The sequence below is a fragment of the Bacillus rossius genome, assembly GCF_032445375.1.
Source record: "Bacillus rossius redtenbacheri isolate Brsri chromosome 9 unlocalized genomic scaffold, Brsri_v3 Brsri_v3_scf9_2, whole genome shotgun sequence".
Classification (NCBI taxonomy): domain Eukaryota; kingdom Metazoa; phylum Arthropoda; class Insecta; order Phasmatodea; family Bacillidae; genus Bacillus; species Bacillus rossius.
Genome location: NW_026962013.1, coordinates 1,039,963 through 1,184,141, shown reverse-complemented (window position 1 = coordinate 1,184,141; position 144,179 = coordinate 1,039,963). Strand labels below are relative to the sequence as shown.

At 41.3% G+C, this 144,179-nt stretch overlaps 2 protein-coding genes across 7 annotated transcripts; one reads left to right on the top strand and one right to left on the bottom strand.

The window, feature by feature from the left end:
• Positions 1 to 49,649: 49,649 nt before the first annotated feature.
• Positions 49,650 to 109,006, bottom strand: LOC134543322 (NPC intracellular cholesterol transporter 1). Of its 4 annotated transcripts, none has more exons than XM_063388265.1 (25): positions 108,612 to 109,006; positions 94,074 to 94,233; positions 91,715 to 91,909; positions 90,578 to 90,734; positions 87,675 to 87,810; positions 87,042 to 87,240; positions 80,924 to 81,055; positions 74,106 to 74,231; positions 72,975 to 73,192; positions 71,502 to 71,600; positions 70,236 to 70,441; positions 69,767 to 69,967; positions 67,821 to 68,025; positions 66,984 to 67,100; positions 65,680 to 65,860; positions 65,216 to 65,343; positions 64,755 to 65,009; positions 63,181 to 63,344; positions 61,799 to 61,911; positions 60,131 to 60,482; positions 59,487 to 59,718; positions 58,181 to 58,294; positions 57,567 to 57,729; positions 52,927 to 53,065; positions 49,650 to 50,520 (listed from the first exon to the last, which is right to left on the bottom strand). In XM_063388265.1, exons 1-25 carry the CDS (start codon positions 108,672 to 108,674, stop codon positions 50,454 to 50,456), a joined length of 4,122 nt encoding a protein of 1,373 aa, XP_063244335.1. In that variant the 5' UTR covers positions 108,675 to 109,006; the 3' UTR covers positions 49,650 to 50,453. The 4 variants fall into 4 exon arrangements, with proteins under 4 accessions (XP_063244335.1, XP_063244336.1, XP_063244337.1 ...); XM_063388266.1 differs by having other exon boundaries at positions 52,974 to 53,065; positions 108,612 to 109,005; XM_063388267.1 differs by lacking the exon at positions 80,924 to 81,055 and having other exon boundaries at positions 108,612 to 109,005.
• Positions 109,007 to 110,521: 1,515 nt separating this feature from the next.
• On the top strand, positions 110,522 to 140,563 carry LOC134542877 (vacuolar protein sorting-associated protein 11 homolog). 3 transcript variants are annotated; one of them, XM_063387456.1, is made up of 21 exons: positions 110,523 to 110,665; positions 112,784 to 112,852; positions 114,374 to 114,547; positions 116,248 to 116,446; positions 117,894 to 118,060; positions 119,149 to 119,238; positions 119,670 to 119,827; positions 120,436 to 120,657; positions 121,280 to 121,433; positions 123,691 to 123,837; positions 126,220 to 126,408; positions 127,260 to 127,382; positions 128,519 to 128,635; positions 130,009 to 130,232; positions 132,333 to 132,505; positions 133,316 to 133,517; positions 134,941 to 135,036; positions 135,593 to 135,680; positions 136,740 to 136,869; positions 138,555 to 138,683; positions 139,101 to 140,563. In XM_063387456.1, the coding sequence occupies exons 1-21, from the start codon at positions 110,651 to 110,653 to the stop codon at positions 139,379 to 139,381; spliced, it is 3,147 nt and encodes a 1,048-aa protein (XP_063243526.1). In that variant the 5' UTR covers positions 110,523 to 110,650; the 3' UTR covers positions 139,382 to 140,563. The 3 variants fall into 3 exon arrangements, with proteins under 3 accessions (XP_063243527.1, XP_063243528.1, XP_063243526.1); XM_063387457.1 differs by lacking the exon at positions 139,101 to 140,563 and having other exon boundaries at positions 110,522 to 110,665; positions 134,957 to 135,036; positions 138,555 to 138,667; XM_063387458.1 differs by lacking the exons at positions 136,740 to 136,869; positions 138,555 to 138,683; positions 139,101 to 140,563 and having other exon boundaries at positions 110,522 to 110,665; positions 134,957 to 135,117; positions 135,593 to 135,675.
• The last annotated feature ends 3,616 nt before the right edge of the window (positions 140,564 to 144,179 follow it).

Genomic DNA, 144,179 nt, shown 5'->3' with positions numbered 1-144,179 from the left:
GCGTGCAGGCTCGGCCAGAGTTCTATCCACAAACTTTGGCTGCAGATTCATAGCTTGAATACACATATGTTTATGTGTACCACTTACTGCTCCCCAAGGCGGTATATCCCTATGAAGTTGTAGCTGAACGTATTTCATTGTAATTGACAGATTAAGTCTTTAAGTTGGAAAATGGGCGTGGTTAAGTGTTTAATTAAACACCCACCACAAAACGTTTTTCCTTGGTAAAATTATTTCATTTAAATAATTTGGTGGTTGCCATTTTTTCCCAATATGTTTTAAACTCATTTATTCTTAATGAACCTTCTTCAGAAGTTGGTCGTTCAAATTCTGACTCGCCTAAACATAAAACTTAATTAGCATCGGTACTTGCTCTTATGGCTTATTTCAATATAGCGATAACTAGCTGTTTATTTGGCAGCATAATAGCATTCACGTGCATATACAGTTGTGTTTCTTTCAACATAGATCACTGATTCCTGCCTTCTACGATCCACAGTCATTATCACTCAGCGCCAGGAGAGAATATCATGCGCACTCAACGAAAGAGTGATTAAATTTTGACCACCAATCAGTCTTCGAAGAATGCAAAAGGCACTCGAGTATGCAACAGTGGTGAAAGTTAGGCCCTCTTCAAAATGCGCTGACAATATGTTATATATATAGTTGGTTTTCTCCGTTTTCTCCTGAATATTTCTGTCAATATTTTGTTGGTGTTCTCCAAATGCTTCTGGTTATTCCTGTCGAGACTTCTGCTGGTATTCTTAATGTGCAATCTGGTTATTCCAGAGAAAATATCCATGTTTGCAGTTTTTTTTATATGAGATATGCAAATCCATTCCATGTTTCGTTCAACTGGTGGATTACAATTAGCAAATTGAAACTAGTAATATTTTAATCAGGTTTAATTCATTACTCAGTCGATTACTAAGCCTTAAACCTGCTGGGATGCACTGACATGCGTCCCCTTGACGTCTAGCGAACCCCCCCTTCTCCTGCGATCCTGAGTGAGCATCCCGCACCCAGCATGAAAGAGTGTGTCTGCACAACACCGCATGTGGCGACAACTGTTGACAAGGATTGGAACCACGTCTTTCCCTTACAGTTCCGCTTCTGTACGTCCGTCTACTCCCAGCGTTGTGTTCGCTGCTGTCATTGGACGAGTAAAAGCTTAACCACCCCCTGCCTATTTATCAATCTGTTTATAAAGGGGTAAAAATTATTTTACCTCCTCATATATATATATATCGGAACCAGATGATAACAATTTTTTTAATAGTGACCTCAAACTAACGCATTTCGTTCAAATCCTCTTGATTCTTTTCACGGAATTGTCGGTAGTAAAAAAAACAGCCGTCAAACTGTAGCTTTTCCCCGCGGTAATTCCTCGACGGGCGATGTCTGGGCAACCCCGACAGTAACCACATTTTACGGCACCTGTTATTGTCGAGACACTCTTGTTCAGGTGCAGTAATATTTTTTGTTTTTTTTTGTTTTCAGACTCCCGCAAATTGCTCGTTCCAGAAGGCGAGTCATGTTTCAGGAGGATTTTCAGAGACGCTTTACGGGAAAGCAACAAATGTTTTTGTTGCACCTTTGTAATAAATAATCTCAGTATTTTTTTTTCAGTCACGGCGTTGAGTGCCTCAAGTGGTGACGGCACCAAAGGGTTGCTTGGCGGTGACTAGGCCCTCTTCACGCTGATTGGCCAGTTCAGCCTCGCGACCACACTCTGTGTGTTCAGTCTCGGAGTTCACTTCAGTGTGGAGTAGCGGGCAGGCTCCCACACGTATCCCAACAGTCTCACGCTGCCAGGAAGGTCGCCCTTCAATCTCGGGTCTCTGAAAATATGTATGATTTAAAATATAGTTAAGTTTAAAAAATAATAATATAAAGGTGATAAAATGGCACCTAATTATGATTATAATGTAACATAATTGTAAAAAATAATATACTTACCTTGTCTTTCGCACTCACACTTTCCCGCTTTTGTGTATCCCTCTGCCTTATGGACGGAGAAATAACGTCACCCAGGGGTGTGATAAAAAGGGGGAACTGGGCCTGGCTTAAGGCTGTGGAGCAGTGAGTCGTCCGCCATCTTGGATTGTGACGCCACGGCGGCCATCTTGGATTACCTTGACTTTGACCTTTGATCATGATCTTTGACATTTACCACGACCTTGATTTTTGACCTTGAACCCGACGGTCATTTTGGATAACACTATCTTGGCAATAGCCATTTTTATATCTAGCGCCCCACTCCCTAATGTTGCACTTTTCGTTACGATCGCCATTTTGAAATCCGTAATTTCTAAGCTAGGAAATTGGGGAAAATTTCAAAATTTTTAACAAATTATTTGAACTTATTTTAATAAAAATTTTGTTAAAAACGCACTTACGTCTTACAGTCCTCTATTTGAACCGGTGAGGGCCAAAAGATTGGATTATTTTTCAACGGAAGCCACCGGAAGACTGACCTCTCACCACTAATGCCAGGGCATTTATTATATCAACCAGTGTGATGGCATGGTGGTCATATTATATCCACCATTTTCTTTTCGTCTGCTAGAGAGCGCTGCCGCCATATAAATTTAATTCTTATCCGCTTGAGTGATTAATCATTTATTACCTATCCACCATCTTGTCGGCAGTCTTAACCACCATCTTGAGATTCTGTAATTATTAAGCTAGAAGTTCGGGAAATATTCCAAATATTATAAAAAAATTATTAAAATAGTGATTGATTTGATCGATTATAGTGCTTAGTTTTAGATCCTTGGTCAATACAAAAATGTAATTTAATTAAATATCACATCAATTTACAGAAAAAAGACATGTTATGAAAAATAACTAAATTACAAAATAAAAATACCATTACGTATATTCTACCAATACAAAAAAAAATTTACAAGCATTCCTCAGTTCCTAAAGTCTTAGAAGAGAGTCCTTTAAATGCCTTGAAACGTGTTTTAAGGTGTATATCCATAAGACATTCGATTAACAAGGTACTTCCAGGTTGTTTATGGCTTGAATTTAATTTAATATCAATTAAATGATACATAGAATGAAGTAGGCAAATATATATTGGTTTTTAAAAAGTGCAGTGCATTACTGTAAAGTGGTACTCGATCAGGGTACACTGTTTGTGACATCCTTGGACTGGGGGCGGTTCGCCCCTGAGGGCATGCCCAGGGACCTCGGCCCTGCTCGGCCTTCTTCGGCCTTCTTCGGCCTCCTCGGTGCCCGATCTAATTCCTCGTGTGGCCGGCGTTAGTCACGCTCGCAAACGTCACTCCAATCCTCGAGAGGGATCGATACTCCCGGGGAGAGGGGATAGTTCGGATTGACGGGGGCCATCCGTCTTGCGACGGGGGTTGCTGCCGCCCCCAGCCGCCCCCAGCCGCCCCCGGCCGCCTCCGGCGCCTGAAGAGACCTTCCCTCCGCTAACAGAGCCGGCCAACCTGCTGCTAAGGGGTGCTTAGCTGCATTCGTTCATTTGCTTCTACGACTCTGTGTGTCTTCTGATGATTCATAAACACAACCGTGGTTAGTTGTTTGTAAATGGTTTGATTAATTTAATAAGTGCTAATTTGAAAACTTTTTGAAACTCTAATACAATTGTATGTTTAAATCCAAGCATGAATTTAGGGCAGGAAAACATGTTTTATATGTTTTAGAATAAATTGTTCATAAGAAGCCTTTTAAATATAACTCTTTATTTTTACTATATCATTCATAAATAAAAACATTTTTACCAAAACTTTGGCAAACTCAAATTCCTAGGGTAAAAATTAATTAATTTACATAATTCGTGTACTATCAATCAATTATGTCCTTAAAACATGTTTTTTTTATGACAAAGGCTACACACAATCGGTTAATTTAAAAAAACACGATTTTTTGGTCTAGGATTTATGCTGATAGGCTTGAAACAAAAATTGGCACTCAAACCATTTAATAAACATTTTAAAGAAACGCTTATTAAATAATCATTACATTTATAAACTACTAGCCATATAATATAGTTATGTTAAAAATTAATTAAAAATCACAAGGAATACAAGAAATTATTGAAGCACTTAAGAACCCCCCCCCCCCCCCAACCAGCTTTTGTAGAAAATTTCTGCCAAGCAGCGGTAGGTTTTCGCAAGAAACCAGAAACTCGAGGTTTTACCGCAGCAAAGAAAATGCATTTGTCCATTCGTACATACTAAAAAATATTTCAAATGACCATCAATGAAACCAACCAAGGACTCTACATGTAACTTTTGAACGCGATTCCTGACAGTAAAACCACAAGGTCGCTGTTTGAAGTGTCGCAGTATTGCTGCCTCGCCCTTACAGAGGCGACGCTTCTTGTTAATGAGGAGAATATTATTGACGTGATAACGTCTTATAAATCGATGAACGCCGGCTGCACGCAAAAAAAGGAATACTCATTGTCACGTTCCACCTGAGCCGAGCGTGCAAGAACCGGCCAACCACTGTGCGAGAAAATCTTCTATAATATCAAATAGGTTAAGGCGGGCTTTTTAAAAGCAGCAATTTAAAAAATTTGATTTATTTGTCAAATTTCGACATTTCAAATTAACAATTTATTGACATTGATTTTATTTAAGTTTATATCTATAAATAATTGTTCTTGATTATATTTGAACAAATTATTTAAATCAAATTTGCAAAAAACTGTAAATAATATTTGAAAATTAAAAATTGTGCAATTTTTCATCAATGTTTTCTTATGACGTTATCACAGTATTATCGTCAGTAAACCGACTTTTTTTTTAAAAATAGCCCTTAGTTTGGTTGTCAGCACAATATACTTTGGCGGAAACAAACCTTTATTTTTCTTCGTCCGGGAGCTGAGCGGCAATGCTCCTGACTTCTGTCAGCGCTCAGCCCCTCCCCCATCCCCCGCCCCCACCCCAGTCGTTGCGTAACAAATGGCAGTCGTTAGGCTCTCCCTGAAGTCACGGGGAGGCAGAGAGAATGGGGGAGGGATCGAGGGACAGAAAAGGACAACAGCAACAAATGAATCTCGGAAATGGCCCATTCCAACCCATAATGGCATACTTATCGCTAACTAAAACTAACTTTTAGGTAGGCATGCACACTCACTGACGACCTGGCGGAAATAGCTCATATTTTAAGAAGCACTGTCAAAAGCACTTGTTTTAAATTGTTGACAATGAGATCTGATTCTTTTAGCTTTAGTCATTTGGATTTTGAACTGGCAAATGCTGAAGTATTAGAGTGAAATAACAGATATCATGTTAATATGATTGTACAGAGCCACTTAAAAATATACGCTGAATTATTTTTAAAAATGCCTCAATATATATTATAGCTTATTCAAGTGTATGTATGCCTACTGAGAAAAATTAGCAAAGAAACCTGTTTGTATATTCAACAAAAATAAATTCAGTCTAATATTCTAAACTCTATTTCGCTTTCATCTGTTCTCCATGAGAGATGACTTATGCATCCAGCTAAGCTAGCGCTGCTTCGGCAGTTGCTTGACAAGAGATTAGCGGCCCACCGATAAGCAGTTGGCCTTCACCTGCCAATCACACAGACCGAGCGAAAATAAAGAATTCAGGCCACGAAAATTTTGCACATTTTGGCACGGAGTTCATGACAACCTTAAATTAAAAATGTTTCAATAGTGGCTCCTGAAGATTTTAACGGCTGTTCTCCGCCAAACCGCTACGCCTTTTGCGCCGCGAAGCACGGGGGTGTGTTTCGTCGCGACCCCTGGAAGGACGCAACCCGCTCCGCGTCTCGCCTGTGGGTTAGGCTACCCGCGGAGCTTGAGCGAGGCTGAAGAAGGTACTCGTTCATCTGTCACGTGACACCGGAAGTGCTGCCCGCTGCTTATGCATTCCGCACAGCGGGCGAGCGGAGTGGTTCCCCCTGGAAGGTATACAACCCCCAGTTTCTGCAGAGGCGAGAGACGCTCCAAGACACAAAAGACGGGGACGCACCAAAACGCCGAAATACCACAACGCCGAACGTACAATAATGCCGAATACCGTAACGACGAATGTCAAAATTGACCACAACGCCGACAGCTAGAAAACTGCTGTGTACCACAACGCCGAAATACATTAACGCCGAAAAATGTCATTGCAGAACTGCCACAAAGGTTACGTTAGGTTAGGTTAGCACACAAATGTATTCAGTTATTTTTCATTTTGCACCTGTGGCCCCCCTTCCCCGCAAATTTAAATTCATTTTTCGGCGTTGTGGTAATTCGGCTTTGTGGTACACAGCAGTTTTCTAGCTGTCGGCGTTGTGGTCAAATTTTACATTCGGCGTTATGGTATTCGGCGTTATTGTACGTTCGGCGTTATGGTATTCGGCGTTATTGTACGTTCGGCGTTGTGGTATTTCGGTGTTATTGTACGTTCGGCGTTATGGTATTCGGCGTTATTGTACGTTCGGCGTTATGGTATTCGGCGTTATTGTACGTTCGGCGTTGTGGTATTTCGGCGTTGTGGCAACGACCCCTCCAAGACACCGCACCGCAAATACGCTCTGCCCGCCGCGTCGCCAGGAACCACGACCCGAGGGTCCTGGGTTCGAGTCCCGGACGAGCAAGCGACACTCGCCCGGCGAGTGCGAGGGACCGAGGGCTGGCTCGCCGTCGGAGACATCGGCGACTCCGAGTCGCTGGGAGGATCTGCTGATTCAAATCAGAAATTCTAGCAGATTTTGGAACGACCCCCACATGTTTGGAGCAGTTTCAACCATCTCGGATAGTGTCGCCTCTCTTGGGACCCTAACCTCGACGCTGTCGGAATGACTGGAATACGATAGAGATTTGCTAAACCGTATCCTTGGACACTCTCTAGCGTAAGTAGGTATTGGATTGGCGACACCTGTCGGAATTATTCCGCCACCTCCTTTGCTGGCGGGATTACAATTCCGGTAGTGATTTGAGAGTTTTTGTTCTTCAGAACTTCGATTAGTTTAAAATGGAAGCTCCATTTTGGTTCTTAAATAATTAAAAAAATAGTGTGGAAGATTGGTTAAGCTAGGTTATCTACCTGAGTTGTATTAGGTTAGCTATATTTCAAAACCAGTAATAGTTTATTCACCTCCGTATATTGTGATGTATATTCAGATAAACATACGCGAAGTGATACTGTGAGTACGTCTATCACCGAATCGGAGGTTATATTTAATTTATATATAGTTTAATCCTTTAATAATTAAAGCGCTATTGAAATAATTTCGTATGGGCTGGGCTTAAAAATAAATAAACTTTACTGCATTTGAAAATTGCAACACGAGTGTCGTTCCCGCCTGAAGATTCGTGTGTTCGTTAGAAATAGCTTGTAAATGAACTATATTTTAAGGCTGTTATATTTGTTTCTGTGACTGGCAATTTCAAACAGTTTCTTGAATATTACGGAAGGTTATAATTACAATGTTTCGTTATCTAATAACATTTTACCTACATGGAAATTATGAACATATTCGTTATGTAGAAATATGAAATATATTTGTTAATTGTGTTTTGTGATAAGTTTTATTACGCCGTTTCCTTATAACGTAATATTTTTCACACTAAATATTGTGACAGAGTGTCTCATGTTTTAATTGTAGGGATATACAGTGGTAGGCTTATATAGGCTATGCATATTTATTCTTGAAAATGAATACACATTCCAGAAATTAAATGCATTCCATATGAGTCTGGAAATATATGAAATTCGCTCGATTAAAAATAACTGTGAAAATAAAGGTTATCCATTTTACTCCTTCCTATCTCACAAACCTAGCCAACATTCATGCCATGCAGGTAGACGCATGTGGAAAATATACACACACCAACGAAGCCCACATTAGTATTATTAAATAAACAATATGACATAAAAGGATAGTTTCTGAAAGAAAATCTTCTGAGAAATTCAAAGATAGTTTTTCATAAACCGCTACTATTAATAAACTACCAATTTTCTCCCGAAAAATGTCTTAATAAAAGTAATCATTTTGTAATGACTTGTTAAGATTATCATAATCTGTTTTTTATGATACAAAGCTGTAGAAATACCAAAATATAATTGATTCTGAAAACATATATAAATGTTTGAGGAACATTGTCCCCAGGAGTAATTTACCTGTGTAACAGATCAATATAAAAATAAAGTAATCAGTTGAAAGTGATTGTGATGCGAAACTGTACCATGGCAAAAAAATATATATTATTTTTAAAATATGAACTGATAATCTTTGATATAAACTGGATGCCCAGTAAAGAAAGATTACCTAAAAATCAAGGTACCAATTTATAAACGATTTTTTGAACCAACAAACACTGCAAAAATAATTTCTTCTCTAGTATCAACGAAAAACTGATACGAGTTGGAGCCAAAAAAAGCACTACTATAGACTAAAAAGGTAGTCTTCTTAGCAAATAAAAGTGTTTTTAAATATTAAAATACATTAATCTATAAACATTTTCGTAAGTATTGATGTTGTAGTACTTTACACAAGAAATAATTTGCATTTCAGGATATATATTATCCCTTCGATAAAACATTGATATGGACAATTTCGTGACAATTATTACGAAAGAAAAATTGTAATAGTTTAGAGTAACGGCTTCTGGAAAACAACTGTGTGTTTATCAAAAAACTCTTCTTTCTGTAACTATCCATTTCTGTCATAGGTATGTTTTATTTAATAATACTAGTGTGGGATTTTATTTGTGATGCTCTGAAGTATAATTTCCATATGTGTGCATGGCAGGAATGTAGGATATGTTTGTGAGATAGGGAGGGGTGAAAAGTATTACCTTTATTTCACAATCAATTGTAATTGAGTGAAATTCATATATAACTACACTCATTTGGAGTGAATTTCAATCCCGGAATAGGTTTACATTTTTACGAATAAATGTGCATAAATAAGCTTACCACTATAGTTCTACCTAAAAAAATATTATATATTTTTTGCATTATTTAGAGTAAAAATCGAACTACGTTTTCCTGAACTTATCACAAAACGCAATCAACAAATTTAAATCAAATTTCTACCAGCAAGAACTTTTACAAATATCAAATAGTTAACAAAAATTGCAAGTAAACATTTTGTTAACTTTTAAGAAATTTTTTGACAGTACCAGTCATAGAAACAAATGTAATATCCTTAAACATTAAATTGTAGTTCATTCACAAGAAATTTCTCATGAACACGCGAATTTTATAGGTTGGAAGGACACTTTATGAATGCAGTAAATTAGAAATATTTTTTAGCCCATCCATTTATGTGTTTATAAAAATAAGGTTTTATTTTCCTTTAGGATTAAATTAAATTTCAATCAAATACAAATAATCTACGACTCAGCGATAGGCTTGCCTATGGTATCACGTCACGTATTTTTATCTGAATATATATCACATGATAAAACCAGATGAATAAATAATAGTTGGTTTTCAATTAACTAACCAAATAACTTAGCAATTCACACTATACAAAAAAATTCAAATTTACCCAACCTAACTGAACCAACTATCCAAACGATTTTAAAGGATTTCAGAATCGTAATAGAACCTCTATTTTCAACAAATCGAAGTTCCAAAATAAAATAAAAATAAAAAAACTTCTCAGATCTCTAGAGTAATTGCTATTCTGCCAGCAAAAGAGGAAGCGAAAAAAGTCCGACAATTTGTGACGTCATTCCGATACCTAATTCCACTAGCGAGTGTTCAAGGATAAGGTTTAGCAATTCTCTCTCGGATTGAAGTTATTCTTCCAGAGGACTTATTCCTACAGCGTCAAGAACTGGGTCCGTGGTTTGGGAGCTAGCAGTGGTCTTGCCGGGTTCGGAAACTTAATCTCACACCAATTGTAATGGAAATGTGGCCTTGTCCAAGTCCAGAGCGTACGTCCTCACGTAGTCGTATTCAGAGACAAATATCGCGCAAACTTTAACTGCTTGTGTCTCTCTCTACACATGTACTCAGAACTGCGTGATGCGCCAGATAGCTTTGTTTCTGAAAAATCATGATCTCTCTTTCAAACATTTTTCCATCAACCTAACTTTCATAATTTAATACAAAAATGCAAAATCTCCTAGTATTTTCTTTCTTCTAACTATTGCTCTTTTACTTCAATTAAATGTATAAATTAACATATAAATGGCCTAATGGTCTGTATACGCACATCAGTCGAGTCAATGAAATTCTTATAAACTTGCAGGGAGAAAAATATTTGTTTTAACTCAAATATTATTTGGTTGCGTCCCAACAAATATTTGCTGATTCTTTTAAATAATTATAAAGTTGGCTAAACAATACTGTTATATTATACTTTGCATATTATAAATGTGAGTACAAAAAAATCCTTATGTTGTCTCAAAAAACCTGCCTTTAAGAATAAAGTAATTTTACGTTTGAACTTTAAGTATGTTATACCTTAACAAAACTTTTTTTTTACCTATTCGATAATTTTTTTAAGTGTTATATGTTACAACTTTACAACATCAGTTTTAACTATAGCGCACAGTAGATTTATTATGAATGAGTTGCCTACATTTAACCTATCTTAGCAGCCATCTGTTAAGATATTACACTTTCAAAAAAATATTAAATCAAGAAATGGCTAATGCTACGTCACTGCCCCTAAAATGATTCTGTACCAGGACATTTTTTTTTCAGAGGAATAACACACATTCAAAGTCATCAGAAGTTATTCAGAGTTTATTACAAAAGTATACAACCTACAGTGAGAGTGTGCGCTGAGATATACTGTATGTATGATTGAAGGAAACAAATGACAGTACACACAGAGATACAAACTGTTATTATATGATTATTTATTTGATTAGTTGCTGGTGTTGGTGCACACCACTGCTAGTGTTTAGCACACAGGAGCTGTTACTGAAGTCTGGGACCTGCTGTTTTGTGAAACTGGCACATGGCTGTTCTGTGTCCTTTACCAGTTCACTGGGCTCGGTGTAAGGTGGTTTGGACTGCATCAGTTGGGAAATATCTGCGCCAAACTCTGCCCCCTGTTATGCGATGTCTCCAGCGAGGCTACCAAGACTGCACATGTCTAGCGCGAGCACTGGGGAAGGAGTTTGTTTGAAAAAACTTAGTTTTTTTCTTCATGGTATAAAAATATACGTGGCTCCAATAATAAAAAATTTTTAGCCTTAACTATTTTCGACTTGTAATACTTTTTATTTTTTGCATACAACAAAAATGCATATGAGTCGATGTAACTTATTTGTTGGTTTAGCTAATTTTCCTAACTACTAAATTTTTTTTAAACCTGGTGTATAAATAAATGGATTATTAATAGATATATCTTCTTCCTATATTCGGAATAAAGGATTACAGTTTTTATTCTTTATGGTAGCACTTCTAATCTTTCAGCTAGCTGATCTGAAAGCTTTTGAAATTCATCTCTGTTCAAAACTGCACAACATATAATTTAAACAATTCCACCGAGTAAATACGTGATATCCTCGTGCCTCTGATTACTTCGTCAATTTGTGGTTTACGGTGGTTGTCAGGGCACAAACCTCAGGAATGGACCACAAAAACAAACAGACGGACGCACGGAGAACGATAAGCTAAGAAAAAGCAAAGAATTCCATGCAAAAAAATATTCTTGGCACGAGCAATGGTGTGTGTCCAAGAGATGTTAAAACAATCCTCCCCGTTGCAGTAAACGTTCTAAGAACATGCATCGCCTGGACATGTACGGTCGGGCCCGGACTCACCGGAGGCGGTGGAGGCGGCGGAGGCGGCCAGCAGCAGCCACGTGGCCAGCGCGGCCGGGCCCATGCCTCCTGGGACTGCCGGGGGCGGCGCTGCAGTCGCCCTCAGTCGCGGCGGCCGGCGCGGCACTGGCATCTCGCCCCTGGCCGGCGCGGCAACCCGTCGAGCAGGCCCCGCGCATGCGCGCCGCAGGCCCCGCCCCTCCGCGCACCCCTCCCCTCCTCCCCCTGCTATCCCTGAGTCGCCCGCCCGGTCTTTGTTCTCCCTGATTACCCCGGGCGGGCCACGTGCATTGAGGCTCAAATAATACAACAATCGTTCAGCCCTTGTGGTATTTACTAGGTATTTTTGTAATTCCACGGTTGTATTAATCTTGTTCACGCATTATGTTTTGTTGTTGTACTGGTAAACATATCTGAAAAGTATCTGTACATTGTTAGCCATATTGGATGTTTAGTTTTGTTGTCAGCTTTCAAAAAAAGGTTAAATGTGTTTTGGTGTCATCGGTGGTTTTTTTTAGTTATTTGTAAGGTGTATCAATGTTTTATGAATGTTAGATATTGTTTCTGCAGCAGGAGCACTCGTTGTCAGCTTCACACGTGGCTCGGCAGTCAGGTAACTGCAGGTCACAGCCAGCAAGGGGCGGGCGGCCACCCGCAGCACACCGGAGTGCGGAGGGGTGTCACCCCTCCCCCCCAGGCGACCAGCCGCCGCGCAGTGGAGCGGTCTGGCTGCCGAACCAGAGGATGCCGGTTCACAGGACTGCAGACCCGGGTGACGGCTTGCCGCCTGCTCGCTGATCGTAAAAGCCGCCCCCGGCGCGGATATTGCGCGCGCGCGGAGGCGGCGGGAGGGGTGCGAGGGGGGAATAAGACGTGCGGAGAGCGAGGGGGGGTGAGAGCACAGCCATCCCGTTGTCTCGGCTCAGCACCGCCGCTAGCTGCCCCAGCTGAGAACTGACTCCAGTTGTCAGTATTGTGCTATAATCTATACTATAATATGATATAGTAAACACAGGTACATAACAAATTAGGATGCTGGTATTGATTTTGTTGGTAAACTTAAACATCAATCTATAGGATATTGTCATTATTTTTTTATTGGACCAAGTTAGTTTTAATGTATAGTAAGACGAATGTGCAAAATTTAACTAACAAAAGTTTCTAAGAAAAATATACTATCAATAGTTGAATAAATAAAGCATAACTTCTGATTATTGTAGCTGCACGATGACCATTTAAAATTTTATTGATAATATTTACTAGATTCCTAAATTTCGTACCTCATATTTTTCACGGGTTTATTAGCGTAGTTAACATTACGTCGCTCTTGAACCAACTCAGTGAGTATCTCGGTATCAAACGCAGTACACGTGTTCTGCAGTAAAAAATACTGCAAATGGACAGTTGTTGACGGCGCGGCGGTGATGGGCGCTCTCAAGTAGAGCAACTGGAGAGTTATCTTTTAAAGAATTGTGCAATGGGAGTGCACTCGCACCTGTGTTTTCGTACCATGTGCGGGAGCAGATAGCAGTTCCCGAAACGTCGCTTGTTTCTGTTTTAGAAAACTGTTGTGTTTGTTTCGTCTTTTCATTTTGCTGTGTTTTTGTCTAGTTTAAATTGTTGTGCTGAATTTTTTGGGTTCGGTATTTTTGTGCTGTCATCATTTGTGGTTTTTTTTTCGTTTTGTTGATCCATTTTTCTTTGATTTTCTTTGTTTGTTGACCATATTCCTGTTGTGGAGTATTGTGTGGTGTTTGTATCCTGACAACAGCAATTTTTTGCTCAATTTGTGTTTTCGTCATTTGTGTTTTTTGTAGTTTTCTTCTACAGACATGCATGTGCTTAGCAATGGCGTATGTCCAAAAGCCTACATCAAGTCAACTGCAGAGTTGCCCGGCAGTTGCCCGGCAGTTGCCCGGCAGTTGCCCGGCAGTTGCCCGACAGTTGCCCGGCAGTTGCCCGGCAGTTGCCCGGCAGTTGCCCGGCAGTTGCCCGACAGTTGCCCGGCAGTTGCCCGGCAGTTGCCCGGCAGTTGCCCGGCAGTTGCCCGACAGTTTCCCGGCAGTTGCCCGGCAGTTGCCCGGCAGTTGCCCGGCAGTTGCCCGGCAGTTGCCCGGCAGTTGCCCGGCAGTTGCCCGACAGTTGCCCGACAGTTGCCCGACAGTTTCCCGGCAGTTGCCCGGCAGTTGCCCGGCAGTTGCCCGGCAGTTGCCCGGCAGTTGCCCGGCAGTTGCCCGGCAGTTGCCCGGCAGTTGCCCGGCAGTTGCCCGGCAGTTGCCCGGCAGTTGCCCGGCAGTTGCCCGACAGTTGCCCCGCAGTTGCCCCGCAGTTGCCCGACAGTTTCCCGGCAGTTGCCCGGCAGTTGCCCGGCAGTTGCCCGGCAGTTGCCCGGCAGTTGCCCGGCAGTTGCCCGGCAGTTGCCCGGCAGTTGCCCGGCAGTTGCCCGGCAGTTGCCCGGCAGTTGCCCGGCAGTTGCCCGGCAGTTGCCCGGCAGTTGCCCGGCAGTTGCCCGGCAGTTGCCCGGCAGTTGCCCGGCAGTTGCCCGGCAGTTGCCCGGCAGTTGCCCGGCAGTTGCCCGACAGTTGCCCCGCAGTTGCCCGACAGTTGCCCGGCAGTTGCCCGGCAGTTGCCCGGCAGTTGCCCGGCAGTTGCCCGGCAGTTGCCCGGCAGTTGCCCGGCAGTTGTCCGGCAGTTGCCCGGCAGTTGCCCGGCAGTTGCCCGGCAGTTGCCCAGCAGTTGTCCGACAGTTGCCCCGCAGTTGCCCGACAGTTGCCCGACAGTTGCCCGGCAGTTGCCCGGCAGTTGCCCGGCAGTTGCCCGACAGTTGCCCGGCAGTTGCCCGGCAGTTGCCCGGCAGTTGCCCGGCAGTTGCCCGGCAGTTGCCCGGCAGTTGCCCGGCAGTTGCCCGGCAGTTGCCCGGCAGTTGCCCGACAGTTGCCCAACAGTTGCCCCGCAGTTGCCCGACAGTTGCCCGGCAGTTGCCCGGCAGTTGCCCGGCAGTTGCCCGACAGTTGCCCGGCAGTTGCCCGGCAGTTGCCCGGCAGTTGCCCGGCAGTTTCCCGGCAGTTGCCCGGCAGTTGCCCGGCAGTTGCCCGGCAGTTGCCCGGCAGTTGCCCGGCAGTTGCCCGGCAGTTGCCCGGCAGTTGCCCGACAGTTGCCCGGCAGTTGCCCGGCAGTTGCCCGGCAGTTGCCCGACAGTTGCCCGGCAGTTGCCCGGCAGTTGCCCGGCAGTTGCCCGGCAGTTGCCCGACAGTTGCCCGGCAGTTGCCCGGCAGTTGCCCGGCAGTTGCCCGGCAGTTGCCCGGCAGTTGCCCGGCAGTTGCCCGGCAGTTGCCCGACAGTTGCCCGACAGTTGCCCCGCAGTTGCCCGACAGTTTCCCGGCAGTTGCCCGGCAGTTGCCCGGCAGTTGCCCGGCAGTTGCCCGGCAGTTGCCCGGCAGTTGCCCGGCAGTTGCCCGGCAGTTGCCCGGCAGTTGCCCGGCAGTTGCCCGGCAGTTGCCCGGCAGTTGCCCGGCAGTTGCCCGGCAGTTGCCCGACAGTTGCCCCGCAGTTGCCCCGCAGTTGCCCGACAGTTTCCCGGCAGTTGCCCGGCAGTTGCCCGGCAGTTGCCCGGCAGTTGCCCGGCAGTTGCCCGGCAGTTGCCCGGCAGTTGCCCGGCAGTTGCCCGGCAGTTGCCCGGCAGTTGCCCGGCAGTTGCCCGGCAGTTGCCCGGCAGTTGCCCGGCAGTTGCCCGGCAGTTGCCCGGCAGTTGCCCGGCAGTTGCCCGGCAGTTGCCCGACAGTTGCCCCGCAGTTGCCCGACAGTTGCCCGGCAGTTGCCCGGCAGTTGCCCGGCAGTTGCCCGGCAGTTGCCCGGCAGTTGCCCGGCAGTTGCCCGGCAGTTGTCCGGCAGTTGCCCGGCAGTTGCCCGGCAGTTGCCCGGCAGTTGCCCAGCAGTTGTCCGACAGTTGCCCCGCAGTTGCCCGACAGTTGCCCGACAGTTGCCCGGCAGTTGCCCGGCAGTTGCCCGACAGTTGCCCGGCAGTTGCCCGGCAGTTGCCCGGCAGTTGCCCGGCAGTTGCCCGGCAGTTGCCCGGCAGTTGCCCGACAGTTGCCCAACAGTTGCCCCGCAGTTGCCCGACAGTTGCCCGGCAGTTGCCCGGCAGTTGCCCGGCAGTTGCCCGACAGTTGCCCGGCAGTTGCCCGGCAGTTGCCCGGCAGTTGCCCGGCAGTTTCCCGGCAGTTGCCCGGCAGTTGCCCGGCAGTTGCCCGGCAGTTGCCCGACAGTTGCCCAACAGTTGCCCCGCAGTTGCCCGACAGTTGCCCGGCAGTTGCCCGGCAGTTGCCCGGCAGTTGCCCGACAGTTGCCCGACAGTTGCCCAACAGTTGCCCCGCAGTTGCCCGACAGTTTCCCGGCAGTTGCCCGGCAGTTGCCCGGCAGTTGCCCGGCAGTTGCCCGGCAGTTGCCCGGCAGTTGCCCGACAGTTGCCCAACAGTTGCCCCGCAGTTGCCCGGCAGTTGCCCGGCAGTTGCCCGGCAGTTGCCCGGCAGTTGCCCGGCAGTTGCCCGGCAGTTGCCCGACAGTTGCCCGGCAGTTGCCCGGCAGTTGCCCGGCAGTTGCCCGGCAGTTGCCCGGCAGTTGCCCGGCAGTTGCCCCGCAGTTGCCCGGCAGTTGCCCGGCAGTTGCCCGGCAGTTGCCCGGCAGTTGCCCCGCAGTTGCCCGGCAGTTGCCCGGCAGTTGCCCGGCAGTTGCCCGGCAGTTGCCCGGCAGTTGCCCAACAGTTGCCCGGCAGTTGCCCGGCAGTTGCCCGGCAGTTGCCCCGCAGTTGCCCGTGTGAGCTCCCGGGGGATCGCAGTGAAGATGCCACCCAGCAGTCTCTCCCGGGAAGAAGGGCTCAAGTAACTGGACGCGAGCACTACTCGCCGACGACTCAGGTAGTCGTTACTGGCGCCAGCCTTCAGCCCCTTCAGCTCCGTCGCGCCGTCAACCAACTTGGCTAATTACGAGAGCTTGTTAACGAGGCGCTAGTGTCGCGTGTTGTCACCTAAACTTTTAATGAAGCGCCCGTCTTTCCGCCGCTCTTCAAGACCGGCTGCTCCTGGTGGAGACCTGTGGCTCTACACGCCGCCTTTTGAGTCGGTGGCTCGCGGCTTGGCCTTCCCTGCTCCCTCTACATTGATCTGCATTACTTCTTTTAGAGCTGTGGATAACAACTATTAACACTTGCGTAAATTATTACCGCTATTGAATAATCTTAAATTAATATCTGTAGAGACAACTTGGAACAATTCATGGGTGCAACTAGCGTCATCGTAAAAAGATATATAATTGTAATGGTAAAAAAAATTTACTTACATGGCATGTGATACTGGGTCTCAAAGCGAGATACTGCAAACGACCAGAAAAAAAAAATTTTGGCTGCATTTCCATGTGCGAATCTGTTTGACAAATTTCTAGTAAGACGTAGCTACATGTGTGTTCAAAACTCCTTTTTTTTAAATTATTGGGTGAACAACCTATTAGCAAATTTTACGAGCATACTGTAACTATTTACGAAAAAAAAATTCTTGTGAAATTTCTTTGAATAAATTAATTTTACTAAGATAAATTGGGACTGTCTTTTAAACAACATTGTTTTGAAACATATAAAATATAATATTGAACGCAGGAACAAAGAAGTGTATAATCTTTAATATCACTAGTATTATCGAAGTATATTAGGACAGTGAAGAAATATAAAAAGAGAGATATGTGGTCGGTAATGAGAACTGACAGTTTTTATTGATTCTTGCTTCGAGAGAATGTGATGCTGATATCTCGTCCAGTCTCGAGTCCCAGAGAAGACGTCTGTCCGCGCCACTGACCTGGAAAGGGCTGTTTGCCGATCTTGAGAAGCTGCCTCGTAACTTCGCTCGTGGGTACAAACATTCCGTCCTCCGCCGCTAGGAGCCAGGCTCGACCTGATGCGCTGCGACGTGGAGCTTGAAGCTTGCAGCTTGCAGCTTGGAGCTTGAAGTCGCCCGCCTGGAAGACACCCGAGCATCGGGAGCAGCGGCTAAGAGCGGTCCACGCAGCATCGCTCAACAAATGTCGATGTTGCAAATTCCTCCGCGTATTTTAGAGTCGGAGACGTCACCGACATTTCTAAAGAGGATTTCTTTTCTTCCTCACGTTGGCCTCGCTCTAAGACCATGTTTTAAAATATTCGCAACCAGATCCACTAGTACATGTATGAGCTGGGTGATGAACCATCCCGAAAGCATCACACTCACTATATCATCATTTCACATCCAAATAGCAGCCATCTTGGCGTGTTTCACCCTGATAGTAAATATTTACAAGGGAGGCCAATTCTCTTCCCACTCACAAAATAAGGTTCCTGAACCATAACACAATGTCAAACTCTTCTTTCTCTCTTCGCAATAATAACCAACTCATTATTAACTAAAACTGGCCTGAAGCTCTGCACACCGCGTTCGATCCGAGAACACCGTTATTTTTTTTTAAATTAAAATTTAACTAAGTTATTTTTTTATAAATTAAAAAAATTACATTAAAATTGTGTAATAATGGCGGATTTTCAATATGGTGACAATTTTCGAAAGGGTGGTGGTTTTTTAAATTAAAATTGTATTAATAAAATTTTTAATAAATTTTCCAATTTTTCCTGTATCTAGCATTTAAAATGCGGATTTTCAATATGGCGGCCGTAAAGAAAAGTGAAACCGTGATGTCATACACATCCAATATGGCGGGCGTAAAAAATTTGCAATGTTCTAGAATGTAAGATGCCAAATAATGTACTAGAACTATAAATGGTAAAAAAACAAATGGCGGATCTAAGATTGCGGAAAACAAAATGGTGGATCCAAAATGGCGGTCGAGGTCAAGGTCAAAGTTCTAGACAAGATCATCCAAAATGGCCGTCGTAAGGTCGCAATCTAACATGGCGGACATCGGTGCCGGTTGCACACGTGGAGTCCTATTTACTTATATACTGCTATTGTTTTATGAGAAGGTAAATGGTCACATTAAAATATAAAGAAATAGTGAACTTTTAGAATTGCATCGTTTACACTTAAAAATATATGTAATTATTTAGTTTTTAAAAGGAAACAGGATTGTATTTAATTTTCATGATTTTTAATTCGTTGTTCCTAAGTGAATTGTTCGCTGATATCTTTAAAACACCTCACAAATACTTAATGCTATTAAATACATGAAACACATATGTCAATTTTGTGTGGAAAACATCTTGAAGTAACACGAGTGCAAACCGGTACTTGATGCAGACTACTTGGATCACGTCCTGCCCTTCTGAGTGTGAGACATGTCGGGCTGTAGCCTAATGGGAAGGAAATATATTATTGTAGCCCTCCAAAGATTACAATAATTAATCCTTCCAAAATAATATCTCTGTAACTTTGTGCAGCTATGTGGCTACAATTTTATTATTCTGTCGTCGGTTGGTTTTTAAGTGAAGCTTCTTTGAGCGCGATGAGTGTAAGATGTTATGTTGGCGACATGTTAACCAACATCCGGTCGGCCATGTTGGGTGGCTAGAAAAATGTTAAAGTGTAAGCTTGTACAGACGTGCAATAAAACACTCAAGATGATAAAACTGCAGTGAACTACTTATTTATAACAATGAGAGTAAAATATCAAAGCCGAATTTTAATGCTACGTTTTCGTGAAATATTGTTGAGAAAAGCATGTTCTGGGCTCGTTTTCTTTCTCCTCTTTGTGCGATTATTCGACCCCCCCTCCCCCTTCCGTCCCACCAAAAAAAACTGAATCGAGAGAGATATATGAACGAAAGAATAAGACAGTTTGTGTGCGCATGCGCTTGTTACAGAAAATAGATATAGCTATCGTATACAGTCAGCTGTGAGTGCCTTGAATTTTATATCTGCTACCAGCGCGCTCGTGTTCCTCCTTGTTCAACCAGCAGCGCAGAGAGCGCTGTTGAGACAGTCCCTGCATTTCCCGCATAGATAGCGCTGCCTGTTATGAATTTCATATTTTGTCCAGAGATTTTACATTTACCAAATGGCAGAATTGTTTGAAGAAAAAGTAACACGCACAGTTTTTTTTTTTCTTTATGGTGTATTTCAACAGTATGTAATATTTATTATTGATTAAAAATTATTAATATTCTGAGCAATAATATTGAAGTGAGTAATAATATTGTTCATTTAAGTTTATTTAGAAAATTTTCCTCTCTCTCTCTCTCTCACTCACTCTCTTCCGTTTTAACCCCTGGTATGTTTACGAAGCGAGGTTAGAATTGCCAAAGAAGTTTCGCTTCTATCGCGTGTGCAGAGTTCCACGTGCGCTGTTGTTTACTCTGTGTTTGCAAGCCTGGGAGGGTGTAGCCGCGGCCCTGCATGTTGGCAAGCCTGGCTGCGCACCCACCCCACACCGCAGTCCCCGGGTGTCCGCATTGCGGGGGGCACCAAGGAGGGGGTGGCGGGAGACCCCACGTCTCATCGCGGTCTCGCCGAGAGGAAGAACAGCCAGAAGGAGAGCGGTTTGCACTCCACTTGTCGCTCGTACGTCCAGCAGCGGTGATCAGGACGCCTACCGCGAGACATGGTCGTGTCGTAGCCTGCCGTTCTGCGAGTCCACTGGTCTGGCCGTCACTCCGTGGGTGTTGTCGGATAACCTTCCAGCTGAATCGTGTGTGCATTCCAACTCATAGATTCAGCACGAGTTTATAACGCTGATTTTTTTAGCATCCCAGGCCGTTCACAAATGTGGCTTACAGACTTACAAAGTGCTATGGACAGTTTGCATGGTTTCAGTAGTAAAATGCAGAATTTAATCTTCTACAGAGGCACAGCTCTGGTTTCAGAAAGTGTTCAAACATTGACAAAATCCCACAATTATTAAAGTGTTACGAGGACGCTAGCGAGCCAGCCTGCCCTTAGCAGCGGCACCCTCTCTGCCTCTCTTTCTCTCTCTCTCTCTCTCTCTCTCTCTCTCTCTCTAGGGTTCGACACGTTCCCATCTGCGTGAAGTGGCGTAACTAGGACGCCACTGTTCTCGCGGCTTCGAGTGTCGAGTCGTGGGTTCTGATGACGCGACGCTTCCAGCGGGGCACTGAGAGGTGTGAGAAGGGGGGGTGATAGCTTGGCGAGCGATAGCGGGCGGCGAGAGGCGGGACTCGTGCGCGGATATCGGGTGATCGGGGGACGGGGTCGCATCGTGGACGGGTGAGCAGCGCGAGGCAGGGTGTTGGTGCCGAGGTGCGCGGTAAGAGTCGAGCCCAGCTCCAGCGGAGAGCAGTTACATTGTTGTCATTTGAGAAATAGTGATAATGCACGTTAAAAAATAAATCCGGACCTCCGTGTTTTTCCCACCCTTAACAATAATATATGTTGTTTTATCACCAAAAGAATGTTCAGTCCATCCAAAATAACAGTTAGGGGCATGCATATTTCGCGAACAGATTCCGAGACTAGCTGAAAGTTAAAACACTGTAGCATTGTCTATGTTTAGTGATTGGTAGGGGCAGGCATTTTTCGCGAAAAAAAAAACCTGCATACCTTTTAGACTGCAACAATGCATATCCACATCAGGTGTTTCTTCCTTGTGATTGGCGGCCGTCTGCGAGAGAAGTCGTTGCCTCGTTTGACCGAGCCACTCAGGACGCGTTTACTTCCGAACTGAATTACTGTGATTGGTGTTCTAACAGCAGACATGCACCTGAAAGAAACTCACCCAATCACTGAACACAGACAATGCCACAGTGTTTTAACTTTCAGCTAGTCTCGGAATCTGTTCGCGAGATATGCCTGCCCCCTAGTGACAGTTGCAGCGCAGAGCTATCCATGCGGCCTGAGAGGGGCCAGCGGGACTTGACACATGGGTTCCCCGGGGAGCGATCTGAGAGCTGTCCCGCCTCAATCCCGCGGAGTGCGCCCCGCCCGCTGACGGAGCGCCGGGTCGCCTGATGGACGCCGTCGTGAGGCTGTGCGACCGAGCGTGGCCGGCGTCGAGGAGTAGCTCCCACTTCACAGCTGCTCTTACCATCTTCTGATATATACCAGCTATGGTAAAGGAAAGGGTGTAACTAGGAAATATATTTTTTTCTTTGCTTTTTTTAAAGAAAAAATGGAGTTTCACACTCCTGTTCTTGTGGTGTATTCGTGATTTATCCCTTGACAATAAAAAATTAAATAACTGAAAGGGATTTTATACATTCTAGACTCTTGTATATAGGTCTACATGTATTTGCAAAAAAAAATTTCCCACCTACTGAGAGCCCGAAAGGAATGAGTTATTCAGCCGTCTCGACTGTGAGCTGCCGCCAGCCCTGGAGACACTGTGTACAGTCGCTGCAGATGTGCGACCCGAGTCACATGAGCGCACAGGTTCTCATGAGTCCCGGGGGGGAAGGGGGGTCCTCCTTCCAGGCACCCCGCGTCCTAGTCGCCGAGGACTTGTCTTCCAAGAGTCCTTATAAACTCTTTTATTCAGTTCTCCTATGGCACATACCATACAGTTACATATCTATAACTACAAAATACTCAGATGTCTTTAAATTCTGTTGTTTTTTTTTAAGGAAAATACCCCGAAGAGCTGTGTCATGGCTAGGAAGAAAAAAAGACTTCTCACCACACTGGTCGCACACATGTTACACAAAAACTGGAACATTTCAGAAAAATGGCTTCTACTGAAATGTTTTCAAAAATCAAAATGACGACAGTGAACTTGAACTCCAGAAACTTTTAACCAAAATAGAGAACGAACAGAGCGTTTGGACTAATGAAAAATTTTTTTGAACAGGTCCGTAAGTCAAAAGTGCTCTTATTGGTCGATCGGGTTAGAAAGTTAACATTTCGCTTGGAACCCAGTGATGAGTATGGACCACGGCATGAAATCGACGGTTCATTTGTACTTCAGATATTTTTGGAAGAATTCCGATAGTCAGGAATTTCATGATTTTCTCACTGGGTCTCAGATTTAACATTTCGTTTTGACTGAATTATTCAAATAACTTCAAAAAATTGCCAAGGTTTGGACGCCAGTAAAATTTTCACACCAAGCTCGAAAGTCTAAAGTACGCTTAAACACTATTTCCTTACCGGTTGGAAGTGCAAGAAACGAAATAATTTGTCTACAACTTGGAACTTCAGAAGCAGTTGTTTGTTTACCAGTCGATCAGCAAACAGAGCGCTCGACCGCCCGCGGATTGGTCGACCAGGTCACGAGGTCAAGAGTGCACTGAGTGGCTGACCCCGGGCAGCTCTCGGCGAATCAGGAGCTCGCAAGTGCACTCGGACGGAAGGTCACCGCCGGGAGATTCTTCGCTCCCACGTGTTCATCTGTCCCGTCGACGAGGCATGGCGAGGAGGGAGGGGGCGGGAGGGAATGACCTCTCACCCCTCTGGCCTGCGCCAAGTGGCAGTAACACTGCATCAACCACCCCCTGGTGCCCCTCCCTCCAGGGATGAGCGATGGCGGCTATTACTGCCCCTGTCGGCACACCTCCTTATTTTTACACCTACTCCCCACCCCCTGTTTTTTCCTCCTGACCCCGTCTCCGTGATATTGCCATGGAGGATGGACTCCTTGCGAGGGCTCCCAGATTTATGACCGGCCCGAGGATGTGAGGGTGTCTTCAGGGGGGGAGGGTGTAACCCCGCGACACTTAATTTGGGGGCGCGTTTAGCGGGTCGCCGGCGGGGGTATCATTGCTGACCGAGGGGGGGGGGGGGCTGCCCCTAACTCACCTGGGGGGGGGGGGGGCGGAGCGGCAATTACCTGCGCGGGGAACAAGGCGCCAGATTGCGGCGTCCGGGCGGCCGAGACGCGAGCCTGTGTTCCGTTACGCCCTTGTGCGCGCACGGTGGATCCCGCATGAAGGCCAGGGACAGTCTTGTGATCCCCCACAAGCCGGCCCTGCGTTCTCGAGATGTTCCAGCTTTTCATTATGCTCTCACTTATGTTAAAACTCTACAGTTATATTTTACTTTTAGAATATCTCAAATAAAGGGTAGTGTTTATGTGTGATTTTTATTTTGCCTTCCACGAATTATAAAAATATTACATTTAATACAAAATATCTGTTGAACTGTTGTTTTACAGATACTGGTTTCCGTCTCATCGCAAAGTTCTGCTGCTCTCAGCTCAGCGATTATGGAAATAACTGACCACCATATACCTACTGGTAGGCAAAAATAAAATATGTATGTTATATGATTTCTCTTTCATAGTGATATTTAAATGTAATATCAACCTATTGGAAATATAAATAATGGCAGTGGCTCGCTGTTGCTCCCGCTAGTGAGACCTAGCTGTCACGCTTATCTTTGTCAATGGATTTTGATTCCGATTTGCTGAAGGAATCTGCTTTTACGGGATGAATAGTACCCTATGTTTTAATACTATACATGGGCTAACACTAGGACTATTCCGAAAGTCATCGAAATGGTAAACAAGTGTAAAAGTTAAGTCGTGATTTAACCATGTGCTTCGCCTTTGGAGCAACAACAGCATAACTTCAAGCCTTGCTGGGCGAGATTAGAGAAAGTCCGGCCAGTTGTTTTAATCCATACCCAATATAGCTCAATCATGTAGGAGCCGAGCCTCGAGATCAGACTGGTCTTAAACTCGTTGAACCTCTTACTACTGTATCCAGTGTCACCTTGTTTGACGCTCGTCTGGGCTGCGTTTTATTGGTTCTTCCGTTGTTTCTGGGCTCATTAGTTTGCTCATAGGTAGGACCGTGTACTTCTCGCGAAAATATTTCCAGACAAGGTTGGATTATAAAACTTTGTAGCATTGTCTGTGTTTCATGGTTTGCTGGGATTACATCAGGTGCATGTCTACTGCCAACAGAACAATCACAGCCATCCAGAGCTGCTGAATGGCTTGGTCAGGTATGGCAATGTCTTCTCCTGCAGAGGAAACGACCGCTAGCGCAGACACACTATTCCGCCAGCTCGCAGACCTCTAGTGAGAGCCACTAGCAGCAGTTGTTCGCCGGGTGACAGGTGCCCAGACACGGGACCCGGGGGAGGGCGGGGGGCGAGTGTATTGGATCGCGCGCCGCGTGCCGCGTATATTCCAATAAGCCGTCAGGCAGTCAGTTCGAGGCAGCAGGTGCCACTCCGGGGATATTGGAACAACGTCCGGGCGATAGGGCCGCGGGTGGGACTGCTCTCGTCTCGGGGTGTCTTCAGGCGGGTGTTGCCAACTGCCCCGCTAGTCCGTGGCAGAAGCACAGGCAGCTGAGCTGTTGGTGTGTGTGTTTCGGGTTGTCCTCCAACAGCGGTCTTTTCTCGAAGCACTGGCGGAAACAGAAGCTCATTAAGGGAAGCTCGTGTTCAGAAACTTAATTTATATTTTTACCCTGTCTCCTTCTTTTAGAAAACGTAACTTTATCCTCCGCGCCTCCTGCGATGCTGGACGAGCCGTTTCGTCGACTGTCAGCTCGACGCTCCAGAAGAGTGACACGTGTGAGTGTAGCATCTCACGCGAGACCAAGGAAATGTACTGGTTGGTACGAGCCCTCGAATTAGTATATCAAGACTGCATAGATGTTGCATTTTCTTCACCTTAAAGTGATGTGCATGTTAGTCTGCGGCCACATTGTTCTCGGAGATCTGGTCGATGTGGGATAGCCTGGGGGCAGTTGAGCACAGCGTGTGGAAGCACTGCAGTGAGGAGGGGGGTGAGGGGCTGCACTGGCGCCGCTAGGGGGCGCGTGCCTCAGACATACGTCACGCCGCGGGCGCCTTGTAGCAGAGCGCGTGGAGACGGCCTGGCAGAGACTCAGCTGGGAGCCTGCCAGCCGCTTGTGTCGAGGACGGGCGCCACACGATACATCCTCCCCTCCCAGGGAGAGAGCAGTTCTCATTTCACGGGTCCCGGCGCGCGACCTTGTTGCCTCGCCTCCTCAAGGTCACGAGAGACGAGATCGGCTCTCGTATTCCTCAACAGGCGAGGAACAAGGTAGAGCTCGCAGCGTCCCACTGTGATTTCTTCGAGAAATAATAACGGATTTTTTTATCCACCACTCTCAAACTCCTTTCAGTGCTACTGGGGATATTTTTTTCATATCTGAATATATTTTTGAAAACATCCAAATGAGTAGTTTCTACAACATTTACGTGAGGAAGAATACTAAATAGTTGTGCGTGTACAAGCGGGCATAAGGACAGAACTGTCGGCTGGGCGGCTCGCGTCACGGGGAGGGAGCAGTGCGCCCTCAGACCGCCGTCACTCAGCCGAGCCACCCCCCGGGTCGGGAGAGGCCTCGAGGCGCCAGGGCGTGCCGTCGGCAGTCGTCGGCGACTTAACTGGCTTCTTCGCGGTCGTAATCGTCGCCTGGAGGCTGCCGTCACACACCAGCCCCTCAGCCCCTCCACCCTCCCCCCTGCGCCACGAGGCCTCCCGCAGTGCTGCCATCAGCTGAGTTGCTGTCTCCAGTCTCGGCAGTTGGTTCCGCTGGGCTTCTGCTGATCGAGAGAGCAGTGGACTTGTTGAGATGTGGCGTGTTCAGATGTGAGGGGCGCAACAACAGGGGGGGGGCAAAGGTATTTTGCCCCCCCCCCCCTTCTGAAACCTTGAAGTGGGGGCAAACGGGGGCAAAGAAAGTGCTATATAATCAATTTTTAGATAATAAAACTGCTTAAATAGCACCATTTTCCACCTTGAAGTTCAAATTTTCCCGGGGGAGGACCCCCGGACCCCCCGCTTCAATAGGGGGGATCGATAATTCTTTATAAAAAGGTATATTGCCCCCCCCCCGGTTGGAAATTTAGTTGTTGCGCCCCTGGATGTGACAGCTAGAAATTTGCGCGTATTTGACTAGGGATCCGAAATAATAGTTTATAGCACGAAAAAACAAGAGAGCTACACGACTGTCTCTGAGACTGGTTGTCTTAACACACCAACCAGGCAGTACACTGACTGCCTGTCTGCGGAAGAGGTGGGGCGAACCACGGGAAGGGTGCACGTACAGGAGTTGAATATAGGGGCACGGCCGTCATGGGGACTTGTCTCCACCTGCTAGGGGTTCCCCACTTTTTGTTACAATTTCGATGTAGAGATGTCTATTCAAATTTCCTGGACCTACACTACATTTCAACAAGCTTGTGTATCTTATTGCAACCTGATCCTGAGGTTCACTAACAGGCTGGATTGGAACCGCCGGTAAAACACAGCTGATGACATCTCGAACCGTCGTAACCATCACCCCAGCTCATGGATGCTGACATCAAGTGCCCAAACAGTTCATGAATGCTGACATCAAGTGCCCAAAGCTATGTCGTATGCCTAGGGACTGGGGAAGTTCGCTGGTGCAATGACCTCCAGGATAGACTCCACGATCCTACGCATTCCTGCGTTGGCTGTTGACTTGTGTGGCGGTGTATCTGGGTAGCTCGTGATTCGATAATAATTCTTTGATCCCGGGTCTCTAATGGTCCCAGTCCTCCAGATTAGCAGTGAACCGATGACAGAGGTGTAATTACTTAAATGTTAACACATCACGAAATTAATACGGGAATATTTGCCTGTTTCTACCTAAGCCACGGCCGCGGGGGGGAGGGGGGCAAGAGGCTGGAGGCTGACACACGGGGACTTGGGGGCGGGGAAGGGCGGGGCTGATGGATGGAGCAGTCGCGCCTGTCCAAACAGACTCCATCAGCAGTACACAGTATTCCAATCTGAGGCGTCTCCCCGGCTGGTGTTTGCAGATGCACTGCCCCCCTCCCCCACCCCCCTAAGCCTCACCTCCTGCCGTCGCCTCAAGAAGTCCGCTCAGGGGTAGGTCTGGGTTCTCCGGCGGGTGTTTGCCTCAGGGGGCAGGAGCGGTGGGGCGAAGACATACCGCCATTAGCCACCTCAGTTGATTTCGCAATCAATATCATTCCCACCCCCTGGAGTCTCCCCCCCCCCCTCCAGACACAGCGAGTAGCGACTCTGCCGCCCCAACGGTCTCCGAACCACAGGACCGAGCAACCCTCCTCAGGGGGAGAATATTGTTTATTTAAATATTCACAGGGGAGGAATGTCTTGGAGAGTGATCTCATGTTCCATTAGTGCTGTTGCCAGATTCTTCAACCGTGAGATTACCTTCCCCCAATGCACACGCAGTTCATCTGTCAGTCTTACGGGTCTGTTACCAGGGACAAGATTATATGGTGGGTTGCGATGAAACCAAAATATCACCGATATGCAAGTTATATGGTGGGTTGCGATGAAACCAAAATATCACCGATATGCAAGTTATATGGTGGGTTGCGATGAAACCAAAATATCACCGATATGCAAGTTATATGGTGGGTTGCGATGAAACCAAAATATCACCGATATGCAAGTTATATGGTGGGTTGCGATGAAACCAAAATATCACCGATATGCAAGTTATATGGTGGGTTGCGATGAAACCAAAATATCACCGATATGCAAGTTATATGGTGGGTTGCGATGAAACCAAAATATCACCGATATGCAAGTTATATCATGGAACTAAGCAGCACTTCAGCAAAACTTAATTCAAAACACAGAATGTTTGAAATTCAAGGAATATCATTTTTTCGGACAGAAATCGTACAAAATTTCATACATCAGAACAATTAATTTAATTTGGTTTTATTGTGCATCTCTGATTGAATCACTTTCAAAACCGCAAATAACCAAATTATTTTTATTGTACTGAAATCATTTGTTTAAGACTACTTTATTACTAATAATTTTATCGAAATAAATGCAGCATATAAATACCTACACTATTTTGGTGAAGAAAGTATTTCAAAAAAAAGTATTTATAAAAATAAAAACAATAACACAAAAGTCTTCTGTTTTAAAAATGAAATTTGCAAAAAAAAAAAAAAAAACATTAAATCTTACCTCAAACTATTACGAAACCGACAATTATATTTGCACTTGGTTATTCCTCATTTTATTATTAAAAATATTTCTGTAAACAGTAGTCCTGAAAATCATTAATTAATTGTTCTCTATCTAAATGATCAGTTGCTATGGGAATAATTCCCCGGAATAATGCCAGGTTTATAAACTGCGCGTGAAACGCAGGAGCGCAAGAAACGCAAGACGCAAAAAGTTAAACAATGACGTTTTCACATTCCCGTTTATATAATAAACTACGCAAGACATAACAACGCAATGAAAACATTGGCCATCTTTAAACTTTTTTTTTGTTTCGGCTTGCGTTTAGGCGTTCTATATTTGAAGTGGAATGTTTAGAAAAATACTAAATATTCATGCATGACGTGTATACAAAGCTAGATTTTCTTTTCATCACAAACATCACATCAGACAATATAGATTCTTCATTAGAAACGTTATTTATAGCTATAATTTTAATGAAGATATTTTGCTGTGGTTTTACACTGTTAAAAATGACAGTAAATTTACGGACGTTTCTACGAAGAAATAAACGAAGAGTTCAGATAACTGGATGTTCGTGGAAACTAGGCCGTATTTCAACTTCTTAGTACTGATTGTTCTGAATAAACAGTGTAAATGCATACGTGGAAGGAATAAGTGTGATTTTACATAAATGTTCAAAGTTTTTAATTTTTCTTCTTCTTATATACCAAGATTTATTCAGTTGGTGCAAATTCAAAGTAAGTGAACATTGTACCCGCAAATTTATAAGAATAACGATTAATTTATGAAGATACATTGCGTTCTTCGTAAATTTAAGGTGAAAATTTTTAACATTGTAAAATTTCAAGTTGTAGGGAGAGGATGTTTCACAAACGACCGTTCAGTTTTCTTGGAGTTGTTGTGTGTTTGAACTGCTGCGTTGTTGGTCCCTTGAGCAGGTCCCAGGGCCAGTGTAGACGCTTGCTGCCCACAGGTAGCTCGGGCCTGCAGTGCACTGGCTAGCTCTAGCTCGCTGTCGCATCTCTCCAACAACCGTACAAGATTATACTAGCCCCCAGTTATCATGAACAACATCATGATGAGTGGTTTATGCCTTATTGGATAAAATAAAACTCCCAGAACTCCAAAGTGTTGAGTCCGGTACATTTAATGCACGGTATGAGTGAATTTAACAATAGTTGATTGCGAATGCACTCTTGGAAAACTTGAATATTTGTGCGATCGCAACATAGCTTTGTAACAAGACGTTTTCTGCGCCAAGTAATATAACACTGTTAGTATTAGTTTCAAATCAGCTGTATATTTAGTTCTAATTTTTTTAATTCTGATTTACTATACTTTGTTTTATAGTTGATATCTTATGTATAGCATATCACGTTATAATATTAAAGTCGTCTTCGACAGGAAACATTTGCTACTTTATCTGGCCACAGGAGTCAGAGGTCTGTGTTTCCCGTCATCATCACTGCTTGTGTCTCTTCGCGAGCAATGCGCATCGCGTCTTGTTGCACGTCTCTTGGCCACAAGCTGCACATTATGTACCATTTGTAGGCGGGCTTCCGTTCGTCATTAAAACTCTTTGCCTGACGCATTGCGACAGCATGGTTGGTAATTACAGCTTAGCTTCCCGAATGTCCTTGCGCTCAGCTCTCCGGCCACGCGGAAGCGCGACGCCGCACGGTGCGCATCAAGCAGGTGACGGAACACAGCTCGCGCCGTGCAGCTGGGGTCAAGCACCAGCAGGGGACGCGGGAAAGAGCTCTCGACCGCCAGACCAAGTATATCATAAACCACGACTGTTGACTCTGACAGACCCCACCGCCCGATGCGAGAGGTCGACCCGACATATCGACTGCGCCGTGACCTCTGCGCCGTATTGGCTCACAGATGCCTCCCCCCCCCCCCTACACCGCGCTGCCGCCTCATGCGGCGATCGGGAAATTAATTGCGTGGCACAGCCGCTCGGCGCAGATCTAGCCGGCGCCTCTCACCGTGCGAGTCTGATGACAAGGACACCAGACCGCCGCGGAACAGGCGCTGCCATCAACAAACAAGTCCAGCTCTCCTGTCGACCTTCCTCCTGGTATTAAAACCATCCCTATTCAGGCCTCAATAATTATGGCTCGCTTTGATTGTTGCGATCTTTCGTTTCCTGAATTCATGGATGAACTGGCAAAGCTGCTTCGGAACCTCCAAAACTGTTGCGTTTAATTTTTAACCTTAATGGGCGAGACCATCCATCTCATCACTACCGGCAGTTGCAATGGTTCAAACAACCACGGGAAAGCCGGCACGCGGTGACAAGTGTAGAACACAAGCGTGCGGAACAGTCGTCGCTGTTATTGCGCTGCTTGGAACAATGCCGCCGAGAGCCGGGCGCATAGGGGCGAAGAGGAGTGCGATGCAGGGGCTAGTGTCGCCCTAAGCGCCCCTGGGCGCCAGGCAGCGAACTCATTCTTCACGAGTTGGAAATGTATCATCACCGACAACATTAGTGTTAAAGATTCTTAAGGTTTTTTTGTATAACTATCAAAACTTATATGTACTGTCAATGGATAGCTAATAGAGTTACAAACAGCTGGTTGATTAGACGAAGTTTTTCCAGATAAGTGTTTGTTGGTAGAAATGAACGCTGCGTGCGGAGCTGGGGTCTCCCAGATGCGGAGAGCAGTTTGCTCAGGAATGCGGGAGGAAAGACTGCCTCGGAGAAGTTGGCCGAGTCCATCGCCGGCAGCCATTGTTCGCGCGGCTCTCTGCTCGGCCGGGAATACCAGTGTTGCCAACACGCGGCAACTTCCCCCGCCGGGCCCCATTGATACCCGGGTTATTGTGGCCGGCGGCCGCCGCATTCCGAGTGTAGCGGCGCAGTTCGCGCACTTCGCGCAGTTCGCGGCAAGAATGCCGGCCCGGCGACGACCAATCAGCGGAGAGAACTTCCTCCCCTCTGGGCGAGACGGGGAAGAGTGTGCCGACCGCACGGAAGTTTAAACAGGGCACAGGCCTACGGCAAGCCTAAGATGTACATCAAGTTCTGTCCCTGCCCGATTACACCCGAACAATTCACCTCCGGCCAACCTCGGTTTTATATATATATATATTTATATTTCTCTGTTTATTTTAATGTAGCTATAGTAACCGTCCATAGTGTTTTAAAGTGTTTTAATGTAGCTAACCTAACCGACCACTTTTAATATTTCAATTCATTTTTCCTGCGCAAAAATAAAACAAATCCCGAAGTTGGCCGAAGGTGAATTGTTCTGTTGTAATCGGGAAGGGACAGAACTTGATGTACATCTTAGGCTTCTCCAGGCCTACAGCTCACTATAACCTAAGTGCGACTATCCGCCATGGCCCCGTGGTGGCCCGTGGCGGCACGGGGTGTCTTCAGCGAGCGAGGGGTATGCGCCCCGCTAGCGGAGGACACTGCCGCGCATCACACGGCCAGGTGCGGGCAGAGATGCCGGATCCATAACAGTCCACTCCACACAGCAGTCCCTCATGTATGCGAACAATGCAGCACTTTGAAGTAGCGACATCCCCCACGTCGAAGTTAGTTCCCCACTGACGAACTACCTCAGATATTTCATGGCGGACATAAAGATATCTTCGTCGTTTCGTAACGCCTGAATTTTCTCAATATCATCACTCCATTTGACCAGTAGAGTTAAATTCCTAGTGACAAAAATGACAAAGCCGGTACGAAAAATTAACTTTTTTTTTTCCAAACATACTCTGACCGCATCAGTTCAAGCCGAGGGTAAAAGTTTTCGCCCAGACGCCATGTCTCCTCGCGGTCCCACGCCGGCTCGCCGCCCGTTGGAGACGATCCAGTCGGCAGATGTCCTCGGAGGTCGTGTTGGCTGACTGCTGGCCTTCTCCACACGTCAGTCTCGTGTTGGCTGACTGCTGGCCTTCTCCACACGTCAGTCTCGTGGTGGCTGACTGCTGGCCTTCTCCACACGTCAGTCTCGTGTTGGCTGACTGCTGGCCTTCTCCACACGTCAGTCTCGTGTTGGCTGACTGCTGGCCTTCTCCACACGTCAGTCTCGTGTTGGCTGACTGCTGGCCTTCTCCACACGTCAGTCTCGTGGTGGCTGACTGCTGGCCTTCTCCACACGTCAGTCTCGTGTTGGCTGACTGCTGGCCTTCTCCACACGTCAGTCTCGTGTTGGCTGACTGCTGGCCTTCTCCACACGTCAGTCTCGTGTTGGCTGACTGCTGGCCTTCTCCACACGTCAGTCTCGTGTTGGCTGACTGCTGGCCTTCTCCACACGTCAGTCTCGTGTTGGCTGACTGCTGGCCTTCTCCACACGTCAGTCTCGTGTTGGCTGACTGCTGGCCTTCTCCACACGTCAGTCTCGTGTTGGCTGACTGCTGGCCTTCTCCACACGTCAGTCTCGTGTTGGCTGACTGCTGGCCTTCTCCACACGTCAGTCTCGTGGTGGCTGACTGCTGGCCTTCTCCACACGTCAGTCTCGTGTTGGCTGACTGCTGGCCTTCTCCACACGTCAGTCTCGTGTTGGCTGACTGCTGGCCTTCTCCACACGTCAGTCTCGTGTTGGCTGACTGCTGGCCTTCTCCACACGTCAGTCTCGTGTTGGCTGACTGCTGGCCTTCTCCACACGTCAGTCTCGTGTTGGCTGACTGCTGGCCTTCTCCACACGTCAGTCTCGTGTTGGCTGACTGCTGGCCTTCTCCACACGTCAGTCTCGTGTTGGCTGACTGCTGGCCTTCTCCACACGTCAGTCTCGTGTTGGCTGACTGCTGGCCTTCTCCACACGTCAGTCTCGTGTTGGCTGACTGCTGGCCTTCTCCACACGTCAGTCTCGTGGTGGCTGACTGCTGGCCTTCTCCACACGTCAGTCTCGTGGTGGCTGACTGCTGGCCTTCTCCACACGTCAGTCTCGTGGTGGCTGACTGCTGGCCTTCTCCACACGTCAGTCTCGTGTTGGCTGACTGCTGGCCTTCTCCACACGTCAGTCTCGTGGTGGCTGACTGCTGGCCTTCTCCACACGTCAGTCTCGTGGTGGCTGACTGCTGGCCTTCTCCACACGTCAGTCTCGTGGTGGCTGTCGCTGCCGGAGTACGGACGGAACTCCGGATGTTGCAGCGGGAGGAGGAGGTAGCGGGAGGGTCCCCGGGTGACGCGGTCAGACGCCGCGGGGCGCCCTGGACCGAGACGCCTGGCGTCCCGGGGGCGCGGCGGTGGCGGGGGGGGGGTGGAAGGGACGGCAAGATGGATCGCGCCGCCGCCTGCCGCACAGCCAATTACCGGGCGGAGGGCGAGCCCCCACTAAACACACGCACATAACTTACCCCGGGCTCGGCGGCTCCTGAGTTACTGCCCGCCTCGCACCTGCATTGTGGCCCCCAGCCCGCCTTCAGCCCCGTCCCTGCGCCCGCGGCCCAGATCGATCAGACAATCGATCAGCCCGCGTTCGCCTGGTAATCGATGTTTTCCTTTTCCCTCTGCACTCGTCCCCACAGTCGCCCCGAGGAGGAACAAAGGCGCTGGTCACCGCCGCTCATGAGCTCATGAGACATGAGTAGAGACCGGAAAAATTCGCGGTTTTCAATGACCTCTAGGATAGACTCCATGATACTCCATGTACTGGGACAAATTGCAACTGCTCATTGGATACTGACTCGTGACACGTGTCAACTGGGATGCTTGTGATTTGATACGTCTTTTGTTGAAGGTTTTTCATTGGCTTAGAGTCCTTCAGATAAACGGTGGTCCAATCGCTGACTCAGCATAAAGGTGTACGAGTTTGGAGTCTAGCCTATCGCGAAATGAACCCGCGTATTTTTTCCGGTCTCTAGACATGAGCACCGGGGAGTTCCCTGACGCATGGCTCTGGCTTTGAGCGCTGCTGTCCGGGACAGCAAGCTTAATGTTTAATATTTCTTATTTTTGTATATAAAATTAATAAACATTTAATTGTTAGAAAAATTATTTTTTTCCTTCAAATAAACAAGTCCTCTTTGAATTATTTTTACAAACTTAACGGCCAATTTCTATTTCAGTCTTGTAAGCATTGAAATCGTGAAAACGTGCATACGGTCTTATATTAACCGTCTGATTGTAAACTTTGTGTCTAACGTTTATTTTTAGTATATCATTAATAAATCGTTCAAAAGTATGTTTTCCTAACACGCTGAAAAACTCATTTTCATGTGGTTTTCAGAAAAAAGCTTATTTGTATTGAGTTGAGGAGTGATACACTAAAAATAAATCAAAAACGAATGCTACCTACAAACTGTTAATCGAAGACTCTGTGTAACGTTATGTCAATACATGCTAGGACAAACATAAAACTTTTGCTTCAAGCTTATAGAATCATCAAATAAGGGAGATAAAATGTATAGACATTATAATGTACTTATACCATTAATTTATTAAGAGCATGTGCAAAACACGAAATAATAGAAACAAATCAGGTTGTCTCTCATCCATGCATATCTTGCTTCGGATTGACGTTCAGTGTAGCAGATGTCTCCTTTTCCTTGATATTCTAACCCAAAATTCCAAGCATTTCACGTTCATTATTGCTCAATATTTCCGTTAAAAATTTTAATTATAGTTTGGCTAAGCTCTTATTTGCTTTGAAGTAATTTTTCATTTCCTAGGATTAGAACGTTTGTGTAGGGAGTGTACAAGGCTATGCCATTACTGAAGTTCCCAGGATGAATGTCTTCGAGCAAGTAATAATGCCACTAGGTACACACCAGATAAAACGCGCCTCTGATAAACCTCTTCATGTTTTTTTCTCGTCTTGATCAACGTGGTGGGAAGTCTAAGGGGGTGTTTGGAGGGGCGGAAACAGTTATCATATCCGCTGGTGCGAATTGCTCCAACAAGACAGCGCCATTCATCATGATTATTTTCGTATTCGCGTTTCCGATGTTCGGGCTGGCCAATGCGTCGTCAAAGCGATCGCGTCTCGAACCTAACCTAAATCACGAGCTGGGCCTTTAAGAGCGCTGTCTCGCCAAGAAAACTGTGCATCTATCCTCTTGCGAGGATATTTTCAAAGCCGATGTTGCAAAATGGTGCCACAGCTAGTGTCGAGTTGGGCGTGACGCACACTGAACAACTCATTTTTTAAACCAATTTCATGAAATTAGTTTCATATTTTGTCGCATAATAATTGAACTAAAAAAAATCTGTTCCAGTAAGGGGTCGTCCATTAATCACGTGGTTTTTTTTAGCAAATTTTTAACCCCCCTCCCCCTCCCCCCTAGTGATTTGTGGTGAGGTTTCAGACTACCCCCCCCCCCCCCCCCCCCCAATAAATCACGTGTATTTTTTTGGTACAAAAAATTTTTCAAAAATTCAGAACATTATCTTCTTCCTAGTGTGTTAAAATTAAGCACAGTGATAAAAATGTCCAGACACACATTAAGGTTGCAGGTTTATTCTCACTAGCATAAAAATAATAAAGGAAAGGCTTATATGTGATTTACGCATGTATTCGGCACCAAAATCACAGTCTTACTGGCGACTGGCAAGCCGAGCCGGGTGGTTCATGTTGCGGCGGGCGGGGATATTGTTGCCTGGCTACGGCGAGTTAGGTCACGCGTCGCTTTTCGGTTTTGTAGAAATCGCGCGAAAAAATTAGTACACGTGATATCTATGTACACCCCCCCTCCCCCATTGTGATATTTCGTGATTTTTCCCGACACCCCCCTCCCCTTTCGAGCCTCACGTGATTAATGGACGATCCCTAATGTGTAAGGTAGTGTTGATGCTGTATTAGTGGCTGCGAAATAGGAAAAGAAAACGTTGCTGGATTAATCCAATAATTCGTGATAAAAGCCAAGTAGTTATGTAATAGCAAAGGAATTAAGTGTCGATGAGGTGAAATTCCAAAGTTTTGTGAACGTGTGTAAGGTCACGAGACGTTGAGAATTTTTTTTTTATGTTTCCACACTAAAAACTCAGTTGAGGACTTGATAAATAATTGTAATTTATCTTACCTGAGAATTAGTGTGGGGAAACCGAAAAACATGTGCCGTTCTAAACTTTATCAACAAGTCATAGAGTAATACTGTGTGCTGAAAAATCTGTAAACATTCTGAGCAACCATAGATTAACAAGTGAGTTGAATAATTATCTTCTTTCCAGCATAACTAAGAACTCAGGGGTACCAACCGGACGGGTCGAGAGTTAAATAAAAGCCTGGTCTAGATAGCGATTGTGCCGAGTCTGCTATAGAATAATAAAGTATTTGCTAAAAGGATTCATTTGCGTGCAACTCAGTGATGTGATATTTGCAGAACTACAAAATAAGTCTATTTGAATGTTCGATCAAATCTAACCAATCCATGATATACAATTAAATTAAAAACTAATTTATTATAATCAATCCTAGCTTTGATATTTACTAAACAAATTTTATTTATGGTGTAAGTATTTCAAAAGTGAGTAATATTTAATCAATATTTATTGATCAATAATTTTTGATATCCTGAGCTGTTATTTTGAAGTGATAATAATTTTGTTCATTCATGATTATTTATTTATTTTATTTTGATCAAATTTCTAATAAATACAAATAAGTCAGGATTATTTAAAACTTGAAAAAGAAATGAAAGCCAAAAATCTCCGCACTGTGTTATCTTGTCGTTAAATTGTATGTTTTTGCTAGAATTGTGTTCATACAATAATTGAGGTCTTGGAAATCTTAATATAACATTTTATGGTGTGATTATATCAACAGTGAGTAATATTTATTGTTGGTTAATTTTTTGATTGATTAATAGTTACCTATAGATTTCCTGAGCAGTAATTTTTAGTGAGTAATAATTCTTTTAGTTCGTGTTGATTTAGAAAAATGTCTTCTATCTCTCTTTTTATATCTCTGACGTTTTACCCCTTACGATATAGTTACATACGAGTCGGGGTTCATTGTTAAGGAAGTTTTATTTCTATCACATATATTGAATTATACGCGCCCTTTATTTTTTTAAATAAAGGTGTGAATCAACAAATATTTCACAGTCGGGTAGGAATCCTTGAAATTTTTAAATTGCCCTCGTCAAAAGATCTTTTTGTTTTGCATATGCCTGTATGATGTATTTAAAACAATAAATTGGATGCATAAATATTCAATAATGTGTAACGCCTAAATGTAAAAGAATCGGAAGACCTCGATCAACTTCTATGTTTAAATTCCAACATATATGTTTATTTTTCTGTGGCCATGAGTGTTTGGATGTATCAGTTCTTTCTTGAATGCGCATTTGCGGTATTTAAATATACCACTTTCAATAAAGCCAATTTGTGTGTATTTCATCACATGGTAATACATGTAAATTAATATCCCAGTTTTACAAGTCAAAGATGGTTATGTATTGTGAAACAGCTAGGTTAACTTAACATTCTTCTAAATCATCAACGTACACCACCTTCCGTCTCTAGTGAAATCTATGTAAATCCTTCATTTTTCTGTCATAAATATCAAGACACGAAAATACATATTCTACTGCTTTTTATTCAAACTTGTGAATGTTCTATAGTAACTCTCGGAATTCCTGGCATTGTCCGGGACAAAACTAAATGTATTTGGTTTTATGCTGTGTGGTTGGTGGTGTTGGAATCGTTACTGGGCGACTTCAGAGAGAACAAAATAAAGAATTATGCTCAACCTGGGAGTGTAATCTCTGTTTACTCGTGTGCTCCTAGGACCGGTGCGACAGAAGTGCAGGATGTGCTGCAAACAAGGGTCCACTGGTCGCGACTTATAAACCGAGTCATGAGCGCCTCAGTAGCTGAAACTGTGACTTGTGGTTCGGGCAGGGGATGTCGGGTGCTGTATTCAGCACAAGGGGGAAATGTGCTAATTGAACATGGTAAGTTGATAGTGTTTTGGTTTATCGGTGAAAGATAACACTGTTGGTATCAACTTGGAGCAATTACACCTTTGCTGTCAGGCCATGCATAGAGACCCGGAAAATTCGCGGGTTCATTTCGTGTTATGTTAAAATTCAAATAATTATACCTTAGTGCTGCTTCTGTCATTGGTTCACTGTTAATCTGGAGGACTGAGGGCCAATTAGAGATCCTCACTCATAGAAGTGTCGAATCACAGGCCACCCAGTCGAGACGACTCACAAGTCAGCAGCCAATGAACAGTTGGCATTTGCCCGAGTGTGTAGGGGATTTTGGAGCCTATCCTGGAGGTCATTGAACCCGCGAATTTTCCAGGTCTCTAGCCATGCAGGCAGGCGATGCAGAGTGTGGACGGGTTGCACTCTGGAAGGTTCTCGCCGTGTGGACGGGCGCATCAGAGCCACAGGAGGGGTGGGAGGGGGTTGTGATTGAAGCCAGCACCCCCGCTAACGAGCGCGGCACAGCTCACGTGGGGCAGGCGCAGTCCCCCGTGCTCGACCCTCGTCCGCACCGAGGTCATCAGAGACCGCGGGGCGGGCGAGAGCACCCGGAGACGTCCGCCACGTCTCCCCGGGAGCGAGCTCGCTCGGCTTCGAACCCTTGTCCCCTGGTATCAGAGCCCCTCTCCCCCTCCCCCCGGTCCGTGCCGACTCTCGTACTCTCCTCGGCAGAATGTGTCTCTCCCAGGGGAGGCTGAGGGAGTTCAGGGACTTTGGGAGACCTGTATGGACCTGTAGGAACCTGCAGAGACCTGCATGGGCCTGCAGAGACCTGCATGGACCTGTAGGGGCCTGCAGAGACCTGCATGGGCCTGTAAGTACTTGTAGGGAGCTGTAGGGTGAGTCCCGTGAGTCATTGACAAATGTACAGTTCACCAGGTAAAATTGATAATTTTAAATCAAAATTATTAAATATTACATTCATCACAAGACTATATTTCATAGAATATGAAAAATAACATTTCCAAATTATTTAAGTGCGACATAGATACTTGGCGTCACTTCGATGCATGCATTCAAAAGCTTCTTCAATAGCTGATGCCAAAAACAGTTAAAGTAGATAGTTATTAAGGAAGATATTTGAAGATAGGTAAATTGTCCAGGGGTGGAGTATAATCTGATCGAGCCTAATCTGAATATATTATCACAATCCTAGCGCTATTCCATTTTATATATATATATATATATAATATCTCACAACGTCGCTCAATACCACATTCATTGAATCCAGCTTGGAAGGAATCTTGTATTTTCACTTTTTGATTTCTTTAAAAGTTCACGTTACTATACCAGCTCCCTAGACGTCATTAATTACTTACATTTTAGCAATGGATACATTCAGAAATTTTTACAATACTGAGTGAAATAGTATAGAAATAAAAAATCATAATTACTAACATGCTTAAATTTACACAACTAGTTGATATCAATATTAAGATAAAAATGTACACAAACTTTCCTTCGTATCTGTGACCACACACTAAACTAACATAAAATAACCTAATGTAATTATATTTATTGTTTACAAAGTCATTTAAAACTGATACTTAAAAATATGTAGATTTCGAATCAAAATTATAACATTCATGACTGATTTTCGGACGTCTATGTTTGGTCTATACCGAACAATGTCTTAAAGCTTAGCTCTAAACGAAAACAGGTGAGAAATTTTCCCATTTTTGGAAATATAGGTTTGCGTCACTGGGAATCTTTTGATATTTTGAATTTTGTTCTTGTACCCTTTCAAAATCTTTTATATTTATTTTTTTAAGTTTTTAATTATATCAAAAAACAGGTGGTATTTTATCTTTTATGTATTATTATGTTCGAAATGTATTTATTATTTTGCTGATTTGTTTTTTTTTTTTTTGTAGTTACTTCCTAAAAATGTGTACATTATATTCTTGTTTCTTGCTGCTAAAATATAATTTTTTGACTTTTTTAAACATTATATACATCAGAGATAATTATCATTTGCACAATATTAAGAGATATTGAATTTTTAATCAAAATCGCGTGTATATTGAATTAAAGTGTATGTTAGGTATATTCATCATTTTCAGCGGGTGTCTTAGACACCTTACAACCACCTAGTAAGTTTTAAACTTGCAAAATCAAACCAAAATGATAACAAACACCACACTGGCTTGTCTTGCATTGCTACCACCGAGACTTGTTGACATCGCTGTTGTGAACATTTTGCTCTCTAGATTACCGTCATAATTGAGAGACTAATTAGTCTCTGGAACTGGAGGATGCTTTGCAGTTGTGTGTGAACAGCGACGATCCTGAAACATTTGTTCTTCTCCTCTGGAGTCTTGCAATTCCTTAGTTCTCTTGAAAACCATTTGGAGTCTCATTTCCTTAATTATCACTTCAAATTACTACAGCAACGTAATTTGCAGATTTAGGCCGTTATATCGAAAAACATCGGAGAAATTAAATTCAGATAAAAAAATTCTCTAAGAGATAAATTTATATTTTGAAGGAGGATCAAGTAGGTTTAATGCCAAGGCGTAGCGCACAACGATAAAATGGGGATGGGATGGCGGAAATGTTGAAAATCTTTTCCCACTTGATCGACCACAAAAAATCACACATTACCTACTTCATCATGGCCTGACTGTTGTCTCCACTCGCAATTCGTAGTTTTGGTGTCGGTATTCTTGAAGTTTTGGAACATTTTTAAACCTCGATTAAATTAACAAATTTATTTTAAAATAACACTAATTTCATGACGTAGCCAGCTGCATGGAATCTTAACCTGGAAAATATCGATTTTATTACCCAGTTTGGCCGAATTCATTTTTAAAGTAGGCCGCCAAAATGTTACAGATGGGACTTTGTGACTACTTGTGCAGGAACAAAAATTCACAACGAATATAGATATTTTATTTGTATGAAAATATAAATTTAAACGATAAAAGATTATTCAAATTAAGAAATAATATATGCGCACACCACCTAGATCTGAACCCTATTTGGGCATACTAGGGGGTTGTTTTACATTTAGCTTTAAATGAATCCATCTTTATCAGATCTTTTTGATTTTTGTTTTTTATAGGGGCTCCTGTCTTCATAGTTTATATTTTCTCGTTCGTGTCTCACGCTATTCACTTCAGATATTAATTTCAATGTATTTACTTACTGGAATGATGTCCGGGTCGACAGAAAGGGCGTGACACTTGTCTATCGTCACGTGTCTGCCTTCTGGAGCCGTGCTGAGCGATCCTCCCTGGACAGTTCAGTCGGGAGTGAGACCACGCCCCCCCCCCCCCCCCCCCCCCCCCCCGCCACAGTGAGCCAGGGTCACTCCTGTCCACTGCATCTGGCGAGGTCGCACCAGGACAGTCCAGTACAGCCATTACAGCTTTCACATGAGACATTCTGACGTGATAACGTCTTGTAAATCGATGAACGCCGGCTTCACGCACGAAAAAATTGTCACGTTCCGCCTGAGCCGAGCGTTCAAGAACCGGCCAACCACCGTGCGAGAAAATCTTCTTTAATATCAAACAGGTTCAGGCGGGCCTTTTTAACTAATTGTTCGTGATTATATTTAAACAAATTATTTAAATTAAATTTGCAATAAATGTAAATAATATTTGAAAATAAAGAGTATGCATTTTTTCATCCATGCTTTCTTATGACGTTATCACGTAAAATTATCGTCCGTAAACCGACTTTACAGACCAACCCCCCCCCCCCCCCCTTTTTTTTCTGTACAATTTAATATTAAAATATTGTCACACTAAAAAAAATATCGGGGACTAGAAAACTTTAACAAACTTTAGGAAATACATGAATAATTACAAATGTAAAATTCGTACGTAAGATATACTTACAGTAAGTAACATGTGTGCAAACGAGCTTAAAATTTAGACTTCTTGAAAATTTAATGTGTCGGGCTATAAAGGGGAGGAAATGCATCATGGTATCCCAATATTAATTACAATAATCCTCCTGAAATAGCCTGAGTAACAAGTACCTAAGTAGCTCATGTGTAGGGGCAGGCATTTTTCACGAGAAAAAAAAACTGAATACCTATTAGACTGCAACAATGTATATCCACATCAGGTGTTTCTTCCTTGTGATTGTCGGTCGTCTGAGAGAGAAGTCGTTGCCTCGTTTGACCGAGCCACTCAGGACGCGTTTACTTCCGAACTGAATTACTGTGATTGGTGTTCTAACAGCAGACGTGCACCTGAAAGAAACTCACCCAATCACTAAACACAGACGATGCTATAGTGTTTTAACTTTCAGCTAGTCTCGGAATCTTTTCGCGAAATATGCATGTCCTTACTCGTGTGTTTGTTAGTGTTTGGATCCTGGAAGGGTGGTGACCCGGATGGTGAACCGGATGGTGACCCGGATGGGGACCCGGATGGGGTCTCCGCCCCAAGAAGAAGCGGTCGCCGCTCAAGGCGAACAAACGACGAACGGAGGCACTTCTGGCGGATCAGGAGGAATACATTTGTCGGCGGCGGGCGCGGTGCTCGATCACAATCAGCAGCTATTGGCTGCGGAGACATACCGCGGGCCTGCCTCCCGGGGGGTCGTATTTCACACGTCGTATTACACCTCGCCGCGGATATCCGCCCCTGGGGCCTGGGCGCCACCTGGGCCCGCACTGCGGCGATGCAGTGGGCTGTGTCCGCAACCTGGGGGACACCTGGGGGGCGCGGCTCCGCAGACCAACACCTTCACCTTCTTCAACCCGTGTGTTCGAACTGCACTCTCGTTACCAGTTGTCTGACTGTTAAATAACAGTGTTTGAGAACACACACCTCTAAATATTCCCAGTCTATCTCCGACTTGTCCAGGCTCCTCCACGCTTGGCCACTCAGAAGCGCGCAAGAGTCGCTGATCTGGAGGAAGCGAGTGCATTGTTCGTGTTCTTGCTACAGCGATAAAAGAGCCGTAAAAAAAAGAAGATATTGGATTCATCAAATCCTTTGTTGAGCAGTAACAATAGTGTCTAACTACTACTCTTCTTTTTAACTCTCTGAGTATTCCCTCCTGCACTTCTAAAATAAACCTTCCGGTGTGGGCAGACCGAACATTGCAAGTCTACGATACGTGCAGCGGATCACATTTGCACTTATGGCCACGGTAACGTTTGGTTTACAGGATAAATATATGTACATATATATTTTTTTACGTGACGTCTAATAAATCGATGAACGCCGGCTGCACGCACGAAATAGTGTCCCGTTACGCACATTGTTCCGTTACGCTGTGTCCCGTTACGCACATTGTTCCGTTACGCTGTGTCCCGTTACGCTGTCGCCGAGTGCAGTACTAATAGGTTATGTTACAATTGACTAAAAAATTATGGTGATTCATATAATTGATGGTAGATATTTGATTACAGTTTATTTATATGAAAAGTTGTTCATAATTATATTTCAACTTTATAGCTAAACGCCAGTATTTAAAATTAATTACAAGTCATATACACGTGAACTGTTTCGTCGACTGTTTATAAAGTGAAGTGAAAAGTTAATGTGGTTTTCATTGCTTATTACAACAATTTCGGCAATAAAGGTTAATTATTCTTGCATTTTAAAAATATGATTACTAGTATAATTTCAAGTATTTATTCTTTTATTATTAAAATAAAAATGATTCAATTTTATTCATAAAAGTATGCAATCATTTCATCAATGTATTGTTTTGACGTTGTCACGTTAAACTATCGTCCGTAAACCGACTTTACAGACAACCAATTTTTATTGTGAGTTTTCAAAAATTGCACATGAAGTAATAGGGAGAGGGCAAGATAACAATAGTTCGCCTCTGACAGTGTTTCTTCTGACGGCCCTGTTGTGCTGCCCGCCGGTGTTTGTCAGAACAGGTGACAGTCGCGGTAGTGCGGTGTGTGGAGGGAAGCCTTCTTTTCACAGACGAGAGAGCCAAACGTCCGATCGTGCATCTTCGGTTGTTTTTTTGTTCATTGTAAAAGGTTAGGTTAGCTACATTAAAAATACTTTAAAACAGTGTGGACGGTTGATTTGGTTAAGATAGCTACATTAAAGATACTATGAAATCATGTAAACGGTTTCCTAGCCCTGGATAGCTACATATTAAAAATTTATTTGCTAAGCAACCATAAAATCATTTTACAGTATTTTTAATGTAGCTATACTTACCTAATATAACCAACCATCCACAATGTTTTAAAGTATTTATAATGTAGCTAACCTATCCTAATCATACGCAAAATTTAATGCCACACCGGTTTATACAATGAGATAGAACGGGGGAGGGGGATGGGGGGGGGAAGCGAGCATGAACTTCGGGTAGCTTCGGGTGTGGCTCTCTCGTCTGTGAGATGAATGCTTCCCGCGAGTGGACTACATTGGACAGGCGTATCAACTACGCAAAAAAAAAAAAAAGTACAATGCAACACGCAAAAGTTAAACGTGGAGTTTTGCTAAGACCCCCTCTGCCATGCCGTCTCAAGGAAGAATGTGCTGGAGACTGCACCGGCTCAGGGCAGCATGGTGCGGTCGCCAGGGGGTGGCGAGGACTCGAACCCGCGACCCGGCGGTCCCCGGAGTCCGCCCGGAGTCGCCCGGAGCCAGTAACCGAGTTACCGACTCCGCGTCGAGACGCCGGGAGGGGGAGGCGCGCGGGACAACAAAAACCCAACAGCCGGTATAGACAACGCCGCAAATCCAATTTGCCGACGCCGAGAAACGTAATTACTATTGATCAGCGCGCCAAGCGGCGGCGAGGAAGAATGAGGCATGCGAGTTGTGGCCTGGAGCTGTCGGCATCTGGGGCGCGGCTGAGCCGTGCTTCCAGACGTAACACCCGAGTAGCTGTACCTTCTGCCCCGCCGGCACTGCAGCAACTGCGTTCCCTGACACAGCGTCCACGCCTGCACAGGGTGTCCACAAGGAAAAAATATTTCGTACCAACTTAGGCGAGAAAAAAAATACTAGATTTGAAAAAAAAAAAATACTACATTATAATTTGTTATGGTTTTAACAATTTAGGAAGTTATTATGACATTGCAATGCTCTAACTTAAATATATCACACCAAACACACACATACATTCCATAGTTTTTAAAAATAACTACGCTTAATAATAAAACATATTGGAGTTACTGTAATAATATTATATTAAATAAAAAAGTACTATATCTGTACTTGACCACTTAAAAACTTATAAAAGTACTAGATCTAGTAGGAAAGTACTAACTGTTGACACCCTGCACCTGCATCACATCTCACATCACCGTATCTGCGTGATAAATAGCACTGTAAAGTCGGTTTACGGACGATAATTTTACGTGATAACGTCATAAGAAAACATTGATGAAAAATTGCATACTTTTCTTTTTAATTTTCAAATATTATTTAGTTTTTTGCAAATATAATTTAAATAATTTGTTTAAATGTAATCACGAACTATTAGCTAAAAAGCCCGCCTTAACCTGTTTGATATTATAGAAGATTTTCTCGCACGGTGGTTGACCGGTTCTCGCACACTCGGCTCAGGCGGAACGTGACAATTTTTCGTGCGTGCAGCCGGCGTTCATCGATTTATAAGACGTTATCACGTCAAAAAAAAAGTTTCGTATCAAGATCTTACGATGATCGGACGGACCTGATCCCGCCAGTTGTTCGCCGTCACATCAAACAGAAGACACGTGATCCTGATATGACGTGTTTCCCCGAACATCCTGCGCCATCTCCACACCAGCCGCAGAACCATTCCAGTAGTTCCCTTCCGCACTGCCCATATTCTCATAGTTCATTCACAAACAGAAACAGTTATGTATATGAAGATAGCACTGGCGTTAAGAAACGTCCAAGGGCTTCTTAACTTTCTCGTTTCAACATGAACCCCGAGGTTTTTCTCTGTTGACGATAACATTTTTCATCCACCATCTCAGGGATCTTATGGTCTTACATCCTAACAGGTGATGTATGAACATACAGCTAGCTGCAGCTGGAGAGACGAGGCTGAACTAGTGGGTGGTGAACCGATGACACAGATACGAGATACAGATAGACCTGCCGTCATTGAGCGGCCGCATCATGATCAAGCGCGGCTCCAGAAGGGGGCGGGGGGCGATAGCCCCTCCCGAGACCAATTTTATTGATTAGTGTATATTTATGTTTACTTAAATATTTAATTTCATATGTTAAACTTATCTCATCAAAAGTTGCATGGAGCTACTAAGGTTCTGTATTTGAAACCTGTAATTTGTAAATAATATTCCAAGGCCAATATCTGACCACTTTCATTTTTTGCAACTACGACCTTTCTTTGTGCGATAGCCCCTCCCGAAAAGTCATCCTGAAGCCGCCATTGATCATGATCATGTATTAACTTCAGCTACAGAAACACTGATCTGACAAAAGTGTGGACATCCCTTACAGTCTTGGGGTCTCTCATTTCATGTTTCAAAGACCAAGATTAGACAAGGAATGTGGTGAATTTTTTTTTTTTTTATAGAAATACTTGATCAGTATAAAATTACCTGTGGGGATAGTTCACTCCTGCACACGTATGTTCGCTGAACCGCCATCTTCACTCCTGCTTCCTGGTCCAAACACAGACGGCTGCAGATGTTGCGGCACACGCTGTATGCGAGGGAGCTCTCCTCAGATGCACCAGCTGTGCAGGCCTGGCGCGGCGCTGCGCGAATATCAATCCCACTCGCCCCAGAGGGGTGAGGGGGTTGATCGGGGGGGGGGGGAGGGAGGAAGGGCTGGCGTCCACGTCTCCAAATATTGTAACACAGGCAATAAGGGAAACTGGTAAGAAATACGCAAGACATGTGATGCCAGCGAACCTGGCATTGGGGAGTAGCTACGTTTTTATGTGCGTGAAACTATTTGCGTGTAAAATAGCTTGAAAACAATGCATTAAACTGTCTTATGTTTTGCCAATGCTGATTGGGCAGTGTTTCCCCATGTTGTCCTATTACGATATTTGACGTCTCGCAGTACAGCTCCAGCGAGGGAGAAGTGTGTCTTTCTCCTTGCCCCCTTCCCTGCGGAGAGGAGAGGAGAGGCCATGAAATGTAAAATGGTAAGATATTTGTCAAATGCGATGACGTGACAAACCCAATCCCACACACTTCAACACACACAGACTTAACTAGAAAGAAGGCGCTCCAATGCTTCTCCCCAATAAATGGTCAAAATTTTGAAATTCTAAACTTCGTGATATTAGACCATAAGATAGAACATAGAGCGTGATTGGTGCACAAGAGTAATGCAGTCGAGCCGTCCACTTCAGAGAGAATTCAAGGTGAGGGTCCCAAATCCCTTAACAGCCCTACACTCACGTTAGACACGTCCTATCCACTGCAAGTCAGTTTTCCACTGGATCTCTTGTTGCTAGGTATTGCGTACATTGCTGGTATCTCAGCATTTGTACCTATCCTTCAACATCAGGTATTAAAAATAGATAGGTGTCTGTCTACCTTTATCAAGGGCAGCACCTGGTTGCCAAAGTGAATTACATGTTTGTAGTCTGGAAATAAATCATACTTGCAGAGAAAACTATGGTTGACTGCTTGGATACTGTTCACATCATCCTCCTATGTTATAATTATTTTTGAAGTGCTAAGACATCTAAAGATTTCTATTCACCTGCTAACAATTCAGTCCCTCTTGTTCCTACTTACTAGCCAATTCTGTTCTTTCATCACTGGTATGTGTTAGCCAAACATTTCACTTAACTATTGGTTTGTAATTTGCATTTCAAAGAAAGGAAATATTGGTTTCCTAAAAATGATTTTCCATAAATTTACGCAATACACAGCTTTTTATCCTAGTCATTTAATTAGTATAGTACAGATATTTTCAAGTTCTTAACTTTAGACTTTTTTAAAAATAAGTAGCTAAATAAGCTGTTTTAGATGCAAAGATTAAATGGTTATAAATTTTTTTTTTATTTAGACCAACAAAAATTTTTTTCGTAATGTGCATTTAAAAAGTGGATGTAGGGCCACCATTCACACTGAGAATCTACTTGAATAAAAAAATATATTTAATTCATTTGCTGGGTAAAACTATGGAATAAGTACACAATAAAACAGTAAACACCATCTGTGGCTGGGAGAGGGGCCGAGCATGTGTCGCCGTGTTTACAGCTGCCGTGTCCGCAAGGAGCTACATCAGCACGGCGAGCATGTAGCAGAGGAGTTCTTTAGGTTAAGTATGTGATAACAAAGCTGTCCATGCAATAAACCATCATTTAAAGTGTGTCCATCATTTGATGAAATTACTTTTTACTAAAAACAAAAAGTGATAAATAACATACTAAAAAACATACGTAATTGGAAATGTGTATACGAACTTCTCACAATTCTAATTGAATTATTTTTGAAGAAATTCTCTTTTACAATGTAACAAAAAGATGAAGCACTGTAGGGTCCTTCCTTCAATGCTCACTTGAACACGAGGAGTGGGGGGGCTCCCTTCTGTATTTGAACGTCCCACTCCTGAATGCTGTGCTTCTTAAGCTCTGATGAGTCAAGACTGACTCTCCTACAAATTGTAAAGATGTTTCACTTCAAAAGGTTGTGCACATAAGGTTGTTACCGAAGGGTGGAAACTTCATAAGTTGATATTTAGGATGTTCAGCTCAGTGCAAACACGTACTAACTATGCTCTTCAATGAATACTACACACGGAACAGAGTCCCATGAATGAATGCACTGCGTGGCAGGGTCAAGTCAGGCAAAAAACTGTCATTCCACACAAATTAATAAATAAAATACTTTGTTTTCAAAAGAAATAGGATAGCTGTTAAGTTATAAAATGTTGATAAAGTTATTAGTTATGAAACAGGCACGTGTGAGTCTTCTACATATATTTGGTCTTAATCAAACAATATAATACAACTTTGTAAACACACCACAAACTTTATTAAAACAATTTACATTACAACATTCACTACCTGCATATCATGCATTCACAACACTGGAAAATACAAGAAAAATTATATATATATATTATATATAATTAGCTATATATATATAATATGTATAAAATTACAACATAAATTTTAAAAAAATGAATCAAATAACTGGAATCACACATATTGTAAACTAAATTTAAACTTAATTTTTTCTCAAAGTTTTTCTCGCCATCTGTAAAACCAGCTTCTAGATGTGGACGGGAAGTACAAATGCAACACTGGTAAGTTAAAGCTTACAGTCCTGCCTAGAACATCTCAGTTTCAAATAACGAGACATGAGAATATGAAAAACCAGCAATCTATATACTAAGTAATAATATTTTTAAAGCTTTTCAATCAACTATAGCTGCTAACATACATAAAACACAGGGAAAAAAATTCATTCATCACTCACTACACACACAGCATGTTTCAAAACTGACTTAAAACTATGCAGAAATGAGAAACAACGGAGACTCAAATACATTCACTCCTTGATATAGACAAATACTTTAAAGTAAATATTGCTGTATTGTTCACATCGAACTTCTGCACGGATGGAGTATGAAGAATGCTTAGCATTTTAGTAAATACAAATGTTTAACAATAATCTCCAAAACCCATTCAGCACAAACAAAAATATTGTAATTATCTGATAACACACCATTTCGCGGCCCCGCCTGTATTAAAAACTGACGAGGTACACGTATTACCTGCGCTGTAGTAGAAGGCACACAAATTGAGAATCGACTACAAATTAAAATACTTTACAAAGTGATGTGCTTCAACCTTTTCCTAAAAAATATTTTTTTTAAAATGCTATTTAACTTAAGTCCACAAAAGGTGTAAAAGTACAATTTATATCAATAATCCATTACCGATCTGGTAAAAATTTGCTTGAATAAAAAGGCAAGGAAAAAATTTGAAACCAAAAAATTAGTTTAAAAGGAAGTAGAGGACAGTGAGTCAGTAGCTGATGCTGTGGTAGGCGTGACGGGGCACCTCCGGCCACAGCAGCCGAGACGAGGGCCCGGGGCTCTGGTCAGCAGGAGCACTCAGACACGGCTCTCGCACGGTACTCGCCGCGCCCCGGGGTCGACGCATCAGTCCTGCCAACACCACGCCCCTTAGCTCGAGTAGCAACCCTCTCTTAGACACGCAAACAACCCCAAGTATCACCCAGCTGAGAATATACCCGGAATCAACTTGGAGGGCAGCGTACGATCAAAACTCACATCTTACGGTCACCTTACAATCATATTGTTTCGATTGCCTTTAAACTATAAATAAAAAAGGTCCTAAGCAGATGAACAGTAATTTACAATGTAGACTTTTGTGCCTACCATATGAAGTTGCATCGCATATGTTCTTATTCTTCACTTTGAAGCTCACCAAAACCTTAATCATTACAGATGGATACATAAAACCAATTATATTGACAGAAGGCTACAGTAAAGAACCATACCAGATAATTACTGTGGAAATCATAGATTTCAAACATGGGAGACAATTACTGAGCCAGTTCACTCCGCGGTCTCAGCCAGGTCATAGTTGTCACGTCTGCACACACAGTTGTGGTTGTAGCCACCAGCTGAGCTACTCAAGATGCTATGTTACAAAGCACGAAGATTATTTTATCTAGTATAGAGAACTTTGTACCAAATGCAAATATATGTGCGTGTGATGAAATAAAAACAGCAACCTGTTGGCAACATAATTTACATAGATAAATATATCAAAAACAAATTTTTAACAAGAAAATTATCTAATTGTAATTTAAGGTTAAAACTTAAAATTTGATAACTTACAATTGCACAAAAAAAATTGTTAAAATTAATTTGTACATACTTAAAATATAATCAAAAATTTGTTTCCCATTAGATAGGAATTTAATAAAAAACAGTATTCTTACCTAATTTAAGATTGTGTGTTGAAAGTACCAAAATAAACATTTGAATTTATTACAAATCTGTGGTAACAAAATGAGAATTAGTCATTTGCAGGATAACTGGCAGTGAAAACCGGAACACTGAGTAAACTCATGGTCATCAAAATTCAAACATGAATTACGCTTAAAAATTCCAGATTTGACCTAGGACAATATAACCTATAATCACCTTGGCAGAAGACTACTGATCTGTCCACACAACTACAGTGGCTCTATCAAATGCAATGCCTCTGGTTTATAAATTCAACAGTAAAACCATAACATGCCATACAGAGTATCTACTACTTACACATGACAAAGCAATCAATATCAGCCATATAAAAATTGTGTGACATGCAATTAATGAAATTTTAATTTTAATAATTAATGCAATACATTCATATTTATTATTAAGTGTGCATAAAAGACATGCAAAATAAAAAAAAAACCATGGCGTGACAAAAAAATCAGAACAAGCCTGGATGATGCCGCCCCATGAAAAAAAATGTAAGCTACTGCCTCACTCAAGCATGAAACAAAGCGGCCGCCACTCGGCCCTGGCGGAATAGGGATGTACACCATGGTCCAAACTTAGATGGACGATGTCCGCAACACACCACAGTTTGACCGTAGCAGGCGAAGTCAACCTAGTATTAATCCTAGCTGTAGAGTAGACATCTGTAACGCCTAACTGTAGCACTGGAAGATTAACACTGAGTGCAATCTTAGCAGTGGAGACCAAAATCAAACATTTAGCTGGATTTCAGCATAAAATCAAGCAAAAAAGTTTTTTAACTGATTATCCCTTTCTGTATCTATAACAATGTTGGCCCTTTTGCACTGATCACACACTTTTTAAGTTTTTATACTTTTTTTTTATTTCAGTTAAACTAATGTTAGCTCATATTCTGGGATTATAAAAATGAATAAATGTAAGTTTAAGGTCAGTGAGTCAAAGAAATCAAAATGTAATTAACAAATGGTAGACCCATTCTTACATTTGTTATTTTATTATTTGATCCATTGGCTAACTATAAGTGATATTCTCTGCACAGTAACATTCAGTTTCACAGAAGGTTGCACTCACGTGTTTAGACATTAGGATACTTGAACTAAGTGACATATGATTCAGGTGCACATTTAAATTTCATTTCATTTTCTTTACAAAATTATTGGTCATTTAATACCAAGAATTAACAAAACAGTGATACTTGTTTTTGTTTTTTTTAAATAGGATTCATCTTACTGTTTCTGCAATATACTCCATAGCTTAAGATAACACGACCCTGCAAGTGGGGAAGCATGCAAAATTGAAACTAGCGCAAAATAATATCCCATTATTAACAGAGAGAAAAATAACTATGCAATAAGGTAATAGATAAGATATAGCAAGGAAAAGAAACACCCAAAAAGAAAACAGAACTAACTACAGAAGGTACTAGCTACACACAGGACATACAAAGCTACAAGAACGGTCTACACTGGAATACTGCAGCCATGCAGAGAACAAGCCACGCAACGGCTCCGAGTACCCCCGCCACCACCACGAGACAGCCGGCCTGCCACCACGACTCGCGAAGCAGTGTACCTGTCGGCGGAGTTACAACCGCGCTCCCAAGACGCCTTCATGCTTACTGTGTTTAGAGAGGACTCTTCACACGTGGGGGCACGCAGGTCTCCGCGCACCTGTCTGTGCGCTGCGAGTTTCTCCCGGTTCACGGGCGGACCTGCACACACAAGCAACCTCGCAGCCACGTCACGTCACGTCCCGGCTCCGCTACCGACAACCTGGCACGCCCATCACACAACACACGACACCGCAGTCTCCGGAACACTGCTGGTTCATTCCCACAACTTTCACATGTTCCCTTCTTCATGGCAGCTAACATGACTACAAAGAATTTTGTTCGACCGCTGGAATTTACTATTTCTTTAGACTGTATTAAATTAATTATAACTGAATGCATAAAAGGAAATATTCTGTGCAAAACAAATATTCAATTAATTACTTTTGTAGATCTTTTATTTATTAAGTTACATACAGCAAAATTATGAACGTGTAAATACTACATCCCACCTTGTTCCAGTTATAATGTACTGGGCGCCTACTAGGGATTGGAAAAGCCCAACACGAGCTGTATCTACGATGAAACAGGATGAGCCACAGGATCTCACAGCAAGCAAAAATAATCTTGCACGACACGAACAAGAATGACCAGCAAGCTACGACTTTCCAGGACTCCACAAACAACCTACATGGTAGACATAAGTACAGGATTCCAAGCATCACATTCTGCATAAATGGACGTCTACTTAACTTACGTATACCATTCACATGACGTGCAAAACTGTTGAGGTTGCAATTCACTAGAATGCAGCCCCAGCAAGAGCATCCTGAAGGCAGTGTGTTGGAAATTCTGCATGCATACTGCTGATTGGCTATTGAGAAACTGTATTCATGGCAACCCACCACTAAAAACTATCTCGCAAAATATAATGTAAATGTTTAACGCAATATAGACTAGGCCTGTGCGAAACTACGACTCAGCAAATCAATAGACGTTCTTTGTAATATTAAATTTGACTTTAAATAACAAATAGCAAATTTTCTGGCGAAGTTTCAGTTGTGATGCAAAGCATCGCATCGGTTGCAAAGCTTTAAAACATCAGAAGCTTAATTTTTGCACATGAAATCATTGTTTTTTTTATTTTTATGTTTTGCTGGAATAAATCAAGTTTGTTACTTAAAAAATCAAAAAAAGGTGCACTGTGTTTTAATGAATGATCAATATAAATATTATGCATGGTTATTTTATAATTTTAATGAATGATCAATATAAATATTATGCATGGTTATTTTATAATTTTAATGAATGATGTTATACTTAGGGCTACTTGGTTAATCACTCAGTCAAACATTATAAATATTTAATGTTTAATCCTATCACTTTTTGTTTTAATTAGAACCAAATTAGTAGGTATAATGCTTATTAATTGCAATAATAATAATAATAATATCAATACAACAGATTGTAACAAAATAGAAAGTATTCAAAACAAATTTTAAAAACCAATTAATATAAAGAAGTTTCCACAACCAACTCTTGCTCTTCTCTCGGATCCTAGAATTGAACTAGATTCTTGTTTTATACAAAAATGTTGTAACTATAAAATCACATGTGATTATGTTCTTATTAATATTGGTTTGAGAATCCCCCAATTTAAGTTGCCTGTTATCTTCTCTTTGTACCCTACACAAATACAATCTTATTTAGAGATTCACTTCAAACTTAAACAAAATGACAATGCAATTTAGTTAAAATTGAATATTAGAATTTACTGTCAATCTGTATCAATAATCGTACTGTAAATTTAGTCTTTAATAACACAGTATTTTAATTTTTATAATAACTTTGAACTCTTAATCAGTTCTAAATTATTGTACATTAGTAGTTATCTCTTTGTAGTAAATCACTATGTTGTATTGGCAAAATTTGTTACTGCTTGTATCTTTTACATTAATCTACATTTGTGTTTGTCATTTGTTCTTTTGTCCTTTGTGTACTGTAATTTTATGTCATGTTTAGTCTTTGTTGTGCCTACCCCTAAATATTTAAAACCATTTTAAAACGGTTGGTAGGAATATTACAAACAAATAAATAAGACAATTAAACTGGAACAAAATATTTTGGACACACTATCCACACACAGCTTTTAATGCCAACTATTGACATCCCAAACATATCGCATGACAAAGTTATTGGCATGCAATTCCAAAATCATCAAAATCAATAGAATAAATAAAAAAAACTTATTTGAATCATTTTAAAAAGGTTGTCAAACTATGATGAATATTCTTGTAGGATCCGACAACTGTCGTGATGGCAGGGAGGCGGTGGAACCTGGCAACTGGCTCCGTCCCTCTACACTGCTGCTGCCCCACCAGACCGCGACATGTACCCGCGGGTCAGCCAGTCCTGAAGGAACCCTCCCCTCACCACGCGCCTGCACGACCCACCACAGAGCACCAGAGTCCAGAAAGACCTCTCGATGGGACCTTCACTATACTAGATCAATAACCAACATATCTTACGAGTGGATTCATTGGCCGTACAATACTGTGGGCTAGACAATTGAATATAAAGATGTTGCAGGCAGCAAAGGTGCGTTGTGATACTTGCGATGACTTACGGTAGTCTATAGATGTGTGGCCATGTTGGAAATAAGATAGTCGAAATAGGTACTTTCATTAGCGTACAAATTATTGTATATTAGAGCATCAGAAGAAACCATGCAATTTTACAACTGCAAGATAGCCAGACGAAAAGTACTTAAGAATACACTTAGGGTGGATAGTTCCTTTTCTTATTAGTTTTTTTAATTATATTTTTATAAGAATGAAAATGGCTAAAAAAACAAAGGTTTTTACTAGGGATGGGTCTACTGCACATTTCTTCATTCAAATTCCACAATTTTGTTTCCAGATTCAATTCGGATTCTAATAATTCACTATCTTACTTTCTTTCTGAATGAAACTATGGAAATTCAAGCAGTAGAGCAACCTAAGGAATAACACTTAAGTCTAAACACTTGGGGTGTGCGGGATCCCGACGCTTCGGGAAAAAAGTCGGGAAAATAGGCTTCCCGAAATGCCTGGCGGGAATTTTATTACTCCCGAATTTTTCGGGAAATTGTTTAAAAATTTACAAATGTTTACTAATCATGCGAAAATGTTTTCTATCAATTCAAACTGTTTTTACAACAATATATTTTATGGATTCGTACATTTTTGAAGATTTTCCGTACTATTTAAACAACGCAAAACATCTTTTAAACGTATGCCGATCGTAGCGACAGCTGTGGTGTGCAGTAATTATAATCGTTTACACATATCTAATTGGAATATAAAAAACGTACATGGAGTACCTTAAATATTGTATGCATTCATAAATTTATTTCTTCAAGGGTACAAATTTGCAAGATACGTGAATAGTCAGTTATATAACATTATTGCCGTCACCATCCAATACTTAACCTAAAATCACTGTGTGTCCTTCGACACAAACAAAACACATGCGCAATCCAACCTTTTCGCCAAAGATATAAGAAATACTAGACTTGCGTTACATACCGAAGCGCAACCGTTCTCATTACTTGATAGCAGTGGCGATGTAGAGAACTATATTGGCACTTTTAAAAATATGAAATCACGTAGTTTTACACCACTGCTCACGAGTATCTAAACATCTATGATTTTGCTTTGGGAGAAAAAAAATAGTTGTTTACTGTTTAGTTTGGCGGGCTTTGTCGGCTGACGTTACGTTATTAAGGCTTGTGCAAAGTATCTGTTCCTAGTTTCGATGCCTTTGTATATTAAAACAAACTAGCAGCCTACAAATAATGGAGGTCGCAACCGATCAGCTGGTTACTTGTAAACCTAAAAGTGTTTGGAAGTATTTTGAACGTCTGACAGACAGTAAATCCCTGGCAAAGTGTATCTCGTGTGAAACATTTTTGAGATGCGAGCATGGTAGCACGTCTGGATTACTAAAACATCTCAATAAACATCCCTCTATAAAAAAGAATTTGAGGATGCTAAAAAAAATGAATTCGCCGCTGAAAAAAGGGCAAGTGAAGCAGACAAAAGAAATAGCAGCAAAAAATAACAACTGCAAGAAACGTTTAAATGGCCATGTTCTCGTATTAGAATTTAAATTTTTTTTTTTATTTTTTTTAATTTTCCCGATCCCGTCCCGTTTCCCGCGGGAATAATTTATTTTTCCCGAAAATTTCCCGCAGTACAAAAACCTATTCCCACACACCCCTACTAAACACACATTTTTTTTAAATTTTCATTTTTAAAAGTTTGCAACTGCAAGTGTGCTATGCGAGTTTAGAAACGTCAGCTTACTGGCCGGAAAATACCCATATTGTGGCAAGAATCAATTTATGTGAATATTTAACTACCAAATTGTAGACAGTTCTTACGACCTACCATTCTAACTATGATTAAGATTACTTGTACTGTAAAATTCCTCCTTACAGCTTGAGAATCGACGGTTCAGATTCCAGGTCTAATCAGTGGAATCGAAGCACCGAAGAATCGACACGCCCATCCCTAGTTTTTACAATACTTTTTATGCATGTAACATCTGGTGCAGATTGTTAAAAGGACCTCAGGAGCTTGCTGCCACCTACACACGACGAGCAAGTGTGGCAGTGACTCACCTATGTAGCTGAGCAGCACGGGCAGGAACACCAGGCCGTGAGCGGCCCCGAACAGGACTATGCCCAGGTACATCCTGAAGTAGAACACCTGGAATATCTGCGACTTGGCGAAGCCCAGGACCATGATGCCGCCAAACTTGGTGAGCGTGATGCCCGAGAACACCTGTGCACCAAACACAGCAACTTCTCGCTCATAATGGTTCAGGTGAGATGACGCCTGCCAACGACCATTGAGACAGGACCCGGTCTAGCCAGGAGGGGGAGGAAGCTGGGTTGTGGTCGTTAGTGTTTGGAGGGTCATACACACACACTTTAAATTCACTTAGGCACTCATCGAGTGTTTTCTCTAAATCAGTAGGACAAAATGCAGGATAAGTCCTAGTCTAGACAGTTGGTACAAGAATTGGCCGGGTTACATTCAAGGGAATATAATGGGCACTCACGGAACGCTGGAAAGCAATTGAAAGCGGCGATTACCAAAATGAGATGATCACCGTTTGGTAAAAAAAAAAATTTTACAAGAAAGAAAAGGAAGTTTTTAATTACAAGTGGCCTACATGTCGGAAAGGTCGAGACTTGGCCGTGCACAGTGAAGGGGCCACAGGAAGGCTTACCGAGCTGCCCATGGTGGTGAGGGAGGACGCCGCTCGCTCCACGCGGGTCTCCCCCACGGCAACGGCAAACGAGTGCACCAGATGGCTGCAGAACTCCACCGCAATGCCCACCGCCTGCAACCCAACACCACACAACGATGGACCACAACGTGCTGGGTCTACCCATGATGGCACACACGGACATATGCGCCAGAGCAACACCGTTATAATGCAACAGATGGACGCCGAAGTAAACCAAGTGGGTCCAAAATGCAACAAGTGAATACACAATACATTTATTGGTCTTGGTTAGTGGTACTGATAAACCATTTACAGTACTGTCTTAGAAAGTGACTAAAACATGAAGTAAGAAAATAATAATTTTTAATTCATATTGGATTTTAGTCAGAATAAACCCCAAAGCTTCAAAACCCCTACTGACTATACAATATTTTTTTTAAAGAAACCAGTCCATTTAAAAAAAAATGTTTTTATTTGTAACTTCAGTTAGCAATATTTGTACTTAAATATACATATTTCTGAGTATTCTTAAATTTTTCTATAAAAAAAACTGCTATCAAATGGACGTGCAAAATCATGTGCATGAAGTAAAACCTTACCGAAATGAAAAATGTAAACAGAAAATTACCTCAATTATTTTCCTTTTCTTCTGCCATTTTTCGAAAATAAACAGACATCCCAACTTAAAAAACAGCAATACAAAGGCATTTTCAAACATGTAAAATATTTATTTGAAAATAAAAATCTACATGTGTAATTTGTAATAACTTTTGCTGTTGACATTGATAGAGGTCAGGGATTTGCCATTTTACTAGATAGTCAAAAGATACTTTGTGTACCATAATTTGTTGCTGTAGTAGAAATACATAAATTTGAGACATTTAAATGTTTTATTTTAATAGTTTGTTTGCTGTGATACAAATCTCTGATTTACAGCAGAGCATTCCAAAAAGGCATCACTTCCTGATTTTTTAGAAGTAAATAGCAGAAGAGACTTTTTACGTATTTTGAGCAGTGTAATTATGTAAAATTAACCGTAAGTAAAGAAAAATGCAAACATTTAAATATGAGCGTACATTGGTAGTCTTTGCAAAAGAATGGTGATTCTATGCTCAATGCACAAGTTAAATATGTAACACGTTATAAAAAAATAGTAGTCTTTTCCTTTTGGATTTAAAAAACTCTACAGTCGAGTCGAGCTTAGCTAATCACTCGACTAGGATAGAGTTTTTGAATCTCGGCCCATTCCTATTGATTATAACAAGTGGCAAGTGTCTGCGGCGATGCAGAGAGCACGGGGACTCACCATGACGAGGTTGACCAGCGAGACGGCGTTGAGCGTGATCCCCCAGAAGTACATGAGCCCGCCCAGGTCGACGACGATCATGGTGATGGTGACTATCACCACCACGGACGAGAAGATGTCGAAGCCCATCAGCACGAAGGTGACCACGAAGATGGCCAGCAGCGAGATGCCGAGGCTCTTGAGCGTGTCGTGCCACATGGTGAGGTACTGCTCGAAGAACACGTAGAAGACGCTGCGCGACAAACACAGAGTCCCTCGCTCCGTCCACAACCCCACGGTACAAGTCGGGCTCTACCGCTACCAAGAGGACAATGGCATGCTTTCAACAAGCCCAAATTCAAGAACTGTTAACATTTTTAAAACCTGCATTCTACATGTGCTACACTACTAACATAAAAATTGAGAACATTTCTTTGCACAACACTTTGGCCCATCAAAATCGTAAATAAATTTTATTCATTCCTCACTTTTTTTTTTTTCTCGAGACCAGTATGTTGTCAGTTACGAGGCGGGACAGGATCAGGAATGACGAGTGCGAGCAAGAGCAGGAGTGCGGGACTCGAGTGAGACGGTACGGCCGTGTCCAGAGAACGGGAAAGGAGGCCCCGAGGAGGAGGCGGGAAGAGGAATGGCTGGAACCGCACCTGTAGGGGAACACCTCCACGGTCTGGTTGAGGCCGAGAGCCCTCAGGCGGTCGTTGATGGTGCTGGAGATGTTGTCGGAGATCTGCCGGGCCGAGCGGATGGACTCGTAGTAGTCGGGCGAGGTCTTCAGCAGGTTGTGGAAGGCGGTGAAGTAGTTGGCCCCGACGGAGGCCAGCCCCCGCTGGTCCAGGACGTAGTTCACCCCGCTCGAGTACGCCGCGTGGCCCGCCTTGCTGCAGCTGGCCGTGGGGTTGTCCTCCAGGAAGAACGGCAGGTACTTGCGGAACTCCTCGGGCTTGGGCCGGTTCAGGGAGGTGTTCACCGCGATGTTGCAGTCGTCGCACGTGTACGCTGCAAACCACACACAAACACCAGCTATCAAGTTAAAGTTGGAGCCTTGGAGAAAAACCATACAGTGCTCATGTTTGTAATGAATGACCAATTTACATTTGATATCACCACCAATGAAACAAATCTGAGGTGACAGGAAGCAAATGACATATTTTGATACATAAACTCACCCACTGTGAAAATGATATGTACTTAACTTTAAACAAGTTGTGTTACAATACAGCACTTTTAATCAAAGAAATCATTGAAATCATACTTTGATAATATATCAGTTTGTCTACAAATACTTAGTGAATAAATTTCAGGATTTTTATAACTTTAGATTTTGTTACCAAATTTTCTTACAAACAAGTGTTTTTAAAAAAAGGGGTGGTTTCTATACCACACATGCAACCAAAATTTAATGAATGTAATACAAAATTTTCTAAAATTCACAGGAATGTAGAAATTTTTTAAAATACATAGCTAAAACATTTTCAGACTATAAACTGAAGCGAGATTTCAAAAAACCAAGAAAATTGGTGTTGGGAATATAAGTTTTGTGATTTCCAGCACCAGTGCTGCTTATTGGGTAATTTCTCATGATCTAAAAAATAAATCTACTTGAAAGTTATATTAAATCTTTTCCTTCAGTAGAAACTGCCCAACTAACTTTGTATTCAACCTCAATATTTAAAACATCAACAAACATTTTCAACAAACATTCTCAGTAATATTATTTTTTAAGTGTTTTGTGAATGTTGCATATCAGGTTATCTTTTAAACAGGCCGATCTGAACTGTAATAAGCTTTAATTAGGTACGTATTCAAATGCATAGAATAGTTCATCTTTTAGTGCTTATGAATGGTTTCATGCCATCTTTACTGTTTTAGTTTAAAAGTTTTTTTAAATTTGCATTTACCATTGTGTACTGAAAATCATAATACATTAAAACCCATCATTTGATATATAATCATGGCAGTATTTAATTATGGTTCTTTGACTAATACCTCGTGTCACAATAGTAAGGATGCATCCGAGCAAGTATTAAGCAAGGACTTTAGATGAAAAAAATTATTAATCAAGTATTTTTTTATTTATTTGGTGCTTATTAAAAGAAAAAAATCAATTAACCCCAAATATTAAAAGAGGGATGTTAAAGCAATAGCATGGAAAACTTCTGGTGCTGTATTATTCTGACATTTCAGGCAGGAAAAACATCTTAAGCAGTGTCCTCTTAAAACAGGTTTGACAGTAAAACATTGCTACTTCAGCCCCAAACAATGTAGGAATATCGTAAAACACGTTGATATAAATGCAATGAAGCCATACTCACTGTCATGAGGGCAGAAGGAGTGGTTATTTGGAAAGATCTTGCAGCAAGAGGGTGAAGTTGACCAATCTACGTAATCATCCAACCAGGACGATGCAGGCCGTGCTATATACGTCCTGCAAACAAATGTTTCCAGTGCAATAACTCCACTGTGCATAACATTTTAAATATAGCTTATTATGGAAACTTTTTCCGAAAGGAATCTACTATAGCCAGTAAAAAAATGTGTGTGCCTACTGATTGCAGGTATGAAGATTAGTAATTTTATCTCAACCTATTCAGGTTGTATTTTACTTTTTGTAATCACTCTAAAATAATGCAAATGTAGCAATTAAACATTACATAAAACATTGATTTTATATTTGTTACCCTGGCAAATTGATTTTTTCCCAAGCCTTATTTTAATATTTCTACTACGCACACCAGAATGAATGAAATTTAGAACACACAATAATGCAATAAATGTATAAATGATCAGAGTTGCAATTATTTGCAACATCCAGACCGCATTAGTGGCATTGCAATGATCAAAGCAATCTCGTGACATTGCAACATGACAGCTGAATGCACATGGCAACGGACGGTTACAACATTTCATTTTTGTTTACTTTTATTTTTAATTTACCTGGGGTTTAACACCTTGCAGACTGTAAAGTTATTAGAGACGGTTACACAATGCATATGATATCAGGATAGTGAAACACAAATCAACTAACATTTCCAGCATTTTCCTGGAGTGATCTTGGAAAATAAGGAAAACCAAATCAGGTTGGCTGGAATGTGACTCATTCCTAACACTTTACTGATTTAAGTAAATTAGTTAACTACCGTATTTACATGAATATAGGGCGATGATTTTTATCAAAACTGTACAAACTAAGTGTGGAAGTCTCATTACAATTTATTGCAAACACTTGTCTCCCTGCCATTGTGAACAGCTTAGTTGAGATCTACAGGCTCTACCTCATGGCACTAGTCCGACACTTCCTGAAACTGCACAGCGGTGACATGAGACATGGGATGACAAGAGCGTGACAATGGAGTTTACAAGGTTCCTTCCACATCTCTTCACTGTAGCTGCCGGCAAAGTCAAACATAATTTTTTTTTTTCTTCTATCTACGCTTGGCATTTCGAAAGAGGCCATGTAAATAACTCTACTGACAAAAGTTGCACCAGGAAAGGTTTGGTAAATATGAAATAAATTTACCTATTTCAATAATTGTCGAGTGCTATGTACTTGAATTGTGAGTTCCACTCCACTAAACGATTTTTCATTAACTTATACCATCAACACGTTCTATTCAGTCGTGTTGTTTAAGAGTAAATACAGTATCGTTCAGACGTGTAAAGCGTCACTTGGTGTACAGTGAGCCGGTGGACGCACCTGGCGGAGCGCCGGGAGGCCAGGTACACCTGCGTCAGCAGCGAGTCCTGGTTGCAGTGCTGGCCGCCACAGAACATGTTCTGCACCTCCGTCCGGGAGTAGTCCACGCTGCCGTTCACCACGAAGTACATGGGTGGCCCGATGGACAGGTAGGAGTTCATCGCCTGCAGCCCGAGCAACCACTCCCATCAGCCACCATCGACCCGACAAGCACAGAACACAGACTCAAGCATATTTACTAATGTCACCCTGGAATCCACTGATACCAGAGTTCAAATGAAGAAACAAAACAACCTTTATTATGCTACATTTACATGAATTATTTTTAAAAAAATACTGTAACTCAACATTTCAAGTTAATTAATAATCTAATAATATTTTTTGAAGGATTTTTTATCCTAAAAATATTATGCCACTAACATTGAAAAATATCCCTACTGTACATTCTCCAAATATTTGAAACTTTTGTTTTATTAACTTAATCATTTTTAGCTTCTTGCAGGCTTGCTCTTATGGGTATTTAATTTTCTATTTAATTTAGAGAGTTATAGTTATTGTCAAAGTTTTAAAAAAAATGCCATTCCTCTGCAGGAAAATATTCTCAAGAGCAAGCTAGGAGTGCAATACACAAGACTTCTGTGAATACTGTTGTTTTTTTATTTGATTTGATTTGATTTTAATTTTTATTTAAATATCACAATATTCACAATATCAAATGTGATTAAATTTTTTTCACACTTCACATGATTCAAAGAAAAATTGATTCAAAATACAGTCAAAAAAGAGAGGAATATACAGGAAGCCATTAAGTTGAAAATATAGAAAACTAATAAAAAAGGGTTTGTAATAAATTTTTTTGAAACAGTAAATTTTAATTTTTAAAGTTATTTTGTTATTTTTGTTGTGTGCATAAAATTGAATATTATCAATAATTATAATAATAATAATATATTTGTTAAATATGAGAACAATCTGAATTTTTTTTCAGAATACAATTCTAAATACGTATCTCAAACAATCTTAGCCTCATACATGTTAATTTTTTTTTTAATAATTATTTTTGGTAACTGATTGGGTCTATTTATTGGTATTAACAAGATAACAGGGTTTTATTTTTAGATAAATTTAATTTTTAAAACAGGAGATTCCAGTTGTGTATTTTTATTTCTATCCGTCTTCAACGACCAAAAAACATGCCACTAATCAAAAAAATATCACCAAGTCTAGTGAGAGGCTGGATGATAATTGCTACGCTCGCTAGTGCTAAATATCAGTTTGTCCCAATCGATTTAGTTCATACATTTTGATACAAAATTGATGCTAGGTAAGTTACATTCAATGAATTTACCACCATAAAATATAAAATGATTAAAATTTGAGTTAAGGTTCGTCAAATTGCCAATTGATTTTTAAGCTAAATGGGGCACTTACTTGCAATTCGCAGTTATATGTTGTATCGACATGTTATGTTATTTCAGTTTTATGGCAATTCACCACACACACTCGTTCCTATGTATGGAGCATCCACGCCGTAACCAACACTGACCCGACATGTCTTGCGACATTTCGCCCACCTGGAAGTACTTGAGCACGTAGGAGTCCTCGGGCATGGACAGCTCCTGGTCCAGGCCGATGCCCACTCGGGGCACCACGGCCAGGCTCAGGCACAGCCAGCCGAAGAACACCACCACCACCAGCGGCCGCACCAGCTTGCTCAGCAGGAAGGGCGTGTACGCCAGGTTGAAGAACTTGTAGAGCAGGCCGTCTGCGGCGTCGACCGGGTCCGCCTTGGGGCCGTGCACGAAGCAGCACACGTCCAGCCGGTTGGCCTGCACGCCCCCGCACGCAGCACGCTCTCACACACTGCCCCGTCCGCCACTTCGACCCATTATAGCTCATCATCAAACTAGCATTTACCAGCACAAGTAGGTAGTTTCATCATTTGGCATCTTCCTGGCCCAATGTGAACACTAGGCCAGGATTCAAAAGTGTTTGCATTGACTGGGACGCACCATGCATGGTGAAGGACACTCACGGTCTGGCGGATGGTGTCCAGCAGGAGCAGACTGACGAAGCACGTCACCTGCAGGATGAAGTCGGCGAGCAGCGCCAGACCCGCGTACAGCGCGAATGCCCGCACGGCCGGCATGTCCGACAACGCGCCTGAAACCAACAATCGTACCATTCGTCATCTCTGAACAGACTCGTATTCACACCGACTTGCTGTCAAAATATTGTTAATTGGACCATAATTTTGACCGTCTCACCGGCAACAGGAAACAGTTGAAACAGCCGACTCAACATATCACAGGGCACAGTCTGACACATGCTGGCAACCCCTCACTATATTTTTTTGTGTATATGCATTGGCACAAATGATACGAAACAGTTATATTGGTATTCAGATGTAAAGTGGTCATTTTAAGGGTAGGATTGTGATTCAATTTGGACAGATATTTGAAGTGTGACTACACACGGAGGTGTGGAGGCCGGCCTCACCCAGGAAGAAGCAGCACGACTCGGAGACGGAGGTGAGCAGCATGGACGGCCCCACCGAAGCCAGGATGCGGGCCACGTGCTCCTGGTGACTCTCGCCGGGACGGCGCAGCTCTCGCTGGTGCGTCTGCACCAGGATGAAGATGTTGTCCACGCCCACCGCCAGCACCAGGAAGGGTATCACCTGCAACACATGCCGCATGCCGCGTGTCCTCGCCACCTCTGCTTCAGAACAAGGCCAGCATGATCTGGCAATATTACAACACCAATATCAATTTGGATGTATCATTTGATCATCATATTTGTATTTACAACAATAAGTACATTCCATATTTACCCGCATATGGGTAGCATATTAAATGCCTGTTTTTAGTTTTTAAAAAAATGTAGTGCAAATTTATAACTTTGGTCAAAAAAAAAATTTTAATTGCTGTGTATTAAGTATGTTACGAATAAGTATAAACTGTTTTAAAGTATCGGAGCAGTGCGTGAAAGGCAGCATTGTGCTTGCCTGGCCGCCAAGCCGATGAGTGACTTCACTTGCTGGTCTGGCGTTCGCCTGAGGAGGGGGGGGGGGGAGGGGGGAGGAAATCTAAAAATAAACCAGTGAATTTGTGTGTGTGTCTTTATTACTATGTAGAAGTGAGTGACGCCAGCCCACGTTCTGCAGTGGTGTTGACGGTTCTCTCCCCCTCGCACTTCGTGAACTAGAACTATCTCCACGTGTCTATTTTGACAGGTTTTTAAGATGTAACTGTGACCCAACATGATCGTTTTGAATGAGATTCCTCAGCTTTCAATGCTGCAACAAGTGCCGCACTTCAAAAGCCCAGCTTTATATTTTACGTTCTTCAGCTCCCGCACAAATTTCTCCCTGACTAACGTGCGTGCTAGTTTTTATGAAATTAACTGACAAATACGGGTAGCTTGCTGCCTTTTACGTTCTATTCTGGAAGAATACTGGTTTAAAAAAAATACAACCAGTCGTTCTAACCAGTTACACCATATATTGATCAAAAATTTTTGCAAAAAAAAATTGCAAAATTAAAATAATTGTACACAAAACAATTTTTTTTAAATGCAGTATTCACTAAATAGTGATTGAATGAGTTCCTATTTACACAATTATTTGAACCCTAGTTATTCACATGTTTTCGTTAACGGCAGCCAGGTATGTATATACCAGTCAAACCATGCAAGCTGCAACATGCTGAGCACTGGCCCATCTCCTGTGCAGCTTGTCAGTGAAGCATCGGTCACGGTGCCAGGCCGCACTAGTGATCTGGCTGCAGCCAACAAGGCAGTACCTCTATGATGATGAGCGTGGCCGGCACGCCGACGAACCCGAAGAAGCCGACCGAGCAGACGACGGACGCCAGCACGATCAGGACCCCGCCCAGGCCGAGCGTGATCTTGCTGTCTATCTGCAACCACCAGTCAGAGCCACTGTCTCACACCCAACAGCCAGTCCCACACTCACTGCTGGGACGCAGTGTGCCATGTCCTGCTCCAGAAGCTTTTTGTTTAAAATGTTTGTATAGTTCATAAATAATTATTTTTGTTGTCTTATAAAAGTTTTAATAACTTTTTATTAATCATTTTATAACTTAGTAATTTTATTTGACGTTTATTTTTTTTTTATTCCCACTTCTGGCGTGTTTGGCAAAATAAACACAAATAATATTTTGTTTTCATGTTTAAAATGACAAATATGCCACGTTTATAATTGTTCACGCACGTTTTTTCGTTAATGTTTAGTGAGACAGTAGTAGAAAAAAAACTAAATACTTGGTGCATGTTAAATGACACTTATTGTTAATGTTTTTTTTATTATGAAGTCCCATTAAAACATTAAAAAAAAAGTATATTGCAGAAATTACATCAACAGTGAATGTTGGTGTATGACAAAACTAACGTGGTATGCGACGTCAAATATTCGTAAAGAAACTAATATTTGTTATTTCAAAGTATTAGTACTCCAAGTCGAATAGAATACAAATAGTTTATTAACGGTAATCAAATATTGGCACAGGCCTCGTCATGGCTTCAACCCAACAGCCCGGCATGGCTCGAGTCTGCATTTCAGTGATCTGGAGATGGAGAATCTGTGAATACCCACAGACCACAGAGGAAATGTCGCTCACCAACATGCGGCCACAGGAGCGCAGCTGGCCCAGCGCGATCGCGATGTACGCGAACATGATCATGTAGCTGACGAGGATGGTCATGACGTCGCTCTGCGACTCTCGGTCCAGCTCGTCCTCGATGGAGCGCTCCGTGGAGTAGGCCACCTCCATGAAGGGCGGCTTGCTGCTCGACGACGTCCAGTTCTTCATGAAGTCCAGGAACCTGGCGGTCAGCAACACTGCTCCAGCGATCCAGTCTTACCCTGGTCCCGATCCACCCTCCAACCAGGGAGGGACCCCAGTAGGCACTCCACACGACGTACAGGTCTCTTTGCTGTCTTGCAAACAGTAACACCGTGGACAAGTGATACAACTGACGCAGAATAACCTTCCTTTACGTTAACGAGCCAGTAGAGACAACATCTTAATAATAACACTTCAGGGATGTTAGGGACAGACTCTCTAAAGCTTACAATAAGAAACTGTCCCAGCATCTTCCTGGTGTAATTCCGGGAAACAACGCAAACAGCTACCAGGGTGGCAGGTTACAGAATACTAACTCAGGTCTTCTAGAGCATTGCACCACGTCACTTAATAGAAACATTCCGTGTAGACAACATGAGGTGAAGCCATTAATATAAAAATCTAGAAACATTATAAATTTATGTGAATTTTGCTCAAAAATTTTTAACAGAGCTCAAAATTAGGCCTGTGAGGTTCCCCATATTTTGGTTCCAGTTTCGGTTCATTTAAAATTCCCAACTAGGAACAGACTTTTGAAATCATCAGTTCCGGGTTTTTTTTATACGATTTTCATCTCACATAACTATTCATTTCTCATGAGAAAAACTTAAACAAAAACATTCTTTCAATTACGTATGGGTTGATTCCACATTTCTTTGAATCCAATTCCCACAATTTCCCTTGATTCTAGATTCAATGCCCATCCCTACTTTCAATGATACTAACGTTTCCCGATGTAAGAACTTACGAAAAATGCATGTCATTGAGTATGGTTACAATGAATTGGTAGAGAGGCACTGATTAATGCCATCTTAGATTCAACAATTTTTTGACCACAATTTCATTCTGTTAAAGCGTAGTACATTTAAGTATAATTCCGAAAGTTAAAATTGAGTGGCTGCTACAAGTTTCTTTGTGATCTCTGCTTTATCAAAGAAGAAACTTCAAACACTAACACACAAACTGTTACGGCGAAAAAACAGATAACAATATGGCAGCTTTAAGTTCCTTTCATATTCCTTTCATATATTGGTGGTACTGTTTTTTGCTGTTAGAATATTTAGATTTCTGGCCATCCGTATGTAAAGGCCAATTACAATATAAACATACCATGCAAGCGAAAAATATTGAGTTATAAAAACAAAGGACGTTAACATTGTAGACTAAACAAATCACATTTGAATAGTAAGCAAAATTATAAAAATGAATACCAGAAAATAAGACTATCTTCGCCTACAGGATTTTGATGCCAGGAAAGATTGGTCCACCTATTTCAAGGTTTGATGTTAGTTTCAAAATACTTAAAGTTTTAGGTTAATGTAAAGAGTATATGCCTTTTTCTTGGTTTTTTTTATTGTTTTAATAACAAAATGACCCAGTTTACCTCACTCATACATAGTGTAGCACTGATAAATTTTTTTTTCTCTCAAAGAACTTGAACTGGAACTAAAAACCAACATTCTTAAAGTAAAACCAAACCGGAACTAAGAACCAAAGTTCTTGACGTAAAACTAAACCGGAACTGAACCAACCAATAAAAATCAGAACCACACAGCCCTACATGCTGTTTGCCTATACCCTGAGAAACCTCTGGAGAGAAATTTAGACCAATCACTGGCAAGGTACCCAACAAAACTGGTGCTTGCAGTAGTGCGTTGCGAGTCATTACAACCTGGACCCTACAGAGCGAAGCAAGCCAGCAGTAAGCCCTATCCCCGCACCTGTCCTCCCAGCGAAGGGCCGGGCCCAGCTTGGTCTTGTTGTGGTGGTTGTTGACGAGGAAGGTGAGGATGATGGCGGTGGCCTTCTCGTAGTCCGGGTTGTCCTGGAGCGTCTGCCCCGGCTCCAGGAAGCCGCCCATGGCGATGGCCGGGTCTATGGGCCCGCCGTACTGCGCCAGGCAGTCCGAGTTGTAGCTGTTCCTGCACGCACACAAACCATCCACCTTCACCGACTGCTCCCAGGCAACCAGCACACTCGTTTGGTACGGTAACTTGTCGCCTGACTGTGCCGCTATCATGCCTAGAGGCCGGCAAACTGCTGCACTCCCCCAACTCCGCTCTAACCCTACTGCCTCTCCAAAATTACAGTTCATTTTCACAATTTTACTCGTAGTGAAAAGCAGGTGTCTGAAATAAAACAGCAGTTTGGTCCGGGACAGTTGGCGAGACCCAAACGGCGACAACTCACTGCGAGCACTTCTTGATGTGGTCGAGGTAGTTGATGGTGAAGCCGTACGCGTCCGTGTCCGTCTCGTTGAAGTAGTCCTCGTCGTCCTGGAAGTAGCCCCAGACGCTCTGCACCACGCACTGGCTGAGCTGCGTGGGGCCCGTGAACACGGAGGTCATCGGGGCGAAGCAGATCCTCTCCAGACCCTCGCCGTCGCTCACGCCCAGCTGCCGGGCAGACAACGCACGACACTCCCCCTTAGCACACTCGAGAGATAGGTTCGTAGCAATAACAAGTACTCTTGGTCAGAGTATGGAAGTGTTACTTCTTGAGTGGTGTTCTAATTTTGAAATTCATAGCAAGTTGGTACTCTGTAATTGACAAACTCGGCAAGCTTGCTTTATTAATAGTGGCGAGTTTTTGTAATTTTCTTCGAGTCATGCTTTACCAAGTAAAAATTTTAATTTGTTACTTTTTTGTTTGAATCAAGTTAGATTATTACTTCAGCTTTAAAGTCTAGACAGCAAAAGAAACTGGGGGTAAAATCAACCACTGCTTACGGTCAAGAACAGTCCCAGCATTACTTAAAGAGTGCTTTCGGGAATGTGAGTGCGTCCTATCCCCACCATCTTGCCTCCCAACACAAATCCGAACACGGATACACGAGTTGTTGATTCCACCCCAAATATACAATAAATATAGTGCATTAATAGCCAAGTAAATATAAGTACACACAAAAATGTGTTTTTAGTAAAGTACTTGGTTCTTTTTGTGAGGAATGTTTTTAATGAATGTTGTTACCAAAGCTGTAAAAAAATTATACTGTGATGTCTCAATTACCCAAATTCCGATAATCCAACTCTGCTTTTTCCAAACTGCTCTTAGCCATATAATTTTTTTAATGAATAAAAATGAACATAAAAAAATTGTAACTGAAAAAATGTTAATAAATGTTTTTTAGAAGGTATGGTATTTCCATAGATTATGATGTATGAGCACAGTGAGCATTTTCCTGAAAAATAAGGCCTGTGGGAATATTCAAATTTACAAATACATAGTTCACTAGTATTTCAAATACTAGTTTACTTCAAATACAAACACTTTGAAATAGGAACATTCAAAGTAACTGCTTTTCATTATTTAACAAAAAGATATGTAACTATTGAGTTGTTAACAGATGCACCACCAATGCAACCTTCAACACAATCCAACCCAAAAAAAAAACAGTAAAAACTATTTAAAGCACCAAAAACTAGCAATTATTCAAATTGCTAACATCTGACTTACAGATTCAATCCCTTCCTGCAACCGTTTGACTGCTAACAAGAACTCTTGATTGAACACAGGCCCAAACACGATAGGTCCATTAGAAGTGTTGTGCACAATCTGAAACAAACAGAACCAAACAAGACATTAGCACATGTTACTGCCTACAAGTGCTGGTCAGAGCAACAGGGAAAACGGTCCTGGAGCCAGTGAAAGTTAAGGTGCGATGCAATCGGTTCTGTGTGGGGGTTAGTGAACCTAGCTAAAAAGACTCAGACCTGGCACCGCCTGAAACGGTATCAGTCATTCCAAAACAAACAGAAACTGCCACCCCGTGGGGTATGTAATGCCTCTAGCAGGAGTCACAGGCAAGCAGTCTGAACAAGGTTAGCCTAAAACGTGGAGCCTACGTGGCGTCAGAGGATTAGGGGAGCCGCAGTCATGGGGTGACCGACCAATGAGGACAGACAAAAGTGGGTCACGGGTTCGAATACCCTACGATCAAGTGCAACTAGCAAGCCAGAGGGTCAGCAAGTCAACTAGTTCCAGTTGCAGAGGAACCAGTTTCAGTAGATATTCGCATCATTCACGTGGTGCAAGAGGAACATTCAAGGAGGAACTTCGAGGAGAGAGTCCCGCTCAGTAAACCTTGAAGGGGCGGTCAAGCCAGCCCTGGGATGTCAGCAATGACACACTCGGGGCAAGTGCGAGCTCGCTGAACGAGTCTACACTGAGCGAGTGTTCCCAGACAATGAGGTGAGGCACAGGAGCAGCGAGAGACCCAGAGACCAGCACCCAAGCAAGTAGCTGCTCTCGAGAGAGCTGCTCTGTCAACACAACCTTGCCCGCTCACTGTGAGAGCTGCAAACCAGACGCATATCATAAAGGAGGAGCACGATCAACACGGCAGATCCCCGCATGGCGGCCTCCACAGTGAGCTGTGAGGCACACTAGGACCGGACAGCGAGTGGTAGCCGAGCATACATACGGCTACCAGACTCAACTCACGACCCGCAATTACCGGCAGGGATTAACGTCAGTAATTAATCTGCCAATGACGAATTCAGATGCACATTTCTTAAGGAGACATTAGTTTTAATTTATTAGTCAGAGTATGGAAGTGTTACTTCTTGAATGGTGTTCTAATTTTGAAATTCATAGCGTGTTGGTGCTCTGTAACTGACAGACACAAACTTGGAAAAACTTGCTTTTTTATTAATAGCTGCGAGTTTCGGATGCTGATTTTAAAACTATGCATTATTTTTTTGTGACTACATTTAGGCCTGAGCTTTAATCAAACTGACAGAATTTGAAACAATTTCTTTTTTCTTTAATTTGAGTGATTAATAACCAAGCTACTGTGTCAGGCCTAGTTATTTGTGCCATAGTTATCCAATGAGCTAGTTAAACAGCTTAAGTGAATTGTCATGTAGTACTGAAGTCAACAGAATCAGCCTGTAGCAGTGTTGCCGAGTGAAGGGCCACACGACTCACCGGCGGCAGTCCCACGGCACTGATGATGATCTGCTCCGTGCGGTAGAAGGGCTCGAAGTGGCTGTCGAAGAACTCTCGCTCGACACGGGCCCGCGAGTGCGGGGCAGCCCACAGCTCCACGGGATTGGTGGTCATCTGCATGTACTTGATGCCGTGGCCCAGGGCCGTGATGACGCAGAGCCCCAGGAACAGCACCAGCCACGGGTAGCTCGCGCACTCTGCACACGTCCCAGGTCTGTTTCACTGCATGCTACTCGTTACCACTACAGTCTAAACCATACAAGTGTCACAATGCAGGAAAAATCAGTGACGATTCACCTAATGTCAGCGGAGAGTCTGGCCGGAGCGCCCGCGAACATGACAGAACCATGCACGAGAGTTTTGCATTGTTAATTCACTTAGTTTTAAGTATCACAAAATGGGAGATGTTTTAATTTAATTTTGTCTAACACGAGAAAAAATTTCTTTAAAAATTACTTTTGGAAAAAATGATAAATATGTTTTGACATATTTTTTTCTTTTTCATATAAAATCCCATTGGCCACTGTGGGTTCTTGAAACATCACGTACGTAATGTTTCATTGATAGTTCACAACTCACTTTTGAAGTGAAAATTAAAAAAAGGCAAGTACATATTTCAGAGACTGGTTTTATTTAACACAATTCTAAGTGTAAGCAAAATTTTATTACCAGAGAAAACACAGTTACAGAACAAAGATTAAAAATATAATTCAATATAGATATATGTATTGGCTTATGTACTGCAACCAATATGAAAATTACGCTGGTGATGTGCTCTCGTTAATTCTTACATTACGGTGAATGAAAACACTTTCTGCTGCAATCTAGTTGACTATGCTGTTCCAAGTTGTGGCTTGGATAATACACTGCAACATCTGTAGTTCCCTCTTCCGTTCCCTCCAAAAATACAGACATAAAATTTAAATATACATACAGTACTTGCACACGGCCACATCATTTCTGAGTTACAAATCTTTTAAATATTTTTTTTTATCCGAGCCAAGAGGTCAGGTAACCTGATGCCCAAATATTATCAAGAAGTCTGTGATGCAGTGCAGATCTCCGTGTTATCGGACTGCACCCAGAAGGCAAGGAGGCAGAGGTACTCACTGAGACCCCACCAATAGAACGCCCTCTCCAGACAAGAGCCCGTGTCGGCACCCAGCCGCTCCATCAGCGTCGACTCCCGAGTCTTCCCTCCGGACGGCACGATCATGTCGTCCGTGCTGGTCACACCTGCCGGGCACAAGCGCGTTGTGTCACCCTGCGCGACCCTGCGCCGCAGTGCGTCCTCACCGCAACACCCCACTACCATGCATCTCCGGCAGCGAGCTACACACCACTCCTCAACTAACACAGACAAAATCCACGCACAAATAACTGCAACATGTCATCTCCTATACGCAGTCTACTAGAAATAAAAACCGGATTTTCCCAATGACTGGCATGCTAATCAAACCATTCTGAATCCCGTATACAAAAAGGTTTAAAATTTAAGAACTTTTTCACATTATATACAGCATTAAGTATCTACCTTCATCAAATACTGCAAAAAAAAAAAATTAAGTTACCATTGGATACACAAATATCCAGCAAAACTGTTTTAGCATATAAACCCTTTATTCATATTTAAAGAAAATTTACTTAACATGTTTTTTTCTTACAACCTGAAAAAAAAACCTTGCACAACATTATAAAACAAAACTAATTGCAGATTCTACACATGCGTAAAATATAAATAATATTAAAATTTTACTACATATTAAAAGTAACCATGCATATTTAAAACTATACCAGTATTTTTCACATGTTTAAAGTAGTGGCCATACTTTTCAGAGTTCTCAGAGTGCTAGACAAAAATACAGTGTACATGCTGATTTATCAACTACCCATAAAAAAAAACTACATATTTAATATGATACAAATCTTATTTAAAAGATCTGTGCATAGCATGCTGGAGTCTGTGACAGGGTTGTGACATTGTTCACATACTGATTTGTGTGAGTAGCAGGTGAACTACATACCAATAACAACCAAACGGCTGAAAAACGTAAAATGAGGAAATTGGTTTAAATTGTTATTTCATTAATTCATTCCACGGCATCTTCGCTCATTCACACACTGGAAGGTAACAGCTGGAGCTCTATGGTTAAGGTGCCTTCCCTGGTGCCGAAGTGGGGGGGGGGGGGGGGGGGGGGGGGGGCTATGCTGAGGTGATGGCAGGAGATAGTAGCCTCTGATTGGCCATAGCTCCTTAGGTATTAGGGACCCACAAAGGAAAAAGACCTCAGCCACGCCATCCAATGGTTCCTAAGACTGCCGGAAGATTGCGCGTGAGCGCTAAGACTAATGACCGGCCGGTAGCCGATGGCTCTGGCTACAGTCGCCACCTGGCGGGAAGGGGAAGAACTATCTCGGTCTTAGTACTACAAACCACCGACAGGCCACGCATGAGAGGCGCTAGCAGCGCGCTTGGGGGCGTGGCTTTGTTCCACCAGCGAGGGAACTGGATTTATAGACAGTCAACGGGGCAATGCTCCGGACACCTGGTTCCAGGAAGCACAGTGAAAAACACAGGAGGCAAGGGGTACGGGAGAACTTGGCAAAACTGGCCTATCTGGCATGTCCTGGTAATGGCGAAATGGATCTCCAGGCACGACCAGAGTTGCCTAGTTCAGACGACATCTCAGGAGCTCGTGCTCCAGTAGGGGCTGAAGGGAGCAGCAACTCCGGGAAGGAGTCTCGCCCGGAGTCATAGTGAGGGAGAGGAATTATATCAAAGCCATGATCAGAAGCAAAGAGAAAAGGGATCAGCCTTAATGAATTAAAATGGGACTGCTTGATTAACACGAGGTGCTGTGAAACCAACAGAAACCAGCCCAGCTAAGTTTGAGTTGGAGAGTACAGTAAGGAAAAGAAATTAAAATTAGCTAGATCCATCAGATCATAAAAAAAAAAATTAGGTAACGGTAAATCGTGCCAAGCGGTTACAGTCTTGGTGTCTTCACAAGCATCATCGCGGGAGCAAAAAAAAGACATCAGCTAACTCTCCTGCAGGATGAAGAACGCCTGACCTAACAGAACAGACGATTCATGTCCTACCGCCGAGTGTCTCCGAGCTGTAAGCAAATGCGCATCACTCCAGCCACTGCAAAGCTTCCACAAACACCTCCCTCTAGTAGACATTCCTTACCAAACTCCAATCTAACAAGCAAACAAACAAAATGCCATTGTGCGCAGCTAAAGAAAAATATGATATGAAGAATGAAGATACAACACAACTTTGCTAATCGAAACTGCGGTAAAACTGATAAAAATTACCTCTTCTCCCCATAATCTCCACATATTTTACATCCACAAAATATAGCTTTTAGTAAAGGAATAGTAATTTTTTTTTCTTTTTATATTGTATAAACTTACTTTAAGGCTTATAATATTATGAAACAATTATTCAAACACAACACTGTATGTTAGGACATTTTAACTATGCAAATTTTGTACAGATTAACCACATAAAAGTGAGGCCATGCGATACTGGACAAATCTTGCAAACAAAAAAATAACCAGACCCTGACAGGAATTTTCTCAAAGGGTATCAAGTTTCAAAATATTATATTTAATGTAAAATCTCATGCACACCATACAGTGCATTCATGCCAAACTGAACCTTTTTAAAATCTATATTGGAAAAATGTCACTAACCATTTTTTCAACACAAGACTAACATGCACTAGTGTTTACAGTGATAAATACGAAAATAATTTTTAAAACCATTTGCTTTAAACATTAATAATTAAGCATATTTTCACATTATTACTATGATTGTATAGTTTTTCAGGCTCAAGAGTTTTATTAGCTTGCCCATGGCACCGCCAGACACAGACAGGGCAGTTCTGTGGCCTACCAACCAGAATGCTCCTGTTCCAAGTTTTCTGGAAGGAAAAAAAGGTGGAGGGATTTGGCATTTAAAATCTCATTACAAATGGATGAAAAAGCATGAAAAATGATTTAACATTTTTTACAATCCTCACTCCCCACAAATTATTATTTTTTTTATTTGTTTAAAACCTGCAGCTGTATAAGCGCAATTGCATGCGTCCACCCAGATAACAGCCCCTGCTTGTGGCATCTCACCAGCCTGTTTGCATGTCACCGCACAGCCCAGCACTCATTTACAACCGAGGGGTTTTTACTAGCTCATCTGCGGTGACATTTATTTACATCTATTATACACACATTATTTACAGAAACCAATTTTTTTTATCCATACAAAATATTCAAATTCATTGAAAGAAGCACGCATCACTAAAACTGATTTACACAGTGACAAAAATCAGAAGTTTCCACAATAATGAGAAAATATTTCGGTCTTTGGTAAAATTTTGTTCAGAAAACATGTCCCTAGCAAAATTATTTTAGGAAACTTTATTAACCTGTGTGATTCTCTAGCACTGAGCCCCTGGATGGACTTCACGCTGGCTGCTTGCTGAATGCTGTGTGTAATTAGTTGTTTTAAAATGCTTTTATTTTGGTCAAAATTAAATGTTATATTTGCACTGCTATGTTTGTTTTATTCAGGAGATGTATACCACGCAACAACCCTAGCTATAGCCCTCCCCACTTAGTAACAATTTATTACGTTGTCGAATCGGATCGTATACATTATTTGGCGTGGTTTTTATACATCATGTAATTGAGAGTTTTTTTATTTTTTGAGAGCTACGTATTTAGGCATTTTCAATGTGTTAAATTATCATTATTTACATGAGTTCATGTTTCAAATATTTCTAATTTGTTTACTTCCATTTAGCTAAATAATTTAAAGTTACAGTTACCTATTTTTTACTGGTTGCTTATGTTTTATGTGCATTCATACAATATTCTTTAATAATTTTGTTTTGTTATGGTTTGAAAGCTGTTTGATGCAATAGTTTTCCAGTTATGTAAGCATGAGGAGAAAAAAAACAAAGACAGAAAGATGAGTGAGAAAGATGATGAGGGAGAAAGATGAGTGAGAAAGATGATGAGGGAGAAAGATGAGTGAGAAAGATGATGAGGGAGAAAGATGATGAGTGAGAAAGATGATGAGTGAGAAAGATGATGAGTGAGAAAGATGATGAGTGAGAAAGATGATGAGGGAGAAAGATGAGGGAGAAAGATGAGGGAGAAAGATGATGAGGGAGAAAGATGAGGGAGAAAGATGAGGGAGAAAGATGAGGGAGAAAGATGAGGGAGAAAGATGAGGGAGAAAGATGAGGGAGAAAGATGAGGGAGAAAGATGAGGGAGAAAGATGAGGGAGAAAGATGAGGGAGAAAGATGAGGGAGAAAGATGAGGGAGAAAGATGAGGGAGAAAGATGAGGGAGAAAGATGAGGGAGAAAGATGAGGGAGAAAGATGAGGGAGAAAGATGAGGGAGAAAGATGAGGGAGAAAGATGAGGGAGAAAGATGAGGGAGAAAGATGAGGGAGAAAGATGAGGGAGAAAGATGAGGGAGAAAGATGAGGGAGAAAGATGAGGGAGAAAGATGAGGGAGAAAGATGAGGGAGAAAGATGAGGGAGAAAGATGAGGGAGAAAGATGAGGGAGAAAGATGAGGGAGAAAGATGAGGGAGAAAGATGAGGGAGAAAGATGAGGGAGAAAGATGAGGGAGAAAGATGAGGGAGAAAGATGAGGGAGAAAGATGAGGGAGAAAGATGAGGGAGAAAGATGAGGGAGAAAGATGAGGGAGAAAGATGAGGGAGAAAGATGAGGGAGAAAGATGAGGGAGAAAGATGAGAGAGAAAGATGAGAGAGAAAGGGATAAAGAGAGAAAGGGATAAAGAGAGAAAGGGATAAATAGAGAAAGGGATAAAGAGAGAAAGGGATAAAGAGAGAAAGGGATAAAGAGAGAAAGGGATACAGAGAGAAAGGGATAAAGAGAGAAAGGGATAAAGAGAGAAAGGGATAAAGAGAGAAAGGGATAAAGAGAGAAAGAGAGAAAGGGATAAAGAGAGAAAGGGATAAAGAGAGAAAGGGATAAAGAGAGAAAGGGATAAAGAGAGAAAGGGATAAAGAGAGAAAGGGATAAAGAGAGAAAGGGATAAAGAGAAAGGGAGTAAAAGAGAAAGTGAGAAAGAGAAAGCAAGAAAGAGAAAGTGAGAAAGAGAATGAGAAAAATAGAAGGGCAGAAAGAGAAAAAGGGAGAAAGAAAGGAAAGAAAGAAAGGAAGAAAGGGAGAAAGAAAGGGAGAAAGAGAAAAAGAGAAAGAATTATTTGTGCATAGGAAAGACAATTTGGTTGAAATGCTGTAACCATGCACCAGGATTGGCTTATAATTTTATGTGCATTTTTGTGATTGGTTGTAAATTACAATACATGAGTGCCCTTGGCCTGATTGGAGGAAAAAGAGTGGTCATGGAGTCAAGTCAGCATCCGTACGAGGTACCAAGAGGGCGCGTGCGGGCAGTGGCTCAGTTATGTAGCAAGTTAAAGTAATTTTCGCTGCTGCATCCGGGTGGCACCAATTTATAAACATTTTTGAACCTTTTATTTAGAATGTGTTGATAGCAGTAGTCTGTAACAGCCCACAACAATGACAGTAACTGTCATTTTTTTCTGAGAATGGAGTCCTGCTTGTACTGAGAGAAGCAATTAACTACAGGATTTACCAGCGAGCAGTATGTCATTTTCCATCTTCCAGTACCCAGTATTTAAGTCAGTGCAGATGTTTTGTGCAACCAGTTTGCAGTTTCGACACTGGCTTGTTTTCATGGTCGGCTAAACGCGGCCATAGTGATTTGTGAATTTTTGCAAAGGACCAATAAAAAACTGTTAACAATCAAGAGATGTTATTTCAGTAATTAATCATTGACAGTAAAATTTATTCTTGCAACTTAATTTTTTTTCAGTATTCAATTAAACTTTTCAAGTGTGTATGCGGTGCACTTCAGACCAATGTTGAGCTAGCCAGAGGCCTTGAGTGCAACAACCAATTTAATAATTTATACTTAAATAATAATTCTTAAGTCTCAATAGAAGCCTACATTTTAGTAATACTGAAAAAATTACACACTGTTTATGTTAAGTTTATGTAGCAAAAAAAAATTCATTTATTATGCACTCCAGATTATCACTTTGTTAAGATAACACGTGGCTGATAAAATTATTTGATAAAATCACCCTCGTCCCCCCCTTCCCGATATTGGTTCATATGCATCTGAACAATGTGCCACACACACACAGTAAAAACAAAATTAAAAATTACATAACTGTGTTCTTAAATTATCTACATATAGGTAATTTAGTACCTGCAAGAAATAATTCTGGCTAAAGATTATCAGCAGTCAGAATATGTCTCTAAGTAAAGTATTTTTTCAAACTGATATGCTGTAAATTTGTTTGTTTTAAAAAGATGCAAAGAAAAATACTAAGAGTAGTATTCATAAACCATAATACTTCTGGCAGTAGCAATAGTGTTCTAAATTAACAGTAGAACAGAATACCTAAATACACACAATGTTTCATCAGACCACATGACGAATACTCTGCAGCATAATCGTAGCTTGCGTAAAGGTAGGAGCCAGCAATGAAGACTGGGTTGAAACTATAGACAGACGGCACAATAGCAAGCAAGCTGAGGACCTACGCTCACTAACCAATGGCACTACAACGAAAGCAACTCTAGATGCACTACAAAACATTACTGAACAGGTTTACAGCTGCTACATAAAAACAATCACGTTAAAACACAAAGCAGCGAAAGTCCACTCACATTAAGTCCCAGCTTTTAAACGTCACATTGTCATGATTCGGCAGGATCAGTCCGAATGGAGTCATGCACGCATGCGTCGCAGCCAATGTTACGCGCAGAAGAAGCTGTACAGACACGGTTACAGGGGCGAGATGGGAGACAAGGACGCTACACAGAACGAGAGGGTGCGACACGTACTGGACCTCTTCGACTGCAGGGGGCTGCTCTCCTCGTCCGCTCCCAGCGCGATGCGGGACTGGTTGATCCCGGCGAGACGTTGCCCCACGGCATGCCTAATGTCATCCGCCCCTTCCCCGCGCGCGAAGCTCGCTGCAAACACACACCAGCCATAGGGAGGCATGGCCGATGCCCCCGCCGCGCTGGTCCCTTCTGCCAGGACGGACTGACCGACCGAACGACAAGCCCACATCTCGTGAGACGCCTCGCATCCACCTGTACGCAGGACTACTCTCGAGGCTGCAGTTGTCTACAAGGAAACCTCTGTGTTCACCATTATTTATTAACAGTACCTGCATGGCAGCAAAATATTACAAAGCCATTTCAAACTCAAGGGTAGTACTACAGTTAGCACACACATTTACAGAGAGATTACAAGCCCTTAAAAATGAAAGCTAAAAAAGTTCAGCAAAAACACAAAATACACTACTGGGAAAAATTAATAGACCATATACAGGCAGAGCACGATAATTTCTAAAAAAAATGATCATAACTAAACGGTGCAGCCAATTCACCTGTAACTTCTTTCAATCAGTAGACGATTTTTTGACGAGTTTTTTTTAATATAAATATTCTGGATTTTATTGCTGTTTGCCATTGTTAGCAGCTAGCTTATATAATGGGACTTGCAGCACAAAAAAGTTAGTGCGTGCTTCAGTTAGCGGAAAAGGAGTCTTTTGTTTATTTTCAGTGACGAGGCCATATTCCACACGAATGGCAAAGTGAATACACCCTACGTTTTTTGAGGAACAGAAAATTCTCACGTCACAATCCAGGACGAGAGATATTACCCAAACGTGAACGTTGTACCATGTCGAGGAAGATGATTTACGGGCCTTTCTTTTTCATAGAAAATAGTGTTCCATGTCATTCCTACCTAGACATGCTTACCTCGTGGCTTCTTCCTCAGTTGGGAGAAGAAATAAATGATTGCATCTTTCAACAAGATTATCACCTCACTTTCACTGCAAAGGCCTGGCCACGCAGGCACCAACCATGCAGCGAGAGGCAGATGGCAATCGCGATCACTCAAACTCAACACAACCCAATTTATCCTCAGGGGTTATGTTAAACACGAGCGTTTGTGCTACCGCTTCCACAATCTCTGCTGGAGCGAAGACAGCCAATCACAGTGGCAGTTACGTCCATCAACGTAGACACACTGCACAAGGCAAGGTATGAGTATATCAAGAAGTACAGTATCACCGTTTGCCACTTAACTCTGAGCAAATCTGGTCACCAACATTCGACAAAACTTTCAGAGATTCTATATCAACTGTAAGAAATTTTAAGTGAATTGACTACCGTTTCGTTATGATTTTTCGAACGTTCTCAAATAATTTGTACTCATCCTGTATTATGTACTGATTTATACTATGCTATGGCTAGATTTAAATTCTTGGGATTTTTTTAACCTAATTTACCAGTGATAAAATTAATTTCAATCTTTGTTCAGAAGTATTAACCCTGAAAAAAAATGTTACATTTTGTTTTTCACCATTGCAATATATTTTAAGACAAACTAAAACAGGGAACCAGAGATACCACAACAGAACTAGTGTTTTGCAGTCAGAAGGGAAGCCTGTAATAGAGACATATACAGTGTCAATACAAATAAAGTAATTTTTTTTCTTTAAATATTAAGTTACATTAAAAAATGAATTTAAATAGCAACCTAAAATATTACCGACTGAATATTCTATTAAACACACCGATATGACGTTCCATCTGCAAAAGAGATAGGAATGATTCAAACACCCAGAAATCCTAATACCCTGTTCATGTAAGATAAACTTATCAAAGTTCCTTTTCAGAAGGCAAAATCAAAATGGTTTACCAAGTGGGGCTGAACTAATTTTAAAGCCTAATAACATAAAACACAGCTATTGCTATATGATGAAATTATTAATGTGTGTTTAAAAATACTAAATGCATACTGACACAACTGGTAACAGTTTGGAAAATTAATGAAAATATAATTTTTTTCTCTACATAATTTAACATTAACAAGAACAAGCCAAACCCATTACTAGTATTGCATAAATGTAATTTAAAAATTATTGAAGTGTTTTAGCTAAAAAAAAACCTCATATCAAAAAATATTTTCATCCATTCTTGCATAACCACCTTATACAGAGAGGAGAAAAAACCTTAACCATGCAAAACAGTTATAAAATATAAACATTGAAGACAATCCATTTGACTCCAAACATGAAGAAAAATTAATTCCTTCCAGGTACAACAAATGGAAAAAAAGGGACTTTTACGAATATACGGTATCAGCATTATCTACAGCCATTTCAGAAATAAATTACAACAGAAACATAACATATGTTAGAGTAACTTCAAATTTACAACATATCTCACAGACAGTTGCACAATTTTCAAATGAAATTGTTAGCAATCTAGATTAGTACACACACCAACCTATTAGTCAAGTCAACCGTTAAAGCAGAAGAGCATGCAAGTGTGGGGCTACTGTGTATCATACGTGGAAACTACAGAACGTAGATCCTGCTGTCTAGTAATTTGCCTCGAAACAGCAAAATATTTAAAAATATTGAGAAATCACATTTTCCCCAAAACACTAGTAAATAGGGAGGTTCCATATGCTGTAATCTTGAATCTTAAACATTCAAGACTGAAGATTTCAACAAAAAAAATCAATTTTACTCACTTATTTCTTGCACACTTTTGCTTGTAATCCATCAACAAGTGACATTTGCTTAAACCAAACAGATGAACATTCAAACATTCCTTGGATTCCTTAGTCTCTTTTAAGGTTCTAATTTCTTTCATTGAAAAATAAAAAATGTGTCAATGTTTTACAAGTCACACAAGGTTACTGGGAAATGCTTTTGTGAAATTTCGTACAAACTTCCCATGCATTCATTTGCCTGAAACACACTGCTACTTCAAGATCCACACAATGAATGAACTGAACAACCAACTGAATACAAGACAACACCCTGAACTCAACACTCACAACTGTAGGTGTGACACCTCTTTCAGCAACGCTCGTGAAAGTCCACTACTTCCGAGAATGGGGAGTGTAAGTTCCCGGATTGTTCACCAACTCATTGTGCTGACCAGAATATAACAAATTTAAATGATGTTACTGGAAGATGAGGCAGAGGAATTCCTTATAATGATGACAAACAAAAGCAATTATTAAAATCATGCTTGGTAATGAGTATGGACTGATGTTCAGTAAATCTACAGTCTAAATTATCAAATGTTGAAAACAAAAATAAAAAAACCTATTTTTTTTTTTACACGCCGCACATTCAAACAAAAGGTAAATACTACTAGAGTAAGGGATTCAAATTTCTGCAAATCTTTAAAAAATTTGGTATGCTTTTTGGATGAATTTTATTTCATTAGTTTGCATTATATATAAAATCTCAACTTCTATAATCTAGAAAAACATTACATATTTTGTTACTTTCAGAAGATTTAATATAATTCTTGTGTCAACTCCAATCCAAATCACCATACAACTATTCTCATAATCTGATAACCAGTACTAAGAATCTTATTTGTTGGAATCATTACTTAAAAAATAATAATAATGATAATACTGCAAACTTTTAGGTCAGTATTAAGAAAATGCAGATCAAGTATTTAAATAAGTATGCAAGGATCACTTTTCTATAAATATGTAGCTGAAGATAATATTCCTCTATAAACTGCAATTTAATTGAGAAGAAACTGGACTCCATTAACAACATTGTTGATAACATTACTCAGAACAATAAACAATGAATTTTTTCACAGCTGCAAGCGATGGCATAGCATTTTCCTATTGGACCTTACTTGTATGTCTCGTCGAAACAAGGCGAGCCACCTTACACAACCACGATTAAGAGGGAATACATCACTCAAGAGCCATTGCTACGGAACCTTCCCAGCATTTGGACGGAGAACCATGGTGCATAATTAAGTACTTGATAAACACAGTACAAACCATTGTAGCTATTTTAGAAAACTACATTTTTGGAAAGCTATGGGACTACATTATCTGTCTGAATATTTTATAAACTATTATAACATTGTCAATTGCAATTATGTATAACTAAGGTGGACCACATTAAATAAAAAGAGGCTTCCGAGATGGGTAGGAAAAGCTGATTTACAGAAATAATCTAAAATAGAATTAATATTTTGGCTTTTAGTTTGATCTACCATTAATTTAAAAATCTAAACAGGGTGACTTTTTAAACTTATTGAAAACTGTTTCACTGCAGGCAAGTGGTCTTGCACATTGGAAAGAGAAAAAAAAATGATTTGTTTCATTAGTAAAAAAAACCACGTGTAATTGTAGGTATGTTTACTTCCAACATGATGCAGAGAGCAGTATTTCAGCACGTACAACCCGACGGTGGCTTCCCACCGAACCATCTTGCTTAATGTCAAGGAAAACAGTTTCATACTCTAACACATCTCGAACAGCAGAACAATTTTAAAAACTGAAATGCTCTGGCACTGTAAAAAAAAATGCATGAAAAATATATGGAAACAACTTGCAAGAAACAATTAAAAAATATTGCATTTGTAATGTACAGCTGGTGCACTGCTAGAAGTTTTAAAACTCTTAAGAACTCTTGAATAGAGAAATACCTCACACGCTCCTTGTGGTTCCAGATAACCAAATATTTTAGGAACTACGCTGCACTCAACTTGCAAGTTGTTTTTTGCTCAGTTGTATCAATAGAAAGCAACATGCACATAGAATGAAGAGTTTTTTCTGGACCAACCTGTTTATTTGTGCTGCTATTGCTAATAAGAAATTCCACAGTAAACTAATCACATATGGATCATACTCACACAATTTATCCTTAAAGCGAAGTGGCCAAATCAGAATGTGCGTGACACTGCTTACCTGACCTGGAGTTTCCATTTCATCCATCTTCCAAGCATGGAAATTAATTTATTTTAATTCTTGAATACTTTCATTTTTTTTTCCCTTGACCATTTTGGTTAACCTCAGGTTCGCTAAGTCCAGTGCAGTTAAGCCGGGTATTACTGTACTAGGATGACCAAAGGCACAACATATTTCGAAGCTGCCTTTGAACTGGTGACATGTCGGTACTAATTTTTCTTCTCGTTCTAATTCTTAAATATCTTATCTCAGTTATAAGTCAACCTCCACACAACTTTCAGTCACACGAAAGATACACTATGTCCGAATAAAGGGAAAGTTTATTTGTTCAATGATTAATCAGTGCCCCACTTCACCATAATCCAACCACGAAAGTCACCTAGCCCCTCAGTAGCACAGGCGCTTCACGTGTCTAGATGGCCGGAGCAGCAACATTTAGTGATAATACATAACAGTTTAGGCCAGGTCAATATTTAATTTTGGCACACCAATGAAAACCTGCTTGAGAAAAATTAAAATAATTGTTTACAAAATATTTAGTAAATAAAAAATGAACAAATATTATTATGGCTGTAGCAACACACCAAAGCATTTGCATGTTATATATTATAATGGAAGAGTCATGTAAACCTCAAATTACCAGAGGTCTGTTAACAGAGAATACACACAATTTGTTGGCTGAGTATAAGTGATGCAGGATTGCAAAAGTGGTAGCAAATAACTGCAATTCATGAATATTTTAGAAACTATAAATCATGGGATTTTTTTTATATATACAAAGTTTTAAAAGTATTCTGAACCTGTGTTATTTTACCACAGGTCTCCTTTTAGTTGAAATGACTGCACCTGTCTCCAAGTGAACAGAGGAACAGGAAGTGAGCTTGCACAAAGTGAAAAAAAAAAAAAAAAAAGGGGGGGGGGGTGAGAAGGAAGGAATGGATTACTGCAACTGTTAATGGCAATTTTCAAAGATTATCCAAACTTTTCTTTCACTTGCCACACAAGTTTGCAGACCTAATGGGAAGTTGGGACGTGTGCACGTGTTGCCCACAATATTGTACTGCGGGTCTGGTGTACCGAGGGTTTACTGTGTATTTTCTCCCTGAAAAGGCTTGGCTGGTTGGCTGTCTGTGGTACAGTGCTTGGAGACGTGGACCGACACATTGAACGGTGCTCGGAACTGCGACGGACGGTTACCTATGGCGTTGCGGCTGGCCTTGGGGCAGAAGCAGACGGCCAGCAGGAAGCCCGCGGAGCCGCACAGGAACACCACCACCATGACGACGCTCACCCCGTCCACGCCCAGCAGGAGGAAGGGCTGGGCGGGCGGGGGGAGGGGCGGGGGCACGGGGCAGCTCGCCTGGCAGTCCACGCAGCTGCACGCCGGCTTGTCCGCCTGCCGACACGCACGCACTCGCTCTCGCCTGCAGTCTCCACATCACTTCGCAAACATAACCAGGCAACTATGAGAAAGATAAGTTAACTGTTCTCTTCATGAAAACCAAAATTTTTTTAAAGTTGTTTTAAACCTTATTAGTCAAATTTACAAATAACCTTAGTGCTTCTTACAGCACGATTTGGTCACTGAAACGCAAACAACCGAACCCACGCAAGAACTGAGGTTTTCCCCGGCATACAAATTGCGAGCAAGCCGGTGACCACAAGAAACTGCAAAAAACCGACAAATGACCATGAGAAATATCTACATGTCTCGCATACACAAGGCTCATAATTTATTCCTGGTCTGACAAAGTAATAACAATATCGAACATTGAAACACAAGAGTGTGTCCAAGTTTAGACTTCAAGCAGCACCATTCCGAGAACTCACGCTGATTGCCTGGCTGCACGGCGTCACCGGGGGATCCATCGGCGTGAACTTCCCCGTCGACGAGTTCAGGGGGATGTAGCTTATTTGGAACGGTGCGAAAGGGTTGTTTTCCTTGTCCCCCATGAAGGTAAACCACCTGCAGAGGGGGTAGAACTTCTCTTAAAACACATTCTTTCACAAGTTGGCACACCATGTTAAGACAAGACAGAACACACAAAACTAATTACCCACAGTATTTACTAAGATGTCAACTTCTAATTATTTTCAGAGTTTTCGATTTAGTTTTACCAACAGCAATTTCCAGTTCCTGCCAAAACTAATTACTTGAACATAAAACAAACGGGCACTCAACAACAGTCATCCCTGAAATGTTTTAATTTTGAAGTTAAAACTACTTTGCTGAGGGCTACAATTCATGGATTCTGAAAATTTAGATCGCATGACGGGAATAGTTAGGTACGTGGTCGGGGAACCGGGAGAGAAGGGGAATAGTTACATATGTGGTGGGGGAACTGGTAGAAGAGACTGCAGGGTGTGCCACTGTGCAGCTGTTGTGTGGCATATTCTCAATCTTGTTTATCTTCTTTAATATCTTTTGTATTGGCATACTGGTCTTCACATTTTAAATTTTGGTTTAATGTATTTATTGGAATTTGCATGGCTTAAATTGTTATGTTTTAACCTTGTATTTTATATCAGTGTGATGACACTATACTTTTATAGTAACTTCACTGCAACATCAGTGTAGCTAATTTTGTTATTAACATATTATCTTCAAATGATTTTAATCCAACCTCAAGAATTCTATGGACAAAGAACTTTACAAAATGTGTAATTGTTAAGAAAACATCTAGATTATTTTTTTAGTGTTCATTTAAGAATTGTTTCTTTACTCTTAAGTGCAGAAGCACCTTGCGCTGTAGGTACAGACTTTCTTAAGCTATTATCTATGTCCTTCTTGGTTTAATGGCAAGGTCAGAATGACATTGTGTCCTCGCCATGATGTAGCTTCTCAACTTGGGTTCTCCGTCTTTAATTTCAGCATTATTATGCTATAAAAATTGTTTGCCATCACAAGTGCAGTCCCCATTACCGGCCACACTACGTGAATAACTGTCAGCTGTCCGGAGCACAAGGAGTGCCGCGAGTGACCGCACAGTTTCAGGAGAGCTTTCGTCTCTAATATCTTTGTATTTTTGGCAAGTGAAATTCACTTCAGCAAAACACAACAAAAGAAACTTTCGTCATGTGAAATAAATTTTACGTTGTTTATCTGCAACCTCGAAATTACTTACCTACGTTAATTCAATTAATAAAAAAGTTTTACATTTACATATAACTTCATGGGGCCCAAATAATCATAAACAAGATAAGTTTTAAATGTTTTCCTAAAATGGTAAACTTATAGAAAAGAATTTATAACACCCTGTAACAAAGATACTACTGTTGAAATATTGTTGAATGCTATCATGATTTTATATATATATATATTATATATTATATATATATTATATATATATATTATATATATATATATTATATATTATATATATATTATATATATATATTATATATATATATTATATATATATATTATATATATATCTATATATTATATATATATATTATATATATATATTATATATATATCTATATATTATATATATATATTATATATATATATTATATATATATCTATATATTATATATATATATTATATATATATTATATATATATATATAATATATTATATATATATATATTATACATATTATATATATTATATAAAAATATATTAATAAAGCTTTCAAGGGTTTAAAGAATTTACTTTTTTTTTAATGTGCATGACTAGTCAGCCTTGTGCGTCTACAAATAATCCTTTCACCAAAACTAACATTCCAGTGAGCTTCACTCCCTGGTGACATTCCCTACTAGCCTTGCTTCTGGAAAATTCTCAATCAGTAAGATAAGTGGTAGAAGTAGAGGTAGAAATGATGCAGCACACTTACGCACTTTCACACAATAGAATAATTTAGTGCTCACTTGCATTTTTTTTTTATTTGCGACCTCAAAGAAAATGTTTCCTATACCTAACAATATAATAAGCAAAAATTTTCACTTCTGTCAAGTGTGGACTCCATGCACACATTTTTTTTAATAACCAAATTTAAGGGGAAAACAGTCAGAACTTTATACAACTACACAATGAAATGATGAATCAATAATATTAGAGAACTAAATATCTAAAAATAAATTATATTAAGCTCACAAATAAAACTTCAATAAATTCATTGAATCATATGAATAATGACAAAAAATAAATGGGTCAAATTAAAGTGAATAACGGTTCAGTCCAAAACAGCTTAAATTAATAACTACACGACAGCTGTTCAACAACATAATTGGCAAGTGACTGCTAATCCACTTAAAAGCTACTGCAGCCAAAATAAATACCTGTTGAAGTTTCCTGAGGTGCAAATAATTAGTACATACTTGTTGACGAGCTAACTAAAACTTTCATAACTACCTAACAGTAGTGTTGCAAGTCTGACCAAACACACCCACATCATTCTCGGATTATAACATGAACATAAAAATCAATGCAACGAATTCAACTAAACCTAAAAAAAAATCCTTTACAGAACCTGATGACACACATTGACATACAAAAGTTAATTTTAAAAAATTAAATCTAAAAATCACCTTGAATGTCTTAATGGAGGAAAAAACAAGAGTGGAAAATGTTTTGCTAAGTTCGAGATACATTTTAAGAATTCATTTCCTAGTTTTTCAACGGGGGGGAAACTGGGGGGGAAACGGGGGGGAAACTGGGGGGAAACTGGGGGGAAACTGGGGGGGAAACGGGGGGGAAACGGGGGGGGGGAAACTGGGGGGAACTCACTTCAAGGGGGAGCAGCGACTGGCACCCCAGTCCCCGCACATCAGGTCCAGGGCGAGCTGACCCGTCGAGGGCACAGACACCTGCTTGCAGGAGTTGTACGCTCCCTCAAGGTACGTCTCCGTCAGGAACACTTCTATCCCGGTGATGAACTCCTTGCCTGCAACGCAGTCACCGGATTGTCAAAGCTTGCTGTGCCTTCTGATGGAGACTCCTACTTTGTATCCACACAAATATGCAATCTCCACGTCCCAACACACTAAAACAGAATTTGAGAAAAATTCTTTCACAGCCTGGCGATAGCAGTTTAAAGCATGAAATTTTCCCCACAAATTACTCCCACTTGGAAATATCCATGTCTTTTCCAGGATTTTCACTAAATTCCTTGACTTTCCCCAGACTTCCCAGAATGGGACACACTGGTAGATCCTTGTTATAGACCGTGATGGAGTGGACTCAGGGTAGAGGTCTAACTCATTACACATGCAGATGTAGGGAGGGTGTATACAGTAGTGCCAATGCCTGGTGGAGGAAAAGGAAAGCTAGAGAACACCCACTCGCAAGTTTCCAACACAGTCTAGAATCATCCTCAAACTGAATTGATGGGAAAAGCATTTACAGAATACTTTACCATCATGCCACCAAATAAAAAGTAGTAAAAACAGCACAGTATGCAACAAGAATAATAGTAGTGACGCCAGAATTACAACAGCCTGTCGCCTGCATCCATCACCACGTGACCTGCAGCCAATCAGAGGGCTCAAAAAATTTCATCTGTGTCGAAATAATTTAGGGAAGATAATTCTTTTAACAGACTGGCAGACATACTGTATCTATAATTTGTTTGCACCAGTCAATTTTCACCAGAATGCAGATCTCTGGGGTTTTTTTTTTGTTTGTTTGTTTGTCAAGATGCTTTGTGTGATAAACGTGGTTGTTAAAACTAATGTTCAAACAATTCAATTGTTAGCTCAGAATTTTTCAGATGATATGCTAATACAATACATGCAGGAACAGGACAAACAGCAAACACATGGGTTGTTGGCAACACTAGCATGGGAACATATCCCGACGCACGGATGAAGTCCTGGCTTGGCGGTGTTGGACGGACGTAGAGGCAGGAGGCAGGAGCGGACTCACCGTCGCTGGAGCGCTCCACCTCGGTGACGTTGACGAAGGAGGACTGGTCGGGAGCGCAGGTGAAGGCGCAGATGTGGCTGACCAGGTTGCGCAGACAGGACGGGCAGCGCTGGAGGAAGTTGGCCGCCAGCAGGATGCTCTGGTCCAGCCTCTGGAGCTGGACCGTGTCGCAGCACGTCTGCACCTCCGCCCCGCCTGTGCACGCAGCTCATCCCATCACCTGCATTCTCCAGTCTTAGATAGATAACTATAACTATAACTATAAATAAAAATCATGTATTAACAAAGATATTTTTCATACACATCCGGATTTGTTTATTTTATCTCTTCCTGTAGAGAATGATTGTTTTATTAATCAATTGTTTATTGTGTCTGTCTATATTGTATATTTTGTCCTTTGCATTTTGTTTTTTGTTTGTATCTTTTATTGTGATATGTTTTTTTTTTTTCATTGTTTTCGTTTCTTTTTTATATACATACCCGTGCACACCCTAGAACCCTTCTTATGAGGTGTTGGGTGAGCATGTCACAACTGTAATAAATAAATAATAAATACTTGCATCACAGTGCAAAGTTTTACAACTGTACAATACCTGCACGACAGCTCTGCTCATAAGTGAAGCTTTGCGATAATACAATCAAGAACGGTTCAATGAAATTATCAACTTTGTGATTACGTTATACTGGTTTCTCCATTGTCTAATATTTATTTGCTGCTGCACTTGCATGAAATATACTTCCACGATGAACATCAATAAACATTTCTATATTGAAGGGTATGTTTATTTTGCATGTTCTATTTAAATTTTTCAATATTAAAAATGTATGATCTTTTTTTTTAAAATATGTTGATAGATTTCTCACCTACAAATTTAATATAAATTGTTAGTTCTAATTTTAAAAAATCGAACTTGTGTGTGAACAAGAATTGCTTGTTTAGTAGTATAGAATAAAATTTATTACATTTTGATTATCATCGTCAACCATTCCTTTTCCATTCACAAATGTGTATAAACTCATTACAATCTCAAAGTGTTAATTCTGGAAATGGGACAGCACAGGGGACTTTTTATGCTGGTTTGGTAACTTTTGATAAAAAAACTATCATTTATACTGTTGTAACTACAACTGCACTGAAAGGGAATATTCTTATTCTTGCATTCAGAGATATTTTAATTTATGATATACAGCAATACTTATTGGAAAAGGCGGTTTGGACAGCCATGGAGTGTGTTTTACAGAGAACCACCCATTCACAGACGACTCTTTGGAACACGTGGGATGCTGAGCTGACCCACAGACGGGCCGTGGGCAGGGACAGATAAGAATAATTCTCCGACAATTGACATCAATCAAGTAATTGAGCGTCCATAGTCGTGTGCTGGCACCTTCACCCGCCCGGCCCAGCACACCCCAACAGCAAACAGCTAACACTACAACTGCCACTCTCTCACATCACTAAACACAACGCATGCACGCCTGAAGTCAAGTTAAAAAAATCATTTCAAAACTTATTAATCAAACCAAATGCAAGTAAGTTGCATCAAGCATACAAAAAACACACCACACAAACACAATAAAAACACTGAAAAAGGGCATACATACTAAACCACAATTACATACCAACACCACCTTAATTTTCATAAAACCATTTTTTTTTATTTGGAAAATTACTTATCATAGAATGTTTTAACACTTGCCATGTCTGTGTAATTTCTTGCAGAAAAATATTGAGATAACATGCCTTTAACGGAGCCTGAAGATGATTGAAAATTAACACTTTTAAATACCACAGAAAAGAACCAATGCTTGAAACCACAGAGAAACAAAAAAATAATTGTGATACTTCGCAGCACTTGGCCGACCATGGAAAAAAATTGATAGTCGCAAACTGACAATTGACAAGCAAATTTTGGATCAGGGTTACTACAGTCCCGTATCTTAAATCATGTTAAAACTGTGGGTACATAATGTAGGACAGTCAACAACGGAACCCTATTGCCGTTACTACTTCATCACAGGTTTCTAGTTTGTAAAACCTGTACATAAAAATTTTTTACAAACTGTTTTGTAATTTTTCTCTACGGGAAATATTGAATTATGTTAAAGGATTGAGAAAATATTTTCAACCTAGGCATGTGAGCTAACCTTTAAAGCTTCAAGTAAAAATAAAGCCTTTTGTATGAAGCACAAAAACGTGAGGTATTTAAGTTGCCTATTTCTGACAGTCTACTCACTCCCCGACAAACAAAATGTGTGATAGGTAAAGAGATAGTAAGTGTAACTCCCTGCAGACCCTCGTGGCCATGACAGTGACAAGTGACAAGTGACAAGTGACAAGTGACGAGAGCGAGCTCACCAGCGGCCAAGGCAGGGCACCACTTCTCCAGGAGCTGCAGGCCCTTGGAGGTGTTGAGTGGCTTGGCCGGGCCGTTGTAGACGCAGTTCTGAGCCGTGCCGCTCGAGTCCTCGTGGCACTGGCCGTACCACACGCAGTGGCCACCGCCCTCCGCCGTCCCCTGCCACACAGTCACGGTCCATTCACAACCACTCTAAACGTAGACAGTTCTGAGCCATGCCACTCGAGTCCACGTGGTACTGGCCGTACCACACGCAGTGGCCACCGCCCTCCGCCGTCCCCTGCCACACAGTCACGGTCCATTCACAACCACTCTAAACGTAGACAGTTCTGGGCCGTGCCGCTCGAGTCCTCGTGGCACTGGCCGTACCACACGCAGTGGCCACCGCCCTCCGCCGTCCCCTGCCACACAGTCACGGTCCATTCACAACCACTCTAAACGTAGACAGTTCTGGGCCGTGCCGCTCGAGTCCTCGTGGCACTGGCCGTACCACACGCAGTGGCCACCGCCCTCCGCCGTCCCCTGCCACACAGTCACGGTCCATTCACAACCACTCTAAACGTAGACAGTTCTGGGCCGTGCCGCTCGAGTCCTCGTGGCACTGGCCGTACCACACGCAGTGGCCACCGCCCTCCGCCGTCCCCTGCCACACAGTCACGGTCCATTCACAACCACTCTAAACGTAGACAGTTCTGAGCCATGCCACTCGAGTCCACGTGGTACTGGCCGTACCACACGCAGTGGCCACCGCCCTCCGCCGTCCCCTGCCACACAGTCACGGTCCATTCACAACCACTCTAAACGTAGACAGTTCTGGGCCGTGCCGCTCGAGTCCTCGTGGCACTGGCCGTACCACACGCAGTGGCCACCGCCCTCCGCCGTCCCCTGCCACACAGTCACGGTCCATTCACAACCACTCTAAACGTAGACAGTTCTGAGCCATGCCACTCGAGTCCACGTGGTACTGGCCGTACCACACGCAGTGGCCACCGCCCTCCGCCGTCCCCTGCCACACAGTCACGGTCCATTCACAACCACTCTAAACGTAGACAGTTCTGAGCCATGCCACTCGAGTCCACGTGGTACTGGCCGTACCACACGCAGTGGCCACCGCCCTCCGCCGTCCCCTGCCACACAGTCACGGTCCATTCACAACCACTCTAAACGTAGACAGTTCTGGGCCATGCCACTCGAGTCCACGTGGTACTGGCCGTACCACACGCAGTGGCCACCGCCCTCCGCCGTCCCCTGCCACACAGTCACGGTCCATTCACAACCACTCTAAACGTAGACAGTTCTGAGCCATGCCACTCGAGTCCACGTGGTACTGGCCGTACCACACGCAGTGGCCACCGCCCTCCGCCGTCCCCTGCCACACAGTCACGGTCCATTCACAACCACTCTAAACGTAGACAGTTCTGAGCCATGCCACTCGAGTCCACGTGGTACTGGCCGTACCACACGCAGTGGCCACCGCCCTCCGCCGTCCCCTGCCACACAGTCACGGTCCATTCACAACCACTCTAAACGTAGACAGTTCTGAGCCATGCCACTCGAGTCCACGTGGTACTGGCCGTACCACACGCAGTGGCCACCGCCCTCCGCCGTCCCCTGCCACACAGTCACGGTCCATTCACAACCACTCTAAACGTAGACAGTTCTGGGCCATGCCACTCGAGTCCACGTGGTACTGGCCGTACCACACGCAGTGGCCACCGCCCTCCGCCGTCCCCTGCCACACAGTCACGGTCCATTCACAACCACTCTAAACGTAGACAGTTCTGAGCCATGCCACTCGAGTCCACGTGGTACTGGCCGTACCACACGCAGTGGCCACCGCCCTCCGCCGTCCCCTGCCACACAGTCACGGTCCATTCACAACCACTCTAAACGTAGACAGTTCTGAGCCATGCCACTCGAGTCCACGTGGTACTGGCCGTACCACACGCAGTGGCCACCGCCCTCCGCCGTCCCCTGCCACACAGTCACGGTCCATTCACAACCACTCTAAACGTAGACAGTTCTGAGCCATGCCACTCGAGTCCACGTGGTACTGGCCGTACCACACGCAGTGGCCACCGCCCTCCGCCGTCCCCTGCCACACAGTCACGGTCCATTCACAACCACTCTAAACGTAGACAGTTCTGAGCCATGCCACTCGAGTCCACGTGGTACTGGCCGTACCACACGCAGTGGCCACCGCCCTCCGCCGTCCCCTGCCACACAGTCACGGTCCATTCACAACCACTCTAAACGTAGACAGTTCTGAGCCATGCCACTCGAGTCCACGTGGTACTGGCCGTACCACACGCAGTGGCCACCGCCCTCCGCCGTCCCCTGCCACACAGTCACGGTCCATTCACAACCACTCTAAACGTAGACAGTTCTGAGCCATGCCACTCGAGTCCACGTGGTACTGGCCGTACCACACGCAGTGGCCACCGCCCTCCGCCGTCCCCTGCCACACAGTCACGGTCCATTCACAACCACTCTAAACGTAGACAGTTCTGAGCCATGCCACTCGAGTCCACGTGGTACTGGCCGTACCACACGCAGTGGCCACCGCCCTCCGCCGTCCCCTGCCACACAGTCACGGTCCATTCACAACCACTCTAAACGTAGACAGTTCTGGGCCGTGCCGCTCGAGTCCTCGTGGCACTGGCCGTACCACACGCAGTGGCCACCGCCCTCCGCCGTCCCCTGCCACACAGTCACGGTCCATTCACAACCACTCTAAACGTAGACAGTTCTGAGCCATGCCACTCGAGTCCACGTGGTACTGGCCGTACCACACGCAGTGGCCACCGCCCTCCGCCGTCCCCTGCCACACAGTCACGGTCCATTCACAACCACTCTAAACGTAGACAGTTCTGGGCCGTGCCGCTCGAGTCCTCGTGGCACTGGCCGTACCACACGCAGTGGCCACCGCCCTCCGCCGTCCCCTGCCACACAGTCACGGTCCATTCACAACCACTCTAAACGTAGACAGTTCTGAGCCATGCCACTCGAGTCCACGTGGTACTGGCCGTACCACACGCAGTGGCCACCGCCCTCCGCCGTCCCCTGCCACACAGTCACGGTCCATTCACAACCACTCTAAACGTAGACAGTTCTGAGCCATGCCACTCGAGTCCACGTGGTACTGGCCGTACCACACGCAGTGGCCACCGCCCTCCGCCGTCCCCTGCCACACAGTCACGGTCCATTCACAACCACTCTAAACGTAGACAGTTCTGAGCCATGCCACTCGAGTCCACGTGGTACTGTCCATATCCCGTATCACGCAGTGGCCATAATTATGTTTCTGAAGAACGAGCAAAGCCATATATTTACACCCGAGAAAGTCACCGTCTATATCGGAAGCATCATTTCTACAGTTATATTTTGGTTAGATAAGTGCATGAAAATTGCTTTATTCATTCTGTCCCATAATCAATACAAAAGAATAAATACATTATTAGTAGTTTCCTAACATATTAACCTAATTTAAGGTGTCACTATATCAAATGTGCTTAATTTAGTTCATGTAAATTATAGTGACCAAATATACATGTTTCCTGTAGTTGAAGTAATCCACGTATTTTAATCTTCATTCAATCAACATTAAGTGGAAAGCATGGTTACTCCCTTTGATTTAAAATCAATTGCATGTAAACCCGGCCTCGCCAGGGCATGCACCATACATGCGACACCTGAACTTGTTTTCCCCGATACCGAGTTATCTCCGGCTGCTGTTTGCCTTGTTATCAATGACACACAGCTATTGTCCAGCACTCACTATCTCGACTCCCCACCTGAGATGAAGCACCCGTCCGAGAACTCACCCAAATAATAACAAACATGAGTGCGTACAATCACTGCAAGCGGGAATAGTTCTTTTGATGCTTTTTCATGTAATTTTAAATTAATTTGTTCAATTACATTTAGGTACAAATCATTTCATTTGTATTGTATCAAGTGATTTTGTTTGTTATATTAGGTTTCCGATTCATTTCGGTATATGTGGATGTATTTCATTTCCATTTGTATAGTTTCAGATTATTTCGGTTATTTCACATTAATGTGTACAGTTAGATAACCTTTCCCAACTTTTTAGTTCTTTCCTTTGATTAATTTCGTTACAATTCAAGCATTTAATCATTGAAATTCGATTCAATTAAAATTCTCTTGTTTCATTACAAATGCGTTCTTAATTACTGGGGGAGCAGACACGATTGGTGGACGACATACAAGACTAGAAGAGTGTGGGATTCATGTGGACGCTCTGTAGCTCTGCCAGCACTAGCCTCGACTGCCCTCACGGCAGAGTGGCGACCATCCCAACTGGTCCGTGCCCCAGTGTGCAGCAGTGTAGGTCGCTCATGAGACTGTGCACAACACTGGAGTACTTGCTGTTGCTTCCTACTGATGCCATATCCCGTCTCATGTCCGTAACGAGCATGTTCCTAGATCCATCCGCATATCATACTGTAACTAGTCCCTGTAAAGGTTGTTGTATAAATCCTCTAATATTAATTTCTGATCCCAAAATTATTTTGACCAGTATACATCTAGGTCACCAGCAACTGCACACAGGCACAGATCAGACAGTGAGAAGTCATCAGCCACGACATACAGTAAGCAGTGACTCTGGGACAATGGAAAACAGTTCAGGATGGCCGAACCGAAGCTCAAACGCAGATCCTCTGGGATGAGACTCCGAGTTGCCACTGCGCACTGGCTCCATATACAATCTTATATCTTAACTGAGACCATTCTTTTTGTATCAGTGCTACACCACGGTATCTACAATCTCTGGTTGAACCATTTTCAGGACTTGTTCAGAACTTTTAAATTAAATTTCATGACAACTAATGTATGTCTGTCATTTTTACATATAATAGGAAAATAAGCATAGCACAAAATATATCTATTCACAGAAATGAGCAAATTTTTTCTTGTCAGAAAGCTAAAACCTTTGCAGAGATAATTTCCACATGCTTTGAGTTAAAGTCTCCAACTACTTGAAATTTCCTTAATGTGAGACTGTAAACTGAAGCAAGACATCAAAAAATAAAATGCAAACTTATAATTTTGTGAATTTCAGCACCATTGCTGTTATTTAGGGACTATCCTGAATTCTGTGACCAGTCCTTCAGTTTCCTCACTTTCTTGTGACAGACATCTTGTACACCTGATTAATAAGTGTGTTTTCCAATGTTTTGAGTAGTATTAATCCTTTAACTCTTGATATTTTGCTGTAATTACCAATACTTATGGCTGGCCTATACAAAAATATTAATTATTCCACAAAAGATATTCTTGATTAGCAGTTTCTTTTAGCCAACATTTGTTTCGTTAATGTTTGTATTCAAGTCTCTCAAACCTAGCATAGTGACATTCAATGCTACTTCAACCTATTGTTTGTTTTCAGCATGAGAGAGAAAAATAACATTTCAAATCTACTCAAAGAATTTAAAGTTGACCATATTCCTTCTGGAATTTAACCCTACACAAACATCTGAAGATTTTGTTAGAGGTCATTTTGATAGCTTGTTAGTTAAACCCACTGCTGTTACTAAATTTGATCTCAAAGCACAAGTAACAAATGGCTTAGTAAAGGTTTTCAGTCTTTAATGGTACTATTCTAAGCTAGTTATAATCTTTTTTTTTTATTGTAAATATGTTCTGGTTTAAAATATGTTTTAAAATTTAGAGACGGAAATTGTCAAGCAGCCACAACCTTGCTATCTTACTAATTAAAAATAGTCAAACTAAATAATTAAACTTTTTTTAATAATCAGTGTCTACACAAATCTGTAGTAAAATTACTTGTCTTTTCCGTAACTTCCCATGACCGAAATTACAATTACCATGATACATTTTTTAATATAATTAAAAGTTTTGCAATTTTCCGAAATAAATACAGTCCAGCCTCCAACATCCCTACAGCTGCACTAGTTCCAGCATAACCTTGCATAGGTACACCCTAAAACACCACGTGGAGAAAAAGTACTCCAAGTCAGAGTGAAGGCATAACAGAGCATGAGATTTCCCCCTCATATTACTACCACTGAAGAATTCCATGTTTTAAAGTAAATTACCTGAATTTCAGCAACCTATTTCAACCTCCCTGAATTTCCAGAATGTGAACACATTGTTAATGTTGTTTTAGTTTTTGATAAGTATTTTGTTCTTAACACATTTACCGCTTGCCAATATACATGAAAGTAAGACTGTATTCAAGCGATAACTTTGTGTTTGTAATGATTTCATGTTTATAAACACTCCTAGTAAGTCAATAAAATATGTATTTTCATTATAAAAGTGCACAAGTGTAACTAACAAAATTTTCAACATCCGACGCTTGAATATATTGCAGTTTAAAAATTTTTTTAATTATTCATTCATTACAAGGTAAAAAAAAATTTCTAAAGCAAGCAAGCATAGAAAATAAAACTTCAGTATCTACAAAGAGTCAAAATTTTATAGACAAACTTCAGCCACAAGTTCATCCTGAAAAAGTAAGTTGAAAACATAACTTATGGTCACAAGTGTTTCTTAAGGCTGGTGTATACCTCAAACTGAAGATTCAATACTTGTTTGTTGCCAATAATAACAATGTTAAAGCCTGAACACTGAGCATCCAAATAAAGTTTAACCATTTTACAATCGCCGCAAAACTTATTACTGCCGTAAAATGATTTCATTGGAATACATTTTTTAACGTGTTGCTAGCCCTTATTTCAATAAAAAAAAATTATGACAGCAACAAGTCACGTGATGATTGTAGAAATATGTTTAATTAAACATTACACTAATGCCCTAATGAAGTTAGGTATGCAATAAACAGTGATAAATATTAGTATGTCATAGCAATAGTATGGATATATTACATAGTATATAATAGTAGGTATGAAATTATTACTGGAACAGAAGAAATTTAATCAGCAAATTCATTTTCCCGATAAAATTAACCCTCGCGGCAAGCAGACAGCTCGGAACAAGACTTGACTCACGACAACCCAGCAATGCGAGATGCAAACAAGCAAGCAATTGGACCCAGGAACCTTGGCTCGGGTGACTTCGCAAGTCGCGGTGACTGATCGTCTTATCACCAGCCGTGACTTCATCAATGTCAGAGCAGATTGCCCGCATTTCCCAACCATTTCCCAACAGTTCTGTCAAGAGGCTTCTCGGCTAGAGCCCACTGCATTCCAAAACAATCACCTCTCGAGTCACTGTTTCCACACCTCAGAGGGCACAACCACCAACAATAGTAAATTTAACTAGCTTCCCTGATCTCAGTTTTCACATATAACTAAAAATTTAGTGCTCTGAATCTTTAAGCCGTTCAATAAAAATAATGTACATTTCTGACAAATCGGCTATCTGTAATATGCTATTTACAGCACTAACACCTCTACTGGGATTAGACAATATAAGTTAAATTGCATAAGTTTACAACATTAGACTTTCCAAACCAATATCCAGAAATCAAAATACACAGCACATCTATTTTATCATACAAATTAAGATAATTTAAGATCATATACACAACTAAACTGTGTATGTGCAAGAGTAGCAATAGATCAAATAAGGTAGAGGAAAATACATCAAAAAAACTTCAAACACATTTTCCCTCAGATGAGAGAATCACATGAACTGCTGCCAACAGAACTGTTTTACAAATTTTGGAATACATACTTTTAAGAACCCCTGTTTACTAGAAATCCATATTCCTACAGAAAAAAAAACTTTCACACCTTTAAACCCATTTATCTACACATACTTTGCCATTAATTGAGAAGTTTCAAAAAGCATTTATTACCTTCTCCTAAATCCTTGGCAGATTCATAACTCCACAGCACGCCAAAAGATAAATATTTATGCATAGTCAATGACTAATCCATGCACAAATCATGGGAATTTAATCATTTGTCGAAATGCTACTGCTACGCTGATTCTTACTCATTTGCAAAGAAAAAATGTTGGTAGTGTTCAGTTGTCAGGATTTAACAAAAGGAACTCCTATTCCTTACCTGATGCCAAATCACTTTTCCAAATGAACAAAATGGTAAACATTAAGCAGTTGGACAGTATAGCAAATGGAAAGTATTAAAAGTACTACATGTAAGAGGGGACAGAATTTGTGGTATGTTTGACAGTTCAATGAAAAGCAATATGTGCACTGGTTGGGAATGTTTTTAATAATTCAACATTGGTAAACTAGATAGAGGGATGGGGGAGAGGAAGAAAAGAGGGTATGAGCTGGTTGGTGTTGTAAATTATGTTCCAGTTAAATCTTGAATTCTGGTATTTCATTGCTGATGTCAAGATTAACAGCGCTGATATGTATTGGTATTGAAAAAGATTTTTTTTTTCTTATGAGTGATTTTCATAGCTTTCCGTGCATTTGCTCTTCTACTCCTCTCCCAGAGTTGGTGAGGAAGTTGTAATCTGGGCAACCACAAGTGTTTCCACAGTGCGGGCTACCATTTCCACCCGCTGAGCCACCGGTGTAAATATAGACCGGACGATGGGTCGTAAAGTAGCGAGACAAATGCCATGTTGCCACCAACCTGACCTTGACTAGCATTCAAAAAGTAAGCTCCCAGCTACAAACAAGTACTCAACATGACCATCTCCACTAAATGACTGGTAATTTTGACAAAAACCTTTCCACTTCAAACCTGCCACACTGGCACATCAGTTATGTCCTATTGCTTTAAACTTTCATTATAACTAGGTATAGTCATTATTTTTAAATCTCTGTACGCTCCTTGGGTCTGTGGCTACTGCTTTCCTTACTATATCACACTAATGTACTGTAACATTTAAAAAAATTATTACTTAATATAAAAATAGTCACCTCCCAAACCCTAGGGCAAAATCTCAGTGCCCAAGTCTGTAAATGCACAAGTTCAACAAACTAGATTTAAAATAAAATTTATCTTTTTTTTACTCTCCAAGCTCATCTGAGAGTGAAAGGAACGCTATGTGGCAGGAAAACAATGATTTGCCTTGCATGAGACATCTGACTTGTAAAGTTACGTGAGGGTATTCTCAACCGTGAAGGTCATTCCCAGCAGCTCAATCTCCTTCCAACCAAAGGATTGCATGCACACTAGGTAAAATTTCCTTGGTGCTAAGCCTTCAGCAACTAAGGATAAATTGACATTTGTTTACAGGCATACTGTGTTTACTACTTAGAACAGAGATAGTGTGATGGTCAGACTTCTCTTCACCAAGAGAAGCAGGTTCAGACTTCTATATTTAACCAGAGGTTATCTCAGAGTACTCCTGCTCCCCACATCTCTGGCATTCCATCACCGCTCCATTCATGGATCTCTGTCACTGAACATCCTTGAGTTTGCCTATCTAACCTTTATGCCTGTCTCATAGGTCTATGTAGCAAGGTAAGATATATTACAATACACATTATTTATTACCAAAACACATTACATGCCTAACTGAGCATAAAATATCTTCCTACACAATACAGTGTCTGCATTATCATAATTTCCATCTACTATATGTAATCAACTATTGAATTTGAAAAATAAAACAAAATATTGATACAGTATTTTATTGTAATCAAGCAATAAATAGACTATATGCAATTACTTGATTGTGCTTCAAATTAACACAATTGTTTCTGTCCCTTACGTTTGGTTACTGTCAGTAAAAGTAAGTGTTATCAGTGTGAAACACGTTCTCAATTCAAGGTCACCCTGTTTCCAGACTGTCCCTGTACGCAGGAAACCTGAATGTGGGGCAAAGTACATTTTTACTCATATCTGGTTTCACATGTAGATATTACTGACCAGCTGGAAGGAGATAATACACAATAGACAATAACGAGCAGTTTACCGACATCTCGGCACGTCAAGTGTTATCCACTACGCTTTGCCCCCCCCCCCCCCCTTCCCCTTCTCCATTCCTGTAAGAAGCAGTCCAAGATAATTAACACAATGAACTCTTGTTACTTTTCATGGACGTCCAAGTTAGGGTTTATTTCTACAATAGGCATACTTCTAGGTAGAGAAGATACACTGGTAATTAGTTTTATTCACATTTAAGTCTTACCCAGTTGGTTCCAGTAACTATAAACCCAACAACTTCCCAACAGCCCAAATGAAAGGACCAACCGGTAGTCTGCATCCAAGAGTACACATTCCCAGACAGAGCTGGCACCAACACGCTGGTCATAATTACGTTAACCACACGTGTCCACTCTGCCGAGAGCATTACTGGCAGTTGTGATTAGTACAAGAGTCAGCCGGCACCTCCCGACAGACACGTAACACACACGCGCTCCGACAGTTCTCTGGAAACAGGGGTGGCTAACAGGCAACTCAAATTGGCATTGTGGACCCCCTTGAGGGGTTGAAAAATGTGGTAACCTAAACACTTTTGACAACATTCTGCCTTGGCATTAATAGCCCCATGTCAACGTTCCCACATTTCTCTCAAAGACAAGTATGTATGCTCTTCTTACGTACTAATATCCTAGGTTTAACAAGGATACACCCACAAAGCAAGCATTTAAATTATGTTTCAAATGTCTTTGAAATTTAATATAACTATAAAATTAGACAAATTTGACTCCATACTAAATATTCATTCCGCCCACATTTACAAAAATGTGGGGAAAAAGGCTGTCAGCAGTTAAGGAACCAAAATTCATTATCTGGCAATAATGATGCCCTCTGGGATTGGAGTCACCACGTTTGATTCTGAAAGCTGCTCTAAACATGACAAAAGCCCCAGTCTGTATGTGCCAAGTGACTAACCATCCTATAACCCTAATGGACCAATAAGATGTGTCAATATAACAAAGTCTCCCTCTGGTACCAAGGGCAATGTGCACCGTCTGAGTCACACACAAACCAATGAATGAACCAGAGCAATGAATCACTAATAAGGCTCAAACCACATGGTAATTAATAAGACAAGACTGCCACACATATTGATAAGCTCCATTAAATAATAAAGGTAGTTTCTGAACAGAGTAGCTTTTCCAGGGGAAAAATACGTTTATTGTTGCTTAGCTAACAATACCGACTAAATAACATTTCAGCAACTTTTAAATTATATTCAAGTACACATGGTGGGTATTTAATGTAATACCTATTTTTTTTTTTTTCATTTTGAATAATTTTATAATGTAAAGCAAGAGGAACCATCTACACTACTATCACCTACTGCAGCCTACTGCAGTTAGTCGAGTTGTGTGTGTGAATGGTTCCATTTTTTTGAGATGGTGCTGCTAGTTTTATGATTTCTGCTGTTAAAATTATATCGGTGAATGCAAAATGTCCGCTAGAATGAGTTGGAACCAAAAAGTCAATTTTGTTAAAAATGTCAATTTGATTATATTGTCTGCTAAGCGACGACGTGTATTTCTTTAAGGAGAAATGCTATGTTACGAAGAACTATTGCTCCCAGGAGCAATATACCTTCAAGGTTCATAAATATTTTCAAAATAAAATATACATTGGTAATTATGCAGCTCTGCATCACAAAACATCAGATGAAGTAATCTTCAGTGAAAGATTTTTCGTCCTTTGGAATGAAACGCAACTTGTTACCAACTTAATTACTTAACAATTAATCTTCTAATTGTCTAGGAAACAATTCATTGCACTGCTGGGTCTAGTGGGAGGGGTAAAAAAAACATACTAAACACAGCATGTTAAGACTATTTACAGATTTTCTGGCCGACAATTTGCTACGCTATAGAATCACCAGAAGCAAAATGAATGATTCAGGGCTTAACATCACAGCAACAAGCTGAGAGAAATGTGAGAATGGAGCATCATAACAAATGGGCTGCTCACTGCAGAGTTTACCAAGTTTCCCCACTTGTAAAAAAAATGAGGTTCTGCCCCACCGGGAACCAAACCCATCTCCCCTTGACGGCAGGGGAGTGATCACTACCACTGTCTCAAAGTTCCAGCAGAAGGCAGCGACAAGAGACAGTACGAGGTCAAACAGTCTGGCCGGGAGCCGGGAAGAAAATGAAGGGCTTAAGCAGGTTGCAGGGCTACAACCCAGACACGAAGACTCGCTGCTGGACAAAGTGGTGATTTTTGTATTGTGTATCCAAGACTATCCCTTGATCCTAAAGCCACGATCCTGTGGCATATGATGCATGCTGTTTTAATTAGGTACAACAAAAGATTCTGGATACAAAAAAAAAATGTGTGATAACAATGAATTATGATTGTATTATCAGATCAAATAAAAATCTGATAATGGATTTATTTTTACTTCCTAACATTATTTTAATATTTTTGTTATGTCCAGGTTCTTTCAATGTCCTGAATCAAAACAGCAAGCATCATGTACCACAGGATCAATCATGCATTATCCTGCCATCAGGATCAAGGGATAAACTTGGATATAAGATACGGAACAATTACCCACGGAAGCAGTGGTAACTTTGCACCTACAGCTGATCCTTTAAAAATAAATTTTGAAATTATATTTTAGAGTTTTCTAACTATCCTTTAAAGTTTTGTAAGATGTAATTTTAGTATTTCCGTAGTTGTACTGTTTGAATAGTTGGTTAGGTTGGTTATATTTAATATACTGTAAAATACTGTAAATGGTTGGCCAGATTGGACACATTAATATTACTAAAAGCTGTTGTGTGACAATCTACAAACAGTAGCTAAAACATAATATCTAAAAAAAAAATTTATTTTGATAAAGCCCCTAAAGTACGGAAAAACACGGATGAGAAGACAGACGAAATGTGTTTGGTAAGTGATTCGTCAAATGAAATGGAACAGAGCAGTGCTTATCAGAATGAAAGTACACAACTACTTTTGTGCAAGGAAATGCATTTTACAAAGACATTTCACATTAACAGAACACACACATTACTCCTATGGTAGTGGGAGGTGATTAACACCATTAGTGGAGATCGGTAGATCACTGAAGAGGAAATATCAAGAAGCTTAAGGATTTCATGAAAATAAGTACCTAGTTGCAACAAAAAAATATTAGACAAGCAATTACAATAATGAAACACCATACAGTGGTACAAAAATTGGTGTGCAGCTGTTAGAAATGTACGCAAAAAGTATAAATACAGCAAAGCATTGACATTAACTATTGTGCGAGTAGCAATAGCCTCATATGGAAAAATGATTTAGAGGTAGAACACTGAACAAAGAGGAAAACGCTGAAGATGGAACAGAAAAAGCGGTATTGAAATTTTCAAGCATGACTTCAGCAGGAAGGAATAAAGCTATTGTGATGAAAGAATTTAAGATGGCTCGTGCAAGCTTAGGTCGGCAAGTTTCATGTAAACTCTAGAAGTGATCAACAATAAATAGGCATTAGAGTTAGGATGGAAAGAAGACTAGCTTGACAGCATGCAACTTAAGAAAAACATGCCCTTTTAAGCAAAGAAGGTTCTGTCAATATGTTATGACACTAGTGATGGGCAGAAAGATTTGTAACCAAATTTATTCATTTAAATCAGTTCCATGTAATGATTTGTTCAAAATATTTGTTCTTTTCATTCTACGGCATGTGGCTCTTATCAAGAAAAAACTCTTTTACCCTTTGAAGTATTAGTTTATTAAGGCTTTGTGTTTGGCTGGTTATTGGAATCTGCTTGGCTTGGATAGCAGAAATCCCAGACATCTAGCTGTATACTGATTTAGCTGATGACAATTTTTAAATATTTTTGTCTAAAATACAAAGCACTGTTAAACTTTTTTTTTCACGTGTTATTTTTCTTTATATGATATTTATAACAACCTGGTTTAAGGACTGTTCTAAAAAGCCAGGACAAGCAACGTGAAGTAATTAACCCAAAAAATAGTGTGTGTGGTGCATTTTCTGTTACTTTCCCTGTTATTTTAGATCGCATGGGTTGTTAGTTTTTTTTTTTATTATTATTTCCAAGGTTTGTGTGTGTACGTGAAAAATAAATTTTAAGTACTACTTAAACGTTGACAATGTCAGCTGTCATGTTACCCTATTTTATTAAGTATCGTTTGCGATTGTGTATACACACGGTCACGTAGCTATACCCGATTACTTGGACTCCCGTGGTCATTATTCATTCATGAACGAATCAGGCTGGCCGCGTAGCTGGTTCTCATATCGTTCTTTCGCGGTTTCATTCATCTGACTCGTGCTCAGTATTCAAGGAAGCGACTCGCTAAGAACCTTATTCATTACATCACAAACGAATCACATGATTTCGTTCGCTCAAAGAATCGTTCATGATCATTATACGGCAAACAAGTAACAGGACTAAGTTAATGAACGAAAAAATAAACGTAACTGCGTTTTAAGTTCACTTGGAACAATTTCAAAAAGGGCATTAAAATTTAAGACCCAAACTCTACAATTTCCGATTATCGAAATCACTAAGAACAAAAAATATGTAGGCAGTTAAAAGGAGGAGAGCTTAGAATTGTGACTGTACAACCAGAGCAAGAATATTTACAACAGTACTTATTTTTAACATAAGTGGGTGTGGTTGAAGTTAACTACAGCATTAAACTAAAAACGTCATTACTAATACGTACCTGGTTCATTTGACTGAGGAATATTAGGAATACGCCCAACACGCAGTTCTGAGACAGATTCATACTTCACGTGGTTAGGGCCCACTTAGTCTCAATGAAACTTTTTAAAAAAATAATTACAAAAAAACAAATCCTCTGAACTGTCACTTGCTACACCACTACACAAAACAAAGTAGTTCGGTGTCTGACACTGGCGAAACTGACTAGACTACGGCAAGTTAACAACCAATAGTTCGAACCGCTTGATACCCACAGCCGTCATCACACCATTTAAATCACAAGCATTTCCCAGTTAACGCTAAACATATCTACACGCGACCATGAACGTTATATGTGTCACAGTCGTCACAGCCCAATTACACATTATGGCTTCCCAAAACCTGAGACAACGTAAATCGTATTAGGACTTGACAACTGAATATCTGATGTATAGTATCCATAGAGGAATGTTAGTTTGTCTATGGAACAAAATGTAGTTATATATAAAGCTAAAAAACAAACTACGCGATAAAAATCAATAAATATAAAAATATTAGAATTAAAAATAATTAAGTACATATTTATTTAAAAGTTTTAATGCCTATTATAACATGTGACATCATTCAAAATAAATTTGGGTACGAACATCAAAAAGGTGGAAATATTTATAAAAACATTATCTTAAGTAAAACCCTGCCATGATACAAAGTATTTAATTATTATAAAGTGGTGGGAATCCTAATCATAGTATTGTTTGTACAAAATGTTGGTACAATATCTATCACGAGAAATTTTTAAATAATATCAGGCATTTAGTTTAGTTTATTGTAGCTAGGGTAGGAAGCATTACAAGGGAGGAGAAGAGTGGAAAAGTTAGTGAGACTGTATAAGGATATAAAAGAAGAGGGGGCTGGGAGCAGCAGGTAACTAGGATATACAAAGGTAGGTATAAAGGGCGGAGAGAGCATGGATGTAAGCTTCAAAGGAATTGGAGGCGAATAGAAATGGATAGGAATGCTTTTCTTGGCAGGACAGGAAAGAAGTGGTATGGGTGTGATGAAGAGATGGCGGTAGGGATGAAAGTTGCAAAGAATCAAAGGATTTGTCAGAGGGGGTGGGGAAGTGAGTGAAAAAGGAGGACTCCTTGCCACCGGGTGAAAGCCCAATCGCAAGCGTAATAGTCAATTAAATTAAATTCTGTAACTCATTTTTGTTTGTAACTTGCAAAAAGAAATTGTAAATGCTATAATATACAAAAATCCAATAATACAAAGAAAACAATTAAAATAATCTAATTAAAATATTGACATGGACCATATTGGAAGCTGCATTCAAAGGCCAGGAATACAATAGGAGGGATAAAGGCAGAGATGAAAGAGCTGTGCCAGGAGAGGAGTGGAATGGGCTGGTGGTAGAAGTGCTGGGGGTGAGAGAGGCGAGAAACCTGGGGAGACGACTAAAAATGTGAAAGGGGGAGATTGAGAGAAAGTGAAGGACTCCTTGCTTTTGGATGAAAGCCCAATTGTGAGTATAAAAAATCAAATCCTGGAGAGTGTAGAGATATAGCGGACGTCTCGCAGTAGCATCGTGGCTAGTGTTGTGTCCCAGCACGAGCTATCTAAGTAAGAGCACCCTCCCACAGGGAGATCAGTCGTGGACAATTTGGCCAGCGAATGCAAATACTATTGGTAATTGGTAACATTTTTTCTACTTTTTGCTCATTAAAATTATGTAATGTATCATTTACTAAGTCTGAAAATGAAAATAACTTTCAAGCTCTCAGACATAATTCCATCTGTGAGGTTTTATGGGTTTTATACACTTATTACCGAAGATGTACGAACGAGCTGAAAACTTCGGGGAGTTTCGTCAATATTCGAGCTTGGCTCTTTCTTACGTTGTGAACTGAAGGCTTACCATTTGTTTTGACATATTCGCCAAATATTCCAATTTTTGAACATAACCGCAAGGTACAGGTGATGTGATACGCCGTTGTTAAGAGACCAAAATATATTGACTGTGATCTTTTTGCTTGTCTGGCTTGTTGGCCAGGCATTACAATGGCGTTTTTGGAGGTAACATGTTATTCTTAAATAAAATTAAAAAAAATATTTATTTATTTGTCAGGTACTTCTTGGGTGTGTATATATTTGTATAGAACACGTAATTTTTTTTTATCGTACTATGTATTCAGTATTATTTGTGGATTTGGTGTAATTTTATTTGATGAATTTCTTGCAATCAGATGTATACCCATTGGCAAAGAGGTTCTACCTCATTCCTCTCTTGCCTCACTGTTTCACCACCTTCCCTTATTGCAGACATTACTTTATCCAAATGACACTTTGCAGCTTTGACGCATGGACTCTCCTTTTGCAGTCTCCCATCTTTTCATTTTCCCTGATCCCCTTAACACCATCAACAGTTAGTCGGGACTATTCGAGAACATGATACCATAACAGTACTGGTGACATCAATCTAATATAGCTACGCTTACTTTACCACTTCTACTTTCTTATGGCACAAGCATGGGAATATGGGGATTTAGGGCGGAGAACAATAATCACACTGTTTTTCATGCATTTAATGTTCGTAATAATATATTTTTCCGGTATTGTAAACTATAATTTAATTTCCCTGCTCTATTCTATTTTGCAATACCAATTTTTCATTATCAATAAAATTATGTCTGTAGACATTACAAATGGTGTAATCTGGAAAATTAACAATTTATTATAAAAATCCATTCAATTATAAAAAATTAACCTTGCGTGAAAGTGGTAAATAATGTGTTATAAAATACTGGTATCACGAAATAGAGTTGTCCGTATGGGACTGTATTTTAGTTTTCGATACCAATATAAATACTGTTTAGAATTTTCATTAAGGTAATTATTTAAAACTCGGTATCGTAAAATAGACTGGACCGGGTGGGCTTATTTTCTCTTTCACAATACCACATAATTTTAAAAACGAAAATTCCTATGTTATACAAGTGAAATCCCACTATCGCAAAACAAACTAGACCTTGTAGAATTTTTATCTCATTTACAATACCTTCTACCTATAATTTACTAATATGAAAGACAAATTTTTTATTAGCAGACCTACCCTCACCAAACCTTTTGCTTTGTTTTTTTTATCACTTCAACGATTGTACAACTAATCTACATTACTTAATAACTTTTATGATTCACCTAACCAAAGCAACTATCTCACCCAACATCACAAATTAAACACACAACATACCTCTCACCTAACACATCAAACAAAATTCACATTAAACTACAAATCAGAAACAAAAAAAGCCATAAAAAAACACTTATCTTTCTTAACATTATGGCAGTAATCATTTTCTGTAAATAGGTATCTTGTAGATATTAAATTTAAACCAAAAACCATTTGCCATTCCTCCTTTTAATTAATTCTTTATTGTGATACTTGAACCATCTCTTTCCTGGTCACTACTACAGTCACAACCACATATTCTCTCACTGCACAAGACCATTATATTGATACAATATAAATAAACACGACATTCCTCTTCCCTCGTCACTACTATACTCAATACCCCACATATCCAAAAAATTCCTTATTACATACTTAATTCTTATTGCATACTTATTTATTCAATTCATCGTAAAAATTCACTATTTCATTCTTTTTTACCTCGGTGCTATTTTGTCTTTCGCTATTGCCATTACTACATACAATATTTCCCTTTGTTCCACCATTCAATTTATTATCATTGGTCAACTTCCATGACGACTTTCTTTTCTCCTATTTTTTTTTTTTTACACATAATAGGCTTCCGCACTTGGCCGGTATCGTGGTGGTCTCTCCACCGCTCCCCTTGCAACATACTTTACCCAAGCACCCGGGCTCTGCAGTCATCACTTACGGCCTGTGCATCTCTCACCTCCCCCTTGTGAGGCCCGAGCCGCACGCGAGACGAGACGAGTGCTGCATGCTCGAGCGGCGTGACCAATGACCGTCTCCAGGCTCGTCTCGGGTCGAGACCACTCAGTGGGCAACTGGTGGTCCTGCCGAGTGTGTGTGGTTTATCAAGCAGATGATTTCCACTGCTCTTCTAGCTTTTATTCATGGTATCAGTTGTAATTGTGCAAGTTTTGTATGTAGTCTGGGAATGAGAGCCCAGTGAAATTATAAAGTTGAGTAATTTTCTTTGACAGTGGCGCCGCTTCAACTTCTTCGACCTCAACAAAGATGTAGACTCCGGGAAGGTAGCGGAAGCATTGAAGGTTAGTATGGTCCAATTTTGTAGTCTCGTACAGTCTTTTGAACTTAACTCGGTGCATATTACTAAAATGTTATAACAATTTCAGTAAAATAGTATTGTATCAAAATATTACATAGCTCCTGTAAAAATTAAAGGTTAATACCTTATATTTTGTGTTTGTACTGAAAGAAATTCATCCTTCACCATCCTAAGTAGTATCATAGGTTTCACAAAATGTATCTTGTGTTCACTTTGATAGTAATCATTGATAAAATATTTTTTTTAAATTAAATGGTGTACAAAACAATTTTTTTTAACATTTTTATTATGAGTCTAAGTGGCATAATGTCTTTCAGAAGTGTCCAAGTTAATACATTGAGCTTGATGGTGTGATCCATGGTGCACGATGATTCTTGTTGTTTCTATTTATTTTGTCGAAAGGTCCTGGCCAATCAAAAATATAAAAAAAAAATTTCAGGTCTTGTGGAATTTTTTTTTGTGTATTTAAGTTATGATAATAATTCATTGTTATATCCGAAGTTTTTGTTATGTCCAGGATCTTTCGATGCACTTAATTAAAATAGCAAGAATCAAGTTCTACAGGATCGTACCATCAAGATCTAGGGATCAGCACTTGGATACGTGATGTGGAATTGCTGACCAATATATCGTGGGAAATGAAAATGATTAATTTGTAGCTGAGCACATAAGACACGAGCAACGTGTGGCTTGTGTCGGAGCTGGTTTCCGCAGTGCTCGATGGACAGCACGGCTCGTCGCTGCAGTCACATGATCAGGGGATGACATACAAGCTGCGCTCTTGTAACTGAGTCTTGCCGTGTTGGTTGTGAAGTTAAAGAAGTGCTTGCTCAGGGACAGATGCAATTTTGGCAGATGGTGATAAAATGAGATAGGCCTATATCATTTTTGTGTGTGCTATTTTTCATGCATTATCAAAGTTACGTGTGTTGGATAGTTTATTTATAGCTGTGTATTAGTGTACTCCCAATGTAATGTGTGATGTGAGATTAAACAAAAGAATGCAGTTACTCCAGTCCTGGTGTCACCCGAATGAGACAAGACGCTTGAAGGAAAACAAGAAACACATGTAGCATTACACTTAGAGCGTGGTTACGCAAGGACTCTGAACTACTTCAGGTAAAAATGTTCAACTTTTGCGATCAGTTACAGTCTGAACATGTTTCGTTAGAGGCCATTTCTCATTCAAACTAGACAGGTTGGCAAAGGAGGGTAATTTTCTTACGTCACGTTTTCCGGAAATTAATAAAATTCAGAAAATACTATTTTTGAAAACTAGAAACACTGGTCTCTGAGAAAAGAAAGAAGCCGGGGGAAGGGGTCTGGGGGGTGGGGGCATGGGGCTGGTATAGGGTAGGGTGGATGCAGTGAAACCTTCCCTCTGGGCACCTTCCCTCTGATAGTCCATGGTCTATTCCTTCCCCAGTTTCTCTGACGTGACTTAAACCCTAAAGAAAGAACAGCGCTACTCCCGCGGCCTGGGACGGAGGGGTGCGACTTGCAGGAGTCCACGGTGACGGCCGCCACGAGTGGCCACGGCCACCTGGTGTTCGGCGACTCTGAGGGCAACGTCCACTTGGTGGGGCGCGCGTTCGAGGTGACCACGTTCCGGGCGTACGAGCTGCGCGTCGTCCTGGCGAAGCAGCTGCGTCACTCGGCGCTCCTCGTCACCGTCGGGGTGAGCCGTGAGGACAGCGTTCCGTTTCCACGTCGCTTGTCCTGGCAGTTGCAACTGCATCAGCTTCCGTTTGTGACCGGGACTGCAGTAATTACTTCAGCGAGCACCATCACTCCGAAGGGAAATAATCCAACAAGTATCACACTCTGAAATCTGATCAATATTAGGTTCTGAGAAATCACAGTATTAGGAACGTAGGATTGTTCTCTTTGGAGCAGCAATCTGATGGTTCGTTCAGCTTGAGAACACAAACTTCCTCATTAGGCAATGCTTGGTTTGCAGGTCATTACAGTTTCTTGTGAAATTCAAACTATTTTCGCTTCTCTATAATTGTTGAATTTGTCTATTTCAAAGTAACTATGCCAGCAGCAGTAATTACTGTAGTTCCTTTGCAAACAAAACAAATTGATATGAATGTCTCTAGAATACAATTATTGCTAAATCAAGCGACAACAAGACGTTTAGTGAGGACTTTAATTGTAATTCATCTCAGGTTTTGTATAACAATATGCTTGAAAGAAAGGAATTTTCAAACTTTGTGTTTATGATGTGGTTGTACCTTGAAGAAAACGAGAATCTTCCATGGAATATTTTTCGTGCTAGCGGTAAAGAGATTAATTTTTGTTTCTTCTTTTAGTATTCACAGTTTAACTTGAAGTTAAATTAGCAATTTGTGGTATCACGTTGACAAACTGCGTGGCATAGATTAACAAAGTATTATCTTTTCAGTACAGGGTTGTGGATTCGAACCCTGAGTAAGTTGGGGATGGTTATTGTCAATTTTAGATGTAAGTTTAAGGAAGCGGTCATATATATATCATACGCAGGACATAGGTATCTGTTCTAGCGGTCAATGAACACGCGAATTTCTCCAGTCCTTAAGGGGCCCGCCTACCTGGGCACACATACGGTGTGCAGAGCTTCAGGAAAAACAACGCGATTTCAAAACTACTCAAGATATCCGAGTGGGGCCTATTTACGAATAGCATTTAAGAGTTCGCTGAGGCCCGAAAAGTACTTTTAATTTTTGATCATGTTTTTAAACTGTATTTTTAGAAGCGTTAAAATGCCTAAAACGCGTGTTTTCAGAGTAATTTTTAGGCATAAAACAATCAGTACAGTTTCTTGAAAGCACTTAAGGGGCTTGCATAACACCTTTATCTTCATTTCTCCGCCATATAATGTTACGGTCACCGCTCAAATTTCACAGTTATCCTGTGACGACGAGACGAATGCGCGCCAGTTCAGAGCCTTGCGCTTAGAGGCTATACCGCGCTAGAAGCACCATAGAGCGTTGCTCTTATCACCCCGCCTCACTAACACACATACACCCCTGACGAGGCGGGCCCCTTAATGCATTAATTAATGTCGTTAAAGCTGATGCTAGAATATTTTCAAGCTGTAAACAAATTTCCGTGCGAATAAAAAAAGTAGATACAACTAGCCCTTCATTTGCAACTATCCCAGAGCTAACACTGTGATTTTAGCCCAGTTGTAACCAGTTTATTTTCTAGTCCGAGAGGGACCGCAGTAGTTTTTTGCTAGCCGGTACGTGTCTGTGCCATGGAGAAGTTTGTACGTGTAATGGTTGTTCAGAATGGGCCCAAAGTCACGAAGGGGTTGCGACTGGGGAGTCCAGGCCCAATGAGGGAATGACGGGGGGAAAGCGCCCTCACGAGAGCGTGGCGCGGGGTTGCCAGGAGGACGAGCCGGGCATCAACCCGGTCATCAAGGTGTGGAGCCTGGTGCGCGCAGACAAGCACGGCCACCCGCTGTGCCTGCGCATCTCGCGCACCAGCCCCGGCAACAAGCCCAGCCCCGCCACGGCGCTGTGCGTGCACGACGGCAGCTGCCTCATGGCCGTGGGCTTCCAGGACGGCTCCGTGCTGCTGTACCGCGGTGAGCCCCCACCTCCATCTCCGTCCCCGTGTTCATGCAACCTCTTTGGTACGATAGTTGGCATTTAGAAACTACCAGATTTGGAAAGTGAGATAATGATATGCTTAGTAAAATTAGAGTAATTTAAATAATCATAAAAATAAATTTGATAAAAATTTTAATACAATGGAATATTACTGTCTTAGGCTGTCAGTTGTATCAAAATTTTTAGAGAGGTATCAAATATGAGGATGAGAAATCCCACTGAGCACATGGCTAGCCACCCTGAATCAAAAAATTGTTTCCAGTTTTTACTTAACGTGATCATCATTATTGCAACACATTTCCTGTTTGTTATGAATTCTGAGGCTATATTTTTGATTGTTAGCATAGGCCTGCTAGGCCTAGCCTAGTCGAAAATTTCTTGTTGTGGGAGTATGCAAAGCAGCAACTTTTGGTGAATTTACGTTTGATTTCTTCAGCAACTCCCAACGAGAACTCTTTGTCATAAATGGTTCTCCCTAAAATTTCCAGTTTTGGTATTGGCCGCCCAACCGTCGGCTGTACGGCTGCAGCTTGTGCCGTCGGCGGTCACTCGGAGAAGCACGAGGTTCCCAGTTCGGCTGGAGTGTAATGTGTGAATGAAGCCACGACTATTACTTGTGGTCAAAGGAAAACTGAATTACTTACAGACAAGTTTGGCCTAGAGAATATTGGCCACCAGGTGGATCTGCGCACTTGTGTCTGTGTGTGATGTGTTTGCTGTACAAAAGGGGGGGTGGGGGAGATGGTGGGTAAATTAATTAAATTACCATTCCTTGGATAACATTTACTTCATGTGTATCTGTGAATGTGCTGCCAGTGTTTGTTTTTGTGCATGTGATATTTCAATAGTGAATAAATTGCCAGTCATGTGGTCTCTATTCTTTCAGTGATTTGACATAAAAATGTATTATTTTATTGGAAAATGGAAAATAATCATGTGTTTCTTCTGATGATACTTAAAATGCAGCATAGATAATTACTTGCCAGAATTTTTTTTTAATGTTACTTTTATTCAAAACCTTGCCCAATTAGGAAACTCAATTGTTTGAATACATTTAACTTCTGTAATTAATAGTTATATGTCGTTACAAATTTAAAAAAAAAAAACTGTACCAGTGGGTATCAAACCTGAGCTGGCAGATTGCCAGATATACCACTTGATCGCAGCACCATGCCGCTGACTTGACAATTTGTGGAAAAATATCTTGGCAACTGTACTTTAAAATTTTTAAAGGGCCCACTAATGCAATATAGCTATTTTTAGGCTCTTAATTTATTATGAGCATGACAAAGTTGGGACCCTAAAGTTCAGGGAGATATTGTTACATATTCATGCGACAGATGGTTCTGACCTGCAGCAACAGCAGCAGCAGCTTGAGGCAGGGGGCGAGGCAGGGGTTGAGGCGGGGCCGCGGGGTTGCAGGGGACGTGTCCCGGGAGCGCAGCTCGAAGCACAAGCTGCTCAAGGACAGCAGCGTGGCGGTGACGGGCCTCACCTTCAAGACGACCGCCAAGTACACGTTCCTCTTCGTCGCCACCACCAGCAGCGTGCTGCTCTACAACGTCACCGTCAAGGACAAGGAGCAGAAGGTGGGGCGTGTGGGGTCCTCGCCGAGCGTCTCCTGCCGGTGGCGAAGGCACTAGAACATGGGTTCCTAACCTGGGGGGAAAACAGCTGTACTGCAGGGGTGATGATGGAAATTTTTGGTATGCAGATAGTAGAATGACAGATCAGCGCCACGTGGCTTGCCTCTCGAAGACAAAGATGTATTAGCCAAAGTAAGATTTCTCGGACTACGCGAGGATAGCACTTTCAAAAGCGGAATTTCAAAATTATGACCTCGGTACATTTTGGCGAAAAGTAGGTGCTGAATTATCCTATTATAGCTGATAGAGCTGTAAGAATGATAATACCTTTTGCTACCACTTGTAGATGTGAGAGTGGTTTCTCGACCATAGTAACATTAAAAACAAAGGCCAGAAACCATCTCAATGTGGAACATGACTTGATATGCGCGCCGTTAAGTGAAACTAAACCGAAAATAAAATAATTTCAACTTTCACATTAACTGTCATTAATTAATTAAGAAAACATTGAAATAGTAATTAGGTATATTTTTGTGTAGTTATATTTTTAATAATAAAGGCTATTTGTATGCATGTGTCGTTTTCTTCAATAGAATTTTGAAAGGGGGTAAAATCAGTTTCCCTGATGGGTCATAGGGGTAACAAGACTGAAAAGGAACTGATTAGGAACAGGGGTACTAGAACGTGAACTACATGCCCTGATAGGTTGTTGGTTGGAAAAGGTGTAAGGTGTAGTCAAGGACTATCTCTTCAGATGTATGACCAGAGATGCTTTTTTGCTTAGTTGCACTTTTTTTTTGTCATAAATTTGCTGAACAAATTTTTTGAGTTGTAAAATGTCACTTAAGAGATTGTAATTTTGATCGCTTGTATGACTGTTTATTGCTATTAGATGAAACAAATATTGGTGTCTGTATTGTCTGCGATGAAACAGTGCTAACGGACGTGAAAGTGAGGATTTTATACTTTGTGTGCATTAGAGCAGAATCGCATAAGCCTGTAAATCTCGCGTACGCATGATTGGATAGCTGTCAGAATACTTTGATGTGACAAAGTTAGAACGTCGTGACTGGTTCTCTGCTCCTGCGTAGGTCCACCTGGACGGCCTGGGGTGCGAGCAGCGCTGCAGTGTCTTGGCAGAGACTGTACAAGACAGCCACTTCATGATCGGCAGGAATGATGTGAGTATCGAGACCACAATAATTTTACGGTTAGTACTTGTATCGTACTTGTACTTTGTAGTTTAGTAAAATAAAATTAAGTAATATTTTAAGGCAAAACAGTGTTGCGTTTGGATGAAAACAGCTTGAATTAAATTTGACAGATAAACAATCGGTTTTAAACCATAAACGCTCACTAATTTAAATATGTTCTGAATGTATCTGTGGTAGTCCAATTTATTTAAAATTATTTTACCATGAAAATATAGCATATAAATCGGTCTATTTTGGTGGATTAAGTATTTCAAAACAGCTTTTGTAGTAATAAATACAGTTAACACTGAAATTCTGTTTTAAAAATTAAATTGTACTGAAAATAAACCCATGAAATGTCGGCACGAGTTTCGTGCCGCCCCGACTGCAGCTGATGCCGTGTGATGTGCGCGGTGCAGGCGGTGTACTGCTACACGGCGGACGGCCGGGGGCCGTGCTACGCCGTCGAGGGGCAGAAGATCCTGCTGCAGTGGTTCCGCAGCTACCTCGTCATCGTGGCCAAGGAGGAGAGGGGCCACAGCCGCGTCACCTCCACCCGCACCGCAGCCGCGCCCAGGCATGCCTCTTCCCTTTCTTTCTATCCACTTCTCGTTAGTTACCTACATCACATATTTTTTTTTTAAGTTAAAAACCTAAAAATATTGTAGAACATTTTTTTTTTCCCACCAACACTTCACAGAAGTCCAATATTATTTGATCAGAAGTACAGTAAAATTAAAACAAGATAAGTAAACATGGAACCGTAATAGAGAGATGAAAAATAAAATAATAAAGAATAACTGGCAATACATTTTCTTAATACCAATATAATTAAGTTTGAAAATTTTCTTGATCCAACTGATTATATCCATAAACATATAGTATTATTAGAAATTTTAAAAACAGATCACTCAATTTTTGTTTAAAAATACACTGAATTTATATATAAATATATATTTTTAAAAGTCAAAACAATAACACTGAATTTTTCTTGTTTTGAAGATTAAAATGACCTGGAAATAAAACCGTAAAATCTCGTCTCCAGCTGTTATTTTGAGAGGACTTGCGGTCTCGTCTGCTGTGTTTCCCGCGGGACAGGAACGTGGGCTTGTCTCCTCAGGAATCAGACTTGTGAAGGAATGGACACAGGAGCAGGGGCGACGACTGCGTGGTGTGGTGTCGCAGCGAGCCGGGCGGCCAGGAGAAGCACATGGTGACGGTGCTGGACATCCAGAACAAGTTCCTGGTGTTCTCGGCGCCCATGAAGGAGGTGCGCGCCGTGCTGGTGGAGTGGGGGTGCCTGTACGTGCTGGGCGCGGACCACCGCCTGTGCCAGCTGCAGGAGAAGGACCTGCAGTCCAAGCTGGCGCTGCTCTTCAAGAAGAACCTCTACGACGTGTCCATCCGGTCTGTCGACGCCTACCCTCGTCTCTCTCACTCTCTCTCCCTCTCTCTCTCTCTCTCTCTCTTTCTCTCTGCCCCTCCCCTCTCTATCCCTCTTTCTCTCCCTCTTTCTCTCCCCCTCTCTCCCCCCTCTCTCTGCCCCCTCCTCTCTTTCTCTCTTTCTCTTTCTCCACGGGTTCCCACGTGGCCAGTTGAAGTAGTTTTGCACTTAACCTTGGATAAGAGGATTGATAATACAAAATTTTTTTTAATCAAAATATGCATTCTCCTCCTACAACAAAACCTCTTATTTATGAGTGTCACACTATATTTTAATAGATGTCTCAAAGGAGATTATATGGTACCATCAACTTTAGATTTTGTCCAATTAGTCAGGATTTTATTCCATTCATTTAGATGGCGTTATCTTTAGGTAAGCTAGGTTTTATTTCTGTTTGAGTGTTTTCTTCTAGTTAGATTTATTTTGTTTTTAGTTTGAATTTTGTTTAATTGAGATTTGCTTTTTAACATTTTTTTTTATTCCAATTAATCAAAGGTTTTCTGGCTAGTTACAGTCGTTCATTTTTTCCTGTTTCAATTGTGTTTTAATCCCTGGTTACAACGTGAATGTGGTTGATTTTCCCAGGATTGCAAAGAGCCAGCAGTATGACTCTGACGGGTTGGTAGACATGTTCCGGCAGTATGGGGACCACCTGTACACCAAGGGGGACCACTCTGCAGCCGTCGAGCAGTACATCAAGACAATTGGTCGGCTGGAGCCATCGTACGTCATCAGGAAGGTATGCAAATCCAATCCCTAGTGTGTGTTTGCGGTTTTTTTGTCTTTTTTTTTTCCCCCTATAGATACTGATACCTTTTTTTTAAAGCTAGGCAGAAAATTGCTTTGAAAATGTTGCATTCTGTGTAATATTTGCTAAGAAAAAAATTATAATTATTTATTTTTGTACTACTAATTAGTACATTGTACTGCAACATGTTATTTGTTTTGACAGTTTAATTATTATTATTTACGATTTATTTATTTTGTTTGCTCTATGTCTAATGTTATTTATTTTCAGAAACGGTAATTTATTTTTGTGTGTGTCTATGAGAAAGTGACTCTTTGGATTTTTCCCGGACTATTTGAAATAGGTATTGTTGATACCCCTCTAAGGACTAAATGAACTTTAAAACTGTAAACGGTAAAATTAACGCCGTTATTTTATAATGTAAATTATTATTTTAATATTTTTTTATTTAAATTGTACGTGAAATTTTGTAATCCACGCTATTGTTGCGTGCGGATTTCACGTTTTGTTAAGGAAATTATGTAACTGATTTTGGTTTTCGGCCAATCACAGGCCGCCATTTGAAAGTTAAGTTTTACTGGCTTAATTTAAGAAGCTAGTAGGAAGGGAGTTCTACAATGGCCAGCTAAGAGAGCTGTAACTTCGTGACATCGGCGATACAAAATCCTTCGAATTAGCTATTTAGCACTAGGAATCCCGGATAGTGGATGATAATTATGTATCATTAGGGAGTCTAGATACGAAAATAGGGTTTATCTAAAAAGATAAACAATTTAGGAGTGCAATACGTGAGTAAAATAAAAGTGCCAAGAATTTGTGTCCTATACTTATGCACTCGTCACGCAACTCCCGTTTTTACGTCACATCATCGTCTGAAATTAACATAAACATTGATTTTATGAAGTAAATTGACATTATTCACGATTTTAATAATATTTTAAGATAAATATAACGATTTTACACACTATTTTGTCTGACTCAGAGGTCCTATAGTTTGAGAGGCTCTGAGCTCTACCGACGACGTTTTTGAACTTTACTAGCCGAGGTAAATTGATTTAAGATCCCTAAAAACATAAATTAAAACTGTGTAGTTTCTACGAACCCGAATTAAGACTTTTGTGAAAACTTACATGTGCGCACCATAACTCCTGGTAGTTGAAATTTATTTGAGTTATATGAGGTCAAGTACCAGTTAGGTTGTTTTGAATATAATTATTAATTTAAGAAATATAATTAATAAGGGTAATTTTTGAACCCATTTTTCATTTGAAATAAATAATTATATATTTTTATTTGAGTGTTGTGTTATGTTATTTATAGTGTCAGCTATCCCAGTGTATATTTATGTATGTTTGTACCTATCTAATTAACACCTAACTGTGGCCTACTTGACACCAGTACTTACCAGTGGAGAGCCACACAATTATTATCAATTTCTCCTACACAGTTTTAACACAGCCCAACGTGTCATATGTATGTTTGTCTCCGTAGAAGTGGGGCACTAAGTAGAAGCAGCCCTACATATTTAATTGGCCTATACATACACCAACATTTTAAGTGTGTGTGAGAGTAAAAGTTTCCGCACAACATGTATCAAACAATGAGTTTTTGGCATCATATGTCATGTACTATTTTATCTTAGGTATATTTAAAATGTTTGGAAACAACATGCCCAAATCGTTTTAAGAAATCAAAATATTTTATTTCTGTAACATTTTGAAAATAAAATATGTATTTAACATATATATATATAATTATATATATATATACATATATATATTCACATATACATACATATACATATAGTACATACATACACACACATTAACTTTTTACATATTTCTATAATTAATACCTTAAATAATTATGCAAAAAAATTCTATGTTAGCAGTAGTGAAATAATTTTTTGTTGCCTAGTTATTTTGGATCTTTAAGAATTGCTCTGTTTCCTAGGAAAAGAATATTTTAAAGTTCTAACAATATTTTTTGTGTTTTAAGTTGATATTAAAAAATTCTATCTTTGAGGCACGGTAGTAGCATACCTACAAGGAGGGGCATGTATAGGTAATGAAATGAGCAGAGCGAGTGTGTTCTTCCTTTAGACTTCCGTAAAGAAGTACGCATAAAAAGGTGAAAAGAACTTATATTTTTTGGTGTTTTTAAGTTTTTACGCTTCCCTCTCCTTTTTTTTTTTTTTGCTTGCTTGATGTCTCATTGGCAAGTGGCTGGTGGGGGCGGTGTGTCGCAGTACCTGGACTCGCAGCACATAGACCAGCTGACCACGTACCTGCAGGCGCTCCACAAGCAAGGCCAGGCCACGGAGGACCACACCACGCTGCTGCTCAACTGCTACACCAAGCAGGGCAAGCTGCACAAGCTCAAGGAGTTCATCATGGTGGGCGGCCCCTCTCCCCGCGCCCCCTGCACCCTTCCTGCCCCTCCCTCCCTCCCTCCCTCCCTCCCTCCCTCCCCACCTCCCGACATCCGCCTACCAAAGTGTTTTGTGTTTCAGTAAGAAGTCACACAGTTTCCAACAAGGGCTTGGTTCCTTTTAGAATATTATTAAAGTATCCCCTCTAGTGACATGAGGTGCAATTGGGTGGGTATAGTATTAAACATTTTAAAAGTTTGGTGTACATAACTAAACATTTGAATGCTTAAATTATGATGCCTAGAGAAGAAATAGTTATCTACTACCTAAATAATTTAAATTAAATCTGAAAGAATTTTTGGTTATTGAGTATTCATTTTTGCAGAATCTTTATTTTATTAATAAAACCATAACAAGATTTCTTATAGAGATAAAAAAATATTAACATTCTCATTTTTGCAATTTGTATGCCAATATACTACTTCATATTTGCACATAAGTTAGATATGAACAGAAATGTGCTTTATTTAGAGCATGGTTACTACTACAAACAATGGAAAATACCAACTGTTTGAACTGCAAATAAAAGTTAGTTCGTAATATTGTGACAAAGACATTTCTAAATTAACTTACATAATTCTTTGTAAATGGAATTCAAAAATAATAACCAAATAAATAAGAACTTCACAATGCTTGCTGTTTCCCATGCAAAGCAACCGCATGAAACGAATTTATGAATAATTTTTTGGTACTGTAAATTTTGCACATTTTAAATTAATTTATTTAACTTAGTTTTTTGTGAATCAATATATTTCATAGTTACCTATTAAACATGATTTTATATAATTATGTATTAATAATTAATTTTCCAGCCTCCATTAGTGAATTTAAGTTTCAATAAGAAACTAATAGATGGTAAACAAATAAATGAAAAGCAAAAAATAAGAGTTAAAAAAAAAAGAGTATATGTTCTGTTTATAAACTAAAATACATGTTCATTTGCATTGCATGCTTTTCTTAGAATGAGTTCTTTTGGGTAATTAATACATTTATGAAAGAAAAAAAAATTACCAAATTATGTTTCCTCCTTTATCGCTTTGGAATCAATGAATCTGCAACAGTTGTATCAGCATATCAGCGTATCGGTATACTGTATTGGCAAAATTTTGTGAATCTGTACATCTCTAAAAATGATTGAAGTACAGTAAGAAGTTTTATCTCTCTGTAATTATTTTATTGATTAATAACTTCTGATTTAATCACTCACATTAAATAATTTTTAATATTAGATTCTCAAAGTTAGTAAAATAATACTTCTTTTTATTTTCATTCATGAAAGTATTGTCACACAATGTTCCTTAAGCAGAAGGGTAGGGATGTGCGAGTACCCGATATTTTCAGGTATGGTTCGAATCCACAATTACCCGAATCAGGAATCGTACGTACATGTATTTGAACAGTATTACGAATATTCACAAAAGTTATAAATTAATTTAATACAGCTCAAAAATACTAGCAGTGAAAAATAAAATTACGTAAAATTAGGCTACTATTACGTAAGTATTTATAATATGATGTATCAAAGAAAAAGATGTAAATTATATAATTAACACAGTGACATTAAAAGAATTTCGAAGTTTCGAGAGCTTAAACTATAATTACGAATTTCGTCGTATAGCAAACTATAAACTAAAAACAATTACATACCTACAAGAAAAAAACATCTTGGCTATTTATTTGAGAAAAAATTGGTTTCGTTTGCTGAAACAGTTATAAAACTGATAATTCCGTGTGGCGTGCAGTTTATTACAATTTATTTGGAGAATCGAATATGTTTTGGTTTTCATATTTGGACGTAGTTATGCAAAAAGGAACCAACCCACATGAAACCTATTCTGAGTATTTTGAAGTTAAAGTTAATTATAAATTGTAATTCTCCTATTGATGATATAATGTGGGTATAATTTTAATGGTCTAGTATAAAAACTGATATAATAATAGCAACGACGGTACGATCAACCTTGTACTATTTTTTAAATTTATTTTCAAATAAAATATAATAAAATTGTGGGTTGGTTCCTTTTTGTATAACTACGTCCATTTTAAAGTGTTTATTATTAAGTTTACATGATTAAAAAAAATTTCAATCTCAGTGTAATGAATAATTGCCATTAGTTACAGTTAGAAAAAAAAGAGGACACACATTATTTTTGAATTAATCAGTTATTTTTGATTATTCTGTGCTTAATATTAGGGATCGGATTCATATCTGAAATACTGCCAGGGATTCGGATCGGATTCGAGCCGAACTGAAAATGAAGGATTCGCACATCCCTACAGAAGGGTGTTGCTGGTCAGCCCGCGCAGGGTCGTGAGCGAGCGGGGGTGGGTGTGGCATGTGTCCAGACGCGGGACCGGGAGGTGGACTTCGACGTGGAGATAGCCATCAAGGTGTGCCGGCAGGCGTCGAGCGAGGACGCGCTCCTGCTGGCCGAGAAGCACGGCCTGCACGACTGGTACCTCAAGATACAGGTCGAGGACCGGGGCAACTACCGCCAGGCGCTGGACTACATCGCCCGCCTCGACTTCCAGGAGGTGGGTGCTCAGTCCGGTGCCCAACCATACGGTCCTTTCACGTTCCATTCGTAGCTTTTGAAGTTCAAACAATATTGTTTGGTTTTTAATCTTAATATACATAAATCCAATGTCCTGGTGTTTGTTTCCAGTGAACTCTTCACCAAGTCAACCGATTTCCATGAAAATTGGCATTTATGTGTAATTTTTTTCCAACTTGAGAGATAGGATAGTTCTTATTTCGATTAATGGTCTTAATAATTAATAATTAGTAATAAATAACTGATCGCCATGGGTAAACAAAAAATCATAGATCATAAGCATACAAACAGTAACTATGTGACATTTCTCTATGTCCAACACACTGTCATATAGCGCTATCCAGTTTGCTTTAACTCGCAGACAATGAAGCTCCATGTGTTTAGCCCGGGCAACGCCGGGTGCTGCAGCTAGTATAGTGTAAATTCATTACAATGCACATGAAAAAATCCATAATTTAGTATTTAATAAAAATGAAAGGGCATTAACCTCAACCTTTAACTCTTTGAACTCGAATTTATAGTTAAGCTAGCAGTGGGAACTGCTGAGCCAATTGTTTGACAAGTCTGACCCTCGAATGATGTGGCGTTGTTTTATGTATCGTTCGACAAAGGATCGGAACTGGAAATGATGAATATGGCTTGATGTAAGAGTTCAAAGGTTGAATGTGTAACATCATTAGCAGATCCAAAAATTAAATTGGTTTAGATTGAGAAATACTTTTATAAAGCGAGGTACTTTGTAATAAGTCTTATCTGAGCACAACTGTTTGTGTTGGTCGGTGACGTGTAACTGCCTGAAGAGGCAGGCTGCATGCGGGCTCGTGTGCGCAGGCTGAAGCCAACATGAAGCGCTACGGCAACCTGCTGATCGAGAAGGTCCCCGAGGAGGCCACCCAGTTCCTCAAGAAGCTGTGCACCGACTACCGCCCCTCCAACAAGCCCTTGGTGGACGTGGTGGGTGTCCCTCCCTTTCTGCCGGCCGAGGCTAGTGGTGCAGCGGCCTCTTGCGATTACCAGTTTGTTTTTGACGTGATGGCGTCTCGTAAATCGATGAACGCCGGCCGACCACCGTGCGAGAAGATCTTCTATAATATCAAACAGGTTGAGGCGGGCCTTTTTAAAAGCAGCAATTTAAAAAATTTGATTTATTTTTTGTCCAATTTGGTCATTTCAAATTAACAATTTATTGACATTGATTTGATTTCAGTTTATTTCTATAACTAATTGCTCGTGATTATATTTAAACAAATTATTTAAATTAAATTTGCAAAAACTGTAAATAATATTTGAAAATTAAAAAGTATGCAATTTTTCATCAATGTTTTTTTATGACGTTATCTCGTAAAATTATTGTCCGCAAACCGACTTTACAGACAACCCCCTTTTTAATTGAATTTGAATGTGAATATTACTTATTCTTGAATAAAAATACGAATTTTGAACAAAAAGAAAAGAGGGATGGCTGAAATTTGTTCGTCGTGGGTGGTTAAACTGCCTTAATTTTCATGGTGCTTGTCGGCCCGTGTAAACAAAGAGGATGAGACTATACTATTTTTATTGGCATTTGGTTATACGCGGTATTCCGTAATTCAGATTGCATTTTTTTCATCCGTATGGAAAACTCAGGAAGAATAGCTTCAGAGTTGAAAGGTGTTTGGAAGTATTGTGAAGAGAATGCTAACCAAACCACCAAATGTAAAAAGCGTTGAAAAAAATTATTCAAACAGGTTAACATAGCTCTTCTGGCTTGATACGGCATGGCACTTAGTGAAACATCTGGTGTTGACAAGGGAATTCTTTACTCGAGAAAAATTGAACGAGAATCCAAAAACAAATCTTATTAAGTTTGTACGTTTTAATTTAATTACATAATTTTTAATGTGTGATTAATTTATAGTTTTTTTATTGTTAAGGATATTTAAAAACCCAATCGTTTACTGGATATGTAATTGGTAAATAGTGTATATTTCAATTGATAAATTTTTCCCGCCCGAAAATTTCCGGAATCAAAATATCCTTTCCCGCCCATCACTTAGTACAGATGGTTCCAAGCAGCTGAGGTGTAGTTGGAGCTGGCTGTGGTGTGTTAGGGCATGCTGGATGGCTCGCTGGCTCCCAGCACGGAGAGGGCCAGTCCCGAGGACTTCATACACCTGTTCCTCAACAACTCGGAGTGCCTGGTGGAGTTCCTGGAGCACCTGGTCAAGGTGAGCCACTGAGCGCCCGCCAGCGTTAGGCACTTGCAGCAGCTATCTTGAATTTTTGCAACCAAAACAAAGTTTTGATGAGTTAGCATGTACCTGCTTCCTCAAAAACGCCTTAAGGTTTTTTTTTTTATTCAAGTCTTCTCTTTTCATCCTTTGTTTCTCTCCCTTTCTGTATTACTAGGCCTGTGCGTATATTCAAATTTTTGGATATGAATACGAATAATTAAGTCATTTGTGCGATTTAAATGCCCTTTTCTGATGTTTAATGGGTCTTCATTATCGAGAACATGAACAATAAGCTAAGTTTTAAACATGCAACAAGTATTAAAAAGTTTTTTTTTGTTACTGTCTCACTAAAATGTAAATGGAAAAAAAAAACTCGTTAATGGTTCAAAACAAGGTACCTATATTTGTCATTTCAAACTTGAAAACGTAATATAAATTATGTTCTTTTCATCACATGCACCAGAAGTGGGGAAAGAATAAACTTCGATAACCATGGACTCCCGGCAAGTAGAGGGCCAGTCCCAAGAACTTCATGCACTTGTTCCTCGATAACTCTGAGAGATGCTTATTGAGATGGGCATATAATTTACCTGGCTGCTGTTAACATCGAAAACTCGTGAATAACTAGGGATTAAATACCTATATAAGTATTAGCTCATTCAGTCACTAATTTGGGAATACAGTATTGTTTTAAAAATACATTTTTCATAAAATAGATTGCTATAGATTTCATGGTTTTTTTTTTTTTTTTGCAGTTTGCGAAATTTTTCTGGATCAGCATGTAGAGCAGCAGATTGTGGAAATTAAGGCGGATAAGTACTGAAATTAAAAGGTTGGTTGATTGGTTGGTTAGGTTAAGTTAGGTTAGCTGCATAATTAAAAAACAATTAACAAAAATCACATGCTTTCGCGGCCATTGATTAAAGTAGCTTGGCTTCTGGGTTGTACCCGCATCCTCCAAGGCAAATATATCCCTGATGGTTCGGTCGACATTGCAAAACAATTATTTCATAATTTGAACATTTTAAAAAATATTTTCCATGTACTAATGATAGTCGACTTAACCAACCTTTCACCTCAATATTATCTGTCTAATTTTCCAAAGTTGTTACATGATGTGGGAAAAAAATTTTTTGGTGGGATTCTAATTCTCATTCTTACCATTCGAATTCAATATTTGTATTCGTTTTTGATTCGACTAAAAAAACTATTTTGCACAGGCCTGTTTATTAACAGTGGTTTTCTATATTCATTTTTTTTTTTTTTTTTTCCCCTCTATGTTGCTTGTCCATGTTCCCTGCTCTCCCGCAGCGTGTCGCTGTGTCGCCAGGGAGCAGGCGTGGAACGTCGCGGGGGGTTGTGTGCAGGTGCAGCCGCGCTGGAGCACGCTGGTGTACAACAGCCTGGTGGAGCACTACCTGCACGTGTGGGCGTCGCTGGGGGACCCGGCCGGCCGCGCCCAGTGCGAGCTCAAGGTCATGCGCCTGCTGCAGGACCCGGACGCCAACTACGACAAGGACCAGACGCTGGTCGTGTGCCAGACGCACGCCTTCCGCAGCGGCGTGCTCTACCTCTACGAGGAGAACAAGCTGTGAGCGGGCACCTCGCTCAACTTTCCTGTCCACGTAGTTCAGGATGATTGTTTCTAGAGCTTTCTCTCTTTCTCATTTTCCATCTTCCTCTCTCTCTCTCTCTCTCTCTCTCTCTCTCTCTCTCTCTCTCTCTCTCACTCACTCGCCCACTCACTCACTCGCCCACTCACTCACTCGCCCACTCACTCACTCGCCCACTCACTCACTCGCCCACTCACTCACTCCCATTCACTCTTCCACTCACTCGCTCACCCACTCACTAACCCGTCCACTTACTCGCCCATCCACTCACTCACTTACTCTCTCACTCACTCACTTACTCTCTCACTCACTCACTTACTCTCTCACTCACTCACTCACTTACTCTCTCACTCACTCACTCACTCACCCACCCACCCACCCACCCACTCACCATATCGCAGCTACTTATTTAAAACTTGATAATGCGTGTTTGATATTGACTTCAAAATTTTTTGGCAATAATAACTTCAACTTCTTTCAAAGTGTAATCTCCAGCTCAGGTGTTGGGGAAATTTTAACGTCTGATTAAATTTTTGTGATAGGTTACCCAGAAAAAATATTCATTAGTTCAACTAAAAAAAATTAAATGAAATGGTTGGACTAAGACTAATATTGTATCGCTCAGCCAGTAACTGAGTCAATCGTATTATTTTGGGTTCAGTCTTTGTTGCAGTGCTGGTGTGCAGATGATTTTTGATTTTTTGAGCAAAGTATTTTTTTTTTTTCCCCCATGGGTGGACTTGAGACTCTAAAATGTTTGTCTCAGTGTAAACAGTAATGTCACAGAATTAGAAAATTTGTAAGTTGTTTTAACTATGGCAGTGTTAAAAAGAAGTGCAAAACTTTTTTTACTTTTCAGTAAAAATTATTAAAGACCTAAAGAAATCAGGGAATTCCATTCGTGACATTTGCTGGACATGCGACAGCTTTACCCACTCCTAATATAGTATATAGTTTATAATTGTGGCCAAAAGACATGATTTTACTGGCAGGCTACACTTTGGTGGATAGGGTTTGTTTGTATGTGACATTTGCCATCGGCCGATCGATCCTGGACCTCAAGGTGTCACACCTCATGTCTGCTCATAAGTCGAGACGTGCCATGGTATTGGGTTGGACCCCACTGTTCTCGCCGCGTGAGCCTGATGCATCAGCATATCCCTGGGGTGGGTCTTGGTAATGCAGATAAGGAATATACACTTTCACATAGACACCATTTGCCTTAAACCCTGTCTAAAGTACAGATTTGTATCTCTCATACCCTGCTTTGCCTCAAACAAGCTGATTCTTGATGAAGTTCTTGACTGTTTTATCCTCATGTCGGTATAAACTGTTCGTTGCTTTGATTATAACCATCATGCATACCGTAATTGGTTTCTAATCCAAACATTTTGAAGGTGATATAATACATATAACGAACAAATAAATTTTTAAATGTGAATTTTAGTGAAATAACTATGAATTGATATGGGACTGTATAATAATGCTGTGTGCAGGGAACTTGCAGCTTGATGACAGCGTGCGGTAAGTGCGGTGCGTGGGACTCGCACGTGGTTGCAGGTATCAGCAGATAGTGCAGTACCGCGCGTGGTTGCAGGTATCAGCAGATAGTGCGGTACCGTGCGTGGTTGCAGGTATCAGCAGATAGTGCAGTACCGCGCGTGGTTGCAGGTATCAGCAGATAGTGCGGTACCGCGCGTGGTTGCAGGTATCAGCAGATAGTGCGGTACCGTGCGTGGTTGCAGGTATCAGCAGATAGTGCAGTACCGCGCGTGGTTGCAGGTATCAGCAGATAGTGCAGTACCACGCGTGGTTGCAGGTACCAGCAGATAGTGCAGTACCGCGCGTGGTTGCAGGTATCAGCAGATAGTGCAGTACCGCGCGTGGTTGCAGGTATCAGCAGATAGTGCAGTACCGCGCGTGGTTGCAGGTATCAGCAGATAGTGCAGTACCACGCGTGGTTGCAGGTATCAGCAGATAGTGCAGTACCGCGCGTGGTTGCAGGTACCAGCAGATAGTGCAGTACCACGCGTGGTTGCAGGTACCAGCAGATAGTGCAGTACCGCGCGTGGTTGCAGGTACCAGCAGATAGTGCAGTACCACGCGCGGCAGCGGGACTTCCGCGCGGTGGTGGCGGCGTGCCGCAGGTTCGGCCACCAGGACCCCAACCTGTGGGTGCAGGCGCTGTGGAGCGTCGCGAAGGAGCCCGACCCGCCCGGGGACCACCTGGCCGAGATCCTGGACGTGATAGGTGCGTTGTCCCGGCCCCACCGGTTCAGGATCTGAGGCAAGAGCGTGTGGTGAATACATATCAACCTGAAATAACATCGAAATTAAGTCAATGCAACGCTAAACACCGAAATAGTAGTCAGTAAAACGTCATAAAACTGAAATACAGCAAAATTCACCTCAATTACCTACTTCATATATTATTAACATATTGAATTTATTTAATAAATATTTAGTTTGGTTTTTAATTTTTTGAAATAAAGATAGTATTTAGTTTATATCTTTGTTTTTTAAAAGTAAATAAAAACAGTGATACCATCCAAACATTAGGTAATTGCCTATAGAAAAATATAACAAGGCTTTTAAGTTTTCATACTGATTGTTTGATTATTACATGTTATATTTGCAGTTTTTTTGTTGAACTCATTCTAACAAGTATATGCAGTATTGTTTTATGTAAATATTTTAAGTGCCTTACCACAAATTGTTGAAGCATTGTAATTGTGCTTGAACGTGTATTTATTATTACGTGAGTTTTAATTTTTAATGGTGATAAAGACAAAAATCTACTACTTGTAGTGATGAAATTTAATTTTTTTATAACACCATAGACTCCTGGACCTAGCGATGACCTGTTGTAAGAAGCATTGCGCTTAGTAATTTCAGGAAACTATGGAAAATTTAAATTTTTCTGGTCGGATTGGGGATGTGTGTCCTCTCTACGGCAAGCGACTGAGATGTGCCTACGGCCCGTCTAGTCTCGGGTGGTCTTGCGTGGAGCGGGGAGTGTGGAGTGTGGAGCGTGCTGACGGGGACGGGGGGCGTGTCGCAGAGAAGCAGCGCCTGCTGTCGCCCCTGCTGGTGGTGGACGCGCTCTGCAGCGCCGGCACGGCCTCGGTGGGCCAGGTGCGCCGCTACCTCGCCAGCGTGCTGGCCTCGGAGAGCCGGCTGGCCGAGCAGGAGGCCGCCCTCAGCGCCAAGTACCGCCACGAGACGGAGCACATCCGCGCCAAGATACGCGACATGCAGACCAGGTACCTGTGCCTCCCTATCCCCGGCGGCCTGCCTCCGTGGCTACCCGTCCAGCGCGATTCATTTCCCCCTTTTCAGCTTCTCTCATCTTGGCATGGTGGTCCCAGCCACTGACTGGAACTGTCTGGCAACTGGGAAACCTGGCAGGGTTGTCTGAGACAGTAACACTCGGGAATTATTAAAGAGTAGTCTTCATATCCGGAAAATGACAAAATGTTGGATACTAAACACAAATTACTCATTTTTAATATTATTGTGTGCCTATAAATGTCTTAACAGTAGCACAAATGCATGTGTATTTGAAGACCCATCTGTTTACACAATTTAAAGGTAAGAGAAATGATAACGAATCAACTGTGTATTGATTTTATAAATTCAAGCAAAGCACAAACAAATGTTGATAGTCTTTCGTCCGACCACAGTCAATTATTTTTTTCGTTTATAATTTTGATCAAACATAGTTGCTTTATATTACTGGCTAGTAGCATTGATTGTATAGCATTCATGGAAGTAACAGCGTGAACTGTGTATTTTTTGAGGAAAGATTTTATGTTCATTTTCATATGTTCAGTTTCAATATGTATTTGTATGTAGTTTAATATTTTTTTTTTTTCTTTCAGTAATGATTTAAGACAGGCCAAAATGTTTGGTTGAACAGTAAAACTCAGGGAAATTTTTAAAGTAAGAGAGAGGGTACCCTTTGCACGTAGATGCCCATAAGGCGGCGGGAGTTCTCAGGATTCTCCCGTTACCCCAAAAAATCCACATTGCCGGTGCTCCATTTTCATGTATCACCCTTCATTGACTCTTCTGACCTCGACGTAGATGAATCATTTTTACTCTCTTTGTCTCCATTTGCACACTCATTACCACAGTCACTGGCTGTATCTGATTGCATCACGAATCTGTCCAGCCTCTGTGACTACTTCTCAAAAAAGTTTATCATCTTTGTTTTGTAACTGTACATTGCTTGCGTTAGGAAGAATACTATGTGATTGCAGTATTTTTGACATGATAACGTCTTATAAATCTATGAACGCCGGCTGCACGCACGAAAAAGCATGACTCATTGTCTCGTTCCGCCTAAGCCAAGCGTGCAAGAACCGGCCAACCACCGTGCGAGAAAATCTTCTATAATATCAAACAGATTAAGGCGGGGCTTTTTAAAAGCAGCGATTTAAAAACTTTTATATGACGTTATCACGTAAAATTATTGTCCGTAAACCAACTTTACAGACAACCCCTTTTTTCCACTGTTTGGGTTTATTGAGAAAAAAACCTTCAGTACACACGTTGAATCACACAGTATAGCGTTGAATATGCAGTGATTCTCACGAACATGTGACCTTTATATTAGATGATGTAAAATATCCACACCTGCCAACATGGCGACGCTGACGCTGACGCGCTGTGTGTGTTTGGCAGTGCCGTCATCTTCCAGGGGTCTCGCTGCAGCGCCTGCAACCACCAGTTGGAGCTGCCCTCCGTCCACTTCCTGTGCCAGCACTCGTACCACCAGCAGTGAGTGGGGTCCAGTGTGCATCGTGACTGCCTAGCCGTTCACTAGCGTGGCTCTTCTGTCTACTTGCACCTCACAACTAGGTTCAATTTTGGAACGTATTTATTTTTTTATTGTTATTTTCTTCAAGAGATTAATTAACGAAATTTTTTGTGCTTGTAACAATAATAATTTTTTAAAAATGCTGTTCATTAAAATAAAATAAAAATATAATTATTTAAACTCAACACCACCACTTGGCTACATCGTAAAAGTAGTCTTGTAATCTTCATTATTTATTCGTTCATTCAGTCATTCATCTTTTAATTCTAAATGTTATAGTATTTTTTTTTATATAAATTTTTTTATCTATGTGTGTATTAAAATAGGAAAGGAACTTTTTTAAACTGTATTTTTTGAGTTCAGTGTACATAACATTAATCATCCAGTCAAATGGAATACTTCATCTATTGCTGCATCCAGTTAACATGTCATGTGTACACCCTAACATTTTTTTTACACTGAACCTTTGACTGATCGGAGGAATGGACTGTGAGGTGGACTGCGTTGTGCGATCAGTTGTTTCCAGAGCTACGCTGAGAAGGAGAACGAGTGCCCCGCCTGCATGTCCGAGAACAAGAAGATCCTGGACATCATCCGCTCTCAGGTACTCCGGCCCCGCCGGCCCCGTGCCGACTCGGACGTCAGTCCAAGCAACAACTCAGTTGAATAGGAGGACAAGGACGGAAAAACTGTGTGATTTGTTTGCTATGGTCATGGTAGTGACGATCTACCCATGATGTTTACCGGCTCCTTTCTGCAAGTGTTAGGAGAATGGACCCGTGAAAGATAACACAATGAATAATATTCAGATCTTTATTTCAATTAATCTGTGTAAAAAAAAACACGGTGAGAGAATTTGATGTGAGTTAAGAGTGAGACACAGATGGTGAAATTCAAAAATGAAACTAAGCATTTATCGGATTAGTTTTATAAAGTTGAAGTAAATAACCTGTTATCCTGTCTATTTCTTATACAGATCAACTGAATTCAATCTTTGAGCTTTTAAATACTGTACTAGGAATATATTATAACAGTACTGAAATGAATTTTAAATCAGGTTATCTTGCAAAAAAAATTACAAACATTATTTTTAAAAAAAATATGTTTGTCAGTGTTGTACCATTTTTTTTAAATTGTACTTGAATAAGCCATCTTTTAAAATAACTTTCTAAATTAGCATAGTACATTGGTTACAATATGAATGAGAATTACTTAATTATAAATTTTTGCCCCATAAGCCATGTGAAGAAATTTTTCACTTAAAAGTATGGGGGGAGGGGGGGAATGTCCGTAACTTGAACCCTATTATTATTATTATTATTATTATTATTATTATTATTATTATTATTATTTGCAAAAGATTGTGTTCAGTATTACAAATAAAAAATAGGTTTGGTTTTTAAATTAATACTTGGTACTTAAATTAAATAAGGAAGAAACGTTTTTTAATTATATGTGGTTTTTTTATTTTTTTTTTTTTATTTTCAGAACTTCTTTCTTTCTTGTTTGTTCAGAGCCTGTATAGTCAGAGTAAATGCCACTAACCATCCTGGATGCTTCACCGGTAGCTCAGGAGGGTGTTGTTACCGGCGCACGGGCGTGGGCCGAGGAGCGGCGACGGAGACCCCGGAGAGGTGACCCCGGGAGAGTGCGTGTGCCGCAGGAGCAGAGCCGCGACCTGCACGAGACCTTCCACAGCCAGCTGGAGCGGGCGGAGGACGGCTTCTCGCTGGTCGCCGACTACTTTGGGCGGGGCGTGTTCAACAAGCTGACCGTGGTCACCGACTCCCTGCGTGAGTGTCCGCGGCCCGCGCCTCCGTCCGTTCCCCTCGTTTGGGAGCCTTCACGGACGTCATTTTCAATGTTGTTCAGAAGTGAATACGTACATATGTGATCATTAAGCTGCTCTAAAGCCAGGTGCTCCGTAATTGCTGCCACTTGTGTGAACACACATATGTGTGTGTGTGTGGTTTTTTTCTTCTTCTTCTTCTTCTTCTTCTTCTTCTTCTTCTTCTCTTTCTCTTCTCTTCAATAACTAGCAACTTGAAAAATTCGCTACCGTGATAACGTGAAATTTAACACGAAGTTAGGCATTTCCAAATGTAAAATGTGAATTTTTCGGCATTTTAAAATTGAAAAGGTTATTTATCATAGGTACTTTCGGCACATTTGGAAGGAATTTAGTAAAATTCCTTCTTTAGGTAATACGTATATCAATATTAAAAAAGTATTTTAATCTGTGAAACATATGTATATTTGCATTATTTTTGTAGACACTTGACACTACAATTATTTTGATTTTTTAATTCAGTTGCCATCTTTATTTACTCAAAAATGGTTGTAATATACAAAAAATAATTGTCACTAGCTTGAAAAACATTTTTTATATAATTACGTAAATAGGTACACTGTTCAATTTTTAAAGTAAATTGCTTTTATATATTTATTGTACATCGATTAAATATTTATATTTTTGAAAATGCCTTCATGTATCTGTTGAAAAAAAAATCTGCTTGCTAAGATATTTTTAGACTTTATGTTGGTCAGACTCAAATAAAACAAAAAATTTTTATCTAACAAAAACTTTAAATAGAAAATTAATTTACAGTGTTATGCTAATAACAATATTTATTGTCAAATAATTATTGAAATTAGTTTTTAAACTTTCCTGCACCCATAGTTTTATAATGAATGCTAAATAACAAGAAAGAGACATTGACAAAAATCAATGAGTAACATGTTAAGTACACTTACATGTGGTGTTTGTTTTCGCAGTGGTTTTCTGGTTCAGGGCATTTCTGAGGAAGGAATTATACCGAAAATGTCAAATTAAGTATCGAGTTAACAATCTTCTGTTTGAAATGCCCAAGCCTCCCGTAAATGCATAACAGGCGGAAGAATTCTAACATGAAGATTTCTATGCTTCAGGCTCAAAAACCTTAATGTGCAGACAGTGCAACTGTGCCGTTTGTTATGAAAAATTGGACAATGTTCTTAAACAGATAAAAACAGCCAAACGTTATACTGCTACAAAGAAGTTGGCTACACACCCAGACAATAAAGTTCAGACCTCTTGTTTACCAATTTCAACGGTACTAAATGTTGAAAATTTGTGTTTGATAACTTTGCATTAAAAACCACAGAAGCTTTTGCTAAAGCGAGTATACCCTTGGAGAAACTCGAAGATCAGAACTTGCGGTAATGTATGTGTGAAATCATAGAAGGAGCAGGGGTGTAGCCTTGCGTCAAAATGTTAAAGAAAACGGTAAGTTCCGAAGCTGGTGCGACAGCATGCAGATTCTTTGTGCGAGTTGGTACAGAACAGGAAAAAATTGTTATACTCTGTGACGAAACCACAGACATGGGAAGACAGGGACATTTTACTTTGTTGGGATGTAGATATCCCAGTATCACAAGTCGCCTGGCTTGTCAGAAGAGTGGCTATGGAAGCAGGGTAGCAGAGGTGGTTCCCTCCCAGGATCGCCGTCGCTGCCGTCGCTGAAGCAGCCTGCTCCCGGGGGCAGCGTCACGCCGGTGTCTGCTCACGGGGCGGGGGCGGAGGCCAGACTGCGGCTGGGCGAGGGGAAGTCCTCCCGCACCGGCAGTGGTACGTCCGCTTTCCTCCGTGCATCCCTTATGTTTGTGCACTTCTTTAATGTAAGTTGTGTTTTCATGTGATGGGAGCTTCTGCACTATCTCAAACATTGACAGTGTAAAGGTTCTAAACCTCTCTGACCCGAAATGAAGTGTCCGAAGCATTTTGATACCAATTGTAATGGTCCGATCAGGGTTGTGACACCATCAGAGGAAGCTCTGGAAGGAAAGGGTCGGGTAGGGGAAGGAAGAGAGTGGTCATATCGGCAGGTTTGTCCCGTCCTGTAATGTAACTGTGACCGGCTTGTGTGGTCCTATGGAACAGGTACAACACCTTGCAGTAAAGTGTTCCGCAGGTATGTGGTGTCCGGGGGGTTTACACTGAGTTGCTGCAGCTGAGATGTTGACCATGTGTTGCCTGTGCCGGAAGGAGCGGGCGCGATCCTGCCGGCGCCCGAGGGCCGTGTGCGACTGGGGGAGGCCAACCTGTACAGCGCGTCTCTGGAGGCGAACCTGACGCGGGGCGCCGCCCCGGAGCCCGCCCGGCAGAGCCCCGCCCGCCAGCCGGCCCCGGCGCCGGCGCCCAACCCCTTCGAGGGGGAGGGGGAGGACTACGACGAGAGCAAGAACCCCTTCGCGGAGGACGAGGCGTCCGGCTCGGCCGGCGAGGAGCGCGACGACTACGACAGCAACTTGAACCCCTTCGCGTAGCTCGGCCCTGCCCTCTCGTGCTCTGCCGTGTTCCACGTGTCGCGTTTGTCAAGTTTTCTTTGAAATGCAAAAAAAAAATAATTATATTCGCCAAAAAAATAACTATTTTGCATGTTTCTGTGTAGTTGTTTGTATGTGTGTGTATATATAGTGGATTTTTTTCTTTGAATATATAAATTTTCACAAAAAACACATTAAAAGTGTATGTTCATGTGTACTATATATTTATGTATGTATCATGTATGTTAAAGGATAATTTGTGCATTGTAGATAAAGATTTTGTTAATCTATATTCAGATGAATTGTTCCCTACATTATTTTTCAACTTATGTATCATATGACATGTTGTGGAGAAATATCTACACAGAAAAATTATAAATGTTGATTTTTTTATTTAACTACAACCATACGATATAAATATTTTACTCGTAAGGCATTATGTCTTTGCAAAATGATAATTTTTGGTAGTGTAATGTATTGCTCTATTAGTTTTGTTATGTTAAGAATTTATTAGCTTGGAAAAAAAGATGATGGCCTGAAAGATTTTTGTTTTGATCAGATGGTTTTGCTTGAAGATTTGACATAAGCGGAAGTGTTTTGTTTGAATGAGCTTCACTACTACAATATATCCAAATGAATTTGTATGTGAATTTTAAAAGCTAAAGATAATGTGATTCATTACACTTCCTATAGGTTTGGGAAGAGAGTAGTTACTATTTATGCTGGTTCATGTATCCATCCAGTCTTATTTAATACTGTGCCCTTATGTAATATGCATTGTTCACATCAGACAGTTGGTGCTGCAAGATAGTAAACTATCATGGGTATTTCAGACAGAAACAAGAAGAAAATATCCATTTGCCAAACACTAAGATGAAAGTTGTGAAATTTGTACATTCCTGACATTGTTGAAACCCAGTTATACACAGACTTAAGAAAAATTTAACATACATAAAAACCTTCAAAAGTTTTTGACAGGTGTACCGATGAATACTTCTTTTGTCAGTGTTGTAAACAGTCACCCGTTTACAGGTTGATTTCATTATCTCATGTTTATTGTAAATTAATTATTATATTTAAATATGTATTTGTATTATAAGTTGTACCAGAAATCACACTAATAGGGATAGCCAAAGCCAGCCAGTATGTTTAGTCTTTGGGAATTGCAGAAGTTTAATAATTTATTGTCTTCATTTAATTATTCTTTGAACGCCTATTCCTTTTTCTGCAAGCTTTACATGAGTTAAACACAGGTTTAATTACCGTACATTGGATTTTACTACAACTGCTGAGTATTTCTTCCTGCTAGTTGCGAGCTCGCTGGTTCATCCTACCCCGGGTGACGAACGGAAGCGACTGAAGAGGCCAGGGCAGCATGGCGGCGGAAAGCACTGGATTTACCATTAGTCTCTCCTGTTATTTATTAATACATATTTTAACTAAAACAAATACACTAAAAATTCTATAATAAAATTATACCAAAGTTTCCTTAATTATTTAAGCTGAGTATTGATTATTTAAATTAATATTATGGTTCATACTGGTTGCGGGTAGTTCCATTGCCTGCCGCGTGGGGCGCTGCGCCGTCCTTACCAACTAGCACTTAAAAAATAAACACTTTGAAAATATTATTTAAAGAAAAGACAGGTAGCAATTACGTAAACATAAATTGAATAATAAAATAAAAGGGGTCATGGCACAGACTTTACTCCCGCCTCTTGTCGGCAACCTCACACGCTCACGCGCGCGCGTGCGCGCACACACACACGCACACTGCACACTGCACACTGCACACTGCACACTGCACACTGCACACTGCACACTGCACACTGCACACGGGGCGGGAGGTTTGAAATAGAGGGTGGTGGTGGGAGGAGAGGGGTGTCGACGGCGTGAGGCACATCGGGCTTAGGGGAGGGTGTAGCCCCGTTCGACGTCAAATTGTGCAAGTATGCGAGTGTGAAAAAATGCTGCGTTTCTTCTACCTCTCCCCAGCCAATCTCCTCTTCCGGTTTCCCATCACATAACTAACTATTCTTTTCATGCGAACAAAATTTTTTTAATACCGGTACAGGAAAATTGTAGCCCCCTCGGCAAATCGCGGTGGAGGAGCTGGAGATCCCAGGCCATATCATGAGCACCGAGGGTTGTCAGTTTGTGTCAGGTAGGGCCGGTCCAATTTGCCCTAACTGATGAGAAATCATCATCCTGTACCCACAAAATTCTTCAGCAGCACATGACCCTCATCAACTTGCCTGCTGTATCATCCCGAACTTCGCCAATGTCACTACCGCCATATCCGACCTCTTGTCACCAAAGTACAGTTCCAGTGGAGAGGTTGAATGCAGCACATGGGTACAAGTCAAAACTGAACCGTTGGTCAATCATGATCTAGCACTTCACATTCAAGGTATATGTACCGGTACATTAAGACCAGTTGGCGGACAAGCTTTCACAGCACCCAGGCCCTACAACCACTTTCCACTATGATCATGATTGGGAAGACCTACCCCTCTCGCAAGACACTGTTGAAACAACCTTTAATGATCCGTTTGCCACCCAGACTATCCTGGACATCCTCCTAAGGTCCACTGGGTCCAGTGCGACGATGTCTCGACTCGGGTGTCTGTTACTGCTTGCTGCTAGGAAGAAAACTCCCCCTTAATCAACTGATCTTTTAACATCCGCCGGACTTTTTATCATTCTTAAACATTTTTTTGTATCTGCGAGGCCTACTCCGGGTGGCCGACTCGTTTTAATAAATATTTAAGTTCAATTCGAACATTTAATCACGAACCGCGTCCTAAACTAACGAGGTGACCTGGCCAGCCTGTAAATTGATACTCTCCCGCCGTTGGCATTATTAACAGTTTCATAGCGTATGTAGGTGTAGCGCAATTGGAGACGTGTTGTAACGTTGCTGAAATAAAAGGAGTACGTCGAACTTGTGATTTTTAGTCGAGTGACCACGTGTCCCTGCTCCTGAACCTCGAGGCGTGTGGGACGCCTTAAGAGCCCACTGTAACGATATCGCGTGCTAAGGGAACCGAGCCTAGCTCTACACGGGTCACGCCATGCCCTGAAGAGAGAGAGTGCCAGGTCCACGTGGTGGCGCCCACTCCGACATTTAATTTGTTCGTTCCCTTACATCCCTAGTACGACAAATTGAATACTTGCACACTTTATTATTTGTATACTTTCGCACTTACAAAATTTTACATTTGCACACTTGCTTACTTGAAAACTTTCGTAATAGCATAATTTAGCGCTCGCATAAATGTGTTGACGCCGTCCCCGCTACCTCATATGATTTTTACGTGATTTTTGCTTGGGTTCGAGATCTCGGGGAGGGTTCGGCCTTGTGGCTAGAGGTAGGGGTTAATGCAGTAGGGCCCCCTGAGCTGTTATGGCCACTCGGGACGCCTGAAGAAGAACACCAAGTTTCTGGAGAATAGTTGGTGAAATTATTACGGCACAGCCCTATACATAGTGCTGCCCATTCTGGCCGTAACGGTTTTCCCGACGCGACTAGTCACATGCGCAGCTCACTTCCTCAGTGGCGGTTCACGATTTTAATGCGCGTGAGGGGCGGACTTGTACACGTGATGCGGCGGTTACAAAAAAGCACTCTAACATGACAAATTATATCTTGACGAACTAAACACTTCACTATTACCTAACACTTAATATACTGGGCTAGTGGCACGTAGGCCCGTGTCTCTGGCGACTCTACCTGATACCTAGATGTGTCCCAGGGACTGCTTCGTTAGTACATTTGGTGGCACGATACCGTGCAGCGGTGATACCTAAACTCTAACATGACAAATTATACTTTGACGAGCAAACATTTCACTAACATAACACTTCTTATACTGGGCTAGTGGCACGTAGGCCCATGTCTCCGGCGACTCTACGTGATACGTAGATGTGTCCCAGGGACTGATTCGTTAGTACGTTCGGTGGCACGTGTCGCATTCTGGCTGCCCTGTGTGGGCCAAAACTAAGTAGCCGGTAAGCTAAGTTGGGGCGTGAAGCGCCGACGTAGTCTTGTAGACTCCCCACAGTACTCACGTATTATGTAGAACACTCATCTTGGAGCACTGATTTAATTAAGTGAAATACCTCATGGTAGATTGAGGCCGACCGCGGAACTGTACGTAAAAGATTAAGAAGATATTATACTATTGAAACTACATGTCGGTGAAAGCAAAGGTTGATGGTTCTGCGTTGCGCTCAGGCTGCCGGCCTCTCGGAGCTCCTGAAGGACACTGCCGGTGTCGCCGCGCGCGACCCCCCTCCCCCGCCAGCAGTGATGCCAACTCCTACAGAGTGTTCCCCCTAGGAACAACTTCAAATCCCCCTAGATTTCGATTAAAAACCCCTAAAGTTTTTGTCGTACACACTGTTTGAGAGGTTATTTCTAATATGAATATAAAATACATTCAAGTAGTATAAAATAGCTGTTGTATTTACGTGGGTGCATTTTACAAGCAGGCTGACCATTGAGCTATTATTTCTGATATTTTAGTTATAGCCACGCTTGGAGTTTATATTTGGTTTAGTTTGTTGGTTGGGTTCGAGGCTTAATATAAATTGTATAGAGTCGTGCGTTTTTGTTTGTATTGAGTTCATGGGTTTTTGTGTTCACTTGAGCGTTGTCTCGGTTTACAAATTATTATGTTTTGTGTCATTTTACATTCTTTTATTTTTTTCAAGATTAACACTTTGATTTCACGCCCTCAAAAAAAAATTCTTGAATAATATGTCCCCTAAATAATTGTACCCCCTAAAAAAAAAC

Excerpts from the sequence above, each read along its gene's own strand:
- LOC134543322 (XM_063388265.1), bottom strand. The coding sequence starts at position 108,674 with ATGAATCTGTCTCAGAACTGCGTGTTGGGCGTATTCCTAATATTCCTC. Across the intron at positions 81,056-87,041 it reads GGCCAGCCGCAACGCCATAG|CGAGCTTCGCGCGCGGGGAA; the intron begins GTAACCGTCCGT and ends GTGTGTTTGCAG. Across the intron at positions 68,026-69,766 it reads GCCCTTCGCTGGGAGGACAG|GTTCCTGGACTTCATGAAGA; the intron begins GTGCGGGGATAG and ends GCTGACCGCCAG.
- LOC134542877 (XM_063387456.1), top strand. Across the intron at positions 119,239-119,669 it reads TCATGATCGGCAGGAATGAT|GCGGTGTACTGCTACACGGC; the intron begins GTGAGTATCGAG and ends TGCGCGGTGCAG. Across the intron at positions 127,383-128,518 it reads ACAAGCCCTTGGTGGACGTG|GGCATGCTGGATGGCTCGCT; the intron begins GTGGGTGTCCCT and ends GTGGTGTGTTAG.